This window comes from Pongo pygmaeus, chromosome 5 (genome assembly GCF_028885625.2).
Source record: "Pongo pygmaeus isolate AG05252 chromosome 5, NHGRI_mPonPyg2-v2.0_pri, whole genome shotgun sequence".
Taxonomy (NCBI): domain Eukaryota; kingdom Metazoa; phylum Chordata; class Mammalia; order Primates; family Hominidae; genus Pongo; species Pongo pygmaeus.
In genome coordinates this window covers 83,674,151-83,818,329 of record NC_072378.2, presented here as the reverse complement: position 1 = coordinate 83,818,329, position 144,179 = coordinate 83,674,151, and the positions used below count along the sequence as shown (strand labels likewise).

At 36.7% G+C, this 144,179-nt stretch overlaps 1 protein-coding gene across 3 annotated transcripts; it reads left to right on the top strand.

Moving 5' to 3' along the window:
• The first annotated feature begins 37,125 nt into the window (after nt 1-37,125).
• Nucleotides 37,126-140,529, top strand: CEP162 (centrosomal protein 162). Of its 3 annotated transcripts, none has more exons than XM_054491867.2 (27): nt 37,126-37,652; nt 38,764-38,879; nt 44,051-44,162; nt 49,288-49,434; nt 49,753-49,930; nt 52,188-52,255; nt 61,306-61,421; nt 63,597-63,627; nt 64,457-64,573; nt 70,222-70,413; nt 71,615-71,696; nt 77,056-77,335; nt 78,226-78,487; nt 88,308-88,441; nt 88,706-88,933; nt 89,474-89,614; nt 91,942-92,054; nt 94,246-94,351; nt 100,411-100,537; nt 101,772-101,935; nt 102,756-102,860; nt 108,178-108,390; nt 110,668-111,302; nt 114,150-114,291; nt 117,060-117,158; nt 138,921-139,055; nt 140,156-140,529. In XM_054491867.2, the coding sequence occupies exons 2-27, from the start codon at nt 38,823-38,825 to the stop codon at nt 140,360-140,362; spliced, it is 4,191 nt and encodes a 1,396-aa protein (XP_054347842.2). In that variant the 5' UTR covers nt 37,126-37,652; nt 38,764-38,822; the 3' UTR covers nt 140,363-140,529. The 3 variants fall into 3 exon arrangements, with proteins under 3 accessions (XP_054347842.2, XP_063522444.1, XP_054347844.2); XM_054491869.2 differs by having other exon boundaries at nt 37,326-37,652; nt 49,756-49,930; XM_063666374.1 differs by lacking the exons at nt 91,942-92,054; nt 94,246-94,351.
• Nucleotides 140,530-144,179: the final 3,650 nt, after the last annotated feature.

Sequence of the window (144,179 nt, the reverse complement as noted above, 5' to 3'; positions counted from 1 at the left end):
TACCTATACTTATTTTAACATAAAATGTTTGGTCCTAATGTTGAAAACCAATCCCTGGGATACAGAAACCCTACCAAAGTCAATACCATTTGGCCTGTCCCAGGCAGTGACCCTTCTCTTTCTATTGCCTAAATCTCCAAATAGCAACACAAGGGCTTGAAGGAAAAAAAAATGTGATTGTTCTTTCCTTTGTTTAAAAAAAAAAAAAAAAAAAAGAACCTTGGGTTTCTCATTGAGATGAGAATAACAAATAAATGTTTGGCAGAAAGTGAAATATCTCATGTCCTCACTTACAAGTGGGAGCTAAATAATGTGTACAAATGGACACAGAGAGTGGAATAATAACACCAAAGACTTGGAAGGGTAAGAGGTTGGGAGCAGGGTGATGAATGAGAAATTACCTAATGGGTACAATGTACACTATTCCAGTGATGGTTACACTAAAAGTCCAGATTTCACCACTACACAGTATATGCATACAACAAAAATGTACTCGTACCCCCTAAATTTATTTTCAAAAATTTAAAATAAATTAAAAAAACGAATAAGGGTTTGGGACGGATTAGTTAAAGCAGCAAATATGAAAATGCTTTATAAACTACAAACTATTGTTATATGCTGTTTATTTATTCAATATATTTAGTAACTATTTTAGGTGCCTACTACATGCTCTGCATTGAGCAGTAAAGAAAAACAGAGTCCTTGCTCTCATTCTGATAGGAAGAGACAAATAATAAACAAATACACAGATTATTGTAATGTGATGATAAAAATACTGTGAATAAATAGGAAGCAAGTTAAGAGAGATATAGAGTGATGATGTGGGAAGGCCAACTGATGAGATAATTTGATCAGAGGCCTGAAAAAGTGAGGCAGCCGAGCAGATAAAAATAGAGGCTAAGAAAACAACACAAGCCATGTCACTGGGAGTGAGCGTTCAGCATGCTTGTTAACTAAGGATTTTTATACAGTACACATGTACCCTAGAACTTAAAGTATAATAAAAAAAATAAATAAATAAACAAATAAATATTTTTAAAAAGAAGAGATTGAAGCAAGATTTGCCTATATTCAAGAGAAAAACCATCTCATGCTGAGCATGTTATGACAGTGGGGCCCTTAAGAGGAAAGCAAGTAAAAGACTGAGATGGTGACAGGGGACTCAGGAGCCGGAATGTAACTGATGATACTTGGGAAGCAGCCATGGTTGGAGAAGCAATGGCACACATGGCAAGGTAACAAGGTTTTACTTTCATCTTTTTCTCCCCTTCTTCATGTCAATGCCACCTCTGTCCCAGGGAACCACAGGACACTCATCCTGGGGAGGCAAAAAACGTGAAATGTCATGAGAGTGGTGGTGCAAATGGTGCCAAGCAGGAGGGAAGGAAGACAGGAAGGACACAGAGGAAGGAAATGCCAACAGTCACAAGGAGAAAAGAGAATTCTTGGCTCATGGCTGCAGCGAACACCTCCTGAAAGGATGCTCATTTAAAAAACTTTGCATAGAAGTTGCAGCCTGTCTGAATTATTATTTTTGAGAGTTTTTTTGAAGATTTTGGTAGGGGAATGGTTCTTACAAATTAATCTTTAGTTCTATTTTGTATTTTTTATATCCATCCTAAAGAGCACAAACAGTATTTATTCTTCCAGTGTGAAGAATCACTTAGAGTGTGATTCAATTTTGCAAACTGCAGTAGCTATTTATGAATGATATGTGAGTCATTTGAATTTTTTCTAGAAATGTTACTGAATATGTCTCATTTCCAGTTAAGAAACAACTGGAGAATTCTATGCATCCTACACACTTATTTTGTGTATTATTCTCAGAATTTTATGTTAACCTTTGCACAACAAAAGGAAGTGGACATCTCCATTTTAATACACAACACCCTTTGCATGCAAAAAGAATAACATACTCTATGAGGAAAATATTCTTTTTAAAAAGGGAGCTTTCCTTTTTTTTAATTGTTGTGTTTCTGTTTGCATCATCTTTAATTCTGTGTGAGAGAAAGAAGGTAATGCTAAAAGAACTATGCATCTCTCAGTCATCTTTTTTGGGGAGTCATAGGTCCTTCACACACTCTGATGAATGCTGTGGTCTCTGCTACAGTTAACAGACATAAATTTTTTTTTGATGTTTCAGCATTTATTAATTCTGATTTTGCATTTTTTTATTTTGATGTATTTTTCCTCTTTTCTTTCTTTCCTTTTTTTTATTATTATTATACTTTAAGTTTTAGGGTACATGTGCACAAAATTTTGCATTCAGTTTCAAGGGATTATGGATCCAAAGAATTCTATCTTTTTGCTACAGACTCAAAGTTAAAAACTTCTGCTCCAAAAGAATTCAGAATTTGGCCATGGTGGGCTGATGACCCTCTGTCACAATGGAGCCAGATTCACATGACTTATGTGTGTTTGCTGGATTCAATTTGTAAATGAAGTTACATTAATCTCTACTTTGTAAATCAAAGAAGGTTAGTCACTCAATAAACTAGATGATTTCTTCTAAGAAGGACAGCAGGGGCACAAATCTTATAGTGCCCATAAACTTGGAAAACAATGCAAACTAGAAGGGGCCATATTGGTAATGTGTACATTTGTATTCACAAATCAATAAGACTAGTGGCTCTAAATGTGTATTTTGTTATGTTTGATTATTATAAACCCCCCAAAGTGGTAGGAAGCCCCACAATACAAAAATATTATGGCTACATAAGTGATTGGTGAAATTTTATTTCTGTAAGACTAGAACATTAAGAGGTTGGACTATGTTGCCTTTTCTCTTTAACCTACTGCTATAGAAACAGTGGGATGTTTTCTGCACTGGTCTCTACTTGTTGCCTCTTATAAGCACTTAGGTCCAAAGTGATACAGTTAGAACTAAAGAAAAGAATATTTCTGAGAGTATGGATTTTTACTTCCTGCCAAAAATTCTATTCTCATACACTCTTGTGACCTTATGGAAATGGGAATCATGAAAATATTTTCTGGGTTGGGGGTCAATCTGTAGTTCACTTTCTCCAATGTGCTCCACCAAAGACCAGATGGGATTCTAAAATGAACTAGGTTCTAACTACAAAGCACCCTTGCAGCCTGAGGCAGGAGAAGGCATTACAAATATGTGTGCTATGTGGAAATCCCAGCGGGATTTCCATAAAGAGCCTGTCTAAAGGCGCATGTCCACTCTGGGAAGCAAGCCACTCTGAAATTCTCAATCCTCTCTGAGCATTGACCTTGCAGCATGGGTAAAAAGGCCAATTTGAACCATGTGTACAGGCTACATTTCAGGGTAGACTGCACCGCCCTTGCCACACTGCCTTATGCTTCTTGTCCCAGAGCCTTCCCAGCACCATGCTTATAGGACATGTTCTCTAAAGTCATTGACTTGGCCTTCTAGCAAAAGTATACCTATTGTGATAGGGAAAACATGAGCTTCAGCATCACTCAGTCCTGGATTAAATTCTGGCTCTACCTAGCTGTGTGACTTTGGGGAAGTTACTGAATTTCTGAGCTTCCAGTATTCTCATATATAAAAGAGAATAATTATGCTTATCTTGCAGGGTATTACAGATATTCAGTAAGATAATAGAATAGTATAGAGAAGCAATCTAGTCCAATGGTTAGGAGTTCTACAACCTGTCAGCTCCAGTTTCCTCATCTATAAAATGAAAATAACAAAATACCTAATAGGGTTCTGTGAGAATTCAGTGAGGTAATACATGTGAAGGGCTTCAGCCAGCATTTGACACATAGCAAATGTTCAATAAATGTTCATATCATCGGATAGTGCATATAAATTATTTAGCAGAATGCTATGATAATGTAGGAGTTCCAAATAACAATATTATCCTCTTATTTTCTCCCTAAACATAGTATGACAGAAAATCGTAATGTTTATTTCTATTGTCCTATGGACAAATTAAGAACATGTAGTGCCCTCAAAATCATCTCTTCTTAAACGCCTTAAAACTTCTTGCACCATGTCCGGATTACCTCTACCAGACACAGTCTGTGTCAATTCTCCACATTCTCTGAGAATATGAAACATGGGCTAAGTTAAACTGATTCAGTGAAAGCTAAAGAAAACACACAAGGAGAGAATTTCAGTCTGGGATCAAAGATTTGCAGCAGAAAAAATTGGCAGCCTCTGGCAAAAATATCCTGGTACTTCTTGAAAATCTCAACAAGAAAAAAAAATGTTTTTCTAGTCACCACACCAAATGAAAGATTTGTATAGTATTTTACTCAAAAATAGCAATTTTCATCCTGCAGCCAGGATACTTTAAAAAGGAGAAAGCCCAATTGTACATACTACCAGGAAAATGATTCCAGGTGCAAGGAGCCCTCAAGATTTATATAAATCAGCTTTTAATTTATTTCCTTTAATCCATATGACTTTTCCTACCTTCTCAGTTGCCAGCCACATGTTTCTCAGTAAAGATTGTGGTGGCACCAAACTTCCAAATTAGAGGCTGTGAGTGTGTTTCCTCAGTACCCAACATAAAAAGTAGTTGGTGTTTTTAATAATCATTTTTCTGATGATATTTCTGTAGAGAAAAAAGTAAGTGTTTGATGCCAAACTTTGGGGTTCTGCATGAAAACTGCTCAATGTGCTCATAGTTATTAGAAAGCTGGATTTTCAAACTCTGTTGTTAATTTTCCTTACCAGTGTTTCAGACCACAGCAAGGAGCAGACCTGGATTGATAGGCAGCTATCTCATAATTGTAATGCATGGAGCACAGTGAGAAGGCAGCCGATTAAAATAAAAATCTAGTGCAATCTCAATACAAAAGCATTACTTGAAAAAAATATAAGCATATTACCCAATGGGCAATATGCTTTTATTATCTATGTAATGAAGAAAAACAATATGACTCTGTATAGATAAGCACAAGAAAAAGGTCTATAATTTAACAAGTTTTAGTGAGCAAAACCCAAACTCAGTTGTTAACAATCAATCTTTTGATAGATAGAAATAAGCTTTTTATCTATCAGAGTTTTATTTTACACCTGCCTGCTTGTACTTCTTTACATGCAAAAATGATTTTGTGCAATCAATGAAGCAAAAAAGATGGCTATACAAACACATAGAAAAATCTCTATTACAATTGTTTTAACTGATACCTACAAAAAACTTAACTATGTAAAAGTTCAACCAAATGAACACTATTAGCTCTTCCCTCCAGGAGGTATGAGTAAGAATTCATTAGATTGGAAAGGTAATTTGTGAGGTTTTTTTTTTTGTAAAAAACAATGACATAAATTTTCCCTTTTAATATTAAGCACTAATTTAAAACATCCACCCTTAAAATAGCAAATATACACCATCAGTTACCACTGAAAATTCTAGAAAAAAAAAGCCACTTTTTGCCTTTTTCTTGATGTTTTAGAGCCTTTGGAAAATAAGCAGCAGTCATTTCTCATTGTGCAATCTGTGATGATAATTTATTTTTTAGGATAGAACATCCATCTGAGCAACATTTCACATACAATGTATGTGGTGCTCATGTCAACATCACACGGAACAAACATGGCTCATGGGCAGAGGTTAAATGATAGATAAATCATTTCATGAGCAACATATGTAAAACACTCTATTCTTCATGTGTATTAGTGCCTTAGTATTACCTTTATCTTTGCTACAGCTTAGAGGAATTTTTTTCTTTCTTTTTAATATGATTCCCAGCATTTTCATGTCATATGTTTTGCCTTATTCAGCCATTTGGAGTACAGGTGTGCTATTGTGTTTTTGATGGAGTGTTGCTATTCCAGAAAGCTCCATTCAAAAACACAATGCCACACATGTAACCCAAACTCGAAGATGAGTCAACCATTGCATCTTTGCTCTGGTACTTAAGACTACTGCTTACGTAACTCTACAGAATATAGAATTAGTAATGCACACAATAGTTAAAGAATAGTCTTGAACTTTAAAAGACTTCAAGCTTACCCTAGGAATATTCAAGGAAGAATTTTTTTAATTCTGTGTGCATCCTACTAGAGCTACAATTAATGTTGTCATATTGCAAAAGTCTTTCCTTAGTAAATAAACTACCTTACTTGTGCCTTACTTTATATCACCTCTAAAGTGGGACCATTTCACAATACTGGTTAAATAATTTTTCAGGTCAGAACAAGAAGCTTGAGAGAATTTCTTGCAATGGAAGTATTTCCTAAGTACTGGTCAAGATTCTATTGATCCTGACAAACATGATGAAATTCTTATTTCTCTGAACATGTTTCAGGCTTTTATCACATGAGGGAAATGAACGCTTTCAAAAAGCCTGCAACTACAAAGGGAACAGCCTGGTTTGTAATCTTAATCTGGGTATTATTTTCAAGACACATTTTAGAGAGTCTTTGAGGGCTCAGTCAGAGGCGTGTTTATTTCTTAAATTGATAGAGTTATGAAGTGATTAGCAAAAACGATGCTGAAAGAAAGGGAATAAATGGAAAGACAGGTGTCATATCCTTTGTGCTCTCATTTAGAGCTTGCACAGCCAATTCCATGGTGGCAAATTTGGCAGCATGTGGGTGGCTGCCTGACTTCAAATGCTCAGCTGCTCTGGCTCCCAGGGCACTGACAGACCGTCTCCTCCACTTCGGAATCCTCAGATGATGAGTCTCTGACCCTTTAAACAAAAAGCCTGAGCACCAGATGGCAATTTAAAAAGTGCTATCTAAAGGCTATGAAGACTTTATGAAGAGCATTTGTACTTCACTCTATTGCATGGGGTCAGTTTCTTTTATTGTTCTTGATGTTAGAAACCACCTTCCAGTCTGTATTCTTTAACAGAAGAATGACCACAGAGTAATCAAAGTTTAAAGCTAGGAGGAGCTTATAAACCATCTAGCCCAAACTCTTCAGAGGATCAAAATGGTAACATGTGTGAATACACTTTGTAAACTCAAAATCTCCCTAAAAGTAGTGTGTTTTATTTTGAAGATGGGGAAACCAATGACTAGAAAGTTATGATTTTTCTTTTTTTTTTCTTTTCCTTGAAAGTTATTATTTTTCTAATGTGCTTTGGGTTCATAGATAACTGCATAATCAATTTTAACACTTTCATGCAGTTTTATCTACAACGTTCATGTAATGTTTAGAGTTAGCTCATGCCCTCCATGATTTCTACTTTGAGTGTATATTTTGAATTAGGCACTCAAGACTTCTCAGTGAAAATAGTCTACTTTACAAGTAATACATGATACTTTAGACAGAGTTGCCAGCCACAGCCAGAACACTTCTGGGTAGAAGATCACAGAATCTGGCCTGATAGAAGTGGAAGTTAGCAGTGAATATTATATATTTCACAAGACAGACACATTTTCTCAATGTATTTTCTTTGGGTAACAGTGAGAGCATGATATAAAACATCGTGTAATATTTTAATACTAGAACTCTCCCAATGCCTTTGTCTGAGAGTATCTGTGATCCAAAATTCAGAAAAGTATAGTTGCCTAGAGAGGAGCTATCAGATTTCTGTGTCTGACTCCAGGGTTCTCTAAACTGACAGAACCACAGTGGCACTGAGAAGCAAATACCGGGTCCCCTTCTCATATGCATCACACAGGGAGGCACAGGAAAGAGACAAAATCACCAAACCCAGTTGGTTTAGACTAGTTGCTCAATGCCGTCATGTCAGGGACGCCAGGAAGCGTCTCTACCTCTACACTTTGGGCCTATCATTGGCTCTCTTTCAGGTTTGAAGGAGTGCACATGAAACAATTGTTCATTTACTGCTGGATGTCTCACAGCATTCACAACTGTCACAGAACTTGGAACTGCACATAAAAAACCCGCTTATGCCACAGGGAACAGCTGAAAGAGGGTTGGCTGACAAGAGGGATCTGGGAGAGTCACGGGACCTGCTGGGGTGTTGGGTGAGCCCACCACACTGTCTCACTCCTCCTCTTCTTTGCCTGGAATGACTCCTAGCCCTCTGAACAATCTGTAGGATTCCCTGGCCCAAGACCATTCCAGTTCCTACACTAAAACTCTCTCTAGCATCTGATACAGCACCTCTCAGCTGTTTGTGACATGTTAAAGAAGAATCATGGTGTTGATAAGTGAAAAGAGAAGTTGAGAAACAGAAAAAAAAGGAAATTTAGCAGGGCTGACTTTACTTGTATCTAAAAAATAAATTAAATGCCTTATCGTAATTTGACTCTTTGTAGCTTTTCTGCAGTTTTAACCATGGACATTGGCACTATTAGGAGGAAATGGATAAGAGTTTGGAGTGATTTTTCAAGTTACCAAATGAATGTGAGATGTAAGGCAATTATCCCATTTTAAAAAGTGAAACTAAACTGCAGGGTATTTCAGTGACTTCTAATGCACAGGACAGATGCCAGATGTTCACTATCTTGTATTTCAGTGTTCAGCCCCCTGTTATTTGTTTTCTTTTGCAGTGTGGCGATGCTGGGGATGCATAAAGTCACTTATTCAAGCTCTGTGGAAAGTTATTGATGACAACTGTCAGCACATCAGCCACTCCCACTTTTCTGGTCAGACTCTGCCTGGCATTCACCAAGCTAAAATCTGGCAAACTGATTCCAGGAAACCAAGTGGCAGAAGTGGAACAGACTTTATTTCTTAACTCTACTTGGAGGCAGGACTTCGACCCACTCTCTTACTCCCATGATACACTTCCATTTTAATAACTGAAGAAAAAGGCTGCATTAAATTATAACTTTGGTATTGTACTTTGAAGTTTAAAACAAATATCCATTTTTATAACTTAAATGTTGTTCTCATTTACCTTCTAAACTCATAAGAGGGATGAGAACTGGTTAATATTGAGCATAAACGTTACTAGAGAGTGAATATCTCTCTCAGTGTGGTGCTTAGGATAAACATACATTCACATACTGTTTATTATACTTCAAAAATTTTTTAAAAAGTTTAGCATGGGGAAAATTTTTCTAGCTGTATTTAGAGAGTGACCTGAGATGTGGGAAAGTTGTCTATTGCTTATGTTATTTTTTTCACCCACTTTTGAATTCTTTGAGGCTCCATTTCCCCTGAGTTAAGCAGAGATTGCCACCCACCTTGGCTCTTCCTGCCTCTGCTCCAACAGAACCTCTTTGTTGTTTTATCTAATCAGATTCAGAGGCCCTGCTATGGTTGGCCCACTTGGATTTTTCAAGGAGGTTATATTTCTTATTTCCCAGGCTTCAGAGAACTAAAAATAACTGGATGAAAATCTGAAAGGCAAAACTGCTCTATCTGCCAGCATTATAAGGAGATAGGATCAGGTTTAACCAAAAGACAGTCTATTTCTGTTCTTCCATGACAATTAAAGCAAATCGTAATGACACCAGTTCAGTAGCTAGAGCCTCTGGTTTGTTTCATGTCCACATTTAACACATTTATTTTTTTCTTATTTTTCATTAAAAATATCCATATTAACACCTATGCTTCCGTGACTATCCTAAAAATAAAACTGCTCTTGAGTCATGGTGGCTTTCACCTTTGTGTGTCTAATAATTTTTTTAATAGTAAATGTTCAAATGGCACCAATAGAACATGGTCTATCTGAATGTCCGATATCACCATTTGTCTACTTATAGCCACTTTCTATATTTTAGTCCTATGCTAATTGTTTTACCACTCAATGTAGAATCTCATCCAGAAACTTGAATAATATGTGACCCTAAAACTCATTATGAAGGATTTGCTAATCAAGACAAACAGCCTTCTTTTCATGAAGCTTTGCTGGCAGAAACATCCACCTCCATGTTTCCTAAAGACAGATTATGCCCATGAAACATGGGTGAGGGAACATCTGTCAGACATGAAAGATAAAATATATCTGGCTTTGCTTTTTCACATTTTATTTTTTAGAGCCATAAAAAATTAAGAGACTAAGTCAAGGGAAAAAGTTCAAAAAAGGAGTTTGTACATTAACTCTGCTGCTAGGGCATCGGAGGAGATATAGGATTTCAGCTCTGGACTTACAAATATGTGAAACTAGAGATTATGAAAATAAATATTTAGCCATATTCTTTAGTTGTCTTTTTGTAAAGGTTAACAGTTTCATACTGAATTAAAAGCAAAGAAACAGTGGTGAATTAAGAACTTTGTTCAAACTGCTTTCTTTGTCGTGTTCACAGTGATAATCCCATTTTACGAAACTAAGCAATTGAAAAACAGGCAACTCTCCAGGATAATACTAAAAACACCACTGTTACTGGAAAGCTTTTGCATGCAACACGGAAATTGTAATGATAAGTAAGTCAACTTAAGTATAAAATACAAATATAGATAGCTGAATTCAGTCATCAGGTTCACTAGACAAACTGCTTCATATACAGTATCTAAGCTAAGTTGCAATCAATAAATCAGAATAATAAAATTGACTTCTTATGTGGAAGGTGGGAGAGCAATGAGTAACACTGACAGCACACAGGAACAGGAAGAATATTGTTTCCACTGTATTTCGAGCTTCCCACACCGGACCACAAACTCACTGGAATAGATTTTGTGTTCTCCATGAGGAAAAATTTTTCCAATTCTGACCATTTTTAACCTCCACCAGGGGAAGGACCATCTCTATCTATAGTTCTCCTCCAGGACCTGTCAGTTGCTGGCACATAATAGGTGCTCACGAAATATTTACTGAATAAATAAATGAAAGAATGAATGTATAAACAGCCTGAGTAGAGATGTTCTCATTTCCAGTGACATTTTAAGTGAGAAATACCAGAAAAATGCAAAAATTTGTGAGCATTGATAACATTTTACTTTCCCTGTCACTCTGAAATACTTTTCCAATCTAAAACTTTGCAAACAGTGAAATAGAAATTTTAAGCCATTATGTGCAAAACTGAAACCTTCTGTTACTAAATAGTTACTCCAGGCAAAGCTTTGTTTAAGAGAAAGAAAGGATGAATGGATTAGCAAGGAGGAGGAAATCTCTTTGAGGATCATTCTGTGTCTGATATAAAGTGGGATAAAGAGAAGAGCATATGGTACAAATAGGCCACAAGCAACTGACAACATTTTTAAAAATGAAAATGATCAACATCTCCATTATTTTTGCCTTATTCAATAGCTCTAGTGCTTATTTTCATTCCAATAGCTTGTTTTGCTGAAAAATGCTTATAAAGCATAAAAGTTGGTTGCAGCCATGCTAGGTGTTTGGGAACAAAAGGCACAAATGCTTTTGCAAATATTCCCCTAGTTCTGCTTTTGCTGACAGATTGATAGTTGGGAATATTTTGAAAATATTTTATTCAGTTTAAGTCATTTTTAAGTGGGATCTTGCACACACGAAAAAATTGTTAATGTTTTATCTCTGTAATAAACAGAAGTTACTCAAACATATTAAATGATTTCACATATTCAAAATCTTTCTCTGCTGTGTATCTACACATACTCATATTTCTGCTGAAATGCACGTGTACACATTTACAGAAGGAGTATATTTTCAATGTAAAAGACAAAGTCACTTCAGAAAGCATATGCTGAGTAGACCCATTTCAAATATTTAGGAAAATGATCAGATCCATTTTCTTAATTATTTGCCAAGAATACTTAGCAGTAATTACTATTGCCAAGTACATTAGGGACACCATCTTATATCTTAACAATCCTGATAGATAAGTATTATTGTTATTCCCATGTTACTGATAAAGGAATTGATGCTTCAAGAGGTGAAGTAACTTAAAATCCAAGCCACTCCACTATAAATAAGATTTTGACCTTGTTCTGGTGACAAGACATAGTTCTTTCCACTACAGCCAGTGGTCTTTAAGCTGTGTTCCATGTGTATCAGGGCACTTTTGGCTGGATACTGATAGTTTGGATATCCCCTGCATCCACTCCCTCCCTATATACACATAGACTCATACATACACATAGCCACATAACACACTTTTACAAACATAGGTTTGCCTCCACTTATTTGCTTTTGTTTTATATCAGTGTGAGGGCCAGTAAAATAAAGTACAGATGGAAGGGGTAGTATGATATCCTTTCCCATGTGGATCCGTAGACTGGATTTATTTAAAGGGCAATGACCATAGGCAGATGGAAATGTTCAAATGTATTTTGGGCTGTACAGAAAAGTATGTAAGAGCATGGGAGAGAAACCCCTAATGCCCATCTGTGTTGGGCTCTCAGATGTTCTGGTATCCCTTATTAGGGAACTTTTAAAGTACCCTGAGATAGCACCTTTGCTGTGGACAGTGGTGTTTTCATTCTGGACATTGACAGCTGTGTACCTCCTTCATATGGCTTTGCAATAAGCTACCAGAGATAAACCAAAGCCAGGGCAGGGCATCAGATGAGGAACAAGGCAGTCCCATTTGTGAGCACAGGTAAGGAACTGGGGGACACTTTGGAGGGAGGCTGTGTATATTCACTAAGATAGATAGATAGATAGATAGATAGATAGATAGATAGATAGATAGACATGTATATTACACCTGGACACTTAGGATTCTCAGGAGGGTATTTTGATAACTGAGTAGGAGGCTTAGCAGTTATTCTCCGAATCTTCATGCCTGTTTCACTCGGATCCCCTCTAAATTCAAATGTTTTATAATTTGGGGATCCATGCAACATGTCATTTGAAGAAAATATTCTGTGGCCTGAAAAGTGAAACTTAGAAAACTAAACCATGGTACCTCTTTTCTCCCAATTCAAACTGAGTTTGAATACCCTTTAACAAGTTATACAAAAAATTAAAAAAAAAAAAAAACTAGTAATGGATGAAAGAAGATTTAGAGTAGCTTTAAGAGGGGTTGCTGTTGATAAATCTGGAGGATTTTTTTTTTTTTTAGGAAGCCATTTATCTATCTACAATTCTCAAAGCTATCTCATTCACTGAGACCGCCTAAGGGGCACTCCATAGCATTTCATCCCTCACTTCTCTGCTCAAATTCAGCTCTGCGTATGTACCTGCCTACTGGACATATTCAACAGCACCTTAAATTCAATAACTCAATGTATCCTAAACCTCTTTAGCTTACTTGGTCAACAGCTCCAACACCCATCCGTTTATTCATCCAAGCTAGAAACTTCAAAGCTATCATCAATTTCTCCCTCTACCCCAACTCCTAGGTTAACCTGATCAATTCATTTTGCTTCTGGACAATCTCTCAAATCTTTTTCTCTCTCTCTCCTCATGGCCCGTTTATTTTAAAGCCCTCGTTTTCTTTTGCCTGACCACCACAATAGTCTCCTACCTGAACTCCTTGTTATCTTTCTCTCCTCCTTACCAATCTCTACACAGATAACAGAATTTTTAATGCAATATGATTATATCATCTCTCTCTCTGAAATCCTTCAGTCAAAAAAATATTAGGCATGGCATATACAACTTTTCACATTCTACCTTAACCTTTCCAACTCAAACATGAACATTGACCTAGATATGACTGTTAGTAGCAAGAAGTGTGGCTGAAAAGGCAGAAATAAATTTATGATCGGGTATACTGAGTAGTTCACAGAAATCTTTCAAAGGTTGAAAAACTGAACTCAGAAAAGTCAGAAAGAAAGAAAAGCAGCCGGGCGCAGTGACTCACGCCTCTAATCCCAGCACTTTGGGAGGCCAAGGTGGGTGGATCACAAGGTCAGGAGTTCAAGACTAGCCTGGCCAAAATGGTGAAACCCTGTCTCCTCCAAAAATACAAAAATTAGCTGGGTGCAGTGCCGGGTGCCTATAATCCCAGCTACTTGGGAAGCCGAGGCAGAGAATTGCTTGAACCTGGGAGGTGGAGGTTGTGGTGAGCCGAGATCGCACCACTGCACTCCAGCTTGGGCGACAGAGCAAGACTTCATCTCAAGGAAAGAAAGAAAGAAAGAAAGAAAGAAAGAAAGAAAGAAAGAAAGAAAGAAAGAAAGAAAGAAAGAAAGAAAGAAAGAAAGAAAGAAAGAAAGAAAGAAAGAAAGAAAGAAAGAAAGAAAGAAAGAAAGAAAGAAAGAAAGAGAGGGAGGAAGGAAGGAAGGAAGGAAGGAAGGAAGGAAGGAAGGAAGGAAGGAAGGAAGGAAGGAAGGAAGGAAAAGCTAGGCAGAAGAACCACAGCCAATAGCCGACTACAGAACCAAGCTAGTTAAATCTACCATTACTGTCACTGTACAATAATGGTCCTATGCTTTAATACCACCACTGTTCTCTCTTGACACTGTCTCTGGATGCTAGAGATGACAGTGGTCCTACAGCTGCTACTGTCCCTGGAAATTGCAATCTCAGTGATGCAGTGAACACCAGAAGAATTTCCCACTCAATGTTTTTTCTACTTCCCTTTCCCCATCAAACTGGCCCAGCTGAAGTTAGAGGTCCACTCCCAGCCCAGAAATGGGGAGGTGATAGGGGTTGAAAAAACAAGAGGTGGACCTTTTAGCTTCATAGAGAGAGGCCATAATAAAAAGTGAAAGTAGATGCTGGACACCATAAAGCAATAGGAGTGTGGTCTATGCTTCAGCTATTCAGGCTACGCAACATGCTCCAAAGAAGAGCTTGCTGTGTTTGCCTCTTCAAACACATTGTTTTCTACATTTGAAAAGATCTTCATTATTTTCTAATAAGGGGGCATCTATCTTTCCCTGGTCTGATGCCACCTGGCTGGCACCTCTAGGCAGAACTGGTGCCTCTTTGGTTTGTTTGTTTGTTTTTTGTAGTCATAACAGTTTATTGTAGCATTTCTCATGGTGTGTTGCAGTTATTATTGTGTCGTTTCACAATTCTGTTTCCCATCTCAACAGTAAGTTTCTCTTGGCAGGGACTATGTCTTTTATCTCTGTGCCTTCAGAGTCAAGCATTGTGCCAGGGACAAAATGTGTCTCCAATAAAGTTTGTTGAATAATTTTTGTGGCTCCCCTTGGAAGAATGTGTTAAAGTCTATGGGAGACTCCTAGAAGACACTGGCCTCGACTGTCAGTAGCAGAAGCACCTTCCTTCTCTTGCCCAGTGACAGGAACAGATACTCCCAGAACTTCACAAGACAATTGCAAACCGGAAGACTTTCCTGGCATGAACATTGGCCATCAGGCTTATAGTCAGCGTCTCCCAACTCCATTCTCAGTTCTAACCTGCATTATGATGCGACTTTTAGCATTCTGCTAAGGTTACATCTATACCAAGGCTTATGTGCAGTTGTTTTACTGCCTGAACTAGTTATGAACTGGGTACTGTAGCAATCTTGTGAAAAGTTTTCCATTATTTCACAGGTGATGGTTAAAGCAATTTCAAGAGTATTTAAATTCTATAGAATAGTACTCATACTTACAAAATCAACATTGTCCTCTTTGTGCTATGGAGACAGTAAACAGCCCATTGTCTCTACATAGCTTTCACAGATTGCAAATGAGACAAAATTCTTGAAACTCTTTAAAATAATATTGGACTATATGTCAGTATAATAATATAAAGACAGGATTATCTTCAGCATGTATTATAGATATTACAATCTAAAGATAATAAATTAGATGTCAAGATTGAATTTTTTATCAATAATAGAAGGTAACATACAATATACATTACTAATATTAACTAGAAGTCACAGCATTTGTGAATAATGTTCACTGGCTTTAGAGATTTTTAAAGCAATATGATTCTTCAACAAACACGATTGTCAATTGTTATCTGGATGCCCTTGGAGACACATAGAACTATTATTCCTTTGACATGAGAGATACTGGGCACGGCAATTATTCCACCAACTTGAGCCAAACTTGCTAAAAGGAAGTTAAACTGAAATAGATAACTTTGGAAAGGTAAATGACACAATAGTTGAAATGGTAAAATTGTGTAAGGAATAATTATACTTAAATTCAGGGGAAAATGTCATTGTTCTATTGGTGTAAGAGTTGGTGATATATTGTTTTTACACACACTTAGACTCACTGTTTCATTCCCCAAGTTACAGTTTTCATCTGTGTTCCTGGGACTCTTTGGAACTCCAGGAGTTCTCAGAAATTTATTTTGATACAACTTTTTAATTTGGACTTTTGAAAAACTTTAAATTCCATCTAGTCTTGTTTGGGTTCTGTCGTAACACGTTCTGCTAGTTCATATGTGAACAGTATTTTTATGAAACTATTAAAATGTATTATTGGCTTGACTACATTGATGATTAACTCCTTTCCCTACTTCTTTCTCTAAATTGCATTCTCATTCTCACCGTGGGTCCTTGCATTTGGTCCAGTACACCCAAAAATCTAATAATATATGTTTCCAGCCTTAGGAACAAGATTTGGATTTATTAAATAAATAACAAAGAAAAGAAGAAATTTGTTACAAGTCTCAATCTGCATCTCTGACATTCTTATTTTGATATTTATTTTATTATTAGAGCATTATTATTTTAGACCTCTTTCACAACATAAAATCTTTATTACAAACATAAAATAACTTACTTTATTTTCATTTAAACTATAAATATTCTTGTAAGTTTACTTATTATTCCATATTCTGAATTTTTTAAAATAGAAAACTCTCACATAAGAACTATTCTTAGGGTAGACATAAACGTAAAATGCAATTATGTTGACAATAACTTCCCAGAAAATTAAAGATTTTATTGCTTTTTTCTGATTATAAATGAATTTTAAAATAGAAATAGAATATAAAACTTTTATCTTGAATAATTTATTTCTTCAAAAATAAATCTCAAGCAAAAATAACAAATTGCATGCAAGGATGGTGCATACTTTGGTGTTTCATATATTAGTCTTTTTATTTTTCTTTCAAACTTCAGAAAAGACTACATGTTCAATAGAAATAACTAGAAAATATAATAAAGTGTAATATAAAGAAAATAAAATAAATCAAATTTGGTCCCCCCAATCCATCTTTGATGTGTGTCCTATGCATTTTTCTATGTGCTTATATATAAATATTTTATAAAATTTGAATTACAATTTTAAATCTGGTCTTTGAAATTCTATCATATCCAAAGATTTCATCTGAAAAGACCAGGGAACTTTTCAAAAAAAGAAAAGAAAATAGCCTTTTGTTCTTGAAAAGTTGCCAGAACTAAAAACGTAAAACAAACTCAAATTAGTAGTATATTCTGGTTGTGTTATCCAGAACTCAAAAGGCTGTTGATGTGACCCAAAAGTATACAATTCTCTTCCAATGTTCAGATGCTACTGTTCTCAGTTGCCTGTTCCTAAATGGTTTCATTTCCTGTTAGTCCCTGCCAACCCTGCCTCCCCACCCATGTGATTCACCAGGCTGTGGCTCCACTGCAGGGAGGCCTGGGAGTTCTCAGACCTTCCAACTTAATCCTCCATGATGGTAGACATCTCTGGTTGCCTGTCTACCACATTCCCAGTATCAGAACAAATCCACTAGATGTTTTGGTTCAAACAAAGTATATTCATGATAGTGACATTTCCAAGCTCTATAAAATAAGATTCACCTCCATAGTTAAACCGCAGCTGAGACCAGCCCTTCATCTTAAATCAGCCTATGACCTCTTCTTAGATTTACACACAAAAAACCATGTTTTTAAAACCCCAGGTTAAAGTTAGTAATGTTAATACATGACTTTTTTTCTTCTTTATTGCTTGCAGTATCCCTATTATATATTTTTAAACAAAAGATTCAATTTCAACTAAAATTAGATGAAATTTATCTCCTTTGGAAGAGCATTAAGATTCAGAAACAACCTTAGGATATGGAGGTCAGATTCTCATGGGTTTTATTCTCCTTTTTAAGAAAAATAATATGCACAGACACAAAGATAGAACAATAGACACCAGGTCCTACTTGAGGATAAGAGGGCGGAGGGCGGGAGGAAGGTGAGGGTCAAAAAACTACTTACTGAGTACCATGCTTATTACCTGGGTAACAAAATAGTCTGTACACCAAGCACCCACAATGTGTGATTTACCTATACAACAAACCTGCACATGTACCCCCAAAACTAAAAATGTTTTTTTTTAAAAAAAAAGAAAGAAAGAAAGAAAGAAAGAAAGAAAGAAAGAAAGAAAAGAAAGAAAAATAAATCATTAATATCTCTCTTCCTTGGAGGAAAAAGAAGAGAGGAACATAAACCTACATCTTTACCTATATATTGCAAATAGCTTTCAGAGTGGGCAAAAAGTCTAAATGAATTTTTTGCATAAGAGGAAGGAAATGAAACTGCTAAAGAAAGTCACTTTCAAGGTTATATTAACTTATGAGAAAAATGTGGTAAAAATAGCAAGGCTTCCTCCAGCTTCCCAAAGACAGAAGGACAGGTCCCTAACCCAAAGGTCATCACAAATGCTCATTCTCTCTCTGAGGAACACTATTCTGCAGCAGTAGGCAATTAGTCAAGATATTTTATTCGTTCCAAGCCCTTCAGAATGGAGAGCCAAAATGAAAGAATGTTCCCATTGAGGCAATATTTATCCAAATTAAAAGAATTAACTTATTCATCAATTTACTAGACCCTGGGAGGCAAGAAAACATGCAGGTGAACTCTGAGTAACTGTTGAGCTGGTAGAGGAGATGCCACAGTTTCCCACATCTCTCATTGTACTACCTTAGACATTTGTCATCATTTCTATCATTGAAATTAGATAGAGCAATAGAAGATCACCTTATATCTATTGGAATTGGACTCCTGCCTGGAAATAATGTGCTTGCTGCTGCTCAGACCAAAGAACAATTTCTCTAACCTAATACATTCAGGTAGGTTAGAAGGTGGCAGTGGGGATTGAGAGGGAGAGAAGCATCCGCCCATACACATGACATTCATTCAAGATGTGTTAAACATTCAAGATGTCTTAAGTTTTGACTTAAATCATTAGATAATAAATTGGACCAATAGGCAATAGAGCCAATAGTTTTAACAACCACACATTGGTGTAACATAAAAATTAATAACACTACACCCAACCTCAAAGACTTTATGATTGGGTAAGAAAAAGAGAAAGAGCATACGTTAAATCAATAAATAAATAAAATTTTAAAAGTAAATAAGATAACATTTCTTACTAGATATATAAATTAAGAAAAATTGTTGTTCCTAACTTAAAATATTAGAAGGTCACTGAAGACTTGGGTGTGAACATAAAATAAACCTGAATTGGATGGTTCTTTTGCTCCTTCTGCAGTTTTTATAAAGTTGAATAGGTTTCTTTAATAAGGCAGTAGTGTTACAGAACTAATGCTACTCTCAATATTCTTATTATTACATGTGAAATAATGCAGGTGGTGGATTATTCAGGATTTTCTTTCCTTTGGTTTTCACCCTTAGAAGCAGTCCCTTGCTCATTAAAACCTCCTGCAGAGGGCAAACAAGGGAGGGGATGAGGCTGAAATTCATTTTGGAACTTGTTGGAAGCATTGGTGAAAGGTTTGGTAGAATTGTAGAAACAGTCTCTTTATATTTTCTTTTTCTTTCAAAGAAACTTTGTTTCTCATCAATGAGATTTATATGGTGACTAGAAAATGTATGTGTGTTTTGACTTTCTAGATAAAGGAGTTCTTCAAAGAAAGACTTTATGAAAAAATTAAAATTTTCTCCCATTTCATATCAAATATTAATTTATATTTTTCCTGTTAAGCCTGATACATAACTAAAAACAAAAAATTGAGTGAAATCATTTTCAACACACAGAACACTTTTTTTTTGCACAAGTAGCAGGTTTTGCACAGGTAGTGAATCTATTTTCATGTCTAAATGCTGTGTTTTATGTTAAAATTGATGAACCCCAAATACACTAATGAATCAAACAAGAGTGAACAACAAAAGTCCAAAACTATTTTTAATACCTAAATAATTAATTTAGAATAGTTACTAGAGTCCATAAAGGAGCATTAATTAAAATAACAAAGTCTCTGGTGAAAATTTCTCAAACTCCAATTCCTGATAGGTGCTCATCCAACTTCTTGCCAACCCCGCCTCCTTACCATGGTCCCTGCAGGTAAAGAGAATGCTATCAGATAGCAGCAGGCTGCACCTAGTAGCCTTATGGAGGCTTCTTAAATGTGAGAGCCACAGGAAAATCAGACAGTAAACCAAGTAAGATAGAACTGACTCAAAAAAGAAGACAACTGAGGGGAGGGACAATTGTATGGACTTTTGTGAAGACTAAGGTTTGGCTGTTTAAACAAATAGTCCATAAAAATAGATTCCTCTACTTAGTCATGGAGTTATGTTTTTATTATTTTTAAGACTTTCTGATAGTTTTGATAACCCTTTCCTGGGGCACTACGAGACAAATGAAAAACATCTTTCCATACTCTATGCTGGAAGGAAAGTACACATAATAATGGCCATAATAATAATAGGTATCAAATCATTGTTTGCTACGTATGCCATAGGATGTGCTTCACAAAGAACATATAAGAACAGCTAATGTGTATTAAGCATTATTATGTACAAGGCACCATTCAATATTTGTATATATTTTAACTCATTTAGCTCTCACAACGCTGTGGTATAATGTAAAAGCTATTGTTGTACCTATTGAATGACTGAAGAATTTGGGATGGATGGTGCCACATTTTAGTATAAACTCTTTGTATAAATCAAATATAATCTCTCTAAACCAGGCCTCAGCCCTGCAGGGGTTCCTTTTGCCCACTGGTGGCTCCTTTGGCTGGCCAGACCCAGTGTTGTCAAGAGGCAGCAGAGGCTGACCACAAATGCTGGTAAAGTTGCACTCCAACTTTAGTGGAGAGGATTTTGATTGTTTAATGTCAACTCATGGGTCACAGTATTTTTTATCCCTGTTTCTTTTAATTATGGCAAAACACATATAGAGTAACATAAAATTTACCATCTTAATCATTTAAGTATACAGTTACTAATGTTAAGTACATTCACATTGCTGTGCAACAAATCTCCAGAAATCTTGCAAAACTGAAACTCTACACTCATTAAATAATAACTCCCCATTCTCTCCTATCCCCTGCCCCTGGCAACCACTATTTTACTTTCTGTCTCTATAAATTTGACTACTCTTGGTACCTCATATAAGTGCAATCAGATAGTATTAGTCTTTTTCTGACTCACTTATTTCATGTGCTACAGTATTTTTTAAAACATAGACTATGTTAATGCAAAACTTATCATTTTATAAGGAGGTTTTAAATATATACAGAAAGAAGCAATGGCAACTGATGACTTTGTGTTTCTAAAACCCAAATGTAAATTATTTTAACTTACTGGTTTTTTTGCATGTCTAATAATTTATCTAGAGCAAAAGAAGTTTTAAATCAATACATGCTACCTATGACTTAGCCAAAATACATATTAATAGTAGATATTTTAAATGTAGTTTATTATTATTGATAAGATAACAGATACATTTTGCATCATCAGGCTCTCAGAGGTAAATTTATGAAGTCCACGCTATGTCACTAAGAAATATATTGCAAGGCACTTCTACATTTTCATTTCACTTAGTTTATTTCCTTTTAAAAAAAAATAGAATACTTTTATCAATTATAGACCCCACAAATCCAACTGCAATTAAATGTTATATTTATATTTGAAAGACAAGTAGTCAACAATACTTTGCGCTTTAAAATTGCTCTTAAAATATAAATTGAGAGCACTAAAGTCAATAATTAGCTGGATGTCCTGGGAATCCACCAGATAATTTTATTCTTAAAAATTATTTTTCTTCATTTATAAATGGTGTTAAGTAGATTGTGACTTCTTTTTTTAAAAGGCCTTGTAAGAATAAGTTTCAGTTTAAATTTCAAACAGATTTATTTTCAACAAAGCTCATATTTTCTGCTCTAAACTGTCCTTTCATGACCTCTGATGGTGAAAGTGTAAACTGACATTACAAATACTATCAGAAATAATGCCACAAATTCCATTTACCTTATTATTGAAGAACTTCCTCCTTTTCATATTTATTTACCTTGAGAACGTAATAGCATCAATTATTCAACAATATGGAAGTAATGTTGGACAATTTCATACTACTCCAAAGTGTTTTTTTAAACGCCTTCTTATTCACAGCTTGTCTCTGATAATGTGTGCAATTTACATAGCAGAATGAACATTTTAGTGATATAGCAGCTTACCATGACTACCCACTCTCAAATGTAAATTGAATAAATAATAGAGTTCTGATAAGTTGAAACAAATATTTTAATTTACAAAATCATTACTCTTCCTAAGTCTCAGTAGTTATGAGTAAGAAAGCAGACTTGCATATTAAAATCTCAATTCTTTATATTCTTTTATTGTTTCAATTTAGTTAATAAGATTGTTGTCTAGGCCTGAGTTTCTTCCAAAAAGGCTTCCTCACAAGGAATTTATCTGGGAACATGGACCCGGAGAGCAGCTATGTGATTGGGGGAATAAAAACAGTGAAAATGAGAAAGCTGAAACAAGAATTCATTGTCACATGACTGCAGCTATGACTAACCTGTGCTGGATTCAAAGATCTTTTGAGAAGCCCTAATTAAATGCATGAAGAAAGGAGTATCATTTCTCCATGGGCTTCCACTCCCCATGAGTGAAGGTGGCTCCTGGGACTTTGACTACCACATAACCACTTGCAACTTGTGTATGTGTGGCATTTCAATGAACTTTTCACACTTCAATGTCAGAAAAGTTCCAAGGAAGGAAGTGAGAAGCTCACACCTTGGCTAAAAGTGAGGCACTCTTCAGCTGCACCTGCAGGAAGCTGGTCAAAGTCTACAAGAATTTGTTGTTGAAACAAGGACTGCAGTAAGATGTGGCACCAAGAAGATTTGAAGTGATGCACACAGTGTTATCTGATGCAGTAGATCCTTTGCACTACTCAAATCTATCTTTTCACTTCCTCAAGTTCAATCTATCTCAGAGTCCCTTTTAAGGAGCTGGCCAGCTACAATCTCTGCAGGAGGGTTTCTGGAACTAGCTACAACCCCTGCTACAGCTGGTCCCCAGACTTTATTGAAAGGCAATATTTCTGTCTTCCATTACCAATGCTAGATTTCTCTTGCCCTTGGCCATCATCTCAGCTGATTTAAGGTTTCTTGCCTGGTAGAGTAATCCAGACCTTTTTTCTCAAGGCTTGCTTTTCCTTTATCAGGTCATAGCTGCCATAACCACCCACTCACCATTATCACCTGGCATGAAAACACCAGGAGATGCATCAGTCAAGTCACTGGATAGTCCTCTCTGCCTCCAGTTACAATGGCTCTTTACATATGTAAGGATAGACTAGACTTTCAACTATATTAATTTTCTTTTGCCTGCTGATCCAGGAATGAGGAGTCCAATCACTGGAATGAAGAGCCCAAAGAGATAGTCAGCAAGAGATAGTCAATTCCTGTGGCACTCTTACCTGGCAGAAGTGCTCTGTCTCCTGGGAACCAGGACCTCTAATCCAGCAAAGCCTAAGGTTTCAAAGACAAGAAGCACAAACCTTACAAATAAGTCACCTGGGAGTAATGGTGAAAGGGACAAATTGTACTTCCACCCCTTGGTTCCTGAATCCATGTATTCTACCTTAAAGGACACAGCACCATATATCAGCCACTGATATAATACATACCTGTATCTCATCCTATCCCAACCTGGAACTTCAGCTGAGTCTTCCACAGGCTATTTTACCATAGGTCATCAGCTTCCAGGTGATGAGGTATTTAGCAATCCCAGTAGATTCTATCATCATGCACCCATTGCTGAACCACCTTTGCCATAAAATGAGCTACTTGGGCACAAACAATGTTGTGAGACATGCCATGTCAATAGGTAACACTTTCTGCAAGCCCTTAGTTGGTGGTGATGGTGGAGGCTTTACTGGCAGCGAATGCAAATCCATTACTACAGTAGGTTTTAATTCCAGCAAGGATGAATTGTTGCCATCTCCATGGTGGAAAGGATCTAATAAAATTAATCTGATATGAAATGACTGGCTGGACTCTGACAATTTCACATTGAGGTTTCACCACCAGCCTCTACTACTGACAAGTTGGGCATTCAGCAGGAGGCAGTAGTTAGATCATCATTAGGGAGCTGTGCCCATTAATAGCCTCTTTTCCAGCTGTGGTGGCAAATTTGTTCACAAACCAAGGATCCAAGCAGTGAGATATGTAAAAGTGAAAACAGAGTACAGCTCATATCCACAGAGAAACCTAACCTGTGTTATTTGTTGTCAAGTACCTCTTATTTAGAGTGCTCACTAGTGAGCATTAAACATGAGGCATAGCAATGCTGTACTAGTCCATTTTCACGCTGCTGATAAAGACATACCCAAGGCTGGGCAATTTTCAAAAGAAAAAGGTTTAGTGGACTTACAGTTCCATGTGGCTGGGGAGGCCTCACAATCATGATGGAAAATGAAAGGCGCATCTCACATGGTGGCAGGCAAGAGAAGAGAGCTTATGTAAGGAAACTCCCCTTTTTATAACCATCGGATCTCACAAAACTCATCCACCATCATGAAACTAGCATGGGAAAGACCTGCCCCATGATTCAACACCTCCCGCCAGGTGCCCCCCACAACATGGGAGTTCAAAATGAGATTTGGGTGGGGACACAGCCGAACTATATCAAATGTGCATGCCATGTACCTACTTCCATAAATCCATCCATAATGCCTCTTTCCCCAGATACACTTGTCTTTGATCTTTTGATCTTTTTTTATCAAGGCCCCTGAGCAAGAAGCAAAGCCATTTGTCACTACCCAGTAGTCTATGTATATGCTATAGATAATACCTCAGGCCATGTCTATCTCCATGTAAGTAACTGAAAATGTGCTCTGCTTAGAGCTCTTTGCACTGGTAGAATTTCTCTGTACTACATTTCTTTAGGGATACCTGTGAGTGTAGCAGTAGACTGACAACAGTCTATTTGTGGTTGGCATCAACAAATCACCCTTATTCATGTATGAACCAGGCCAGGGTATTTTCTCCTTCATTGGTTGGTCATAGGATATGCCCATGAGGTAACAGGAAGAGGAATTCCTGTGTGAATCAGGAAGCAGCATAGTGTGAAAGGGGTAGTTATAGGAGTCTTGTTCATCCATTCAGGTAAAGTACATTACTTCTATGTTCTGTACCTGCTCAGGCCTTGTACCATTTCCACAACAGAGTGGATTTCTGCTGTGCCTATTTGACGTTAGACTTGATAAAGTTGATAATTCTCAGTTTGACATAGCTCTAGTCACATAATCACTTTGCCATTTGGTTTTTTCTTTTTTTTTTTGGCTTTATATTTCTTTATTTCAGGAAAGTTTTCTTCTGTTATATCCTTAAATGCTTTAAATATATATTTCTAAATTGTGATAAAAAAATACATAAAAGTTGCCATCTTATCCAGTTTTAAGTGTACAGTTTAGTGCCACTAAGTACTTTTCATATTACATCTTTTACCACCATCCATTTCCAGAACCTTTTCATCTTCCCAAACTGAAACTTCATACCAATTTACCAATAATTCTGCATTCCTCCCTCCCCCAAGTCCCTGGCCACCACCATTCTACTTTTTGTCTCTATTAATCTGATGACTCTATGTACCCTATATAAGTGGAATCATATAATATTTATCTTTTTATGACTGATTTATTTAATGTAGCATTATATTTTCAAGGTTCATTCATGTTGTATGAATTTCCTTCCTTTTTTTCCACATTTTTAAAATTATACTTTAAGTTCTGGGATACATGTGCAGAATGTGCACATTTGTTACATAGGTATACACGTGCCATGGTGGTTTGCTGCACCCATCAGCCTGTCATCTACATTAGGTATTTCTCCTAATGCTATCCCTTCCCTAGTGCCTAACCCCCCAACAGGAGCCAGTGTGGGATGTTCCCCTCCCTGTGTCCATGTGTTCTCATTATTCATCTCCCACTTATGAGTGAGAACATGTGGTGCTTGGTTTTCTGTTCCTGTGTTAGTTTGCTGAGAATGATGGTTTGCAGCTTCATCCATGTCCCTGCAAAGGACATGAACTCTTCCTTTTTTATGGCTGTATAGTATTCCACGGTGTATATGTGCCATATTTTCTTTATCCAGTCTATCATTGATGGGCATTTGGGTTAGTTCCAAGTCTTTGCTATTGTGAATAGTGCCACAATAAACATATGTGTGCATGTATCTTTATAGTAGAATGATTTACAATCCTTTGGGTATATACCCAGTAATGGGATTGCCAGGTCAAATGATATTTCTGGTTCTAGATCCTTGAGGAATCGCCACACTGTCTTCCACAATGGTTGAACTAATTTACACTCCCACCAGCAGTGTAAAAGCATTCCTATTTCTGAACATCCTCTCCAGCATCTGTTGTTTCCTGACTTTTTAATGATCACCATTCTAACTGGTGTGAGACGGTATCTCATTGTGGTTTTGATTTACATTTCTCTAATGACCAGTGATGATGAGCTTTTTTCATATGTTTGTTGGCTGCATAAATGTCTTCTTTTGAGAAGTGTCTGTTCATATCTTTTGTCCGCTTTTTGATGGGGTTGTTTTTTTCTTGTAAATTTGAGTTCTTTGTATATTCTGGATATTAGCCCTTTGTCAGATAGATAGATTGCAAAAATTTCCTCCCATTCTGTAGGTTGCCTGTTCACTCTGATGATAGTTTCTTTTGCTGTGCAGAAGTTCTTTAATTAGATCCCATTTGTCAATTTTGGCTTTTGTTGCCATTGCTTTTGGTGTTTTAGTCATGAAGTCTTTGCCCATGCCTACGTCCTAAATGGTATTGCCTAGGTTTTCTTCTAGGGTTTTCATGGTTTTAGGTGTTACCTTTGAGTCTTTAAGCCATCTTGAGTTAATTTTTGTATAAGGTGTAAGGAAGGATCCAGTTTCAGTTTTCTGCATATGGCTAGCCAGTTTTCCCAGCACCATTTATTAAATAAGGAATCCTTTCCCCATTGCTTGATTTTGTCAGGTTTGTCAAAGATCAGATGGTTGTAGATGTGTGGTGTTATTTCTGAGGCCTCTGTTTTGTTCCATTGGTCTATATACCTGTTTTGCTACCAGTACCATGCTGTTTTGGTTACTGTAGCCTTGTAGTATAGTTTGAAGTCAGGTAGCGTGATGCCTCCAGCTTTGTTCTTTTTGCTTAGGATAGTCTTGGCTATACGGGCTCTTTTCTGGTTTCATATGGAATTTAAAGTAGTTTTTTCTGGTTCTGTGAAGAAAGTCAATGGTAGTTTGATGGAAATAGCATTGAATCTGTAAGTTACTTTGGGCAGTATGGCCATTTTCATGATACTGATTCTTCCTATCCATGAGCATGGAATGTTTTTCCATTTGTTTGTGTCCTCTCTTATTTCCTTGAGCAGTGGTTTGTAGTTCTCCTTGAAGAGGTCCTTCACATCCCTTGTAAGTTGGATTCCTAGGTATTTTATTCTCTTTGTAGCAATTGTAAATGGGAGTTCACTCATGATTTGGCTCTCTCTTTGTCTGTTATTGGTGTATAGGAATGCTTGTGATTTTTGTACATTGATTTTGTATCCTGAGGCTTTGCTGAAGTTGCTTATCAGCTTAAGGAGTTTTTGGGCTGAGACGATGGGGTTTTCTAAATATACAATCATGTCATCTGCAAACAAGACAATTTGACTTCCTCTCTTCCTATTTGAATACCCTTTATTTCTTTCTCTTGCCTGATTACCCTGGCAGAACTTCCAATACTATGTTGAATAGGACTGGTGAGAGAGGGCATCCTTGTCTTTTGCTGGTTTTCAAAGGGAATTCTTCCAGCTTTTGCCCATTCAGTATGATATTGGCTGTGGGTTTGTCATAAATAGTTCTTATTATTTTGAGATCTGTTCCATCAATACCTAGTTTATTGAGAGTTTTTAGCATGAAGGGGTGTTGAATTTTGTTGAAGGCCTTTTCTGCATCTATTAAGATAATCATGTGGTTTTTGTCATCGGTTCTGTTTATGTGATGGATTACATTTATTGTTTTGCATATGTTGAACCAGCCTTGCATCCAAGGGATGAAGCCAACTTGATCATGGTGGATAAGATTTTTGATGCGCTGCTGGATTCGGTTTGCCAGTATTTTATTGAGGATTTTTGCAGTGATGTTCATCAGGGATATTTGCCTGAAATTTTCTCTTTTTGTTGTGTCTCTGCCAGGTTTTGCTATCAGGGTGATGCTGGCCTCATAAAATGAGTTAGGGGGGATTCCCTCTTTTTCTGTTGTTTGGAATAGTCTCAGAAGGAATGGTACCAGCTCCTTTTTGTACCTTTGGTTGATTTTGGCTGTGAATCCATCTGGTCCTGGACTTGTTTTGGTTGGTAGGCTATTAATTACTGCCTCAATTTCAGAACTTGTTATTTGTCTATTCAGGGATTTGACTTCTTCCTGGTTTAGTCTTGGGAGGGTGTAAGGGTCCAGGAGTTTATCCATTTCTTCTAGATTTTCTAGTTTATTTGCGTAGGGGTGTTTATAGTATTCTCTGATGGTAGTTTGTATTTCTGTGGGATCAGTGGTGATATCCCCTTTATTATTTTTTATTGTGTCTATTTGATTCTTCCCTCTTTTCATTTGTCTGGCTAGCAGTCTATTTTGTAAATCTTTTCAAAAAACCACGTCCTGGTTTCATTGATTTTTTGAAGGGATTTTCATGTCTCTATCTCCTTCAGTTCTGCTCTGATCTTAGTTATTTCTTGTCTTCTGCTAGCTTTTGAAATTGTTTGCTCTTGCTTCTCTAGTTCTTTTAATTGTGATGTTAGGGTGTCGATTTTAGATCTTTCTCTCTTTCTCCTGTGGGTTTGTAGTGCTATAAATTTCCCTCTAAACACTGCTTTAGCTGTATCCCAGAGATTCTGGTACATTGTGTCTTTGTTCTCATTGGTTTCAAAGAACTTCTTTATTTCTGCCTTCATTTCATTTTTTACCCAGTAGTCATTTAGGAGCAGGTTGTTCAGTTTCCATGAAGTTGAAGTTGTGAGGTTTTGAGTGAATTTCTTAATACTGAGTTCTAATTTTATTGCACTGGGGTTTTAAAACACTAATGGTCAAGCACTCAGCCTCTACCAGGACCATGTAACACACTAAAAACTTTTCAAATTGGCAAGTAGTTTTCAAGAGCAGAAAACATGATCTTCTTCACTGTCTACTGATCTGTTTTCTGACTATGCAACTGAGGCTTAGGGAATGTTTAACACACCCCTATTTACCATGGATATTGCTAGCCAGCATCAGATTTTCTGGGTCATGTGAACCAAGCTTCCAGCATGCTTACACTACTACCTGGACCTGTTACAGACCGTTCTATTGCTCTGGGTAACACTAAAGTCCAATAAATGGGTTAGTACAATACTCTCAAATGCAGTATACCTGCTGCTTTTAAAATCTACTAGGGCCCATGAAGCACTATGTCTTTTTCTGGGTGGGAGGTTCCAATGTGTAACAATTTGTTTTTCATCTTTATCTTTTGTAATCATCTAAAATTTCAAAAATATGGCAGTAGTCTAAAATTTTGCAGGGTTCATATCCCACCCTCTGGTGTTCATGTGCCTAATTAGGGCATCTAGAATAATTGCCACTTCTTCCTTATCTAGTGCAATGATCATGATGCCATTAATATAGTAGACTATCATGATGTTGTGAAATGACAAGCCAATTAAGTTTCCTACAGGCTACATTGTGATACAGAACAGCAGAGTTAATACAGCCATGGGGGGAAATAGTGAATGTAAACTATTATCCTACCCAACTGCATACCAACTGCTTTTGATGTTTTTTCCAAAGGTGATATAAAAGACAATATTTTCCAGATACATAGAGGTGCTAGTCTCTGCCATCCCTCCCATGAAGAGGTCTTGATTCTGATTTACTCACTTAGATGTTGGTGGCATGTTTTCAGAGACTTCCACTTAGTACTTCCTACCATAATGGCTCCACAGATCCTGGAATCAACATAAGACTCCTTTCAGTTACATACTTGGAAATTTTATAAATTATTTATTTATAGACTGGAGAAAGAATCAAAGAGTGAGCCACAGACCCATTGTAACCTCTGTGAGACATACTTGGGCTAGGACTCTTTTACCTTTCCTCCATATGCCCTCATGCTAACTGGAAGGCCATGATAGCATTTCAGGTTCCCTGGCATCAGTATTAGCTCATACCTTTTATCCAACAAATCTTGAAAAGTCTAACTATTCTTATTTCCAGTTTTCATCTAGCCTCCAAACACTCCCACTCTAACTAGAGACCCATGGAAGCTTTCCTGGCTCTCTAAAGCAGTTAGTATTAGGGTCAGCTCATACTCCTTATTCAACAGTCTTCAAAAAAATCTAACTATAATTATTTCCTCAGTGCAGTGTTACCCTAGTAAATGGTCATAGGTCCCTTTGTGGAAAGATAGGGAGAATGTTTATAATTATTCATGTGACAATGCAGGGTCTTTCCTTAAGAGCACTCGCCCTGCCTTTTAACCAATGAGATCTAGGTCTACAAAATTACATAAATCTAGAAGCTGGATGAAGGACCTAGATTTTCCATTGTGATAGCTGATGCTCATATTCTTCTTATATTCTGATGGAGCAGATCACATGAAGATATTTTGGTTGTTGTTGTTGCATACACACACACACACACACACACACACACACATACAAACACAAATTGCCCAGTCAGCTGTCCATGTACCTCATCCCTCAAACAGCAATTTATTAGCCATTGCCACAGATTCCTGCAGGTCAAGACAGCTGGACTGCTACTATAGACTTCTGCCCATTTCAGTAATTGCAACCATCTTGCCTCTGACAGTTTAGTATCACCACATATACTTTTCACTGAGAAATCCCATACCTTCACCAATACTAGGGAGACTAGTTTCAAGCAGCATCTCCTGTTACTAACCCTGACCTGTGGAGGATAGACATCACCAAGTTTTTCAGATTCTGATGTTCCCCTCACCAGCGAATTGTTTTCTGCCTTATTGAAGGGTAAGTCCTCTGGATCCTCTCAGGGAACAAAGTCAGGTGATAGATGCTAGAGATCATATAATGAATCCACACTAACATCCCTATCTTCATGAGCCTTCTCAAATATTCGTTAATACCAGCCAAAGCAATTTCAGCATTTCTGTCTCATTTTCCTATTTGCCATCATCACATGCAGACTTCAAGGAAACTTCCCAGAAGAATATTAAGACCAGCTCCAGATGTCCTTACTAGGACATTGAGCTCCAGTTCAGGAGTGAGTGCTCTCATGTCAATAAAATCTTCCCTGTTCAGCCTTATTTTATTTCCCTCACCAGTCAACACTCTCAAAATTCACCCTACATGTATTTCCCTGGTTTCTTTTAGTACATATAATCTAGGACCTGCAATTCCTATAAACCATTTCTTCCTGGAGAAAGAAGTATATTTCCTGGCTCAGGTGTTTTGAGACCTGACCCAAGCTACTGGAAGGGGGACAATGAATGGTGACCGGACAGATCTTGAGGAGGGCAAGCATCATCTTGTGAGTTTCCTCCCTCATATAAGGGTCTTTAGGTCTTTTCAAGGTCTCTAGGCAAGAAGAGGATGTTCTGCTCTAATAAGGAGAATGGGAGTGCTTCTGTCATTATTGAGGGTTCAGGGAAATCTGAGAGTTCAAGACTCCCAGACTTATCCACCCAAATGTCCATATTCCAAGTTCAGTGTTCCACTATTTGCTACCAGAACCCTGACTCAGAAGACCCAAAAAGGTTGTTGCTTCAATTCCCTTTGCAGCTGTGCCACTCTTACAATTTGATCTTGGGCTTGACTTTCACCACATACTCTACTGCAGCTGCAGGAAAGGATGATTCCCTCAGATGCTGATATAAGCCCTTGACTTTTATAATGCACATTGATTTTGGCTGACCTGAGCCATTAATTGTCTTTATTTCAAGGCATCCAAAGCAATTAGTAAAATCCAGTCATTCTACAATATTAATAATTACCATTGCCATCATACTATATGAGTAACCCCTCACATTCCACCTGTACCTCTGCCTAACCAACCTCATGTGAGAATCTTAGCAATTGCATTCCACTGGTTATCACCACTCCATTTCTTTCAGCAATGGGGTCTTCATTGCCATCTTACTGATGAGTTCTTCAGTTCCAAATCCTATCCTAATGGTCTGCTTTCTAGGGATAACTCTAACACTATCTGTCTTTCCCAGGGTTCCCCTGAAAGGATAACATTAAACATAGACTTGAATGAAAGTAATGTATTTGGAAATAAGTTGTCAAGTAGTAGAAGTGATGAATAAGGACAGTGACGGGGCAGGGGGAGAGAGAGAGAGAGAGAGCCAATACAAGAATTTATCATCAAACCACTGCTGTGAACAACTGATTCCAAATCACAGCAGACATTCTGAAAAGTCTTATGAAATGTGTATCAATACTGTCTACCCTAGGGTGAAAAGCAGAAGGCATTTATTCATCAGTTCCTCCCCGCACTGGTCAAGGGTTAGCCCACAGAAGTTAAGTCCCTTACACTTCCAATGTGCAAGCTTTGAGTGCTGAATGGGTTCCCTTAAGTATCAGAGAAACCCCAGGGAGTAGAAAGCAAGAGGTTCACATGCAGGCTTAAGGCAGGCACACTTTTGACTTAATCTGTGAAGCTAGTCAAAGCCTGAGCAAAACTAGTTCCAGCAGCAGTGACAAGAGTAAAAGACGAGGCCATGAACATGTGAATGTGATATAAGACAGTCCAATGGAGCACACAGAAAAATAGAGTATCAGCCATCAAAATTGGAACTAATAAAGGACCATCGGTTAGAAAATGACTCTATATGGCCTATTTATGCTTAAGACTGCAGATTGTGACTGGAAAAATACTTGTTTCTGGCTAAAAGATATTATAATCATTTTTCTTCATTAGAGTTTCTTAATACAACAAAATAGTGATATTCGTAATCCAAAACATTTAGCTTAAGAAATAATAAGCACAACTTCAAATTTCTACCTTATCGACATATTTTAATGAAGTAATTCTGTGTTCTAAGAGTTCCATTCAATAAATCAGTAATGTTCCATATAGCCCTGTCAGTAAAACTATTTGGAGGCAAACACACTCACTTTATGAATATTTATTTATAAATTAATATATTTATAGCAATTAGTCTGCAATATTAGTCAAACTTTAATTTATTAAGTTTGAGATAAAAATAAATTGAAAATAAATTCTAATATTTTCTTCTTATATCCAATCACCTCCCCATCATCTAAGGTATGTGAATAAAAAAAAACTTAATTTTAGACTAACATTATCACATAGACACAGCTTAATAATTTGTTAATAATCAGATGAGCTTAATCCATATTTTAGATGTGCCAAAAATCACAATTTTGTATATATACGAAAAACACATATTTATACTTATTTCTCTAACTTGCTGGTGAATTCATATATGTATTACATTGATTTTATATTAATAGACATGTAGAAATTATGTGATTATCTGGGTTATGGAATTATAATCTAAAATATCAGTTTTAGACAGCACTCTGGAGCTTGAGAGAGGTCCCTTCAAGACCAACAAAAAAGCATAGAAAGAGAGCTCAAAACCATCCTTCACCTGCCTCCCAACCATTGCAACTCTGCTTTATTTGTTTTATACATTGTGCTTCTCACAAGATTTTCCTAGAAGAAAGGATTCTGAAACATATATATAACCTATGATCTTATTCTATCTAGTAACAGATTGACAGAAAGTTGGGGAAAATGGGACAGAGGTCATTTAGATTTCACCAATTTTATATGCACTCACTTGTATATGTGTGGTGTGTGTGTGCATTTGTATGCAATCTTATCAACATGTAGCTTGCTATAACTGCTACTGTATCAGGATACAGAACAATTCCATCACTACAAAGATGTCCTATGCTACCTCTTCGTATCTACAGTCACCCAGTTGATAGTTCATTGTGGTTCTAATTTGCATTCCCCTAATGATGTGGAATATCTTTGTGATGCTGAGCATCTTTTCATGTGCTTATTCACCATTTTCATATACCTTTCTCATGTCCCCTTTGGTGAAATGTCCACTTGTGTCTTTTGTCCGTTTTCTAATTGTGTATTTTGCTTTTACTATTTTGCTAGTATTCTTTATACGTTCTAGATAAAAGCCCTTTGTCAGATATGTGGTTTGCAAATATTTCATCCTAGTCTTTAGTTTGTCTTTTCCTCCTCTTACAGGGTCTTCATAGGCTGAGTTTTTCCTTGATTCATCAATTTTTGTGTTTTTACATTTTGATAATAATCATAAAACCATGTTGTTAATTATATTATTTAGAAGCATAGCCAAATTACTGACATCCTCAGTGGCCATTTACTGGATTATTAAAGAATTATTTTTAAAAAAATTTCATGACCTAAATCACCATCCATGAGTTCATGATATAATTGTAAATGGGCAGCTCTGCACACCCTAGGGAAAGAGCATCTTCCTGTATTTTAGAAACATTTAAATACTTGTAAATATGACTGTATAATTTCTCAATATTCTACTATGAATTATTATTCTTTTTCTTGGGAACAACTTATAACAATAGCTTAAACTTTGACTACTACATTTCATACATAAAACAATTAAGAAAAATTTTAAGTAGTCAAAAGCAGTCAGATGTGGACAAATGAGCAGAAGTCAACAATTACTTTGACAAACAAAATAACGATGGCAATAACAAAAAAACCATTAATTTTCTTATGACTAGAATGACACGATTCCTTCAGTGTCTTCCTCATTATCCACATAAGTGAAGAGAATGCCCCCTTCTGAAAATTAGAGGTAAAGAAGCAAGCAACTGGAACTATTATGTAACTGTATCTGATTCAGTTCTTCTCCTTAATCCACTCCCACAATGTGCTAAGTTTACACCCCATTACCGTTGAAGGTCTTGGCTACAACTATACTGTTAATGTTGACTGAGTTCTCACACTGTACTGTTTGCTATGAGAAAAGGCAATATAAGGCTTGAGGTACAGTCTCCCCTTCTAGAACCTCACTAGAGAGCTGGATAAACACCAAATATAAATCAAATTTCATATCATTCTAGGAAACACAAAAAGAAACACATAATGATTGAGAAACCTGTAACAATTACGGAGAATCTAAAAGTAGGAAACTTTGATGCTACCCAGAGTGATTTAACTACCAAAGTAGCCATTTCATTGACATTTTAGATACATATTTATGATGAGAGCTAGTATTAAACGGTGTTTTAAATTATGAGTCATGAGATCAATTCATTTTATAAAAATGAATACAATAGTATACAGCACAGTGTAAACTCTCAAAAAATATTAATCATTCTTTTAATGACTATTATTTTGAAAAATGTATAACAATTCAATTGAGTACCAAAAATTTAGTGACATCCCTTCCACAATTCAGCATAACAAACTCTTGGATCCTACAAGCATAAATTTTGTAGGTTTATGCATAGAGACAAAATGATTATTCACTCTTTAGACACAGTAACATTCATCTTCCACTCCTTATACCAAAGCTCCAATTCTAACCTCAATAGGATTGAACTCTGTACCAGAGCTGCAAATAATTCTGCATGCCTTGGTGAGTGGGGATGAGAAGAGGCTGTAGAAGAGAGTAGTGCCGACCATACCATGCAAGTCCTTGTAGATATTTGGATTTTAGTACAAATACAGAGAGAAATCATTGTAGGATTTTCAGCAATGGAGTAACCTGATTTACATTTTCAAATTATCACATGTTCTATTGTGTAGACAATGGGTTAGATGAGGATAGGAGTAGAAATAGAGAAACTTGTTAGAAGGCTAATGAAGCAGTTCAGACAAGAGGAAAAGATGCCTCTGTCATTAGTAATTAAGATGTAAAATGAACAGAATAGAGACACATTTTGGAGGTAGCACCAACAAGTCTTGACGAATAAAATATGGGAGAGAGGGAACTCCCAGATTTCTGTCTTGAATGAGTAGGTGTATGGAAGTACCATGAAGTGTGACAGAATAAGAGTCCAGAAATAAGCCCTAAGAAATTCTAACATTGGCCAGGTGCAGTGGCTCACACCTGTAATCCCAACACTTTGGGAGGCCAAGGTGGGCAGATCAGGAGTTCAAGACTAACCTAACTAACATGGTGAAACTCCATCTCTACTAAAAACACAAAATTAGCCAGGTGTGGTGGTGGGCACCTGTAATCCCAGTTACTCGGGAGGCTGAGGCAGGAGAATCAGTTGAACCCAGGAGGTGGAGGTTGCAGTGAGCCAAGATCGCACCATTGTACTCCAGCCTGGGTGATAGAGCAAGACCCCGTCTCAAAAAAAAAAAAAAAGAAAGAAAGAGAAGAAAAGAAAAAGAAGAAAAGAAATTCTAACATTTAGAAGTCAGCTAGGATAGATAGAGACAGTGAAAACCCTTGAGGGGAGGCTATAAATGTGAAAGAAAAACCAAGAAAGAGAGAAGGGACAAGTGTATCAAATAGTATTGGGAGATCAAATAAAGTGCTGTCATATATGTACACTTACACACACAGAGACAGGATTAAAAGGTTTGACAAAAGGGAGGTAAAGTGGAAATAATTCCTCAGAAAAGATTGGCAAGTAAGGTGAGGAGAGAGATCATTTCAACCACTGGGAAATAATAGAATGAAGAGAATGTGTCAGAAGTGATGTTTTAGGTGGGGATGTCAAGGCATGTTCAAATGCTGTTAGGAAAAATTCCCACAGCCAGCCAGAAGTCGAAGATACAGGATTAAGGGGAAATGACCAGTGGAACAAGATCAGTGAGAAGAAGAATGGGTAAAGGCTCTAGATCATATGTGGGAAGGTAAGTCTTTGATAGAAGGTGGCAGGAAGTCAACTTCTCAATAAATGGTAGCTTAAGATATTTCTTTTATTATTCATATTTGCACCATAGTCCACAGCTCCTGGTTTGTACATATTTGTATTGCAAAAAAGACTTGATGAATAAACAGTTCTAGCTAAATATGAGGTCCTGAACTAAGTCTACCATCAGCAAAACCTGCAGCTGTTGTAGATTTTACTTACACTATGCTAAATGTTGTCCTCTGAAACTCCAGCTAATGTTGTATGCTTTGAAAAAAGAAAAGAAATAGAAAACAAAATCCAAGTCAGTAATTGTGAAATGCCAGTAAAGAATGCAGTTTTGAAAAGTAGGGGTAGCAGGAGGAGCAATAACTTAATAAGAATCTTGCTGTTTGCGTATTTTCGATTTCTTGCCCACTAGGTGGTGGAACAGAGTCCCCATCTAAACGAGAGTTTTTTTCCTCACAGGTTTGTGTTTCTCTCACAACGCCTACACAGGTCTTTGCAGGCCAAAGAAATCCAAGAAATTCAATCTCTTCAAAATTGCCCCTTGGAAAAACAGAGCGCTCGAATGACAAGTGTGGGGAAGGCGGGAGGCGAAGATGCGGAGTGCGGAAACACAAGGACCAGGGGAGCTAAACTACATTTCCCAGAAAGCCACGGGCTGGCCTACAACCACCGCGCCCCCCAAGTCCGCTGGAAGCCTCCGTCTCGCTTCTCCAGGAACCGGTTTGCCGCTGTCCCCTTTTCTAAGGAACGTAGGGAAAGCCAGGGAAGGAAAGGCATTTTACTGCAGCAACGAAGGTTTAGCCACTAGAGTGTCTTTCTGAGCCGTGGTTATTCCGACCTTCGCTTGTAAAGGCATTGGGAAACCCACGGCCCACGTGACCATCCCGGGTCATGTGACTCCAGAACCCGGCAGCTGAAGTCTGTTACTCTGACAACTAGTGGACCCGCACACCTTCCGGGAAAGCGCGGAATTCAGAGGCAGAGGTAGGTGGTAAGGTGTGAACGCTGGTTTCCCACCCAAATCGCCCTGGTCGAGGCCGTGCTTCATACTCGAGCGAAGGGCTTTAGTTTTCCAGGTCATTCCCCTTCTCCGCCCGGAGCCCACGGCAAATGCGTCTTTGTCTTCCCTCCAATTGCCGAACCCGCGCTTCTGGGGACGGGGTCGCAGCCAGGCTTGAGAAGCTTTTAGTGGAGCTCACCCTGACCAAGCTATTCAGGCCAAGACCTTAACCGCACTTACCCTGAACTGATCGAAAGTGCTAATGAGGGGAAGAGGTGTTATTCTGCACAATGGGGAGGGTATTGTCCGGGTCTGCAAGCCCTCTTCCCCTCCCCCATCTCTACAGAAGAAAGCTGGGATTTGAGCTGCTCTAGGGAGTTCAGGAGCTGGGGGTCGACCCAAGGTTGGGTTCATTAGATGTCTAGGGGAACGCTTTCCGTTGCAAATCACTGGATTCTACTTGTGTTCAGCGCATAACTTTTGTCGGTCTTCCCTCGCTTCAAAAGAAACATAGTACTGATTTGTGTACTCCATTAACTTTTTAAGTATTCTTTACGTATTTTGACTAAATTACTAATTCTTACTAAATTCTATTTGTGTATATTTTGAAACATCCCCGTGTCTGGATACAGTCTGCTTTACGAAACTATTACTATGGATTGGTAAAATAACGAGCCGAGTGATAAGGCAACACAAACTCTGTCGTGTGCTTTGCAAGAAAGAAACAGTCCTTTGGATTTGCTAACTTATAGTTTTTAAGATTCCCTGTGAGGACCTGGTTTGTGTTTGAGAGGTACTAATTAACACATGCACACAAACATAGGTTTGGGAAATATTGTAGAGACCACTCTTTAACAATTGGATGTTAACAGATGAAAACATAATTCTGAACGTTGAGTACAAGACATCCTGTCAAAGCTGCTTTTCCAAATCAGTTTGCTTACTGAATTAGGAATCTCTTGACCAGCTCTTACTGGTTAAAAAAAAAAATTGTACATATATACTGAATCATAACAAATGTCTGAAGTTTAAGTCTGGTCTTGTTCATGATGTGATGGATTTCCTCAAAAGATGTTTATGTCTCTTGTCATTTAGTGTTTCCAATGTTTGAGATACTTTAGAATGTTTGCTTTGGGAGGTCAAAATTGTTGACTATGGCTAACTATTCCCAAGAAGAGCTAGATGAAGAGTTTGAACAGTTTATGAAAGAGGTAAGTTTATATTTTTAAAAGCTATATTGTCAAATTTGTCTCAAAAGACTCATCCTTCAATTCTGTCATCTTGAAGATACAGTTAGTCCATCACCAAACTCTGAATTCCCATCATCCCTCTAGCTCTGTCCCTTTTCTGCCACTGCTAGTTCAGTGCCATCACCTCAGCTGGGCTATTGGCAGCAGTTCCCAACTCATGGCCCAGCATTCCTTTCACCACACTGCAGTCAGACTGTTCCTCCCCAGTAAAAGACTCTATTGGTCTCCCACCACGTGTAGAAAAAAATAACAAAAATAACAAACTCCTTACCATGGTTTTAAAGCCTTTCATGATTTCACTCTTACATATCTCACTGCCTTCATATCCCTCTTGCATCCACTTTATTTATTCCACAGTGGCCTTTTTTCTCTCCCAGACATTGCAAGCTCATTTCACCTTAGGAGCTTTGCACTCACTGTTCCCTCTGCCAATAATGCTCCTCCCTTACTCTTTACCTGGCTGGTGAAAATCTTAACTTAAATATCACCACTTCAGAGAGGATTCTTCTGTTTATCCAGTAAAAGGTAAACACAAAGTCACTTCTTAATCTAGCATGTATTTAATTCTTTTTATAGCACTTAGCACATTAATTATTTTTCTTGTATGGGTCTTGTTTTCTGCTTCCCATTATAAGAATGTATGCTCTGTAATGTGACGACTCTATGTTCATTGCTATTATATATCAACATGTTCACTACTGTATCTACAGTACCTAATAAATACTTAATAAATATTTGAATGAGTACATTAAATGGTTATACCACGTTCTCTGTACAGTCATGCACCTCATAAAGATGTTTTGGTCAGCAACAGACCACATATACAACAATGGTTCCGTAAGATTATAATGGGGCTGCCCTATAAAGGTGTACCTTTTTAATCTTTTGTACTATATGTTTACTTTTCTATGTTGAGTTACACAAATGCTTGCCATTGTGTTACAGTTGCCTGCAGGATTCAGTACAGTACCTGCCGAACAGCTTTGTAACCTAGGAGCAATAAGCTATACCATATAGCCTAGGTGTGGAGTAGGCTATACCATGGAGCCATCTAGGTTTGTGTAAATACACTCTGTGATGCTCCTATGATGAAATCCCATTTCTCAGAACATATCCCCATAATTAAGCGATGCATAAAACTCTATTTATATAAATGGAGGGGCCTTGTAGAGCATTCAAGAGAGTCACATTTTAAGCTATTATATGTCATACATTCTTGTTAAAAAAAAAAAGGGAGTTTAATGTGGTACAAAAAACTTCACTTTCATTATCTGTCTCATGGAAAAATAATGCCTTCTTTGTAGAATTGTTTTAAGGATTAAAAAAAAGCATCTACCAATTGCCAAGATGTAATAGGCGCTTGGAATAAGTTTCATTTACCATTTGAAAAATTGATTTTTTAAAATTTCAAATACAGACACATTTTGAAAATTAAATTTATAGGAATGATTTTTATCGTAAAAGATAGCAGAACAGGCCTTTTAGAATATGTTTTTATTCTTCCCTCATTTACCACCCTTCCAGCACACACATTCTCCAACACTCTCCTTCCCCCACCCTTCTGTCTCTGTCTCTCTTCCTCTTATATCCATCCTCAGTTGCAATGTGTCATTTTATTTTACTGTGAAAGTCATGATTTTAGAGTCATGCTAACTTTTCTCACTTTGATAAATTATTGTTCAAACAATTTATTCAAAGACATAGTTTATATATCTTTATTTTTTAGGACAGTGGTGGTAACCAGCTTTTTAAAAATAGCTTTATTGAGACATAATTCACATACCATTTAATTCACCCATTTTAAATGTGCAGTTCTGTGCTTTCAGAGTTATGTAACCATCACCACAATCAATTATAGGAATTTTTATCACCCCAGAAAGAAATCTCATATCTGTTAGTAGTTACTCCATCTCCTTGTTCCCCCTTCCCTAGCCTTAGGCAACTACTAATCTGATTTCTGTCTCTAAATGTTTGCCTGTTACAGACATTTCATAGAAATTGTATTATATATTATGGGGCCCTTTGGGTCTGGCTTCTTGTACTTAGCATGATGTTTTCAAGGTTCATCCATGTCGTAGTATATATTAACACTTCATTTCTTTTTATGGCTAAGAAATATTTCATTGTGTAGATGTACCACATTTTGTTTTTCCACCTATCAGTTGATGGACATCTGGGTTCTTTCCACTTTTTGGCAGTTACGAACAATGCTGCCATGAACAATCATGTACAAGTTTTTGTGTGGATGTGTTTTTGTTCCTCTTGTGTATATACCAAAGAGTGAAATTGCCGTGTCATATGGTAGCTGTGTGTTTGCCTATTTTCTAAAATGACTGTGTTATTTTACGTTTCCACTAGTAGTGTATTAGTTTATCAGAGTTCTAATTTCTTTTTTTTTTTTTTCTTGAGACTGAGTCTTGCTCTGTTGCCCAGGCTGGAGTGCCGTGGTGCAATCTTGGCTGACTGCAACTTCTGCCTTCTGGGCTCAAGCAATTCCCATGCCTCAGCCTCCTAAATTGCTGAGATTACAGGCGCCTGCCACCACGCCCAGCTAATTTTTGTGCTTTTAGTAGAGATGGGGTTTCACCATGTTGGCCAGTCTGGTCCGAAACACCTGACCTCAAGTGATCTGCCCGCCTCGGCCTCTCAAAGTGCTGGGATTACAGGTGTGAGCCACCACACCCAGCCTAGAGTTCCAGTTTCTCCATATCCTTGCCAACAACTATTGTATCTGAGAATCAGCTTTTTTGTTGTGTTTTATTTCTATTTATTTAATTTTTATTTATATTTATGTATATATTTATTTTTGAGACAGAGCCTTGCTCTTTCACCCAGGCTGGAGTGCAGTGGTGCAATCTTGGCTCACTGCAACCTCTGCCTCCCGGGTTCAAGTGATTCTCCTGCGTCAGCCTCCTGAGTAGCTGGGATTACAGGCACATGCCACCACGCCCAGCTAATTTTTGTATTTTTAGTAGAGACGTGGTTTCACCATGTTGGTCAGGCTGGTCTCAAACTCCTGACCTCGTGATCCGCCCACCTCGGCCTCCCAAAGTGCTGGGATTACAGGTGTGAGCCACCGTGCCTGGCCTGTTTTGTTTTATTTTTAATGAATCATATTCATTAAAAATATTTAATGAAAGTGCTGGGAAGCACTGTGGAAGGTTGTTTAAAGTAAGAACACTTATCACGTATTAGAAATCTTCATTTCTTTTTCTCTTCTTTGTCATGGCCCTACAAGGTCAACATATCTATGTTACAGATAAATAAACTGAAAAAATGGGAGGAAAGAGAAATGGAACACCTCAAGGTGATATTGAAGTTTAGAGAGTAAGTGAAAAGTTATGCAGCTAACTAATTTCAGAAATTCAGGTGAGATAAGGAATATTTTTTCTTCCCTCCTGTCTTCCTACCTGGTTGTTAGTGAAGACAGTAAGTTCTTCTTGAACATTTTTAAATTGACATTCTTCAAGTCACTGAGGTAGAGTTTTTTGTTTGGCAAGTGGAAGAGTGTGTGCGTGTGTGTGTGTGTGCACGCGCGCTGTCATTTTAGAAGTTTAAAAGGTCACTCAGATAACAATATTCTAGTTGGGGAACTACATAGTATAGTGGAAAGTGGAGAGGAGTTAGTCACACATGGGTTTGTCACTTTGTAACACTTACTAACAGTAGCAACTTGAGCAAGTTGCTTAGCCTCTTAGAGCTTCAGTTTCACCATGAGTAAATTTCTGCAGGGTTGTTTAAAGATTAAGTGAGTTAACCTGAGTGTGGATCCTGACATAGAGCAGGCATGTAGTAAATGTTGGTTTCTTTTCCAGAAAAAGTAATGTAGAATGAGATTGAAAAAGGATCAAGAGCAGGAAAAGTCTCCTGTTAAATAAATGGGCAAAAAGCCAAAAGCTATTAAAATAGATGGATGGGAGTAGCCACAGATCTGAAGAATAACCCAGAGGAAGTGATGCTACTAAAGTCAAGGTAGAGAGTTTCAAGAAGTAAGAGTTTAAGAGTTGATCACCAGTAGCAAATTCCATGATGTGATCAGGGAGGATAACTGACAGTGGTATTTTATTCGTGGCATTTCGGAGGCCTTTGGTGCCTGGAGGAGAGCTGTTTTGGATGGGAACCAGATTATAAAGGGTTAAGTGAACTCAAGGAGTTGGTATATCAAGGAAATGTGATAGGTAGAGTAAAAGGGATGTAGGGATAAGGAATTTTTTTGTTTTGTTCTACTTTTTTTTTCAAAGTTGAGTAGAATGCTCATTTTTTCATTCCACAATTGTGCCCGATACTGTGCTAGGCACTGGAGATGCAGTGCTGAGCAGGTGTATAATCAAAGGGAAGGGAGGGGATAGAGAGAGAAAGAAGTGAAGATACAGACATCAAATGGGATAACCAAGGAAGGAAGAACCTAGAGAAGTTCTGCTTGGAGTGGTGGAAAGAATTGTGTTGTCTAAGAGACAAAAGAAGTGCCTTCACAAGTAAGTGTAATGGTGGAGTGAGGTGGGTAGTGTTTGAAGGTTTTTATTTCTCAGAGAAAAGGGTGACCAAGTTATTGGCTAAGGTGGTGGGTGGCTAAGGTGGGGGGTGGTATTGAGGTTAGAGCATGGGATTTAGGATTGTAGTAAAATTTGGATTGGAAGTGTAGAAAAAAGCAAATAAGCGTTTATCAATCACTGAAAAAAAAAATGCTGATTTTTCTTGGTCAATTTCATCCTCCTCTTTACACCCTGAAACTCAGTTCTTCCTTATCTTGAAATTCTGTTTCTAGAGTGGTGCTATGCAATTTTGTTCAGCGATTATTTATTCTTAAACCCTAGAGAATGTCTAGAAGACAGGATTGTATCCTCCTGTTTTTTCTTTGCTGAAAAAAATTCTTGATCAAGTTTTATGTCTTTGTTGTTATTCTCCTGGTTTACTTAATTATGAAATTGATGCTCAGAGATGTATGTCTGATTTTTAAGTTATTTTGGCCAAATATGTTTGTAGCTGTGAAATTATATGTTATTGATGAGAATGTTATTTATCTATGTGGTAGCTGAACTGTGAGCGAACTAATAGAAACATGCTTAATGATGAATCTGAGATTCTTGAATTTACACTGTATTTTCAAATTCAATATCTTATATCTAATTCAGCTTTCAGATGATTCTTTTGAAAATTCAGACAAAACAGCTAGACAATCTAAAAAAGAGATGAAGAAGAAAGATACAGTACCTTGGTGGATAACTGAAGATGATTTTAAAGATGGTAAATGTTGCTGATTTTTAGTTTCAAATTATTTGACCACAAGGGGTCAGTCAAGACTTCTGGATTTTGTTACTTCACTATAAATATACACAGAAAATAATACTAATAGGGTGGATTTTTGAAGTTTGAATTGATTTTCATATAACCAGTACTTTATTATGTATTTATTATGTAATTGAAAATCTGTGTTATAACATTATCAGCTTATTTTACATGGAGATAATTTATATTTACTCAAATTAAGGTGACAATTCAGGTATATTTATTATCATGTTTAATGATAAATTGATTTAAGGTGATTTAATAAGATATTCTGGCAGTATATTAATGTCATTGCGTTGGGAAGAGTTTAACCTATAGACTTTGGTATCACAGTTTGTTAATGACAGTAGTAAAAAAAAATTTACTGCCCTATGTATATATGTCTCATATATGTATGTATATGATATACCCAGGCTGAAGGGCAGTAACACAATCATAGCTCATTGTAACTTCAAATTCCTGGACTCAAGCAATCTTCCCACCTCAGCTTTCTGAGTAGCTAGGACTACAGTTACATGCCAACATGCCTGGCTAATTTTTTTTATTTCTTGTAGAGATAGGGTCTCTCACTATGTTGCCAGGCTGATCTCGAACTTGCCTCAAGCAGTCCTCCCACCTTGGCCTCCCAAAATGCAGGGATTACAAGCATAAGCCACCACACCTGGCCTGATAGGTTTACTATACATGATACTGCCGTATCTGTAAACAACCCCGACTGCTTCTATTTCAGTACCTACATTCACACCATTTGTGGATCAGTGTTAAGCACAATTTTGTAAAATGATAGAATTTCTGTATCTCTAGGGAAAAAATTTACATATGGGCTTTTGGTTCCTCACCCCCCTCATGAAAATTGAGCCTGATTTCATGTCATAATTAAGATTCTGCATGATCTGACTGGAACCCTGCCTTCTCGTGTACTCTAGCCATAGTTAATCATTCCTCATCTCCTGGAAACACCATAGGCCTCCCTGCCTCTGTGCGTTATCTCATGCTTCCTTGCCATTAGAATGCCTTTCCTCTCATCCATCCTTCTTGCCTAATAAAGCCTAGCATCACCACTTTTTGCAGTCCTTCACTCTATCTTCTAGCTCTCTTGTCATCAAGTAGTTTCTCCTTCATTTTGATGTCAGAACACCATAGTGACACTTACACATTGTGTTGATAGTTGTAACTTATAGGACAACTCCTGAGGTTGGGAGATTTGCGAGGGTAGGAAACACTTCTTTGTCCTGGTATCCCCTGACCCTCAACATTAAGTGATAAATTTGTTTAATAAATGCATGTTAAAGTAGATTTGACAGTTATGTCTCTGTTCTTTTTAATACTGTAGTTTAAAGAAATTCCTTATTGAAAAATTCAATGCATTTTTTAGAAATTCTTATGCAATATGCTGAACTTTGTAGTGAAGAATTATGTTTTAGACTCTCTCCCTGCTTTTAATGCTTGAAAAGGATATTATAAGATGAAGTACTGTTGGAATTGTTGACAAAGATTTGGGACACAAAGTCTTTTGTCTAGAAGGTAATGAATCAGAGCAGATATATACAACCTAATCCTACAGGAAAAGAATAGCTCCTAGACCAAAAATACTCACATGTAACCTGATTGATGGTATTAATAATTTTTTTAAATGTATCAAAAATAGATTTGATTAGTAAAAGAAGTAAAGAAGGATAGTCAAGAAGCAAACTTTGGCAATGTCAGCTTAAACAGAGGGAGGTTTCCCTGCCCACGGAAATAACCTGGTCCCTGATTCAAGCAAATGTTTACTGAGTTTGTATTATGTTCTAAATACTAGGCATTAGCATAAAAAGGCAAGACATGATTCCTGTGTCAAGAGTGTAGAACCTTCTCAGGGAGAATTCAACACTCCTCTTGAGAAGAGGAATGCATTACTAATCTTAAGACAGGTACCATTAAACATCAACAGTGAGCAACTTTTACATTATAATTTTGCTTATTTCCCAGTTGCCATAGGAATAAAATGTTCGGCTTAGAAGGTGAAATTATCTCATCCTCTTGCTGATTGTATTCTTTATTGTAAATAACTAAACTGGATCTTCGTTTCTGTTACATTAATCTCTTGTGAGCTTGGTTAGTGTGAGCTACAACCTCAAGTCGTGCTTTAGAGCCAGGGTGAGACCCTGGACATGTTGCCACCACAGCACACCAACCTTGGCATATACTTTTTCATTTGAAGCGTCTATGAATCTCTGTCTTGATTTTTTACAACTTAGGGAGGTTATTATTTGATCCAGTAAAACCATTATTCACAGAAAGGCATAAAATAAATTGATTCTTAGCCTTTTCCAAGCGGACACTAATTAGGAAATTGAAGTCAAAATTCATGACTTCTTAATAAGGCTTCCTTCTACCAAAAGTGATATTTTTTCTAATCTTCATAAATATGAAGATATAGCACACATTTTCAGTCTTCTGGTTTTTGAAGAAAACAAAGAACAAAAGAATATTAAAAAGCAAAAAACAAACCTTTTCCATATATCAGTTTTTTACAACAAACATATACTATTAAAATAAGGAAATTTTGATACTGTATAACTTTACCAGTTTTTTCTAGTGCTCTTGGAATACAGAGCAAGACCCTGTGCCTGGCCTATGAGGACGAGCATGGTCCAACCATTGACTTCCTGCTCTGGGCTTATTTCCTCTTAGGCTTACGCTTACCATCTGGGTCCAGCCTCACTGGCCTTTTTGCATCTGCAAATGTGGCCTGCCCCTCCCATTGTCACACTTCTGTACCTATTGTGTCCCCTGCCTGTATTGGTCTCCCTGGCCTAGTTCACCTAATTATTTCCTGGTCTTTCTTCACATCTTAGCAGAAATGTTACTTCCTCATGGAAATATTCTTGGATTTTCCTGTCTTGGTATACCCCCCAATTAACCTTATATAATTCCTTCAAAGCAGAGTTGTAATTCACATTTAACTTTGCTCTGTGAACACTGCTGCTTCTCTAGTAACCTCCAATGGTTACTGTTTTCTTTGCCCCGTCTCTTGTTCCATTAGACTTGGAAAAGGAGTAGGTTATTGTTCATTGCTGTTTCTAGACCATTCTCCTTCCAATCTCCTTATGAACCTTGCTATCAGACCACCTATCTACTATGTCTCTTTGTTGCAGTTATCTACCGAACTCCGGGTTATTCCTCCTCATTCCTCAAAGATTTTAACTTCTGTTTCACTGTGAGTCTCCAATTCTCTTGTCTAATTATTGGTGACTACATTAACTACATAGCTAATGCCTCTAATAACCTGACTTCTGAGTTCCTTAAACTTCTTTACACCAAAAAATCTTGCCTGCCACATCATAGCCACCTCTTCCCTCTAATAGATTCTCATTTCACTTGTTATAAAAGCTAATGACCTTCAAGCTACCACCCATGCCAGTTCTGCACCCTGACTTTTTTGGCCTCCCAACTTAGACTACCTTTCCCTTGCTTATGCCCGTATCACTACACTGGCCTCCTTTCTCTTCACACATGCCTGGGCATTTTCCTGGCTTAGAGGCTATACACTGCTTTCCTCCTCCTTAAACACTCTTCCCCCATGTATTCATGTGGATTGGTCCCTCACCCCGACCAAGCCATAGCTCACGTGTTAACTTCTCAGTGAAGGCCTTCCTGACCATCCTGTTTAAAGTTGTAGTGCCCTCCATTCCTGCATTCTCTGTTCCTCTTTCTTGTTTTATTTTTCTTCTTGGCACTTAACTGTTTTCTAATGTACTATTTAATTGCAATGTGCTTATTTATTTTACTTATTGCCGCCCTCAAATCACATGAATGAGCAGGGATTTTTGTCTTTTTTGTTCACTGATAAAGCCTCAGCATTTAGACCAATGCCTGGTGTGTAGCAGGCACCCATAAATATTTGCTGTTGATTGTCTCTTCCTGTTAGATTTTAACCTTCGTGATGGTAAAGGACTTCATTGTATAGCTGGCACTAACAATGTTCTAGGCACATGGTTCGTCAAAAAATTTGAATAAAATAAATAATACTCAGAACCGTTGCTACATAAACATAAGTTATACTTTTTTACCCAGGATTCATAGAACATTTTTGAAACTTTTTATTATAAAAAAATTCAAACATATACATAAGTACCACATACTCCCATGTACCCATTGCCTAGCTGCAACAGTTGTTACTAACTCATGGTCAATCATTTTTCATGAATATTCTCTCTTATTCTCCACTTTCTGACACTCAGGATTATACTGAAACAAATCTCTAACAGCATATCAGTTCTCTCCACATATATTTCAAAGTATCTCTTAAAATAAGTACTCTCTTTTTAAAATATAACCATAATAATATTTTCTAAGAAATATCTATAATAATTTCCTAGTATCATCAAATATCTAATCAGTCATAAAACACTTTTAATATGCTTAATATATATTAGCCTTAGAGAAAATTTCAAATTCCTGAATGCTGTGAGAGACTATAATACCCTCCCGTCCCCAACAATATGCACATAACCTGGCATGAGAACCTCTCCTGCAGTGAGCCACTGATTCCATTATTTTAGAAATAATGACTTTGAAAGAGCTTTTACTATTTCCGTCTATTTTTTGAAATGATATTTACACTAACAAAGGCTTCTGTCTAACCTAGTAGGTTTTTAATTGTACCTACTTTGCCCCCTTGTATTTTTTTATACTAATTCATGCCACCCACAGTCTATTTCCAATAGTGTTAAGAGTTCAGCACCAAAAACTCTCTGAGAAATGTAAAGAACAGAGGGAATAAGGCAGAAGATATTCTTTAAAGTGGCATGGTATACTGTATTAAGTACTTGTAATTACTTCAAAGTAATTTTAAAACATTTTGTCTCATGGTGCAACTCTTTGAAGTATTCTATTTAATATGATACAGTGCCACCAAATAGAATTATAATCTTTCTTTTGTGAGTGTTAGGTCTGATGGATTTTTATTTAATAGAGCAAGCAGATTTATTTTGTAGCTATGTGCACAAAATTAGCATAACATTATTATTGTGTTGTCATAGTGGTCAAAACAATTCTTTGAACATAAATCTTCATCTGTATTAAATTGTGTTCCTAGGACTGCTTGGAACAAATGTGAGCTATTTGAAAACAAAGAAGACTTCTCAGCCTGTTATGGAAATAGAAGAGGAATCTGCTGAAAAGATTCAATTTCTTAAGAGCAGTGGAACCTCTCTCTTAAGTACTGATAGCTTAGAAACAAATGGTAAGAAATGCAAGGGATATGAGTTGGTAAATTATTGTTATGCTTATATTCAGAATTACAAAAATTAACTATCTTGAAGCCTTCTTTATTGAAGCAGGTAGACAGATTTAATATCTTCCTAGAGATTTAGAATTATTCTAGAGAAGCTTTAAACCTTACATATTATTAATATGAATTCATATTTGATGAGTGAGAGAGTAAATATTTGTAAAATTTTTTAAATTTACTACATAATGTCAATAAATGCATCATTCAAATCAATGTTTTCAAAATTCTGTATAATACTAAAATATATTTGTGCTTTCCATTTAAAACTAGTAGTTTCTGAGCTCAACCATAGTATTCTCGGAGTGGGATTGGACACATTAGAAGAACAAGAGGAGAAAGAACAATTTTTTGCCAGGCTTGAGAAAGGCTTGACATCTTCCATTGATTATTCGAGATTAAATAAGGAATTGGATTCTAATGACTCTACACATTTTAAAGCTTTACATAGGTAAAGTACAGTGTAAACTATTAATGATTTTTATGATTTCTATGTTTTTGGAAGGCTGATATATGCGTGATTTTAAATAGGTAAACATAACAGGCAAAATTAAATCTTATTTTTTAAATCTATTATCTGTTCATTTTATAGTTAGGGTTTTTCTTATGTGTGAATAGAATATGTTTCTTTGTATTTGAGAGCCCATGCTGCCTCCACAATCTGAAATTTCATGCTATTGAGACTAATGGTACATTGCCAAGAAGTCCTTACTAGGAAAGTAATTTATTAAGTCATTTTCCACAGACAAATAAGACAGTCTAGGTTACTATTGTAAACTTAGGGAAAAAAATAACAGAAAGAGAAGTGGGAACCAAGGAGCAAAGACAAGTTTGATCTGTGTCTTAACCTCTGTATGGTTGACCCTGATGGTTATCGGGAAACCTCATTTATTCTAGAAATCCCACTAGTTCACTGAGCTGGTCCTCTCTTTATTACACTAGACCATTGCCATTCTCAAGACCTTTGAAACCTGAGGTCTTTAATGCCCTTATTTAGTTATCCATGTAATTCTTAAAATTATGAATGGAAAGCAGATTACAATTTTATTTAGGATTTTGAGATCACAAAGGTATAATTAAGGGTCAGGAGAATCATAATCTCTGATTATTAGAGTGCCTAGGCTCTGCAGGATGATTAGTTTTTTATAGACAGTGGATAAAGAAATGCATTTACCGTCATGAACTTTGCAGGGTCTGAGATTTTTACCCTACTTGGTAAGCTAACAAGCTAGCCTTCCTGTTTTATGATGTTGACAATAGACAGAATATTCCTGGATCAGAATTAAAGAACAAAAGCAGTACCTGAGTGTCACATTTGTTCGCATTGGTTCCCCATGCCCTATGATTATGCTGAGGGCAAGGCAAAGGATCCATAATGAATGTATGCACACACAGTGGGCTGTGTTACAGAAGAGGAACACTGAGCTTGGAAAATGTATTATTATTATTTTTTTTTTTTTTTTTTTGAGACGGAGTCTCGCTCTGTCACCCAGGCTGGAGTGCAGTGGCGCGATCTTGGCTCACTGCAAGTTCCACTTCCCATGATCACACCGTTCTCCTGCCTCAGCCTCCTGAGTAGCTGGGACTACAGGCGCCTGCCACCACGTCCGGCTAATTTTTTGTATTTTTTAGTAGAGACGGGGTTTCACCGTGTTAGCCAGGATGGTCTCGATCTCCTGACCTTGTGATCTACCTGCCTCGGCCTCCCAAAGTGCTGGGATTACAGGCATGAGCCACCGCGCCCAGTGAAAATATATTTTATAGTAAGTGGAAACAAGCCTGCTCTTTGGTCGGAAATGTTACCCAAATGGCATGGTGAAAAATGATCAGCATCTTGCACTCTTGGCATATTCAGCAAGAATGTGCAGGGACACTCAGGGCCTGTGGTCATTGCCTCTCCCAACTGTGTCAATACAGATTAAGCATGTGCGGGTTTGTGGGCCACAACTTTTTGCCACTTTGCTACATTTTTTAACTTTTTTCTTATTTCTTAACAGTATTCTTAACTATTGATATTTCTGCTGTAGAACAGGCCAAAGTACAGAATAGCATTGAACATGCAATATTAGGTGTTTGTAGCTCTCATCATTATTATATAGTCTTATAGTTTCTCTGACGATCTCACTAAAGAGGGTTGATAGACTGAAAAGGTAGAACTGATTCCTGGTTTGAGAGAAAGCAGTATATGAACTAATACATCCAGTATAATTAAATCATACTCAAGCTCCTTTGTCCCCTTGCTTAGGTTTTGTTTTAAGGCTCCTATTCAGCTTCTGTTTCAGGGTTAAATTGCTTATTAGCATGTAAGTGCTGACCTTAGCATTTTTTTTCTGGCTTTCATATGGACTTCACTGGTTCTCATAGCTTGTGGTCAATTTCTAATCTTTAGTGTAGAAGGGATATCTAGGGTCATAAGATAATATTTGTACATGTAAATGCACGTAGTAATAAAATTGTGTATATTTAAGAAATAGGGCATCTTTTTCCTTTGTATTACTTTTAAGCTACAATTAATCATATGCTTCGAAGATGCTTTATTTTCAAAACGTTTTCCTTAAAGCTCCCAAATTTTTAGCTTTTGATAGAACAAGAGGACTTGAGAGAGGACATGTATAATTTTAGGGATTTTTAAAAAAGGTATACAGAAAGAATTGCATGAGAATATATTTTTAACATGTAATGCTAAATTAAATAAATATTTTTTCCAGTAATCAAGCCAACACAGAACTAACTGATGATGAACATGAGAATGAATCGAAACATGAAGAACTGGCAGGTAATTTCATTGGTTCTTAAATTTATAATATTCGAAAAGATAATATAGCTTTTAATAAAGACATTGATAAGAAAAATAATTAAAAGGAAAATCATATTGTCTCAGAGCTTTGAATAGATAGAGTGGGTTTGCCTGTGTTATAAACTGAGCTGCTAAGAAATTGTTAAAAGTGAACTGCCTCATTTGTTGAGAGTGGGCAGTGAACCACTTGGGAAGAAAGAAAAAAGGATTTTTGTGCCAGGATTGTGGGCATCTCTGAAGACAGGGCAGAGACCTCCAAAGCATGGAGGTGTAGTGGTGTACCTTTTCCCACCTTTTGACTTTTAATGCGTGTGTGTTTTTATATTTAAAATGTTTTTTTCATAGACTGCATATAGCTGGTTTTAGCATTTTTGTTCAATCTGACAGTCTCTGCCTTTTAATTGATGTGTTTTTACCCTTTACAGCAATGTATTTATTGATATAGTTGTTTACTGTTTTGCCATTTGTTCTCTTTTCATCTCTTTGTTTTTGTCGCTTTTGTCCTTCCTTCTATTGTATTATGTATAATCCATTTTATTCTTCTTTTGGCTTTTTAGCTATTCTTCATTGTATTTTTTTCTTAGTTGCCCTGTGAGTCACAATATATGTCTTTACCTTATTACAGTCTACTTTCAAATAACGTTATATCACTATCTTTGTATGAACTTTAACAACAATAAACTCTCCTCAACCATTTTGCTATTTTTGAACAATAAACTCTCCTCAACCATTTTGCTATTTTTGTCAATGTTTTTCTTCTACATGTCTTAAAAACACCACAGTGCATTATTATTGTTGTTGTTAAAGCAATCAATTATCATTTAAAAGTACTTTTAAGGAATATAATAGATATTTATGTAAAAATGTGTATTTATCCATATATTTACCATTCCCAGTGTTTTGTGTTCCATTGCGTATATTTGAATTTATCTCAAATTATTTTTCTTCAACACAAAGAGCCTCCTTTCACGTTTCTTGTAGTGCAGGTTACTGCTAGGAACAAGTTCTCTCAGCTTTTGTTTGTCTGAAAATATACTCTGCCTTTGTTTTTGAGGAATACTTTTACTTGATATAGAATTTTATGTAGTGTTTGTTTTTCCTTCGGGCAGTTTAATGATTTTATTCTATTGTCTTTTGACCTTATTTCTCATGAGAAGTTTCTGGTAATTCCTATTATTGTGATTTTGTATATATCATGTCTTTTTTTCCTCTATTTTCAAGGTTTTATCCTTGTTTTTTGGCAGTTTGGCTATGGTGTGTCATGGTATGCTTTTCTTATATTTATTCTGTTCAGAGTTGGTTGAGCATCATTGATCTATGGATTTATAGTTTCCATCAAAATAAAAAATATTTTGGCCATAAATTCTTAAAATATTAATAATAATGCTGCTTTCCGCTTCCTGCCCTCTGACCCTAATTATGTTAGAATGCTAAGCTTTGTTTTATGGGTCACTAAGACTATTCCATTTTTTAAAATCTTTTTTTCTTTTTGTGCTTCACTGTTCACAATAGAACAGTTCCTATCACTGTTGTTTTGCTTCAAGTTACTGGTCTTTTTCCTTTCTTTAATCTGCTATTAATCCCTTTTTTTTTTTTTTTTTTTGAAACAGAATCTTGCTCTGTTAGCCAGGCTGGAGTGCAGTGGTGCAACCTCGGCTCACTGCAAGCTCCGCCTCCCGGGCTCACGCCATTCTCCTGCCTCAGCCTCCTGAGTAGCTGGGATACAGGCACCCGCCACCACACCTGGCTAATTTTTTGTATTTTTATTAGAGACGGGGTTTCACTGTGTTAACCAGGATGGTCTCGATCTCCTGACCTCGTGATCCGCCCGCCTTGACCTCCCAAAGTGCTGGGATTACAGGCATGAGCCACCATGCCTGGCCCAATCCCATCCATTTTTTTTTTCTTTCACTCTAACAGTTCATTTTGGATCTTTGTTTTAAAATTCTTTAGTATTTTTCTTCATTATGTTCATTTGTTTCAAGTCCTTAATATTAAACATATTTTACAGATCTCAGTATTTGTTCATTTCTGTGGCTCTTTTCTGTTGGCTATTTAGTTTCGTGACGCTTTTTCCTGCCTCTTAGAAGTCTAGCAATTTTTTATTGGATATTGGGTATTGTGAATTTTATGTTATTCAGTGTCTGGATTTTGTTTTCTTCTTTTGAAGAGTATTATTGAGCCTTGTCTGGTAAGTAGTTGATGCTACCACTTGATTTTTTTCAAGGCGTTTCTTATGCTTTGTTAGCGGAAGTCTAGAGTAGCTCTGGTAACCTCTAACCCTACTGCTAAGGCACATCCCAATGCCGCTAGTGATCAATGAGGACTCTCCACTTAAGCAGATTAGAGTTCGAAAGTCTCCCTGTCTTGTATGAACTGTGAGAATTGTCTAACTTACACCATCCCGCTTGTTCTTGGCTCGTTTTATGCATTAACAGCTTAGTATTCAGCAAAGACTCAAGGGCACCCTATGCAGATTTCTGGGGCTTTGTTTTTACTTAGGCACCTCCTCTCTTGATTACTGTCTTATATTTTCTAAATTGCCTCAGGCTTTCTGAACTTATCTCGCTCTCTTCTACTCAGTGAGACTGTCCCAATCTCCCTGCCCCTGCTCAGTACTTCAGAATGTATGTGCCTTCAGGTAATTGTAGGCTAGCTCACTTGTTTTCTTAGGAAGCACATTTTTTTGCTGCCAGTTGTCTAATATCTGAAAATAGTTGTTTTATATATTGTATTGTTTACAAAGAAAGTACAATCCCTTTAACTCCAACATGGCAGAGGAGAGAGTCCTCTAGATTGGCAAAAAATTAAAAATTTGCAGCTAAGTTTGCCAACAAAAGATGAAAAATGTCTTCCAAAAGGATCTTTTACATGGCATATGGTTTATCTGAGCTTTAAGAACATTTTTATTTCTGAAAATAACATTTTTGAAGTTACAAGGATAGAGAACCATAGAAACCCAGTAACTTGAATATGTAACATCTACCTGCGAAAAAGGTCAGAGTGGTACAAGTAAATATTCTGATTGTTTTCCGAACAGTTTAGAAGAGCCTAGATATTATCTCTGATGTTTCTCATATAAGAATCACCCTCTCAAATTAGTTTTACTCTTTCATTTTTATATAAACTTAATTTGCCTTGATGTTTGTTCCTGAAATCTCTGACATGTGCTGTTTTCCCTTTCTTTGTTTCTTGTCTCTCATTTGTCTCTGTGTCTACTAATGACACTTCCTTCTTACTTCAAACATACTTTATTCATGACAGGTTTCTGGGGAGGAAGTCAGTCATTCATGTGCTGGATGCTAGTATTTGCCTGTAGGCTGTTTAGTTACTAAATGAAAATAATAAAATGTAGTTTTGATGAATGCTTATTAGATTGGCACTTTTCCCAATCAGAAATAATACTTGGCTGTATTAACTTTTGATTTAGATTAAGTACAAGAGTAGCTATAATGGGCCGGGTGCAGTGGCTTGCGCCTGTGATCCCAGCACTTTGTGAGGCCAAGGCGGGTGGATCACCTGACATCAGGAGTTTGAGATCAGCCTGGCCAACATGGTGAAACCTGTCTCTACTAAAAATACAAAAAATTAGCTGGGCCTGGTGGCGGGCACCTGTAATCCCAGCTACTCAGGAGGCTGAGGCAGGAGAATTGCTTGGACCCAGGAGGCAGAGGTTGCAGTGAGCCGAGATCGTGCCATCGCACTCCAGCCTGGGCAACAAGAGTAAAACTCTGTCTCAAAAAAAAAAAAAAAAAAAAGTAGCTATAATAATATTAACAGCAATAATTACTATAAACATTATAGCTAACACTTATATACAGTGCATATTACATATCAGCCACCGTTCTGAACACTTTAACTCTTAATCATCTCAGCAATCTTTTGAGAAAAGTACTATTATCCCCAATTTACAGATGGAAAAAGTGAAGCAAAGGGAGTTTGTGGCCTGCCAGTGGCTCTACAGCTGAAAGTAGTGGAACCAGGAATTGAATTCAGGCCTTCTGGCTCCAGGTCATGCTCTTAAGCACTATACCATACTGCCTGAACTGTTTCTAACACTTCCTTTACGCAGTCACACACACACCACAGCGCCTCCCATTATTTCCCAAATCCTAAGTAGTTGTCCAAGTTCAATGTCATATTCTCCCATATCTCCTCTTTCCTTGTTCATCATCTTTTCTTAAGCAAGTCTAATCTCGAGGGTCACTTAAAATTCGGTGGTTCCCACCTAGACTACTAAAGTCTTAATCATCTTGTATTGGTCTCAGCACTTAGAAGTGTGCCTAATACAAAGTAATTACTTATAACTGTCTTGTGATTTTAACTATATGTCTACTGATATTAGAAAATCCCAAGCAGTGTTCTTTCTCATGTGGAAGAGAAACAAAAGTGAACTTCTCAGCCTCAGAATGCAAATATTGACATAGTTAACCAACTAACCTATTTTATCTACCTAAGTTACAATACACATGCCATTCCAAGCTCATATTTCTTATGAACTAAAATGTAGATGTTTCTGTAGCCAGATCTCACTGGAAGCATCCCTGTTTCACTCCCAAACCCTCTCAAATTCATTTCTTAACTTCCAGTGTTAATTACACACAAGTTGTCTTCGTCTTCATTCTAAGAAAAGAGTAAAAAACAGCCATTCCAGAAGTAGACTCTAGTACCTTATGTAGTCTTTTTCCCATCAGGCCATCCTGTTTCTCAGTGTGATGTAGTTTTTTGAAATACAGATTAGACCATGTTTGTTTCTAAAATGATCAGTTCCACTCTGAAAAGATGTTCCCCTTTCATAGCTACAGATCTAAATTAATACTGTGAACAAGCTAAAAATTGAAGAAGAGATCCTGGCCAAATAATTCCTGTCCAACCTTCCCCGTAAGTAGACTGAATGCCTCAGTTAACATGGAGACACCTTTTCCTTCTGCACAGAGTCATTGAGATATAATTTGGAGGCTTTAGATAAGAAGCACTCAGGATTGGGAAAACAGCAAAGGTCATATAAGGCCAGTATTTACCTAAGGGAAGGATCAGAGATCTTTCATAAGTACTGGTTAAGACTTATAGTAGAGATACCTGTAGAGACCAAAAAAAAAAAAAAATCAACCTAAAAAACAAAATCCAACCTTTTTAAAAGTGGCAAGATTCATAAAAATCCTTCCTTTTATAAGTAATCAATTGGTCATGTTTATCTTTTAAAAATAAATATTAAAGTCTTATTTTAAAGGTAATTCAAGATCCTTTAGGCAGCTCTAGAAATTTTTATTTGGTTAATAATATAAAAGACTAAAAATATAAAACCCTGAGAACTATTTGAAAGTACCATAATGACATAAACCAAAGATAGTCTTATAAATTGAACTCTCATTAAATGTTTGCAAAAGAAAAAGTTCTTTTTTTTAATATATACTTTAAGTTCTAGGGTACATGTGCGCAACATGCAGGTTTGTTACATATGTATACATGTGCCATGTTGGTGTGCTGCGCCTGTTAACTCGTCATTTACATTAGGTATCTCTCTTAATGGTATCCTTCCCCCCTCCCCCCACCTCATGACAGGCCTCAGTGTGTGATGTTCCCCACCCTGTGTCCAAGTGTTCCCATTGTTCAGTTCCCACCTATGAGTGAGAACATGTGGTGTTTGGTTTTCTGTCCTTGCGACAGTTTGCTCAGAATGATGGTTTCTAGCTTCATCCATGTCCCTACAAAGGACATGAACTCATCCTTTTTTATGGCTGCATAGTATTCCATGCTGTATATGTGCCACATTTTCTTAATCCAGTCTATCATTGATGGACATTTGGGTTGACTCCAAGTCTTTGCTGTTGTGAACAGTGCCGCAATAAACATATGTGTGCATGTGTCTTTATAGCAGCATGATTTATAATCCTTTGGGTATATACCCAGTAATGGGATGGCTGGGTCAAAAGGTATTTCTAGTTCTAGATCCTCGAGAAATCGCCACACTGTCTTCCACAATTGTTGAACTAGTTTACACTCCTACCAACAGTGTAAAAGTGTTCCTATTTCTCCACCTCCTCTCCAGCACCTGTTGTTTCCTGACTTTTTAATGATCACCATTCTAACTGGTGTAAGATGGTATCTCATTGTGGTTTTGATTTGCATTTCTCTGATGACCAGTGATGATGAGCATTTTTTCACGTGTCTGTTGGCTGCATAAATGTCTTCTTTTGAGAAGTATCTATTCATATCCTTCTCCCACTTTTTGGTGGGGTGGTTTGATTTTTTCTTATAAATTTGTTTGAGTTCTTTGTAGATTCTGGATATTAGCCCTTTGTCAGATGAGTAGGTTGCAAAAATTTTCTCCCATTCTGTAGGTTGCCTGTTCACTCTGATGGTAGTTTCTTTTGCTTTGAAGAAGCTCTTTAGTTTAACTAGATCCCATTTTTCTATTTTGGCTTTTGTTGCCATTGCTTTTGGTGTTTTAGACATGAAGTCCTTTCCCATGCCTATGTACTGAATGGTATTGCCTAGGTTTTCTTCTAGGGTTTTTATGGTTTTAGGTCTAACATTTAAGTCTTTAATCCATCTTGAATTAATTTTTGTATAAGATGTAAGGAAGGGATCCAGTTTCAGCTTTCTACATATGGCTAGCCAGTTTTCCCAGCACCATTTATTAAATAGGGAATCCTTTCCTCATTTCTTATTTTTGTCAGGTTTGTCAAAGATCAGATGGTTGTAGATGTGTGGTATTATTTCAGATGTCTCTGTTTTGTTCCATTGGTCTATATCTCTGTTTTGGTACCAGTACCATGCTGTTTTGGTTACTGTAGCCTTGTATTATAGTTTGAAGTCAGGTAGCATGATGCCTCCAGGTTTGTTCTTTTTGCTTAGGATTGTCTTGGCAATGCGGGCTCTTTTTTGGTTCCATATGAACTTTAAAGTAGTTTTTTCCAATTCTGTGAAGAAAGTCATTGGTAGCTTGATGGGGTTGGCATTGAATCTATAAATTACCTTGGGCAGTATGGCCATTTTCACGATATTGATTCTTCCTATCCATGAGCATGGAATGTTCTTCCATTTGTTTGTGTCCTCTTTTATTTCGTTGAGCAGTGGTTTGTAGTTCTCCTTGAAGAGGTCCTTCACATCCCTTGTAAGTTGGATTCCTAAGTATTTTATTCTCTTTGAAGCAATTGTGAATGGGAGTTCACTCATGATTTAGCTCTCTGTTTGTCTGTTATTGGTGTATAGGAATGCTTGTGATTTCTGCACATTGATTTTGCATCCTGAGACTTTGCTGAAGTTGTTTATCAGCTTAAGGAGATTTTGGGCTGAGATGATGGGGTTTTCTAAATGTACAATCATGTCATCTGCAAACAGGGACAATTTGACTTCCTCTTTTCCTAATTGAATACCCTTTATTTCTTTCTCCTGCCTGATTGCCCTGGCCAGTACTTCCAAGACTGTGTTGAATAGGAGTGGTGAGAGAGGGCATCCCTGTCTTGTGCCAGTTTTCAAAGGGAATGCTTCCAGTTTTTGCCCATTCAGTATGATATTGGCTGTGGGTTTGTCATAAATAGCTCTTATTATTTTGAGATACATCCCATCAATACCTAGCTTATTAAGAGTTTTTAGCATGAAGGCTGTTGAATTTTGTCAAAGGCCTTTTCTGCATCTATTGAGATAATCGTGTGGTTTTTGTCTTTGGTTCTGTTTTTATGCTGGATTGCGTTTATTGATTTGCATATGTGGAACCAGGCTTGCATCCCAGAGATGAAGCCCACTTGATCGTGATGGATGAGCTTTTTGATATGCTGCTGGATTCGGTTTGCCAGTGTTTTATTTTGCATCAATGTTCATCAGGGATATTGGTCTAAAATTCTCTTTTTTTTTTTGTTGTGTCTCTGCCAGGCTTTGGTATCAGGATGATGCTGGCCTCATAAAGTGAGTTAGGGAGGGTTCACTCTTTTTCTATTGATTGCAATAGTTTCAGAAGGAATGGTACCAGCTCCTCTTTGTACCGCTGGTTGAATTTGGCTGTGAATCTGTCTGGTCCTGGACTTTTTTTGGTTGGTAGGCTATTAATTATTGCCTCAATTTCAGAGCCTGTTGTTGGTCTATTCAGGGATTCAGCTTCTTCCTGGTTTAGTCTTGGGAGGGTTTATGTGTCTGGGAGTTTATCCATTTCTTCTAGATTTTCTAGTTTATTTGCGTAGAGGTGTTTATACTGTTCTCTGATGGTAGTTTGTATTTCTGTGGGATCGGTGGTGATATCCCCTTTATCATTTTTTATTGTGTCTATTTGATTCTTCTCTCGTCTTTATTAGTCTTGCTAGCAGTCTATCACTTTTGTTGATCTTTTCAAAAAGCAGCTCCTGGATTCATTGATTTTTGAAGGGTTTTTTGTGTCTCTGTCTCCTTCAGTTCTGCTCTGATCTTAGTTATTTCTTGCCTTCTGCTAGCTTTTGAATGTGTTTGCTCTTGCTTCTCTAGTTCTTTTCATTGTAATGTTAGGGTATCAATTTTAGATCTTTCCTGCTTTCTCTTGTGGGCATTTAGTGCTATAAATTTCCCTCTACACACTGCTTCAAATGTGTCCCAGAGATTCTGGTATGTTGTGTCTTTGTTCTCATTGGTTTCAAAGAACATCTTTATTTCTGGCTTCATTTCATTATTTACCTAGTGGTCATTCAGGAGCAGGTTGTTCAGTTTCCATGTAGTTGTGCGGTTTTGAGTGAGTTTCATAATCCTGAATTCTAATTTGATTGCACTGTGGTCTGAGAGACAGTTTGTTATAATTTCTGTTCTTTTACATTTGCTGAGGAGTGCTTTACTTCCAACTATGTGGTCAGTTTTGGAATAAGTGTGGTGTGATGCTAAGAAGAATGTATATCTTGTTGATTTGGGGTGGAAAGTTCTGTAGATTCTCTAAAGACATCTTTATGTTACTATTTCAATAAACTATTCTTAGACAGACTTCTTCCTTTGGAAATCAACAGCCTTTTCCTGAAATTTGACTTGTTTGACAATGTGGTCTTTGTACTTTTAAAAATTACTTTCTTCAGAAAATTACAGTGATGATTTTGAAGATGAGTATGTTGGTGCGCCGTTGACTACTAAAGATGAAGAGACGCCTTCCAAAGAGAATTCCAAATCAGAAAAAATAACTGTACCCAAACAGGTATATATCAATTATATATTTGACAGTTTTGCAACTTTTTTCATCAACCTGGCTGCCAATTGCTATATGAAGAGCTCAAAAAATGGAGTTCTTCATAATCTTGCTCATTGTTGTAAACTTACAGGTCTCCTAACACTCAAACATTTTCTTAACTCAAGATATTAAATTAATGTAAATCTTCATGAAAAAAATTATGACAATTGATGATTTTATGAGAGATTTTTGGCCAGGCACAGTGGTTCACGCCTGTAATTTCAACACTTTGGGAGGCTGAGGCAGGAGGACTGTTTGAGCCCAGGAGCTCAAGGACAACCTGGAAAACATAGTGAGATCTCATCTCTCCAAAAAGTAAATTTTTTAAAAATTAGCAAAGTATGGTGGCACATGCCCGTAGTCCCACCTACTTAGGAGACTGAGGTGGGAGGATCACTTGAGCCAGGGAGGTCAAGGCTGCAGTGACCTGTGATCGTGTCACTGCACTCCATCCTGGTTGGTGAGTGAGACCCTGTCTCAAAGAAACAAACAAAAAAAGATTTATTTTGGCAAATAAGCTTAAGTTAAGCTTTAGAAATTGTAAGCTTAATTAAAATCCAAAACTAATTTTTAAACAAGTATGTTAACTTATACTTTTTCTTCGGTATGACTTGCGTTTATGAAGTATAGTAAATGTCCCTCCCTAATATTTATGCTAGTTACAACATTAATGTCTGAAACTTACTTGGCTAAGATAAGGAACTACATGATTCCGTTCACATTCAGTGGTGCTTCATACTCTAATTCTCTCATTTCCCAGTTCTTACCAAGAATTGTTCAGGGCTACTACTCTTGCCTACCTTATAGAACTTATCTTTGAAGCTATCTAATAGTAGCTAGTAGAACAATTAATATTGTTGTTTTGTTATTTGTTATTACTATTTTTTATTTTGGTCTCTATCTGGGCACAGTCTCTTTGGTACTGTGTGTTAGGACTAGATGTTTTAACATGAACGAAAACATAGACTCAAGATAAAAGAAACACTTTTCAGGTATATATAAATCTTCTTATTTTTAAGTTTACTTAGTATTTGGTCCTGGGGTGTCCACGTGTCACTCAGTTTTGAGGAAAAAACTAGATGACCTTAGAAATAACATAGAAATTAATGTGATTGATGAATATCTATAGAAATTTAATGAGATTTATCCTTGGAATGTGGCAATTACAATATTTTATTGAAAAATGAATAAAGTCACCAGCCTGACCAACATGATGAAACCCCTTCTCTACTAAAAATACAAAAAATTAGCCAGGTATGGTTGGCATGCACCTGTAGTCCCAGCTGCTCGGGAGGCTGAGGCAGGAGAATCGCTCGAACCCCGGGGGCAGAGGTTGCAGTGAGCCAAGATTGAGCCACTGCACTCCAGCCTGGGCAACAGAACACAACCCTGTCTCAAAAAAAAAAAAAAAGAAAAATGAATAGGTCAGTACGAGGCATAATAGTGTGGTATATTTAGAAAGTGTACCATATGCATAAAAATGTATCAGCCTAACTGTGGAAGCTTCAGAGCACTGTCTGGGTAAGAATCAAAATAGGAAGGGATTAAAGCTCTGTTATTGGAAGATCCCACAAACTGCCTACCCAAGTAGGAGATATACGTGATATTAATAGGAAAAGTTCTTCTAAGGGAACCTCTAATATCAAAGAACTTCATCTGTCTTGCTGTTTGGTGGCCTGTCTTTCTGAAAGTTGTGTCTTGAAACATAGATGAAATAATGAGTACAAGATTTGATCATTAATTTTGAACAATAAGGGAAAATAGACTGGCAATGTTATAACTGCAGAACTGTTGTGTGAAATAGCTCTGTTATCTTGACATTCAAAAAAACTAGATAATTCTTGAGCAAGGTAGATGAGCAAATGGAACTTAAATGCTTTAAGCAAGGATTTTTAAGGTCTAAATTAATTTTGGTAATTGCCAAGGTTCAGAAGAGAATTTTAGACATTCTGTCAGAGCTAGTCTTGAAGAATTATTGATAAATGAGAGTGGTTGGTGAAAGAAGCCTAGAAAACACAGTTCCTGATCTTTTCAATGTGGAGTAAAAAGCCCTGGATTTCAGATTTTGCTATTATTTGCATTGTGGTCATTTTACATAATTTTGGTTTCAAAACGTATAATCATTTTCCTTTTTTAATTTAGGAAGAAGAAAAAACTGGCATGCTTGCTAATGGTAAATATTATTTATATTCATGTTTTAGTTGGCAAAAAATTAGTCTGTTCAGAATTTCACCTAAGTAATTTTGAATGAGTCACTATCTGTGTTTGTTTTTAAATATTTCTAAGGAATTAAAGTTCCTAGCTTTTCTCAATAATATGTTTCTTATGCCTATCTTGAATCCATTCTGTTATATTTAAGATTTTTTTGTTATTTTTCTTATGTCCTTTGCCTTCCGTGTGTACATGTATACTAGGCTGTACGTAAGCATAGATATGTATGTTGATGTTAGCCTACTGTCTTCTACATCGGAAGAAAATCATATTTGTTATATACATACATACACACACGTAGACAAAACATGCTTGTTACATATATACATATATAAGATTATATATTCTTTGTATATAAGCATTTATCTTCATTTTAATATGCATTGCATTTTTTTTTGTTTTTGTGTGTGTGTGTGTGTGAGACACAGTCTCACTCTGTTGCCCAGGCTGGAGTACAATGGTGCGATCTTGGCTCACTGCAAGCTCCACCTCCCAGGTTCTCGCTATTCTCCTGCCTCAGACTCCCGAGTAGCTGGAACTACAGGCACCTGCCACCACGCCTGGCTAATTTTTTGTATTTTTGATAGAGACGGGGTTTCGCCATGTTAGCCAGGATGGTCTGGATCTCCTGACCTCGTGATCCGCCCGCCTTGGCCTCCCAAAGTGCTGGGATTACAGGCGTGAGCCGCCGTGCCCAGCCTGCATTGCATATGTTTAAAATAATTTTATTAGATCAACAGAATCACTGAGTTTATCTACATTCCTTATATTTTTCTTTTATATTCTTCCAGTTGTGCTGCTTGATTCATTGGACTCTGTTGCAGAGGTCAATCTTGATGAACAAGATAAAATAACACCTAAGCCAAGGGGCCTACCAGAAATGACTGAGAATGAAATGACAGAAACAGGTAAAAATGTTTAGAAATCTGACTGTTCTCTAAATATGGAATGCTTTATGAATAATTGACTACATTTCTAAGGAAATACATATATAATAACTATACTGATAATGAAAACTTTAAATCTGACATTTTTCTACCATATATAATAATTGAAATAATTGGAACTTGCTAATGGTGACACAATGCTAGTAGGCCAAGTAAAGTGAGGTTTTATATATTCATTTATAAATGAATAAATGCTGTTGATAATAGTGTAGCACTGTAGGTGAACGTTAACTAATTTTCTGTGCCTCTCCAGAGTATTCAGTTAAATCTGCCATGTGTAGGAGAAATGAGACTTTGGTCTTATTGTGCTTTTCCATAGTTCTTTCTCTAGGAAAAAGCTACACCCCATCCCCAAATTCTGAAATACCTGAGACCAACTAGACTTTCCTAAAGCCTATAAAGGTCTTTGAGATAATGCCTTTTCAAAATTTTTTAAAGCAGTGGAATGCACATCTTCAGATCTTCAGTTGAAATCTATTTTTTTTTTTTTTTTTTTGAGACGGAGTCTCACTCTGTCACCCCAGCTGGAGTGCAGTGGCGCTATCTCAGCTCACTGCCAGCTCCACCTCTCGGGTTCTTGCTATTCTCCTGCCTCAGCCTGCCAAGTAGCTGGTACTACAGGTGCTCGCCACCACACCTGGCTAATTTTTTTGTATTTTTTTAGTAGAGATGAGGTTTCACTGTGTTAGCCAGAATGATCTTGATCTCCTGATCTCGTGATCCGCCCGCCTCGGCCTCCCAAAGTGCTGGGATTACAGGCGTGAGCCACCACGCCTGGCCCAGTTGAAATCTTATGTAGAACTCTCTCATAGGTAAAAATGATAATTTATCAGGATAAATATTTAAACTTATATTTGTTCCGTTTGTTCATAAAATAGGTGAGGACAGTAATGGTCTTTTGGAATTTTTGAAATTAGAAACTGTTGAGATTTGTTACGGTCTCATATCACCATCAGCCTTCCAGTGTGTTTGTGTTTTTTGTTTTTCTTGAATAGTATAAAAATATTCTTATTTTATCACATAAATAACTGCAAATGGGAACTTTTTAATCAGTTTGCTTTGCAGTCTATGGATACTGGTTAACTAAACCAATTCAGACACTTGATAAAAAAGAGTAATAGAAATCACTAACCAACTCAGAAATCGCTAACCATCATCAGCTTGCATTTCATTTTTTTTTTGCTTTTTACTTTTTAATGATATTGTACCTATAGAAAAGTTTGTGGTATCACAATAGTGCAACTCAGTGAATTTTGAAATACTGAGCACACCCACGTAATCAGCAACCAGATAAAAAACAAGAGGACCTAAACCACAATGTCCATCACACCTCTTATTTCTAGTCACTGTCTTTCCAAGAGTCACCACTATTTTGACTTGTTACATCCACTTTCATTTTAAAATATAAAGGTAAAAAAATTACAGCTGTAAGACAATTTTCCCATCGAGACACATTACTCACTTGTTGCCCAACTGAGTATTCCACCATGATGTAAGCATGTGCTGAGTGCATGTCCCCTAGTTTTACTGCTGTTGATTTAAGGAATGATATCACATACGTGCTTTGATAGTCTATCCCCTTGCACAGTTTTTAGTAGGCAGACATGAATTTTTTTAAAAGGCCATTGTACAGCTACAACTTTTCTGATTGACAGTATTTTATAGGAAGTTCATGTGCTCAGGATGACCAGAGAAACTTTATTTTGAGATGTGCATTAAAACAAGTAAAAAACAAAGCAAAAATTATTTAAAATATTATAATTACATAATGTCTTCAGATTATTACAGTTACATAAATGGTATATTTGAGTATGCAGATTAGGTTCTATTATAATGTTAAGTTTTTAAAACTTAAAGCTTGCCACTTACCAGCTGTGTGACATTGGATAATGAGTACCTCTAGGCATGTTTTCTTTACTTTAAAATGAACGCTTGTGATGGTCAACTGAGAGAATATATAGTACATAGTACATTTTTAAGATTCACTAAACAGTTACAACTTTGTTGTTGTTATTATCGTCATTATTTATGTCAACCCTCTGTTAATAATACATGCTATAGTAGAGAACCTAGAGTTATACAGTATAAACACTTGTTGGCTGTGGGATATTGAATTTCTGGTATTTAAAATATATACTCTAAAGTCTTCAGCTAGGTGCAATGGCTCACGCCTGTAATCCCAGCACTTTATGAGGCCGGGGCTGGCAGATCACCTGAGGTCAGGAGTTCGAGACCAGCCTGACCAACATGGTGAAACCCAGTCTCTACTAAAAAATAAACTAAAAACCCAGTCTCTACTAAAAAATAAACCAGGCATGGTGGCACATGCCTGTAATCCCAGCTACATGGAAGGCTGAGGCAGGAGAATCGCTTGAACCTGGGAGGCAGAGGTTGCAGTGAGCCAAGTTCATGCCACTGCACTCCAGCCTGGGCGACGAAGTAAGACTCCATCTCAAAAAATAAATAAATAAATAAAGTAAAATAAAATATATACTTGAAAATCTTCAAGTGAGTATGTGAACTAGGTTTAAGAACTGAAAAGTTCAGTGGGGTTTTTGTTTTGTTTTACCATGCCACTTCATGTATTAAGCAGCTAACTTTAACAAACATTGGTTAATTTTCAAACATTGGCTAACTTTAAATGTTGTCAAAGATTCTCTTTTGTTAAAAATATTATTTATGAAATTCTTTGTGCTTTGCTGTATCAAAGAGGTTAGTAAATATAAAACTTAAGTTTTCCTAACACCAAGCTAAATCTAACCTTTCACTTATTTTCATTTGTCTCACAGGCAAGTACCATTTTGTGCTGTGCCTGCATTACTGGAGTTGTCACAGGATGATAGTGTTGCTCCATGAAACTAGACCCTTTCCTCTGCAGAATAGTATTTGGCACTTCTCAATTTTCTTTTTTTTTTTTTGAGGCAGAATCTTGCTTTGTCACCCAGGCTAGAGTGCAGTGGCATGATCTCCACTCACTACAGTCTCCGCCTCCTGGGTTCAAGTGATTCTTCTGTCTCAGCCTCCCGAGTAGCTGGGATTACAGGTGCACCCCACCATGCCTGGCTAATTTTTGTATTTTTTTAGTAGAGATGGGGTTTCACCATGTTGGCCAGGCTGGTCTTGCACTTTTGACCTCAGGTGATCCTCCTGCTTCGGCCTCCCAAAGTGCTGGGATTCCAGGTGTGAGCCACTATGCCCAGCCTCAATTTTCTAAAGTTGAAAAATATGGGAGCTTTTGACTTGTAATAATAATACATAAAATAACTACAGAGTCTTCTGTTTTCAATGTAAAAGGCAGATAAGGAACCCCTTTTCATGATATGCATGGAAAAAAGTTATATAACCATTAAATTAATTTTAATATGACTTAGGTTAATACATTTTCCTGCCATTTTTTGAGCAGCCTCTCCTACCTCTTTTTTTTTTTTTTTTTTCATTTCTCATTTCTAAGTTTTAGGTCATTTGTTTTTCTGCATGTTTCCATTGTTGTTGCTTAAAAGCCTAGAACCTATTCTTTCTGACACCTCATACCTACTAAATTAGGTATGAGCATTTGATACTACTATGGTCTTTACCATTGAAGTCATTTCTTTTATATATGCTCAGCAGATACTTGCTCAACCTGATATTTCTATAGAGGAAAAAAAGACACCGTGTGCTTTTCCTTTTTTCTTGAAAATTAGTGACCTCCCTTCATTCATGCTACAAGCAAGACCTTTTTCCTCATATCATCTTGAAAATCTCTACCCTTCAACTGTTGACAGTTCTTCCTTAGCAGTATCCTCTTCTGTTTTTAGTTTATTTAAGCAAACTTGTTATTTGGGTATACTTCTTGTAGCCATGGGGACCTGAAGCACTAGCTAGAAAGACATCTCATTGTAAGGCATTCTTATACAATCTTAAATGTAGTACTTGGCTATCTCTTCTGTTTAGAAGCTGTGTATATACACAACTTACATTGTATATACAGGAAGATGAGACTATATATACTATTTTATTTTTAATAACTGGTTAATTAACCATAGGTATGAAGAGAAGAGATTAGTCACCTGTTTTTCTTCTTTTTTTCTCTCTTCCATGGTTAATTATTTTCCTCTAATTTTGAAAATTCCACTTGTTAGTAACGAAAATTACAAAATGAGTAAGAAAGTACTCAAAAATGTGCAATCATTATTATCATTAAATTATTTGAATTCTTTTTTCTAGAATTTGTCAGTTGGTGGAAAGAGAAGGTGTATTAGTCCATTTTCATGCTGTTGATAAAGACATACCCAAGACTGGGTAATTTATACAAGAAAAAGGGTCTATTGTATTTACAGTTCCACATGGCTGGGGAATCCTCACAATCATGGCAGAAGGCAAGGAGGAGCAAGTCACATCTTAAGTGGATAGCAGCAGGCAAAGAGAGCTTGTGCAGGGAAACTCTTGTTTTTAAAACTATCAAATCTCATGAGACTCATTCACTATCATAAGAACAGCACAGAAAAGACCCACCCCCATAATTCAATCACCTCCCACCAAGTCCCTCCCATGATACATGGGAATTGTGGGAGTTACAATTCAAGATGAGATTTGGGTGGGGACACAGCCAAACCATGTCAGAAGGCTAATAGGGAAGGAAGAGTGAATGATGACATCAAGGTTTCTATTTTGACTGAGTAAATAGTGATGTGATTAGGAAATACTGGTAGTAGAACAAGTTTCAGTAGGGAATATAATGAATTCAGTTGGGGAATATGTAGATGTGATATGGGGCAATCTAGATGTCTGTTAAGTTGATATTCAGAAAAGAGTTATAAGGACACAAGACATAGATTTGGGAGTCATAAGCATATGGGTAATAGTTGAAGCTAAAAGTCTTCATGAAGTTAGCCAGGTCAAAAAACTAGTAAGTGAGGCATTCAAAAGAAGAGGGCTGAAGATGGAGCCCTGAAATAACTATAGACCATAAGAGATAGAAAATTGCCATCAAAATTGTGGTAATAACAAAAAGAAGAAGGCATGCAGAAGAAACGGTTACCAGGAAAAAAACAATGTATGACTTCTCTGCCTTTTGGCTAAGATAAAGTGAAAAAGATAATGTCAGATGTCTCACATAGTTGAAGAGAACTAAAGACAAATGGAGTTGGTCACTAGGAAATTGCTTTTGATCATAGCAGCTTTAGCAGGATGTTGGAATACATTGGATTGCAAAGTTGGAAGAGTGAATTCATTGTGGTTGAAAAAGTGCAGATGACAGGATGCTTGGTGGTACAGAGAAGCAGAGAGAATGTTAATGGTAAAGGAGAGGTAGAATCCTTCAAAGGAATTTTTCAGTTTGGGAGACTTAAGAATAGTTATGCAGAGGGGTCGATTAAGAATAGTAGGAGAAAGAGCAATGACGAGTGAAGGCAGATTTTATACTTACCACATCAGGACACGCCTCAATTTGCTAAAAGAGTTGTTGAGCTTGCTATGAATCCATGCTCGTAGGCCATAGCTGCAAATTACCTAGTTAGTACTTATCTCTACTTTTATATTCCTAACAGGTTAAGGAATGTTATTAGTGTTTTATAGTTCTCATGTATTTGTGATGTAATTATTTCTGGTGATTACATTTATTTCAACAGGTGTTTCTTATGGACAAAGCAGTAGTGACATTGAAGCCCTACATCAAGCTTATTGTCATATAGCCCATTCATTGGGAGATGAAGACAAACAAAAAATTGAGAGTAACACAGTGGAAGATATCAAGAGCACAGTGAAAGGTCATCCTCAAGAAAATGAAGAGAATTCAAAAAACATCTCTACTATGGAATCTGGTAAAACTTATAGATGAATTTTTCAATTATTTGATATCCTTTCTAAAGAGTTTTTAGTGTAATATAATTACAATAGAATTTGCTGTAGTGACTGTTTCTCAGTCTCTGAGCTTAATTAAAGAGATTTTTTCAGCCAGGTGAGGTGGCTGACGCCTGTAATCCCAGCACTTTGGGAGGCTGAGGTGGGTGGATCATGAGGTCAAGAGATTGAGATCATCCTGGGCAACATGGTGAAACCCCATCTCTACTAAAAATACAAAAATTAGCTGGGCGTGGTGGTGCACACCTGTAGTCCCAGCTACTCGGGAGGCTGAGGCAGGAGAATCACTTGAACACGGGAGGCGAAGGTTGCAGTGAGCCAATATTGCACCACTGCTCCTCCAGCCTGGCAACAGAGTGAGACTCTGCCTCAAAAAAAAAAAAAAAAAAAAAAAAAAGATTTTTTTCAAATGAAATACAGGAACCTTTGGCTTAACTATAAAATTAGAGCCAAACACAAAGCAAAATTTCAGTTTTTCTTTTTTTTTTTTTTTTTTTGAGACGGATTCTTGCTCTGTCGTCCAGGCTGGAGTGCAATGGCGCGATCTCGTCTTACTGCAGCCTCCGCTACCCTGGTTCAAGCAATTCTCTTGCCTCAGCCTCCTGCGTAGCTGGGATTACAGGTGCCTGCTGCCACACCCAGCTAATTTTTGTCTTTTTAGTAGAGATGGGGTTTCACCATGTTGGTCATGCTGCTCTCGAACTCCTGACCTCAAGTGATCCACCCGCCTTGGCCTCCGAAAGTGCTGGGATTACAGGCATGAGCCACCGTGCCCAGCCCAGTTTCTTTTCTAATATGCCTTGATCAAATTAAGAAGTCACTTAAAGGGACATTTTTTACTCTTTTGCGTGTACATATATTAAAGTTGTATTTTGTTAGAGAACAGTATTTCAGGATCAACCAAATATGTACTTAGCGTGTGTGTGTGTATAGATATTTTTGGATAAATATGTTTGATATTGATATTTGAGATATTTATTTGATATTTCATAAGAAAGGAAGTTTTGCTGGTATAAGGAAACTTAAGACGGAAAACTAGGTTTATTGCATGTACCGTTTTGTTAACTGTGTCAGAGAAAATATAATTTTGGTGTTATTACACATGTAAATTAAGCAACCTACATAACATTTTTTGTTTCTACTTTTTTTTCCGCCTCTTAGATCTGCCCACAGTAGAGGAGCTGATGAAACCTATCAGAATAGATTCCTTTGGGATCAGTGGTTTTGATTTACAACCTGTCAGGTATGAATTTTTTTATTTATTGTTTTGTCATTGGAAACTTTTATAGTCATTTGTTCTATGTAATCATTCCTAGTGAATGATTAATGACTAATATTAGCTTGAGTCTACCTGTGAGTCATAACTCTCTTCTTTTTATATTTGTCCTTAAGTCATCAAAATTCTAGGGCTAAATGAAAAAATAAATAGATGTTATAAAAAAACTGGGGCCACTAAATAGTCCTAAAGGTTTTTACAGAAAAATACAGTCTCCTCAGCTTTAAATAGTGCCGGAACAGTTCATTCAGGATGAGGGAGAAAGTGAATTTTATTCTGTTTATGAGTCATAGATTTCCTTCTTTATAAATCAGTTAGTTTTGACTTAGTCACAGACTGGCCGTCATCTCGAAGGGTGAGTTTTGTAGCCACAAGAGAAATGGTCCTCATTAAAATGCTTCAGGTCCAATACAGTTTAGTGGAAGTATGTGTGACCCACTGTCATTCTTCAGCACAGAGTAACACATCACAGTAACCTTGTCATAGACAGCGTTGCTTTTATGTAGCACTGAAATGTCATGTCCAGTCTCCCACATGATCCTCATAACAAGTAGAGAAGACATCTTTATGCCCATAATTCAAGAAATGAAACTGAGATGAACTCAATTTACTGGTAGATGATAACAGCTAACATTTTTCACATTTACTTTGGGCAAATACTTCACATATATTATTTCGTTTAACCTTACAGCATCTCTATGGGTTATAGTCCATTATTATCCCTATTTCATAGACAAGAAGATTGAAGCCTAAGAGGTTAAAATAAATAAAGCCATTGCCCAAGGTCATATAGTTGTAGACCAGGAACACAGGCCATCCATGTGCCTAACCACTTATATTGTCAGGTCTTTGATCTCCATAAAATACTTCTGTGAAATAGCCTGTCATCCATTCATGTTGTCATTTGTTCATTTGTGTCTTCAACAGACATGTTTTGAGCCCCCTTCCTATACTGTATCCTCATAATGTAAATCCACATGTGATGATTTCCTGGCCTTGTTCCTGCATTTGTGTGAGTTGAGAAAAAAATGATGCAGTGAACCTTACACTAAAATTCATTCACTTCAATGCTAAGTGTAGTAGTCTTCCATTGATCTGTAATGCTAATTAGTATTTTTAAAGGAGAGATTGTGCCCACTCATCATTGCTGTTTGGGGGTATGTTAGTGGTAACTAAAGAGATTTTCTTACATGTCTTGTATCTTTGTTGTTATAGGTAAAACCATTTCAGTAATAGGAATTCTGAAACAGATTTTTACATTTGTGTTTAAAAGCTTAAAACATATACTGAAGGTATAACAGTAATCATATGTAATAGAAATGTCAGTAATATGAACTTTAGTACACATACCTAAAAATTTTTTAGTAAACTATGGAGTAAATGACCCTAGCTGCTATAACATAATCCTTGAAATCTTAGTAGCTTATCATCAAAAATGTATTTCTTGCTCACATCACTATCCCTTGTGGGTCAGTGGGGTTGGATTGGGGCTCTGCTCCACACAGTCATTTAGGAACCCAGGCTGCTTCTGTCATCAACACATAGTTTTAAGATTGTTATGACATCATCCAACCAGTCACTAAGGAAAGAAAGAGAATGGTTTTGCGTCCTTTCTTTTAACTGCCTTAACACAGAAGTTTCATATCACTTCAATTCACATTCCATTGGTAGGAACCAGCACATCTAGCTAACTAGGTACAAGGAGGCTGTGAAATGTCGTTTGTTTCTGTGCCAAGAAAGAAAAATGAGTTTGGTCGGTATCTAGTCAGTCTTTGCCAGGATATACCTTTCTAATAACAAAATATCAATTTCACTCTTCTTCATACACAGACCAACTTATCCCCTTCCCCAAGCAGGCAGCCCCAAGTCCCATTCAGGACTATATGCATCTGAAAGGCCAGGATTTCCAGGTGAAGCGCAATCTTCTCCATCAGGTTTGAGTACGCTTCTCATTGTCTACCAATGGATGAATTAAAAAGACAGGGTTATATACTTCCTCACCCCCATCCCAATATATAATGGTGGAACTGCAGTAGATATGCCCTTTCAGCGAGGAAAAGTATGAGGAAAACACAGCAATCAATGTTACAACTTTGAGAACCACTGGAAAGAACTTGTAAAGGCCCCCTACCTTGGGAATAGGGATTTTCCTTGATTAGGTTATTATTCTATTAAGAAGGGGCTACCTTAAATCAGTTATTCTATATAGCCCCTCATTCCATTCCTTGGAGGATTTGTCTTGTATGTTATCACCATTGGCTACAACTGAAGTGAATTTTAGGTTGAGGGATATGCCCATCTTGGGGGATACACTCCCTTCTCAATCCACTTCCTGCCTACAGGTAGCTTTAAGGTTCCCAGTCACCGGCTTTTGGGTTTCTTTTTTTTTTTTTTCTTTTGAACAAGGTTATGGTTTCTCTCACATTATATTCTTTCAGAAAGTTTCGTAACTTAGTAATCGCTTTGGTCCCAGTGAATTCCATGTGCCAGTAATGAAACTTAGAGTTCTTTGCTACCCAGAATCTATAAGGAACGTAAGCAAATTTACAAGCAAAAAACAACTTCATTAAAAAGTAGGCTGGGCACGGTGGCTCACGCCTGTAATCCCAGCACTTTGGGAGGCTGAGGCAGGTAGATCATGAGGTCAAGAGATCGAGACCATCCTGGCCAACATAGTGAATCCCAGTCTCTACTAAAAATACCAAAATTAGCTGGGTGTGTGGCCTGTGCCTGTAGTCCCAGCTACTCGGGAGGCTCAGGCAGGAGAATAGCTTGAACCCAAGAGGCAGAGGTTGCAGTGAGCCGAGGTCACACCACTGCTCTCCAGCCTGGTGACAGAGCGAGACTCCATCTCAAAAAAAAAAAAAAAAAAAAAGTGGGCAAGAACACGAACAGACATTTTTCAGAAGAAGACGTGCAGCCAACAAGCATTTGAAAAAATGCTCAACATCACTAATCATTAGAGAAATACAAATTAAAACCACAATGAGATGCCATCTCACGCCAGTCAGAATAGCTATTATTAAAAAGTAAAAAACAAACAAAAAAAAAACATGCTGGTTGCAGAGAAAAGGGAACATTTATACACTGCTGGTGGGAATGTAAATTAGTTCAGCCATTGTGGAAAGCAGTTTGGCGACTTCTCAAAGAACTTAAAGCAGAATTACTATTCAATCAGCAATCTCATCATTGGATATATACCAAAAGGAATGTAAATTGTTCTACCATAAAGACATATGCATGCATATGTTCATTGCAGCACTGTTCACAAGATCAAAGACATGGAATCAACCTAAATGCGCATCAGTGGTAGACTGGATAAAGAAAGTGTGATACATATACACCATGGAATACCATGCAGCCATAAAAACGAATGAGATCACGTCCTTTGCACCAACATGGATGGAGCTAGAGGCCATTATCCTAAGCAAACTAATGCAGGAACAGAAAACAAAATACTGTATGTTCTCACTTCTCAGTGGGAGCTAAACATCAAGTACATATGGACAGAGAGATGAGAACAACAGACACTGACTGGGGCCTACTTGAGAGGTTGGGAGGAGGGTGAAGAACGAAAAACTACCTATTGGGTACTATGCTTATTGCCTGGGTGTGAAATAGACTGAACACCAAATCCCCGTGAACAATACCCGTATCCCTGAACCTGGAATAAAAGTTTAAAAAAAAAAAAAAAAAGTTCTTTGCTAGACGAAGGTTTTAAATCTGCTTTATTCTTTGATTCCTTGTCCGTCTAATTTTTTTCTCTGCGTTTATTTGCAGTTCTCTGGATATTTGGGGAAACAAAACCTTAAATGTGAAGATGACACTCTTTTTTTTTTTTGAGATGGAGTCTCGCTCTGGATGACACTCTTAATATGATCTTTGCTAAGGGACTATGTCACTCACTCTTTTCAACCAAGAAGTCTCTTGAAATCTTGCTTTTTCATAGCATTCTTCAAGGCTGAATCTTTACAGATTGAGTCTACAGAGAGAGAACCCATTTCTAGAGTTTCTAGATTCTTTCTATTCTCTTTAAATTCTGCTTACAAACCAGCTCATTCTGTGTTGAGCTCATCAGTTTTTTGGTAATATCTTGTCAAAAGAAGCTGATAGTAGCCAGCACTTAACTCCTTGTTCTTTCCAGTCATTTCTCTTAGTTCTCCATGGTCGGCTGGCATGTGGTCTGCCTTATAAACTTTTGTAGATGACAGTTTAGCAATGTTTTGCCACCGTAAAACATAGGCTGCTGTCTCTCCAGAGTTATCAGTTTCCTGCCATCCTAAACTTGACAACTAAGCCAGTAACAAATAAGTTGGGTTCTTAGCATCATAGCACTCACATTCTAAAGGGAAGAACTAGTAAATGGTCCTATCTAGATAGAAGTTGGCAAGGAAATGTAGTTAGTTGGTACCCAGCAAGAATGAGAAACAATTTTAATTAGCATCTAGCCAGGTTCTGCTGCTATGAAGAAGGAAAGAACTATTATATTTCTGATGATTCTAGCTACTAGCAGTTACCAAGAAGCCAATCTACATTATATGAAAATGGTAGCCTCTTAAACATTCTTTAATCTTATTTTATAAATTATAAAATTAAATGGCCTAATTGACACATGATTAAATATTTTGAGACTAACAGTTCCTATATTTTTGGAGACCCTGTAGTTTGCCAATATTTAACCGCATTTAAAACATTTCCTTACGTTGTATCTTCTAGATTTTTAATATCTAATTGAATTGTTACATTTAAGTGTTTTAAACCACAGAAATGATTTTCTTTTCAAAGCCTAGTGATTTTTGTTTTACATTAAAATTTGTCCTATCCTGTGATTAAATGTATGCTTTTTTAGTATTTATACTCTATGCCTCCTTAATATAAATTTATGATTATTTCTTTAGTTTCTTTTAGAAATGTTAAAAATGTTTTTCTTGTTTCAAATGCATGTTGACTTTATAAGAAATTGTAGATAAAAGATATATTACAAAAAGTTCACTTAGAAATTTATATTTTACTTTTCTTCTACAAAAGCCGTCTCAGTCTTGTTTGGTTTGGTCTTTCTCTAAAATAGATCTCAGCATCACCTTTATAATCCTTTGCATTATACTGCATTAAAATTATTATCCGAAATTAAAAGCAATTACACTACGTGAGTGTACTCTGTTAATCAAAAGTATAAATACTGTATTTAACATCAGTAACTTAATTTGAATAGTTGACAACTCATATATATAGTGCGTCTGCGTGTACACACGCACATGTGGTTATTACTGATATTTGAAGAACTGTTACGTAGGGTTCATTATCTGTGTCCTGTTTTCTTTTATAGCTCTGAGAAAGTGGCCGAAAGAAAAGAAACTGAATTTTTTAGCTCTTTACCCCTGAAGATGAACCCAAATATTATATCTCAAGACTCACAACATGTGAACCTTTTTTTTGACAAAAATGATGAGAATGTGATTTTACAAAAGACCACAAATGAGAGTATGGAAGACAGCTGTCCACAAGTAACTGCCACAGAAGAACATGTTGATAAAATGTACCTTAATATTTTGAGGAAAAAAATATCTGTTAATTCTTCATCATCTCAGGATGACAAAATTAGTAAAGTAAGTGTTTATAATCTAAATTGATTTGAGATATTGAGAACCGAAGTTATGTAAAGTATATAAGTACTATTGGTAGGTGTGTGCTTTTTAAACTAGTGGGATTGATTATATACGAACCTCCACAGTAGATCGTGGAGATTTGTGAGTGATATTTATTACAATGCTAGCCAATCCCCAAATTCAAAAATACCACCACAACATTAGCTTGCCTTTGGAAGCCATTCTTTATACTTCTTTTCCTTTTTTTTTGAATAAAATATAGTCCAGAATTTAAATAGTATAAGAAAAAGTTTATTCATCATTGTAGTATGCACTGTTCAGTCTTTCCAGTCATTTGTATTTTTTAAGTTGACATTTTATAGGAAAGCAGTTAACACCTGTGAAGAAATTTACATTTTTACTGATTCTTTTTCCTGTAGTCTGGATCTCTTCTGCTTTCTAGTTCCCATATTCAGACATTCTACTTGTATTTTATAATTTTGAATTATGTGTTTAAGTCATCTCCAGTTCTTTGTGGAATAAGGCAAGGTATTAATAAAAATTTTTAAAGCATCTTGAAAAGTTCAGATAACAAATAAGATTTTACATCATTTCAAAATATGTTCTTTCTTTCTGCTGTGTTCATTCAAGCAATTACACATCTTGGTTTCTGGCAAGCTAATTTTGCTTTATTGTTTTGCTTTACTTTGTTTCAATGCTAACTTTGAAGGTCTGCTTCAAAATACTAAAATTCTGATGCATTAGTCTTCAAGAACTTAACTATGGTAGTTTGCCTTTTACAAACTACATTACTTGATAATCACTGTTGTTTTGCCATCTATTAAATATTCTTTTACAACAATAGTTAAAGTTTATTTAGGTACTAAAGAGCTTTTGCTTGTTGTGTACAGACTTACAGATCTCAACTTAGTTCTGAAGAAGAAGGGGCTGTAATGGGTAAACAGGTACCATACAAGAAGGCCAGAAGTGCACCTCCTTTACTTAAAAGGAAACCCCAGAGTGGATTATATGCGTCAGTTAGGAGCTCAGGCTATGGCAAACCCAGTTCACCACTCAAGATGTTTTCTACTCTTGAAAAGAAAACTTCAGAGGAAATTATAAAAAGCAAAAACTTGAGATCGATTTCCACCTCCAGTCAACCTAGGAAAAAAGGTAATCATGTACTCTTTATTTAGTATATTGTTTTACTTTCTTTGCTTCCATGGAAGAGAATTAAGGTACCATATTCCATTTGTAAGATTCAGTTTGCAGGGGGCAACAGGGCTTGACCTAGGGTGGTGGCAGTAGAGGTGATGAAAAGTGGTTAGATAAGGATATATTAGAAGGTAGAACCAAAAATCTGAAGAATTGGTTTTTGGTTGCTGAGATTTTTGACTTGAGCAAGTGGAAGAATGGAGTTACACTCAGCTGGAATGAGGAAAGCTGTGACTGAGTAGATTTGACAGTTGGGGGAAAACTGGGAGTTTAATTTTTGAAATGATAGTTTTGAGATGTCTATTCAGCATGCAAGCAGAAGTGACAAGGAGGCAGTCAGATATAAAAGTCTGGAGTTCAGGAAGGAAATATGGATTATAGATACCATTTGGGAGTTATTGCTGATTGAGAGTACCAAAAGAGTGAGCATAGATAGAGGGAAAGGAGCAAGCCAAGGCCTGAGGCCCCCGATCATGCTAACCTGAAGAGATGAGGCAGAAGAGGAGGAACCTGCAAAGGAAACAGAGTGAGGTTGGAAGAATCCTGAGAGCATGTGGAATCCTGCAAGTCAAGAAAGTATATTAAGAAGGACTGCTCTGTCATTTACTGCTGAGAGATTAAGATAGATGAGGACTGAGAACTGCTCTTTGGGTTTAGCAAGGAGGAGGTGATCAATAAAGTGGACAAGCAGTTTCCATGGAGAGGAGGCTGTAAAAGGCAAATTAAATGGCAGTAAGCGGGAATAGGAGGAGTGGAATGGTGCTTTAAGTTATAGACCACGCTGCAGATAGGTGCTGTAAAAGGCAGCAAAATAATGGGCCAGTAGCTGAGACGGAAGGTGAGACCAAGAACATTTTTGCTTTGCTTTGTTTTTATGAAATAAATGATTGTTTTGTTTGTATGATGTTAAGATTTGATAGAAAAATAATTGACAATGTACGAGAGTGAGGGAAGAATTGCTTTAGCAATGTTTTTGAGTAGAGGAGCTGTAATGGAATCTGGTGCACAGTGGAAGAAGGGTTGCCATTAGACAGTAACATGGCTAGTTCCTGCATTCTAGGAACTGTGGAGGCAGATAGGAAGGGAGAGTATATGCTGGCAGGTGGTTAGATGTGGTGAGGAGAGAATGCTTTTTGTGATAGCTCCAGTTTTCTCTGAGAAATAGAAAGTAGTATCATTAGATGCACGTGAGGATTAGGCAAAGGTGTTTTGGAGGTTACAAGAGAAAAGAGAAGATACGGAGTAGCCATCTAGGAGAGTTAGACTGTCAGGAGCCAAGACAGTCTAATTAAAGTTAGTGATCATGAATTTAAATTTAAATAACAATTAAGTTGTTATTTAACAAGTTAAATAACCAACTTGTTTAACCAACTGTTAAACCAAGTGTACTCGGTAAAACAGTTGGGTTTACCAAGAAATACATTTTTGCCAAGTGAAGCTGATGATGTGTGTAAAAGTGATTAAAATGGTTGACCATGGAATTTAAGTTGAGCAATGAAGGAAGAAAGGGCATCAAGGGAGTGTGACACAATGTGCAACAGGTACGATCCATCAACTGTGAGTCCTAGTGAGGTCAAAGGATTATTGGAATCTGGGTACCAGAAGGCGTGAGGTGGGAAAACAAAGATGATAGTCATAGTAGGTGATTAGATGAGGGAATGAGACTGGGGAGTGATTGCATTACTGATAATAGTCTAGGAAAGACCTAAACTATGCCAGTGGGAGTGAGTATCTGAGATGGAAAGATGTTCAAGGAACCAAAAGCCAGGGAGTTGGAAGGATCACCTGTGAGTATGTTGAAATGACCAAGAATGAAGACAGAGATAATGTCACAGTGAGTGAAAAAGAAATGAGAGGAATGATGAGGAGGCTGCTAGATGAAGACTAATATTTTTATGAGTAAAGTGAAATAATATTCTTAAACTCATTTTTCATATTTTAAAATTTTATAGCATTTGTGACATCCAAAATAAAAATAAAACACGTTATTAAAATTTATAGTAAAGTATAATAATGGACCATAAATGTTTTTGTACTGAACCACTTTTTCTCATTAGACTGTCTATTAAGTATGATGTTTTTAACCTCTGTTTTTTATTGAAGAATTGCCCAGAGAAGTTTTAGTTTTATTCAGAGGAACTGTAATTCCTTTGGGATAGTGGTTACTTGTCAAAGGTTGAGTTCTCCAAGAAGCAGAGTTTGAGATGAGATTACTGTTCAGAAAATATACAGAATGCAGTTAAAATTAAAATCGACATTGGTTAGGATGAAGAAAAAGCCCAACTACTGGAACTTAACCAAATTAAAGGCATCTTTTCTTTTATGTAACAGAGTCCAGAGATAGGCAGTTCATGGCTGGAAAGCTGTGCAAGGAACCAGATCCCTTTGTCTTTCCTGATGCAAAATCCCTAGTATGTGACTTTTGTCTTAACTGTCACAATGGCTGCTCTGCCTCCGGACCCTGTCCATGAGGTAGGGTGAAAGGTAAAAAGTGGATGCCAGCCAAATCATCAGCTTCCTAATCAGGAAAGTTTTTGCATCCATCTTAATGACCTTTGATCTTGTGGCCATCAGTTGCATGGAGTTCAGGGGGTCAAGTATGTTTATGTAGTACGTTGCTGCTCAGGACAGAATTAGATATTTATTAATAGGAAGGAAGAGAAGGTTGGCAGTTAGCAGTACCAGCCATGTGGTTGTTTTCCTTTTTAGTTTTGATTAATTTTCTTTGGCTCTATCTTGTGTTTTTATTTTTAGACTAAGTTTTTTGTCATGAAAGGACAAAAATTCTTATTATTGTCTTTTCTTATTAAGAATTAAAAATTCTTAATATATGCTTATTATTTAAAATTCAAAATTACAGAAAAGTAAAAGAAGAAAGCAATGATTTAGCCAGAAACAACTGTTGTTATGCTGGGTGAGCAGATTCCATGCATCTCACTATGTATATACTTATATAATAGAAGGAAATGTGAATGAATGGACAGAAGGAGAGATGCAGATGTGGATAAATGGACAAAATATTTTATAAGAATGAGATTACACTTTACAGGTTGTTTTAAAATAGGATATTAGATCTAGGTTTATTTATATCTATACGAAGAAAAAGAAATTTCTTCCTAAGAAATTGTATATCTGAAAATACAAGGAAAAGATTATGAAAAATCTTTAAGGAAAGAGATTATGAAAAACACTCAAAGATTGCCATAACTGTAGTGTTGTTTCTTAACTTTTTCAGTTTTAGACATTACCAATCGATTCCTTCCCTTCTGTGAAATATAAAGCATATTATATCCCCAACTTACATGCTTCCTATTCATTTTTATTTTGTTTTTAAGTTATATTTAATATAGTCTCTCCTACAACCTTAATTTTCCTCAGCTTTTGGATTTAATTCTTGGTTCTGATTATTAAAGAGACTGAATGCTTTTCACTTGTCTCTTAGCCATAGTTTCTGTATTCTAGAATTATTTTGATTGGTTTCTTTTTTGACTGAATTTTCTTATGCATTGCTATTTCAAGAAGGTTTCATGGGTTCCAAATTCTGCAGTGTTTCATGTTTAAATTTCATATTCAAGCAAATTTTTTTCATGTGTAAAAGGATAAAGTACTGCTCATGTGCCATTATTTAAAGTAGTTACTTGACAATTTTGGCTTTTGTTGCCATTGCTTTTGGTGTTTTAGACATGAAGTCCTTGGCCATGACTATGTCCTGAATGGTATTGCCTAGGTTTTCTTCTAGGGTTTTTATGGTTTTAGGTCTAACATTTAAGTCTTTAATCCATCTTGAATTAATTTTTGTATAAGGTGTAAGGAAGGGATCCAATTTCAGCTTTCTACATATGGCTAACCAGTTTTCCCAGCACCATTTATTAAATAGGGAATCCTTTCCTCATTTCTTGTTTTTCTCAGGTTTGTCAAAGATCAGATGGTTGTAGATGTGTGGTATTATTTCTGAGGCTCTGTTCTGTTCCATTGGTCTCTATCTCTGTTTTTTACCAGTACCACGCTGTTTTGGTTACTGTAGCCTTGTAGTATAGTTTGAAGTCAGGTAGCATGATGCCTTCAGGTTTGTTCTTTTTGCTCAGGATTGTCTTGGCAATGCAGGCTCTTTTTTGGTTCCATATGAACTTTAAAGTAGTTTTTTCCAATTCTGTGAAGAAAGTCATTGGTAGCTTGATGGAGATGGCATTGAATCTATAAATTACCTTGGGCAGTATGGCCATTTTCACGATATTGATTCTTCTTATCCATGAGCATGGAATGTTCTTCCATTTGTTTGTGTCCTCTTTTATTTCCTTGAGCAGTGGTTTGTAGTTCTCCTTGAAGAGGTCCTTCACATCCCTTGTAAGTTGTATTCCTAAGTATTTTATTCTCTTTGAAGCAATTGTGATTGGGAGTTCACTCATGATTTGGCTCTCTGTTTGTCTGTTATTGGTGTTTAAGAATGCTTGTGATTTTTGCACATTGATTTTCTATCCTGAGACTTTGCTGAAGTTGCTTATCAGCTTAAGGAGATTTTGGGCTGAGACAATGGGGTTTTCTAAATGTACAATCATGTCATCTGCAAACAGGGACAATTTGACTTCCTCTTTTCCTAATTGAATACCTTTTATTTCTTTCTCCTGCCTGATTGCCCTGGCCAGAACTTCCAACACTATTTTGAATAGGAATGGTGAGAGAGGGCACCCCTGTCTTGTACCAGTTTTCAAAGGGAATGCTTCCAGTTTTTGCCCATTCAGTATGATATTGGCTGTGGGTTTGTCATAAATAGCTCTTATTATTTTGAGATATGTCCCATCGATACCTAATTTATTGAGAGTTTTTAGCATGAAGGGCTGTTGAATTTTGTCAAAGGCCTTTTCTACATCTATTGAGATAATCATGTGGTTTTTGTCTTTGGTTCTGTTTTTATGCTGGATTACGTTTATTGATTTGTGTATATTGAACCAGCCTTGCATCCCAGGGATGAAGCCCACTTGATCATAGTGGATAAGCTTTTTGATGTGCTGCTGGATGCAATTTGCCAGTATTTTATTGAGGATTTTCGCATCAATGTTCATCAGGGATATTGGTCTAAAATTCTCTTTTTTTGTTGTGTCTCTGCCAGGCTTTGGTATCAGGATGATGCTGGCCTCATAAAATGAGTTAGGGAAGATTCCCTCTTTTTCTATTGATTGGAATAGTTTCAGAAGGAATGGTATCAGCTCCTCCTTGTACCTCTGGTAGAATTTGGCTGTGAATCCATCTGGTCCTGGACTTTTTTTGGTTGGTAGGCTATTAATTATTGCCTCAATTTCAGAGCCTGTTAGTGGTCTATTCAGGGATTCGAGTTCTTCCTGGTTTAGTCTTGGGATGGTTTATGTGTCCAGGAATTTATCCATTTCTTCTAGATTTTCTAATTTATTTGCATAAAGGTGTTTATAGTATTCTCTGATGGTAGTTTGTATTTCTGTGGGATATCTAATTAAACTAAACAGCCTCTGCACAGCAAAAGAAACTACCAGCAGAGTGAACAGGCAACCTACACAGTGGGAGAAAATTTTTGCAATCTACTCATTTGACAAAGGGCTAATATCCAAAATCTACACAGAACTCAAATTTACAAGAAAAAAACAAACAACCCCATCAAAAAGTGGGTGAAGGATATGAACAGACACTTCTCAAAAGAAGACATTTATGCAGCCAACAGACACATGAAAAAATGCTCGTCATCACTGGCCATCAGAGAAATGTGAATCAAAACCACAGTGAGATACCATCTCACACCAATTAGAATGGCGATCATTAAGAAGTCAGGAAACAACAGGTGCTGGAGAGGATGTGGAGAAATAGGAACACTTTTACACTGTTGGTAGGAGTGTAAACTAGTTCAACAATTATGGAAGACAGTGTGATGATTCCTCAAGGATCTAGAACTAGAAATACCTTTTGACCCAGCCATCCCATTACTGGGTGTATACCCAAAGGATTATAAATCATTCTACTATAAAGACAGATGCACACATATGTTTATTGTGGCACTATTCACAATAGCAAAAACTTGGAACCAACCCAAATGTCCATCAATGATAGACTGGATTAAGAAAATGTGGCACATATACACCATGGAATACTATGCAGCCATAAAAAAGGATGAGTTCATGTCCTTTGTAGGGACATGGATGAAGCTAGAAACCATCATTCTGAGCAAACTGTCGCAAGGACAAAAAACCAAACACCGCATGTTCTCACTCATAGGTGGGAATTGAACAATGGGAACACTTGGACACAGTAAGGGGAACAGCACACACCGGGGCCTGTCGTGGGGTTGCGGGGAGCGGGAAGGTATAGCATTAGGAGATATACCTCATTTAAATGACAAGTTAATGGGTGCAGCACACCAACATGGCACATGTATACATATGTAACAAACCTGCACGTTGTGCACATGTACCCTAGAACTTAAAGTAAAATTAAAAATTAAAAAAAAAAAAAGATAAGGTTTGCAAAGTGGCTAGCTTGGCATCTTGCACATACAGGTATTAAGCAAAGGTTACCCCTTACCACATCCCCTAGGGATGTTCTTCAAAATTGTATTAATCAAAGCATACTTTAAAAGTTTGCAACGATGCTCAATGGTTGAATAAATTTATTGAAAAAATTTAAATTATTACCAAAAAAGTAAACATATGCAAATTTAAATAAAATGGTTAATGAATCCCATTAATCCCTCACCCAGCTTCAAAATTATGAACTCCTATTCAATCTTGTTTCATCTTCATTTCCAGCTATTCTCTTTTTATTTTGAAGCTAACCCAGACATTATATTATTTCAACTGCAAATGTGTCCGTATGCATCTTTAAAGATAAGGACTTAAAAAAAAACACCATACTATTATCTTACCTTAAAAACGTAACAATTTTTTAACATTATTAAATATCCAGTCAAGTTTAAATAGCCGAATCTCTCATAAATGTCATAACTTCTTACAGTTTATTTGATTCAGGATCCAAATATATTTAAAAATGTAATAAAAAGATTGACAGTAGCCAAATATCTAGACTGCTACAAATTCTAAGTCTCACATACTGACTTTTCCTAGAGTGCAGAAATAATATTATATCATAATAAAATAATGCTCCCTCATTTGGACAGCATTATTAAGTGCCTTTACTTTGTTAATTCAATACAATTATTTTCCTAATCTCAACCGGGCCACTAAATAAAGGTGTGTCCTTGGGCTATTCACTCAACTTGTCCAAGTTGCAGTTTTCATACTTCTAAAAAGAGAGTGTTGAACTAAAATTGATTATTCAGGGCAGGCGCAGTGACTCACGCCTGTAATCCCAGCAATCTGGGAGGCTAAGGCGGGCAGATCACTTGAGATAAAGAGTTTGAGACCAGCCTGGCCAACATGGTAAAACTCTGTCTCTACTAAAAATACGAAAAATTTGCTGGACGTGGTGGCGGATGCTTGTAATCCCAGCTACTTGGGAGGCTGAGGCAGGAGAATTGCTTGAGCCCGGGAGGCGGAGGTTGCAGTGAGCCGAGATCGCAGTCCAGCCTAGGCGACAAAGCAAGATGCTGTCTCAAAATAAATAAATAAAGATTATTCAGCATGCTTTTATTGTGAGCCTCCGGGTAGGAGGCAGGACAGCACAGTATTGAGAGGAAATATCCAGCAGATCTGGCCTGGAGCCCTGACACATACAGGCCACATGAGCTGAGATTAGTTCCTTAATCTCTCTTTGTCTCAGTTTCCAAGTCTCTGAAATGCAAATGAAAGAAAACCAAACCCAGAAAGTTTTTCCTGTATGCATATAGTGGTGGGGTGCAGGGAAGGGTGGATAAAATGAGGAAATATGAGTACAGTGATTGTCACTTAGGAATCCTTCAATAAATAGTCAATGTAGTTATCCTATCAACTGGGAAGGGGGATGAGGAGATGAGGCTGGAGGATGGGCGGAGGTGAGAACTGTCTTGTCCACTGTGGCAGCCACTGGCCACACATGACCATTTAGCATTTGAAATGTAGCTAGTCTGAATTGAGATGTCTTGTAAATAAATTACCTTTTGTACTTCTAAGATGTAGTATGAACAAACAACATAAAATATCCCTATTTTTAATGATTCATTTATGTCAAAATCTTAATATGTTGGATATATTGTGTTAAATAAATATTATTAAAATTTTTTAAAAATACACTCCAGCCTGGGAAACAGAGCGAGACTCTGTCTCAAAAAAAAAATTAAAAAAAAAATAATAATTACTTGATACTTTAGTCCACTGAGAAGTCAAAATTAAGAATTCAAGAAGGGAGAACTCTGGCATAAAAGGACTGGCAGACTACAACCATGAACAAGAACATGTGATAGGTTGAGTAATTACATATCCAAAAGGCCTGGGACCAGAAGTGTTTCAAATTTCAGATTTCTTTGGATTTTGGAGTATTTGCATTATATTTACTAGTTTAGCATCTCCAATCCAAAAATCAAAAATCCTAAACCTTACTGTAAGCATTTTTCTATGAGCGTCATGTTGACACTCAAAAAATTTCAGATTTTAGAGCAGTTTGGATTTTGGATTTTCTGATCTGGGACGTTCCACCTGTACTAGCTGCCTTGTCCTAAGGAGAATCATGTGCTAGCAGATCACACCCCATTCATTTAATGAGCCTCCAGTGATTTGGAAGTTTTGAAAGCCTGCTTTTATAATGACTTAAAACAGTCTCTTCATGAACACTTTTAGAAATTTCTCCAGAAAACTTACATCGGTCTAATTAAATATGACCATAACTCTATAAGGAAAACCTTCACATACCTGGAAAAATAGTTGAAATGAAATCTTTTGGTGAGGGACTATTGGTAATTTGTTTTTTCTTTTGACTGTTCTATATTTTCCAAATATTTAATAATCATGTATAACATTTGTAATTAAAAAGTAAACTCTACATTTAAAAAGCGTCTTGAATAAATTATTTTAAAAATTTAAATTTTGAAGTTCTTAATTTATCTCTAAAGCAATCAGATATTGTTTATTGAACTCAGGACCTGTAGTATTTGAATATGGACCTTAGGATCCCTTTTAGGTACTATTCTTCAACATTGTTTATTATTAACTGAATACTATATTAGCCTTAGAATGATTTCTTGTTTAAGAATTTACAAGTTACCTTAAAAGCTGAAAATTGGAACAGAATATATATTAATCACTTTTTTTATAATTTAATATATATTGCCAAGTTTTTATAGCAGTGTTAATCTTTTAAAATCTGATTTAGATTAACAATTATAAAATCCTCCGTGCAATTTATATTATTCCATTGATACTATAATATCATGATATACATTGTTTATAAAAAATGTGCTCCGAAAGCACACTTAATCCGCACCAAAATGTTTCATAAAGTTATCAGCTGCTCCTTGATTTGTCATTTAGAAATTTTGATTGATTATTGCTATGAACATTTAACAGAAGAATTTATTTAAAACTAATAAACTCTGAAAGTTATTTCTATCCACATTCTCACATTTATTTAGCTCCATTTGTCAGTTGACATGAGTCTTGGGTTAATTGGCCATCTGTGTCAAATTTAGTAGAATGTTGATTATGGAGTGGCAATTTTTCTGAATGCAATCAGTTATAGTGAAACAGCTGTGTTATAGTGTAGTCCATCAGCCTATTTTGAGATCCTCATTTTTGTGTTTCCATTGTATTTTTAGTTATTGGACACAATTGATGAGTACACATTTAACTTTACATTTGTGGTGCATTTATATATTGTTTATAATATTTAGAAATCTTATCTGGAACAAAACTCATCAAGCCTGCAGCTTTGGATAAACCAACTCCCAAAACTGAAAGTTGCCTGTCTACTCCTAAGAAGTCTGAAAATCCCACAGAAACTGATTCCTGTATTCAGTTTCAGACTGTAGGTATTAAATTCAAAATTAATAATCATAATGTTTTATGTTCTAAAATTATATTAAAACTAAATTATATATAACAAAATATAATAAGGACTAAAATGTCTTTTCCTTTGAGTGATACTGTAATCACTCTTACTGAACAGTTAATTTTCTTATATAATAGAACATTATTAACCATGTCCTTTTTATTCTTTTTTTAATTAACCACCTGTGTTCAAATCTTATACATAAGTCTGCTGTAATGAAGTAATGCTTTTTCTTGAAAGGATTCCTTAGGATACTGTGGTGAGAACAAGGAGAAGGAATTACTTATGTTTAAAAGAGTTCAGGAAGCAGAGGAAAAATGGAGGGGTGCACAAGCCTTAATTGAGCAAATTAAAGCCACATTCTCAGAAAAGGAGACAGAACTAGAAAATAAGTTGGAAGAACTAAAGAAACAACAGGAAAAAGAACTCTTCAAATTGAATCAAGATAATTATATTCTTCAAGCCAAGGTACTAGACACATTGTTCTGGTTTTTTTTTTAATATTTATTTTTTTAAAAAAACTGAATTCCCTGCTAAATACATTGTCATCCTTGGTTCCTAGAGATGTTTGACTTGATGTATTTGCTGTATAAAATATAGAATGGTTCCAAGAGTGATTCTGTACATGACAGCCTAAATTTTGAACCCTTGGGGAAGAAAATTAAATTTAAATTGGCTCATTTTTATGGTTTTCTTCTGTTAGCAGTCCTTTTTAAAGAAAATCAGTTCATTTTGACCTTCAAAGAAATCAAAGTTTGAGCAAGAACTGCTATAGAAGGTATAGACCCAGAGGATGACATTGTGTAGCATTTGTGAGTTACTTTACTCAACCAGCACCATCAGCACAAAACAGCACTTTGCTGATTTAACTGTAGTTATGTCACATTCCAATATGTTCAATATTATAAGACAGTTTTCGATCTAAATAGGAGTTTTCTGTTATTCTTTCTCACTTCTCACCTTATCATTTCCTTCCCCAAATAAAACAATTTCTGCAATTTCTCCAAGTTAAGCAGCTTTGAAGAAACAAACAAAAAACAAAGGTGGTTACATTTTGGAGAAGCAGCTGATCCTGTCACTGGAGAAAAGTTGAAGCAAATCCAAAAAGAAATACAAGAACAAGAGACACTTCTTCAAGGATATCAACAGGTATGGCAATTCTTCAGCATATGGCAAATTTACTCTTGATCTTTTAGTTATAAAAATAAGGCAGGCCAGGCATAGTGGCTTATGCGTGTAATCCCAGCACTTTGGGAGGATGAGGCGGGTGGATCACCTGAGGTCAGGAGTTCGAGACCAGCCTGGCCAACATGGTGAAACCCCATCTCTCCTAAAAATAAAAAAAAAATTGGCTGGGCATGGTGGCACACATCTGTCATCCCAGCTACTTAGGAGGTTGAGGCAAGAGAATCGCTTGAACCTAGGAAGCAGAGGTTGCAGTGAGCTGAGATCACATCACTGTACTTCAGCCTAGGCAACAGAGTGAGACTCTGTCTCAAAAAAAAAAATAAATAAGGTATATTAAAATACTTCTGTGCTTATTTAACAGATAATGGTAATCCTGGCAAATAGGAGATAATAATTTGACTAGTCTATATATTTCTCATGAGGAGAATTAAATGGTAAAAGCATGAGTTCTGGATTAGAAAAATCTGGTTTTGAGTCTTAGCTCTACCACCTGCTGTGTGCCTTGAGCATCACTTAATCTTTCTAATCCAGTTTCTTCATCTGTGAAGTGGGGATAATAATATATAGGATCTCTAACTTCCACTGGTTTGACTTAACAAAGTTTTAACTTTTATGATGGGCTTATCAGGATGTAACCTCATCATAAGTTTTACTTACTGTTTTTTGACTTTACAGTGGGTTTATCAGGGTATTAAGTGCATTTTCAACTTAGGACATTTTTTACTTATTTTTTGGCCTTATTGGGATATAGCTATTTGTGGGGCAAGCAAGTTGAGGAGCATCTGTACACTCTCAGTGTGACACACAGCAATCAATCAATGAAAGTTACCTGTTATTTTTAATAGCCAGTTTCTTAAAAACTGTCCTATCTTTTCTTAGTTTTCTGTAATGCTCTTCAGTAGACAGTATTGGCTGGTTTTGCTATTATATTCAGAAATATGAATCTGAAATTAATTGCTAATGCCCTGAGGGTGAAAAAATTTTGAATTTAATGCAAGAAATCTGTGGGTCCTATAGAGGCAGATATTTGCAATGTGTAATGACATCTTGGTATCTTGGTGTTGCTAGCCTGACAGTCAACCAGGACAGGTTTAGTGATCTTCAGCATAAGACTTTATCTTTGTTCTGTGCCTCCCACACCCTTTTTTCTTACCTCTCTCCTTTCTTGTCTCTCATTACATTCTTCTCTTTTGACAACTGTAACTTGAACCTTGAGCCTTAGTAACATGCGTTATCACCCAGGGACATCATCAAAAGCATTGCCCCATCAATGATTACAATGTTTGCTATAACTGAATTGGAATGATTTTGCAGGACACACTGCCCTCAGTTACTGGGAACCATTCAAATTCTTCTGCCAGTTTGATCTTGCCATTAAAAAACAGGGGTTTTTAAGAAAATTTAACAGACCCATAAGTATGCCAACCAACCCCTCCAACAGAGACAACACAAAATTTATGTGTCTAAATAGTAGGGGGAAATGTTCATTAATTCTGCATGTATTTAAGCACAGGCTGTCGCCAGGCACTATTCCAGACATGGTAAAACAGTCTATAGTTTGCATTAGATACTCAAAGCCCTTGGTTTGCATCTTATTTTTAATTTCAAACAGGTTAATAAGCCAGGGAGGGCATCTAAGTGCAGATTGGCACCATCTCTTCTCCCTCTGATCTCAACTGGTTGAGTCACTCTTTAGCTCTTTAGCTCAAGCCTTGTGAACTGGGTCTGTCCTCTGCTCTGCCTTGTCCTGACAACTTTCAGAAACACCGGTCTTTAACTCCCTATTTACAGTCAGTAGCAGATACAAGTATGAGCACCCGTAGGTACATCTGATTACCTCACCACTGACAGCCAGACTTCCAGAATCTTCCTCCAGCAGTGATTTTTTTTTTCCCCCTCTCAAGCCAGAAACAGAAAAGAATGTAAAGGGTCTCACTGGGTCTTTCCACCCGGGTCCACACAGTCTGGATGTGCTGATTCCTTCAGCCACTCTCCCACTTAACTCCTGTGAAATGCAGTGCATTAAACTGACCTTAGGCCCTTTGGCTTTGGGAATTTTTGCAAATTATTTTTTCAATTAGCCATTTTAAATGTTATGGAAAGAACTGTTTTTAGACACCAAATTTTCTTCAGATATAATATAAAAAGCTTAAAAAAGACTTTACATACGCAAAAGCTAAAGAAACTTAAAAGGCCGTTTAAAGGATTAATCTATTATGAGCACATATATTATGTTATATAAGTACTAATGACTTTTAACTAAAATGCAGTTTTCTGTTTCTAAAAAGGAAAATGAACGATTATATAATCAAGTAAAAGATCTCCAAGAACAAAACAAGAAAAATGAGGAGCAAATGTTTAAGGAAAACCAAAGTTTATTCAATGAGGTAGCTTCCTTAAAGTAAGTCCTTTTGAACTTCTTAAAATCAAATATACTATTTCAAGCATTTTCTTATTATGTTAATAATACATTTATTTTTACTTAGACATAGTAAAATTTTATTTTTATTTGTACACTCATTTCCAATTTATATGTTTAATACTCAGTGGATTTTTCTTTTGGTGTTAGATGGCTAGCACATACTTGATAGTATTTTCAGCATATTCATATTTGAATTCATATGAATTTATGTTCATAACTGATTCAAACATCAGTTTCAGGATATTGAATATACAATATCAGTCATTAAGAATGACTGATCATTCTTAATGATTCCCAAGGAATCATATGGTTCCTAAGGAACCATATGATTAGTAATACTAAAAAAGAAAGGTCATACAGTATCACTTATGATCTTCTTGGGTCAGGTTCCATAGAAGCAGAGCCTGAGATGGTGGAGGTCCTTGTGGAGATGATATACTGAAGGATACCTCTCAGGAGAAGGGAGCAAGGGAAGCAGGAACGGTGAGGTAGGGGGAGGGCAAATAGTGGTCTCAGCTGGAGACTGGCTTCATTCTCCTCCCAAGAAGCTCTGGAGAATAGATTGTACCAGAGTTGGTCCCTGCTTGAGGCAAGGGGGCAGCCTCTGTCACTGGCCGGAGTGTACCGTGGAAAGGAGTGGGGGCTGCCCTTTATGCCGGGTCAGGGGCTGCGGTTTAAAGGAGCACCTGTAAGTTGTTTTCAGCCAGCATTTGTCATGGCAGGGTTATGAAGCACCAGCACCTACTTAGGAATCATATTTCAGAGTATAAGGTCTTTTGGACGTTATGATTCCAACTTTAACATATTAAGTGAAAAAGCCAAGCCCATGAACATGGACAAGCTAGCATACTATCTTCTTTTAGAAAATGACCACTATTTGTGTATCTTTTTATGTAAACACCTAATCACTCAGAAAGGACTGTTATCAGAAGTTTCTCTGACCCATGAATATCATGAGTGTTTACTGAATTTATTTATATACTTCTCCCCCTTTTTGGTTATATAACCTAGGGCCTAAGAGGCAGGGCTGCTAATAATAGCTCATACTGATCTTTCAGGCAAAATAGAAAAAGGCACACTTGGTAGCAGACTCCATATATATATATATATATATATATATATATAAATAAAATAGCCTCTTTCTCCTTGTAAGTTGGTAAGTGTAACCCCAGGCCATGTGTGATAATCTGCACAGTTGTAATGCATGAATGCATTTTTTTTTTTTTTTTTGAGACAGAGTCTCGCTCTGTCACCCAGGCTGGAGTGCAATGGCATAATCTCGGCTCACTGCAAGCTCTGCCTCCCGGGTTCATGCCATTCTCCTGCCTCAGCCTCCCGAGTATCTGGGACTACAGGCGCCCGCCACCATGCCCGGCTAATTTTTTGTGTTTTTTAGTAGAGACAGAGTTTCACCATGTTAGCCAGGATGGTCTCGATCTCCTGACCTCGTGATCTACCCACCTCGGCCTCCCAAAGTGCTGGGATTACAGGCGTGAGCCACCGTCCCTGGCCTACTTATGCTTTTTTTCCCAGATGTTTCAGTAAAGTTATTTTAAAGTATCTTATCTTGTACTACTTGGCTTCTAAAAGAAGATCTATCCCAGGATCCAAAATTGAAGCTGTAAATTAACTTTCAGAATGAAATAAATGGTTTCTTTAGTACATTAGGGTTAGATGATCTTATGTGGAATCCAAGACTCCTTCTATAATATCTCTGGACTAACAGGAAAATTGAATCTAAAGTCCAGATATTAGGCTGTGTTTGGTTTTGTTTGTTAGCTTCCATGTATGAGACTGGCGACTCTCAGAAAAGATTCTAGAACAATATGACAAGGAGCGCATTAACAACCCCACAGAAAAATGCAGCGCATCTTTGTGGACCATTAATTTTTTTCCTCTGAGAATTGGGAATTAATATTTTTATATTATAAATTAACCAATAATCTTAGGTTTCAGTTCTTTTAGAATAAATATAAGCATTTCCCTTAAAGTATATTTCTGTTTTAGTATGGTAGTATTTTAATCTTTAGATTAAATGAAAATTTTACCTTCATTTATGCATACAGTTTCAATGTATGTTAGTTTTTAATTTTTAAGAATTGAATATTTTCTACTGAAAGGAGCACCTGGTAAGAAAGAAAAACAACTTTTTATTTTCAAAATAAATCAGAGAACAGATGCACAAAAGTCGTTTTCTGTCTCAAGTAGTTGAAGATTCAGAGCCCACAAGAAATCAGAATTTTACAGATCTGTTAGCAGAACTACGGATGGCACAGGTAAGTTGCATAATGATTTTGACTATTAGGGATAATAAAGGTTTTATAAAAATCCCCATTTTTATAAAAATTTTTATTAAAAAATTACATAGAAATGTATAAAAAAATCTATAAATTTCATACCATTTAAAACTTAGGGAGAAATATCTTAAATTAGCATATAGTATACACGTGACCTTAGTATAGAGGAAACATTATAATACTGTTTTTAGATGTCATTGTCTTTATGATTCAGCCTCTTATCAGGCATTTGTCACATCTCATCAGGCCCATTTATCATGGAGCCATATCAGAGGCATGATTTTATTTAGGACACGTATACCTTATTTCAAACAAATTCCTTATTTGAAAGCGTGCAGCCTAAATAGTGTAATTTGGAGATAATTGTTTACCTTTAAAAGTTAGTAGCTTTCTACCTGTCTTCTGAGGTAGACTGTGCACTTCTAGAGAGCAGAAACGGTATCTTACAAGTATTTATATTCCACATACCTAACATAAAGTTGAAATGCAATGCTGTTCCATAACTTTTTTTGTTTATTAAATTGTATTATAAAGAATATGGCCTAGAGTTTTCTAAAGCAGTATTTATCAATAGAAGGAGTTTGGGAATTTAAGGCAGGGTAGTTCTATTTTAAGCAGAAGTAATTCATGCACTGCATGATTTTTATCATCCCTGTCCCTAAGAACTATGTGCTTATAGCACCCACCAGTCATTTTAACAATTAAAACCACTCTGCCACATTTCCAAATATGGCCTGTGGAGTACAGTTACTTCCTCCCACCCCTCCCTTTCAGAATCATAGCACTGAACTAAAAAGCCCTTCCAATCTATTTCAATTATTATATAAATTAGAAAAATTCCAGTTATTTTTTAATAGTAATTTACCACACAAAGTTAGGTTACAAAGAAATAGAAACATACCATAGTTAATAAAGGTAACAGGGTTTTGTAGTATATAAAATACAGCTTTACATATGAATCCATTATAGGAAACTTCCTTTGGTTGCATGTGTACGTAGGAAGGCAGATAGGTAGAAAGGTAAATGAATGATTGGATGACCCCTCCTTTTCGGTGGGCCTCAAAAACAGCAAGCTAAAGCAGAAATTAATATTACCATATTTTATGAAGGCTTGGGGGAACAAAGTAAGGTTTCAAGCATAGCATTGGCATTAGTTCCAAAGGCTGTTGTTTTTACCTTTTAAAAGTCCTGTTTTGAACATATTTTAATGACAGAAAATTTGAAAACTCCCACCAACACCACCAAAAGATACTGGGAAAAAAATATAATAAATATCTTGTAAATGGATAACCATGCTCTCAAGAAAGTAAGGGAAATCTTTAGAAGCCAAAAGTAAGGAGGGATAAAAAGATAGCAGTAAGTTTAGTAACCAAGAGGCCTGAGCTTTAACAGCAAAGTGTAGACGGAATACCCTTCAAAGACCACATCTTTCACTAAAATAGTGGATTAGGAAAAAAGAAGCTGAGATGTCAAGGAAGCTTTTCTGTCTTAACTTGGTCTCTGGGTGGAGAGAGGTAAAAAGTCTCCTCTGCACATACTTTAATGGTTGTTCAATGTAAATGGTACCTCTTCTGCCTCATTTGTGTTTAGTATTTGAATTGACAGTACCTTGCAATGCTCAAACTAAAAAATAACATAAACATTAGTTCTGAGTCAGTGATAACCTCTGGTAGATTTAGAAGAAACAAATGTGAAACAATTCTTAGAAGTATACACCCTTGAACCCAGGCAACACAGTATTCCCACAGATAAAATCCAGCTGATGATTTGCTCACAATGCAAAATTACAAAACCTAGAGAAACAGCCCACCATCAGCAGGCATGAGGTGCTTTACAGCAGGATTAGAACCCCAATAGAATTATTGAATAGAAGTTATAAAATAAATAGACTTAAAGTGCTTAAATATACAAAATAAATGAGAAGGTATGCAAAAAGAACAAAACAGGCCAGGCAAATTCAAACGAACATTAAACAGAGCTGTGGGAATGAAATACGCTGGAAATTAAGAAAGTAGAATTAAGTAGATGATCATAAACAACTAAGAAAAGCATTAAACTGAAAGACCAATTTAAGGGAACTCAGAGTGAAACAGAAAAATAGAGAAATGTAAAGTATCACAAATATTAAGAAATATGAGATACCCTAATGCACATTTAAATGTTTTAATAGGTAATGTCTGAGGAGTCTCTAGAAGTGGTAAAAGGTGAATTCTCAAATTAGGAAGCACAATAAGTCCCACCCAACATAAATGAGTAAAAGTCCACATTTAGTCCCATCATGTTGAAGCTACCAAAGTCAGGGGAAGCCTAAAAGAAATCAGGGAAAAAAAAATAAAGGTGTTAGTTTAGTTTAAAATAATAGTAAAAATTATTTGGGAATTTTTTTGTGCACATACTGCAAGATAGAATGTAAACATACCTTTATTTTCAGTTACTTTGGTATTCTTAAATAGTTTTAGAGCAAAAATTATTCGTACTGGGATAAATCTACAAAATAATCATGTCAAGTATATTTGTGTATAGTCTACTTTATACCTTAAAAATTAGTGCCAATTAGTATATTCTTAAAATGTTAGTTGGTTATAAAGTATGGGTGGAAATGTAATAAAAGGTAAGTTCCTGAGCCCTTTCCTTTTAGTATCCCAGGATTGGGAGGAGAATGGGGCTGACTACAACTCATTTAATCAGACAGCCTTTATTGAACACCTGCCATATACCAGGCACTCATCCAAGCATTGGAAATATAGTAGGTAAATAAGACAGACCCAGATCTTGCTCACCAGGAACGTATGTTCTAGTGAAGAAGACGAACACCAGATACACAAGTAAATAATTACAGATAGAAGTGCTTTGAAGAAAATGAAAATAGAGAATAATGGGTGATGAGTTAGAGGTAAGGCAGCATTTAATAGTGTGGACAGGAAAGCTCTCTCTGAGAAAGAGATGTTTGAGTTGAGAGCTGAAGAGGAGGAACAGCCAGCCATGCAAAGATTCAGGCTTCAAGCCAGAGGGAAGAGCAAATGCAAAAGCCTGGAGTTTGTTACTTTCCAGAAGCTAGAGGCCTTTGAAGCATGAGTGGGTAAAGACAAGAGCAGCAGAGGCCTCTCTGAATGTCTGCACGGTAACTTATGAGAGAGGAAAAGTGCTTGTCAGCCAAAAGCCTCTGGCCCACAGGTTTAACATGGGGCATACTCACTTTCTTGAAGGTAGGCATTCTCTGTCGCCGGAAATATGCAAGCCTGGAGTGGACATCCATTGATTGATGGCACGATTAAACTTAAGATGTTTACAGTTCTTTGAATTCTAAAATACTGTAATTCCATGAAGTAGACACTGATAGAGAACTTTTCTAAATTGATTGAACTAATTAAGCAACAGGTTTTTGCAGAAAGAGCATTCAGCAACTTTTAGATTAATTTTAGTTTCAGGGCTCTCCTGAAAGGACATCTACAGAAGATTAAACAATGAAATGATGCAGTTAAATCTGCAATGCAGCTAGAAACTAAGATTATACAATGCTTTGCAAATGCTCTTATTTTCTTTCTAAGACTGAATTTTAAATTGTAAGATAGTGTAAAACAGAGTTTGTAAGAACTTGGCATTTTGAAACTTAAATACCGAGTTGACTGCTGTTGAGTCCAGTAGTTTCATAAGTTCAGTTTAGCGTACATTTATCTAATACATGCCATGCACTTAGTACCATAAAGTAAACAAGTAGTACTAAATCAGTCTTGGTCCCCGTAGAGCCTTCAGCCTAATAAAGAGAAGAGGTTACGTATACATGAATCAGTGTCATAGGAAACAGTAATAAATGCCATACTAGAGGTACAACCGAAGTTTGTGGGAGAAAGAAGAGGGGATTATCAGGAATAGCTTAGCTTAATTTGAAGTGAGCTTTGAAAGGTAAGTATGGTTTTTGTCAAGCAGAGGAATGGGGCACAACACTTTGACCTACTGTAATCCATATTGAGAATTCCGTTTTTATTTTTTGATGTCCCAAGCATTTTTTATGCATTTATGATACAAAGTTTGGAAAAATAAAATCCTGCATTTTATATGTCAGGTGATGATGAGTGCTGTGAGAAAAAAATGAAACCGTGTGCCTAGGGGCCAGGATGGGGCTTGCTATTTTAGATAGGGTGGTCAGGAAGGCCTTCTGGGGCTTCATATGAGCAGAAATCCTGATGAAGTGAAGGAGGAAACTGCCTGGCTATCTGGGTCCCAAAGCACTGCAAGCAGAAGAGACAGTGCAGACCCCTTGAGGTAGGAGTGTTCAAAACACAGCAAGGAGGTCTCTGGCTAGAATGGAATAGGTGGGGATTTATAGAAGAAGTGATCAGTCATGGGTAAAGCTGGGTTATATGACACTAAAGGTCATGGTAAGGACTTTGGGTTAACCCTGCAAGGAGCCAGCAGAGAGTTTTCTTTTTTTTGTTTGTTTTGTTTTGTTTATTTTACTTTAAGTTCTGGGATACATGTGCTGAATGTGCACGTTTGTTACATAGGTATACATGTGCCATGGTGGTTTGCTGCCCCTATCAACCTATCATCTAGGTTTTAAGCCCCACCTGCATTAGGTATTTGTCCTAATTCTCTCCTCCCCTTGCCCCTCACCCCCCGACAGGCATCCTTGTGTGACGTTCCCCTCCATGTGTCCATGTGTTCTCATTCTTCAGCTCCCACTTATGAGTGAGAACATGCAGTGTTTGGTTTTCTGTTCCTGTGTTAGTTTGCTAAGAGTGATGGTTTCCAGCTTCATCCATGGCCCTGCAAAGGACATGAATTCATTCTTTTTTATGGCTGCATAGTATTCCATGGTGTATATGTGCCACATTTTCTTTATCCAGTCTATCATTGGGCATTTGGGTTGGTTGCAAGTCTTTGCTATTGTACATAGTGCTGCAATAAACATATGTGTGCGTGTGTCTTTATAGTAGAATGATTTATAATCCTTTGGGTATATACCCAGTAATGGGATTGCTGAGTCAAATGGTATTTCTAGTTCTAGATCCTTGAGGAATCGCCACACTGTCTTCCACAATGGTTGAACTAATTTACACTCCCACCAACAGTGTAAAAGCATTCCTGTTTCTCCACATCCTTGCCAGCATCTGTTGTTTCCAGACTTTTTCATGATCATCATTCTAATGGCTTGAGATGGTATCTCATTGTGGTTTTGATTTGCATTTCTCTATGACCAGTGATGATGAGCTTTTTTTCATATGTTTGTTGGCCGCATAAATGTCGTCTTTTGAGAAGAGTCTTCCTATATCCTTCACCCACTTTTTGATGTTTTTTTTAATGTAAATTTGCTTAAGTTCCTTGTAGATTCTGGATGTTAGTCCTTTGTCAGATGGATAAATTGCAAAAATTTCCTCCCATTCTGTAGGTTGCCTGTTCACTCTGATGATAGTTTCTTTTGCTAAGCAGAAGCTCTTTAGTTTAATTAGATCCCGTTTGTCATGGTGGCGGGCACCACCTTGCCTGGCTAATCTTGTATTTTTAGTAGAGACATGGTTTCACCTTGTTGGCCATACTGGTCTCAAATTTCTGACGTCAAGTGATCCGCCCACCTAGGCCTCCCAAAGTACTGGGATTACAGGCATGAGCCACCACGCCTAGCCAGCAGAGAGTTTTTGATGGAGAATGACATTAACTGACTGGACAACAATTCATGTGGCTGCTGTGAGAATAGACTGTAGGGGCCAGAGGTTAGAAGAGGCATACTAGTTAAGAGATTATTACAGTAATCCAAGCAAGAGAATTCGTGGGTCATCAATATGGTTAGTATATGGAAGAAGTTAGAACAATAGATTGAGAGGTCTTTAATGCTGTGTGGAGATAATTAGAACTGATTTTAATAGGCTATTGCATGCCATTAAAAATTCTGGGGTGGGGCAGGTAGTAGTAATAACATCAGAGCTAAAATTTAGAGAAAATATTTTGCAGCAGTGTTCATGATGGATTGTTTGAAAGACTATGCCACAATTTATTGTGTTTGTAAAAAACTTGCTTTTATATTTCTTTTGAATATCAAGAAAGAAAAAGACAGTTTATTGGAAGACATCAAAAGACTGAAACAAGACAAACAAGCTCTTGAAGTAGACTTGGAAAAAATGAAGAAAGAGAGGGACCAAGCCAAAGATCAGATTGCTTATGTCACAGGTAAAACACTGAGCTGAAACAGTGTACCTTTATAATCATAACTGTTCTAATGTTGAATTTAAGTAACAGAAATTGAATGGTGTAATCAAAATGCTACTCCTTGAAGTATATTGTAATTTTAGAAACATTTTTTAAAATTAGTTATTAAAAGATGTGTGAATTTGATTGGGTTTAACAGGAAAAACTGCAAGACAAGAGAAAATCAAGAATTATTTTGGATTCATGGCATTTATGTTTGGTTGTTCACAAATCTGTCATCCTAGCTAGACTGTGACCTTCCTGAGGTCAAGGCCTATCTTCTTTTCCCTGGGTCTGAAACTTTGTAGGCTGTTATGTATTTGTCAAGTGAATAAATAGTAGTGCACTGGGTTTTATAAAGAACACATAGATAAATGTGGCATGGTCCCTACTATGAAAACCAAGGGGAGTAAGATAAGAATACTCATAATGTAAGAAAAAATTACAAACAAACATGAGAGGAATTGGGATACCAAATGAGGGTTTTGGGGCACAGTGGCATTTGAGCTGGGCCTTGACAGGTAGTAAAATTTGAAAGTGAAGGGATGGAGAGAGGCTGCAGAAGTATGTTCCATAACTTAGAGTGGCAGAACACAGGGATAGAAAGTTAGATCAGAGGAGCCCTTGTTTGCAAAAGATAGGATCTTTCCTCTGCAGTATTATGAGCTTCAGTGTAAGATATGTGCAGAGAAATCCATTCTGACCTGTTTGTAAGAAAATGACATTTGCTTCCCTTATCTGTAAAATATAGAGTAATAACAATAATAGTAGTATCCATTGTAAAAGTTTGTTGTAGTAAATAACATAATAAATGGTAATAAGCACTCCTGAATGTTTGTTGTTGTTACTTTTTAGTATAATTATGGGCGTTCTTCATTTTTATTATTTCTTAAATCCAACATTTATTTTCCCATGGAAACAACTTTACTTTTATAATTTTAAAAAGGTTAGTGGAAAATAATTTATCAAAAATTTCTACATAGCCAACTTTGCTATAAGGTTGACAATTTGAATTATAAACACAATCTCTTATTTCCTTTGACTAATAGATTAAGCTAGACATTATATGTTGTATACATCAGTTGTTTTATGCTTCTTATTTTTTCATAATGCTGTCATTAGATGGGCATTGGTTTTCATTTAAAATCTTTTAATTTAGTTTATTTCCATATTTTGGAGAACAACAAGCAGGTTATTGAGTTACTTTATCTTATAGGTGAGAAATTATATGAAATAAAAATTTTAGAAGAAACACATAAACAAGAAATCAGTCGTCTGCAAAAAAGATTACAGTGGTATGCTGAAAATCAGGAACTTCTGGATAAAGATGCACTTCGGCTTAGAGAAGCAAATGAGGAAATTGAGAAGCTCGAACTTGAGGTAATAGATCATTTCAGAATGTATTTCTTCTCTAGATGAATCCCTTTGTCCGTAATATCCGTTCTACATAACCTTTTGTCATTGCATCATTACTCTGAACTATTAATTAAGATCAGTGGTTTGCTTTTAGATATATAGTCTATTTTAAATTAGACTGAGAATAAATATAAGCTCCTTATCACAACCTGTCAGGCCCCCATGGGGTCCGAACCCTGCCTGCCTCTTCAGTGTCATCGGATACCACACTCCCCTGAGTCACTCTTCTCCAGCCACATGAGAGCTCCTCTGATTCTTAAGCATGCTGGACTCATTCCACTTCTTTTTTTGGCCTGGAATACTCTAGCTTCAGTTCTTTTTTGTCTCACTCCTCCTTCTTGTTCCTCTTGGCTCAAATATCTACTCTCTAGAAAAGACGTTTCCTGACTCCCTTTCCTAATGTAGCTGCCAATCCCTCAACTTCTGGTTCTTTGTTCTTATCCCTTCACTCTGTTTTATTTTCTTCTTAGCCCTTACCACTCTGAAGTTATTTAATTTTCCCTTTGATTTACTTTTTTTATTAGCTTATCAACTCTCTCCCTCTACTAGAGCATAAGCATCTTGGGAGCAGGGACTTAGTTTGTCTCGTTTGCCCTCCATATCTCCTGCCAGATCTAGGAAGTGCCTGGAATTTGGGAGGAGCTCAAAGAATTTGAGGAATTAATTCCCCAAATTTTGCCGAGGAATTAATAAATGTATGAGTGAACTAATATTATGTTTCCCCCCTGGAGCTTTTCTGTTACGTTTACATATGCTTCTTAACATGTTATTTATTTATTGACAGATTGAGAAACTGAAAGCTGAATCTGGGAATCCATCTGTTCAGCAGAAGATACGCTTAAAAGATAAAGCAGCAGATGCCAAAAAAATTCAGGATCTGGAGCGACAAGTATGTGTTCAGGGTAAATTTTCATGAGCATATTTTATATATAGTGCATTTTGGTTTTCTCTTTTGTTTCAGGAGTTCCCATGAGATGGAGTTGACCTGTAAATTTTTGTTTTAAAGTATTTACATTAGTAAAAGTAATAACATCATTTCATATACCTACAGCTTTATAATTACGTAATTTTTAGACTAATGTGCCTCATTTGTAAGATGGTAGACCTGTTGATAAAAGGTAATTTGGTACGCTAGCTCTATTAGACATCTAGGAAGAAGGAAGTGGAATTTTGGAACTCTGGATATAGAGTTAGGATTTCTCTTCCTGACTGTAGACAGCTGAGAGAGGAGTACAGGAGGGAGATCCCTGAGTTGGGAACATGCTGGTAATGCTTGGGAAATGTTACAAAACACCCTATAAACAAAACATTCAGCTTCCCAAAGAGCTGGCCATTATCTTGAGCTCTTTCTTACCGTTCAGGCTTAGAAATACTCATTTTGTGGTCAATGTGGGAGACCTTTAGTCATAAAGTGAAGCTTATTAAAATAAAGATTTTTTTATTTAAGTATTTGTTTTAGGAGGCAAGATTATTATTTTTTCCTTCTGTTTTTAAAACACTGTAATATAGCATTTATATTCATAACTAAATATTTTAAAACAAAATGAATTGCCAGCCTTGTTCATAAGGGAACATGATTCTGTAGTCAAGTCATGGTACTTAGACACATGGGTATTATTCCATCATAAATCCGAAACTGTGAGGTCATTACTGGGCTGAATATTATCCCAGTTTTATGAGAAGAAGGAAAACTAAGCAAAGAATTAACTTTATTACTTTTACAAGACCTATTTTTATATTAAAAGGTATGACTGAGTACATTGGGTCAGGGCCAAGAAAGGATCAGCCAAACGTGGTGTGAAGAATTAGAAATATTTGGCCAGGCATGGTGGCTCACGCCTGTAATCCCAGCACTTTGGGAGGCTGAGGCAGGAGAATCGCATGAAGCTAGTAGTTCAAGACCAGGGTGGCCAACTTGGTGAAACCCTCTCTCTACTAAAAAATAGAAAAATTAGCCAGGCATGGTTTTAGCTGGGCTTGGTGGTGCACACCTGTAATCCTAGCTACTTGAGAGGGTGAGGCAAGAGAATCACTTGAACCTGGGAGATAGAAGTTGCAATGAGCCGAGATCGTGCCACTGTACCTCAGCCTGGGTGATGGAGCAAAACTCCATCTCAAAAAAATAAAAAAATAAAAAAATAAAAAAAATATATATATATATATATAATTAATTTTAAAAAAGAACTAGAAATATTCTGAAGTAAGTATAGTCCAGAATTGCTTGGATTTTCTTTAGTGCTAAAGATTTAGATGAGCTCATCTAAGAAGCCATCCAGAAGTGGGAGAGAAAAAAGACCAAAGGAGCTACTTCTTTATTAGATAACTTATTTTAAGAGAAATTACGTAGAATTGAATCCATATTGGCAAGAGGTATGCCACTTTATAAAAGTAACCTCCCTTTTGTATTAATACTTTTATTAAACATTAGTTCATCATCTTATATTTTTCTAAAATAGTTATCTATGTAGTTGGATTGCTCATGTACATTTCAGATCGTATTTAGTTTCCATGAGCATTTCTATCCTGATATTTTAAAACTTAATACATATTTTTTAATCAAGGTATATCACAATATATTCAGAATAATTATAATTAGTCTATTCTTAAATAGACTAATTATAAATTATCTATTTTTAAATAGAATATAAGTAAAAATGGGGCTAATTAGATGCATATTGTAATGAAAATTTTAGATTGTGTTTGTGCTTTTTTTATTTAATGGAATATTTCATGGTTTAATTTGCAATGAGAGTTAAAAAAAATTTACTTTGTATACCAGACTGATATTTTTGACCAAAGAATAATATTAAAAAGCAAAATTAAAGAAGATACAAATAAAATCTCATTTTTCCCAAAAAAATACAGTGTATATTTCAAGATATCAAAATCAGATTGAAAATATTTCTTAAATTTTTAAATGAATACATTAATTTAAAATTAATTAAAATTAAAATGTTACATTTATAAAATCTAGTTCTCTTTTTAATATATGTAGTGTTGGTATGTATACATGTATTTTTGTATACCTACAACTGACTTAGTTAACTAGTATCAGAGGAAACAAAGCTTTGAATTTTTCGGGTGAAAGAAGTGACTAATATTTGTAGATGTGGATATATCCCAATTTATGATATATCAATAAATGTGCAAGCAGTTTTCACAAATGGAAATATTTATATTAACTTTGTAAATCATATGCCCCTTAAATACCTAATATGAACAGGATTTTGAGCACCAGCAAACCATCTTGCCTTAGGAGATGAAATCATCATAAAAGCCAACACTTACCAAGCCCTCACTATATGCTGGGCACTCTTAAGTGCTTACCAAGATGAAAGTCATTTGATCCTCAATTATATCAACCCTTTGAAATTGCTACTGTTACCATCCCCATCTTACCCGTGAGACAAGAGAGATTTAAATTAAGGCATTAGTTGACACAGGGTCCTAAAGCTGGTGGCACAGTCTAACCCAGACACTAGACTGCCTCTCAGGCACTATTTTGTTGCATGCTCATAGGCTAGAAAACAATTCAACAAAGAATTTAGTGTTTGTATGTTTTTCAAAGATATCTTCACCATAATAGTTTTAAAAAGCAGGTATATAGACAGGCATATATAATAAGCTGTCATTTCTGTGGACCCTGGTGTGTTTCTTTCATTATATAATATGTCATTGTTTTTTAGATTAAATGAAAAGTATCCAGTCCTTTATGAAGACTTCATTAAATGTTATCTAATCCTCCTTGCTTTCTAATTAAAAGAAATCATTTTAAAGTAGATTAAACTTTATTTGGACCAGAGGATTGGAGTGGAGTAGAGCTTCAGGCAGAGTCAGGTGCTTAGGAAGCTGAATGTTTATTGCAAAAAGTTTACACACTCATGTGCATATAAGTAATTTTTCAATCAGTAGAGTGTAGAAGCACTATCATATGAGGGAGTCTGGAAAAAAGAGAAGGGGAGAGCTTTGTACTCAAGAGGACTGGTTATTACTAATTGAAAGTCTGAAGACATATTTCTTTTTTTTTGAGACTGTGTCTCACTCTGTCACTCAGGCTGGAGCACAATCCTGGCTCACTGCAACCTCAGCCTCCTGGGTCCAAGCAGTTCTCCCACCTCAGCCTCCTGAGTAGCTGGGACCACAGGTGTGTACCACCACACCAGGCTAATTTTTGTATTTTTTTTAGTAGAGACAGGGTGTCACCATGTTGGCCATGGCTGGTCTGGAACTCCTGACCTCAAGTGATCCACCCGCCTTGGCCTCCCAAAGTGCTGGGATTACAGGCATGAGCCATCGCACCCAGACCTGAAGATATATTTCTAATGAATTTAAGAGAATTTCTGTAAATAAACCCGTAGGTAATTAGACAATATAGACAATATACTTTAAGATTTTTTCATCAGATAATCTAGGGATGTAAAATTTGAAATTAATTTGTGCTTCTGTGCATTTGATTCAATCTGGAGACATGCTATAAATATCTCTGAAATCTTGACAAGTGTAGCATAATCTAAGTTTATGCATTAAATTGCTTTATTTTACATATATTTGTGACCATATTTATGTTTCAAAAATGTTACTGTTTTATAGATTTAGGGGGTACAATTGCAGATTTCTTGCAGGCATATATTGCATAGTGGTGAAGTCTGGCCTTTTAGTGTAGCCACTACCCAAATAATGAACACTGTACCTGGTAGGTAATTTTTTAGCCCTCACCCCCTCCCACCCTGCCACCTTTTGTAGTCTCCAGTGTCTGTTATTCCAGTCTGTATATACATCTGTATGCATTGTTTAGCTCCCACTTACAAGTGAGAACATGTGGAGTTTTACTTTCTGTTTCTGAGTTATTTCACTTGGGATAGTGGCCTCCAGTTCCATCCATGTTGCTTCAAAACATGCTTTTATTCTCTTCTATGGATGAATAGTGTGTTTGTGTGTGTGTGTGTGTGTGTGTGTGTGTGTGTGTCTTTTTGATACGATTTATTTTCCTTTCAATCCTAGTAGTGGAATTGCTGGATCAAATGGTTCTCTTTTTAGGTCTTGAGAAATCTCCACACTGTTTTCCATAATGGTTTTACTAATTTATACTCCCACCAACAGTGTACAAGTGTTCCCTTTTCTCCGCATCCTCGCTAACATCTGCTGTTTATTAACTTTCTAATAATAACCCTTATGACTGGTGTAAGATGGTACCTCATTGTGGTTTTAATTTGCATTTATTTGGTGATTAGTGATGTTGAGCATTTTTTCATATTTTTTGGCCACTTGTATGTCTTTTGAAAAATGTGTGTTCATGTCCTTTGCCCACTTTTTAATGGGGTTATTTAATTAAGTCCCATTTGTTAATTTTGGGTTTTGTTGCATTTGCTTTTGGGGACTTGGTCATAAATCCTTTGCCTGGGCCAGTGTTCAGAAGAGTTTCTCTTAGAATTTTTTCTAGGATTTTTATAGTTTCAGGTCTTAGATCTTTAATGCGTCTTGAGTTTATTTTTGTATAAGGTGAGAGGTGTGAGTTCATGACACCTCTTGCACATGACACCTTTTGCACATGACAATCCATTTTTCCCAGCACCATTTATTGAATAGGGTGTCCTTTCCCTAGTGTATATTTTTGGTGACTTTGTCCAAGATCAGTTGATTGTAGGCATGTGGCTTAATTTCTGGGTTCTCTATTCTGTTCCATTGATCTATGTGTCTATTTTTATCAGTACTGTGCTGTTTTGGCTGCTATAGCCTTGTAGTACAATTTGAAGTCAGGTAATGTGATACCTCCAGCTTTGTTCTTTTTGCTTAGGATTGCTTTGGCTATTCGGCCTCTTTTTTGGTTCCATATGAATTGTAGGATTGGTTTTTCTAATTCTGTGAAAAATGACTTTGGTAATTTGATAGGGATTGAATTGAATTTGTAGATTGCTTTAGGCAGTATGGTCATTTTATCTACACTAATCCTTCCAGTCTACGCACGTGGGATGTTTTTCCATTTGTTTGTGTCACGGTTTTCTTTATCAGTGTTTGCAGTTCTCCTGGCAAACATCCTTCACCTTCTTGGTTAAATGTATTCCTAGGTAGTTCTTGATTTGGTCCTCAGTGAGATTGTTATTGGTATATAGAAATGCTACTGATTTCTGTAGATTGTATCCTGAAACTTTACTGAATTTATTTGTGTTAAATCTAAGAGTTTTTTGGTGGAAAATATGTTTTAATAGGTTAAGGAAATGGAAGGGATTCTGAAGAGAAGATATCCCAATTCTTTACCTGCTTTAATATTGGCTGCATCAGCAGCTGGTGATACAGTGGATAAAAATACAGTGGAATTTATGGAGAAAAGGATAAAAAAGCTAGAAGCTGATCTGGAGGGCAAAGATGAAGACGCAAAGAAAAGCCTTCGTACCATGGAACAACAGTTTCAGAAAATGAAGGTAAGTGCTAAGTAGCCTCGGAGATAAAGGTCAGAGATGGACAATGGGGGCAGGCACTTCTTAGGATCTCACTTTAACAAATAGCTATAAACATTCTTTCCCATGAAACCTTTACCACTGGTATCAATAGGTGCAAAAGAAACCAAGTCCATCCTATTTTGGTGTCCTCTTTCAGCAACTTTTCTATTTCTGACAGAGTAATCAAGCACCGGATAATCTTTACATCACCTCTCTCAATATGAGAATTCGTGGAAATTAAGTCATGAAAAAGCAGAATAAAACACACCTGATATGTATTCAGTACAAAAGGAAAAAAGAAATTACCATGTTTGAAAATATTTTCACTGAAATTTATCTAGAGAAGGGTAAGAGAATAAGACAGAAGTATACATTTTAGGAACAGTGGGTAGGGAGCATCTTCCAGAAATGTCTTACTTTCTGAGTTTTCCATTATTTTGTGAAACAGGAGTGAATCAGAAAATACAAGTGCTAGAACAGACCAAGTATGAAACAGGACATATTTAATTTACTTTAAAAAAAATTTTGTAGACAAATAACAGTTATAGATTATTTTAAAAAATTTGTTGAGCACATGTCTGTCAGGAATTCCTGCTAGATACTTTCATAAATATCTCTGTTCATCTTGTATAATCCTTCCAAACACCTGTGAGGAGTAGATATTGTTAACACTGTTTTGCAGATGAGGGAGCTGAGATGTTCTAGGAAGCTCATCTCATTCCCCACATATTTATATCCCAAGAAAAGCAACAAATGAAAGAACATTAGATTCCAGAAACAGTAGAAGGTTGATAACCTGGAAATACAGTGGCCTGTTAATTAAGGTCACATCAAGGAGGTTGGGTTTCTTCTATCTCACCCTCTTTTACAGATAGATAGATAGATAGATAGGTAGCTAGATAGATAGATTAGATAGATAGATAGATTAGATAGATAGATAGATAGATAGATTAGATAGATTAGATAGATAGATTAGATAGATTAGATAGATAGATAGATTAGATAGATAGATAGATGATAGATAGATAGATAGATTAGATAGATAGATAGATAGATAGATAGATAGATAGATAGATACATTGATTAGATAGATAGATAGATAGATAGATACATTGATTAGATAGATAGATATCCCTGATAACATGTCTGGAGTCTAGCAAACAATTAATGATTATAATTATTATTAGTGTTCCACCAACCAAATAAGACTGTCAGGTGTAAACTCCAACCCCCTACTCCACTTTTATGTGTCTAAATCTAAACACCCTAACTTGTTTCTTTTTGCAGTCCCCTGCCCCATCCCACTTCTGCCTTTGCTTACTACTTGCCTCTTCCCCCTTTCATTTCTGATTCCCTGTATGTACCAAACATTCGACCAGCTTTGCATATGCTCTTCCTACTTCCAAAACATCCCTGACTCCACCTAACCCTGAATTAACACTCATCTCTCAAGACCAAACGTATATGTGCTGTCTCTGTGCAGTCTTCCCACCTTCTGTCAAGCCTCCAGACACTTAGGGCAGCCTCGCCTCCTCTGCACTCACTGCACTATGTTCACAGGCCCATTATTGCACTTGTGGGACATTGTAGCTGCTGCCATGTTGCTCTCCTCACCAAGCTGTGAGCTATTTGAAAATAAGAACTGAGTCTTTTTGTTGCTAGAACCTGCATATTGCCTGGCATAAGGTCATAGCTCGGTAAATATCCATTGAATGAATGAGCAAACACTGCTGGTGCCTCCCTCCGTAGGAGAAATTATTTATTTAATTTGCTGAATACTAAACAAAATATTAAAGCTCCAGTATACAAATTCCAGGCCATTTTACTGTCTATGAAATTAATAAATTGATGTTAGAAGGTTGAAAATGTGCTGTTTCCCGAAGACTTCAGTGCCCCCAGTTGCTTTACTGTTTATCCTCAAAGAGTGTGTTGACAGTTTGCATGGAGAAGACTGCATAATAATAGGTTTTATTGTGAGGTTTAAAATAAATTTTGGAGTGTGTAAGAACATATGTAATATTTATGAAGCAACATATCAATTATTAAATTACATAACATATATCAAGAATATATAATGTTATGCCCTGAAAGAATAGGACTTCAATACATTTGACTCACTCAAGAAACAGAATTGTAGACATCAGAATGTATAATGAGTACCTGAATAAAGGATTAGGTGGGACCCAGTAGTGTGCAGGGCTTCAGCAACTAATGAAACGTTTAACAGGTGTTTGGCATTACATGGATTCTTTCCTTCAGATTCAGTATGAACAAAGACTAGAGCAGCAGGAGCAGCTACTTGCCTGCAAATTGAATCAACATGACTCTCCCAGAATTAAAGCACTAGAGAAGGAACTTGATGACATCAAGGAAGCCCATCAGATCACTGTAAGAAAACTTGAAGCCGAAATAGACGTTCTTAAACATCAGAATGCTGAATTAGACGTCAAGAAAAATGATAAAGATGATAAAGATTTTCAGTCTATAGAATTCCAGGTGGAACAGGCTCATGCTAAAGCTAAATTAGTAAGACTCAATGAAGAACTGGCTGCAAAAAAGAGAGAAATACAAGACCTCTCAAAAACTGTGGAGAGGCTTCAGAAAGACAGAAGAATGATACTATCAAATCAGAACTCCAAGGGCAGAGAGGAAATGTCTGCCAAAAGGGCAAAGAAAGATGTTTTGCACTCAAGTAAAGGAAATGCTAACTCCTTCCCTGGAACCCTGGACAGCAAGCTTTACCAACCGCATACTTTCACTGATTCCCATGTTTCAGAAGTTTTACAAGAAAACTACAGATTAAAAAATGAGCTAGAGGGATTAATTTCAGAGAAGAATGAACTGAAGATGAAATCTGAAGCAGCGATGAATCAATTTGAAAACTCCATGAGAAGGTAAAATGTTTATTTATAAATATTTGTAAAAATAAAAAGATAAAAATTGAAAAATTATACGATATATTTCCTCCAGATAATTAGTTTGACCCTGAACTGAATTCATAAGTGAATATTAATAAATTATATTATATTACTGAGCATGTATCTGTTTCAGAATAGGGTCTACTACCTGCTGGTGGCCCAAATTCTGATGTACCTGAACATCTGTGTCAACCCAAATTGTGTCCTTGGGCTCGCCAGTCTTGCCTTTTGGCATGTACCCAAATGGTATTAATAAGCTGACTCATTGGGCTCTTCTAGCAAAGGAATGTCATAGTTTATTATTGCTATAGACAGATTGCTTTCAGAAAACAGTTATTGTTAAAGCTAGTTGGCAGTCTAGAAGGAAAAGGTCCTCTTTTCAAAAATAACTCTTCAAATTGACCTTGTGATCCATCCATTCATGCCTTAAGGAACTTTATACTTATCCATTTCCTTCTCACTATCTCCATTTGCTATCCACTGTCTCTTTCCTCTGAGTCTTTTGACATCCTCAGATCTTTTTTTCACCTGATCAGGTTCCAATCCAATCCTGTCTTTTAGCACCCGTTTTTCACAAATAGCCTTTTCTTTTATTTCTATCTCACTTCCTCTTAAATATGGCTCTCATCATCACCCCTTTTAAACCTGGTCTCAATAATGACCTTTCCCAGTCCAGTGGCATTTTCTTCTTCCTCATTTTCTTCAACAATGTTGACCACACTATTTCTGAAATGGCTTCTTCCCTTAACCTCCGTGGCTTGGCAGCTTTGACCAAAACTCCTTTTCTGTTTCTTTTACTGAATTCTGACCCTTCTTCCTTCTCCATCCCCAAAAATCTGGCTTTCTACCAGCATTCAACTCTTGGTTTTCTGTTTATTCTCTGTTCTTTCTCTGTTGCTAAACTTATCCATTCTTATGGTTTCTATGAACCATGACTTCTAGATTTACTTTTAAAGTCTTGTTCTCTTTGCTGAGTTCAGATGTAAAACCTAGAACTATTTATTGGATTGCTTCTCTTGGAATCACTAATACCTCAAGTTTCCTTTTTACCTGTAAATTAGTTCCCCTTCCCAAGCTCCCCTTCCCTGTCTATATTTATTTTAATTACCAGCCCAGCTTTATCTCTGTTATTTCTTGGGTATAAATGTTTCCCATTTTCCAGTCTTCCTTACTTTAATAAACCAGTGCTGCCATTATACAATTTTCCCACTCCAATCTTCCTTTTTTTTTTAACCTTCCCCAGTCATCTTGCTTAAAAATCATTAATATTCTTTAAATACTCATATACCTGGGTCACTCTGCTCTCTGGTGACTCCCAACTTCCTTAAATATCAAGACTAAATTTCTCTGCCTAGCATCTCAAGTCTCATCACCATTCTAATACTACTCTACTTACCTAATCTGTCACATTTCCTCATGCCTTTTGCTCATTCTTGTTATAAGTACTACCTTCACAAAACATTTCATGGAACTTCCCAGGAAATTGCCTTCTCCTACTCCCAACTCCTACATAACTTACTAATATGTACCAAGAAAGGATTAATCATACACAGCCCTGTAGTTCCTTGAGAACTGGTGTAAGGTTATGCTTCTTTTGCATCCCCACAGCAATGTGCTGTAGGAGCAGAATGAGCATGGGAAACACCCAACAAATGCTTATTGACTGGCAGCCATGGCAGTGAGTGAGTCATGTTGTTACCATATGGCAGTCATATTGCTACCAAATGGAAACCTTGTTTCTTAAGTCCTGAATATTATGACAGTAGCATGAAGCTCTTTAAGAAGAGTCACATTTTTTCCAGGAAAGAATTTAAAATTCAGGTTTTCGTATTAATTTTCCTGTACATCATTTAAAATTTGTTAATATTGTCAATCTGTTTCTTAGATAAGTCTGGGCCTGAGAAGTGAAGAATAAACTTTTCTAGTCCCATATTTAGACTTTTTACTATCATTCAGTTATATGTGCTTTAATTTAGGTTTTTATGCTTTTTCTAGGACCCTAATCACACTGTTTCCATGGAGAAATATTCATATGGTGAAATAAGCAATGGATAAATTTGTCTATAGTTGGGAAGCACCATATTAATATGTAGCAACAGCAGTTTACTAAAATACATGCTTTAAGTTAAATGCTGTTATTTTCAAAGTCTTTCCAATAAGAGAGAAAATGTTTATCTGTAGGAAATATACCAAATCTTTATAATTTTAACCATTTACTGAACTGCCTCTGAATAAATTTTATCACAGAGACAAATGAATAGTCTTTCACACTTATAGTCCAAATTAATTAATTGCATATTACAAGCATAATATGTCCTGAGAATTACCGTAAAGATTGTCTCATTCTCACAACATGCAACTAGCCCCGGAGTCTCATGCATGGGTTGAAAATTGGTTAATGCTGCCTACAAGGCATTGAAGATTCTAAAGGGAACAGCTGTGATTTTCCAAAGAAGCATCTGGGCAAGAAATCTGAGTTTATCTTAAAAGATCAAATGTCAAGTGTTTTGCTTTAAATTCAGACAGTTATTTTGGAACCCTAGATTCCCTCAGAAAGTGTAGCCTCAGGTTGGGGATAAAGTAGAGATATATCACTGTTGCCTCAAGTTTGCCCTTATAAAATTCAGTAAATAGTAGCTCATGGATTGGTCATAAGAACTCATAGGCAGTAATGTATAAAGCACCTAATACAGTGCAGTTAATATTGGTGCCCATTTTCCCTTTGCTTAATTCCCAGGTTTCTTCTACTGTTTTTTGTGCTAACTCTGAATTAGAGGTTGAAGAGCAACATTTATGTGTGGTTTTCTTTCATTTGCTCTGTAGGGTCAAGGAAGATACTGCAGCACACATTGCATCCCTCAAAGCATCTCATCAGAGAGAAATAGAGAAACTCCTTTGCCAAAATGCAGTAGAAAATTCTTCTTCCAAAGTAGCTGAACTAAATCGTAAAATAGCAACTCAAGAGGTAGATGACAAATCTATTTTATCTTTTGACTTGAATAAACTTGTTTTGACTTTAATGAGATTAAAGTTAACATTGTTTTATTTGGAAATGTCTTAACTTTTTCAGCTTGGTGATAGAAATGGGAAACTATTATTGGCTTGATTTCTTTTTTAAAAAAGATAATACTATATATTTAATTTTTTTAAAGAAGATAATACTATATATTTAATTTTTCTACTTTAAAACTACACCATATGAATAAATGTTTTTACAGTTTGTCCCTATACTTCTCAAATAAGTCTTTCTCTAAATTTGTCACAGGTGGTGAGGTATATGTCTAACATGATTAGGACCCTAGTACTTGAACTTGGATGTTGAACCGAGTCCCCAAGTCCCAGCTGACAGTTATCCTTAGGCATTCTTCCTGCCCCATGACCTTTTATTAACAAATAATGATTCAGGTCAATAGACAATCAGGCACTGGAATAAAATAATGAACAGAGAGATACACAGCTCTTGCTCTGATGGAGTATAGTCTTCTAAGAATTATTATAGGGAATGCTGCCAACTCATCAGCATTTCCTCAAGTAAATGTGTCTTCCTTTTTGAATAATAGGTATATCTACTTAGAATATCTATGAGCATTACCATGTGGCCTGTCTTCTGTACTGTTTGTCACTTATTAAAATAGCATTAAAATAGGACTTTTATCTACAATCTACTTTCAAATGGTATATCCAAGAAAAAGGAAAAGGTGGCAAATCAGCCACCTTTTGGGTTATCAAGTTGAAAAATATATGAATGTTTATTGTGTTCATCTTGTCTGTAGGCTTCAATTTTAAGAAAGAAGCTCAGGGAGAAAAACATCAAGAAAGAATTATCTCACCAAGTTTATTTAATACCATCTTAATTAAAAATAAATTCCTCAGTTGGGGAAGTTTGAATATGAACTGGCTATTAGATACTAAGAAATTACTATAAATTTTCTTAGGTATAAAATGTTATGGTTTTGTGAGAAATGCCCTTATTCTAAAGAGATGTATGTTGAAGTGTTTGAAGGTTTTGTTTGTTTGAGACAGTCTCCTTCTGTCACCCAGGCTGTCTCAGCTCACTGCAACCTCTGCCTCCCGGGTTCAAGCGATTCTCCTGTCTCAGCCTTCCAAGTAGCTGGGATTACAGGTGCACACCACCATGCCTGACTAATTTTTATATTTTTGGTAGAGATGGGGTTTCACCATGTTGGCCAGGCTGGTCTCGAACTTCTGACCTCAAGTGATCCACCCACTTTGGCCTCCCAAAGTGGCATTTGAAGTATTTAGGGGCAAAATGTAATGAAGTCTGTAACTTAACTTCAGATCGCTGAGAAAAAAAAAGGACTGTTTGACTACGTTAATGAAAAATACTTAAAGTGCCTTTCAAAAGTAACAATCCATACAGCTTTACAGAGAACCTCTCTGGCCTTATCCTCCATAGGAATAGGGTGTCAGAGGGCAACTGTAAGCATTCTATCAAGTGATTTTGTAGTAAGGAATAGTCTGGAAGAGGTGGGAAAAGTAGTATCATGATGCCATAATGCCGTAAATGTTATTTTCCCAGAGTTATAAATGTAATATTGTAAAATTGAGTTAAAGAGAAATCAGCGTAGTCTGATCATTAAAAGTACAGCATTAGAGATAAGATAAATTTTTCCCAGTTTCTCTTAGTTTCTTGATGGAAGTATCTGTTCATATATTTCAGTTTACCTAAAAATATGAGACTGACATTTATTTCACAGATATTATGAGGCTTATGTTATATTTAAGCCATAGTTCTTAAATAAAAACTATCATACTTAACCACAGAGTATAAAGATAATATTGTCTACCTTTTTCCAAATGTGTAGACTTTATAGCTTTATTTTAAAAGGACTTTTTCTAGTCATGAAAAATGTTCATATTTATTTTCCCCCCTTTTATTGATATATAATGATTTAGATATTTATAGGATACATGTGAGTGTTTGCTACATGCAAAGAATGTGTAATAATCAAGTCAGGGTAATTGGGATTTCTGTCACCTTGAGTGTTCATCATTTTTATGTCTTGGTATCACTTCAAACTCTCTTCTAGTTACCTTGAAATACACATAATATTGTTGCTAAGTACTGTCACCCTGGTCTGCTATTAAACATTAGAACTTATTTCATCTATCTAACTGTATGTTTGTACCCATAACCAACCTCTCTTCATCCTTCCCAACCCCCCACTTCCATCTCTGGTATCTGTTGTTCTATTCTCTGTGTTCATGAGATCAAGTTTTTTAGCTCTCATACATGAGTGAGAACATGCAGTATTTTTCTGTGCCTAGCTTACTTCACTTAACATGATGACCTTCAGTTCCATCTATTTTCCTGCGTATGACATTATTTCCTTCTTATTTAAGGCTGAATTGTATTCCATTGGGTATATGTACCACATTTCTTTTCATCCGTTGATGGGAACTTAGATTGATTCCATATCTTTGCTATTGTGAATAGTGCTGAAATAAACATGCAAGTGCCAGGTGTCCTTTTGATATACAAATTTCTTTTCCTTTGGATAGATACCCAGTAGTCGGATTGCTAGATAATACGGTAATTCTATTTTTAGTTTTTTGAGAAATCTCTATAATTTTTTTCCATAGTAGTTGTGCTAACTTACATTCCCACCAACAGTATGTAAGAGTTCCCTTTTGTGAGTTGGCTTTCTTATATTTTTCAGATAGTATTCAAGGAGGAGCTTTATTAACTCAGCACTTCTAACAATTTCCTAGGTACTTATAAGACATTTCCAAAGTCAAGTTAATGAGCTGCAGAGTAAACAAGAGTCTCTTGTAGTCTCTCAAGTTCGAGAAGAAATTCTACAGAAAGAGGTAAGAAATAGCCAAAATATTGGGCTAAAATAAGTTTTTCTTAGGCATTTCAATCATATTCATATTTATAAATTTTTTACCTAAATGTACATATAGACATAACCTGAAAGTATCACGTGTCAAGAAAATATTAGCAGCGTGCTTATGTAAAATCTGCTTTCCCCAGGTGAAGTTCAGATATTAAGTCATTAAGTTGTCTATCTTTTATTTGCTGTTGAGATTTTGTGGGTAGTGGGGAAAATGGGATGGGAGATGTTTGGGTTTTCTGTTTATTTTCTTCAGGAGACAAAATTGAATAGTGAAGGCCATTTCTGTGTTAAGTACTGTCAGGGAGGAAAAATAATTTTTTCCCCAACCCTCATGAGTTTTTAGTTGAGACAGACCCCATAACAAAAGACAGATTAATAAGAGAAAAACAAGTTTATTAATACGTGCAGCACACAATGCGGGAGAAACCACAACACAAAGTAACTCAAAATGGTGGCTTAGAACTCTCCAAGTTCGTAGCTTTGAAGAGATTTGGATTAGAGATTGTGAGATCAGAGATTGGCAAAGGAAGAGAAAAACATAGATTGGAACAAGTGCAACTGAACAAATTTAAGTACATTGTCCCATATCAAATCATTGTCTTAGTGCTGAGAATAGGTCAATTCAATCAAGCAGTTGTGTCTCATTTCAGGAGATATTGCAGGTGAGCTTTCATCAAAGTTAGGCCTCTATATGATGATTTAATAAGAGGCATTTCTATGGAAACAAAAGAAAAACAAAAGTTAATGGTAGGAGTAGTCTGTATACTAATTTCTGAATCTAAGAGCAGCTAGTCCAGAGTTCTAGATGTTGGGCTCAAAGCATTTTTTACAGTTTGAGTATCTCTAGTTAGAAGACACGCAGCAATAGGCATGAAAATTGTCCATATATTAGCTGTTGTGGTGATTCTCTGCAGTTTATATCAAGTCATTCAGCTTCAGCTTATTAAGATTTCAGGAAAAGGGCAGTTAAATGTTTTAGTGATTCCAAGCCAGGAGGGTAGGAGAAAAATTTGAAATACTAGTTTGGAGAATTATAGACAGAGATCTAGACCAGATTACATGTAAATAACAAAACCCCAGAGATAAAGAACAAGGCTAGAATCTGATATCTCCAAGGGTGTGTTACAGTTTTCTAATGAAGCACAGTATTTTTCTCTCTGCAGTCAGCCTCATTTCTATCAGAGATAATCACAATAAAACCAATTTGTTGGCAAAAATAAGTCTAGTCTCATTAAACTTGGCTTGGTTATTTGCATAAAAAGTGCAACAAGAACAGTGATTAATCATATAGGCTCTTTTATAAGTCTGTTTTGCTGGAACTTTTAATAAGGATTCTCAGATTGGCCCTTTATTGGCCTCTCCAGGCCAGAAACGCATGCCAAAGGCTTGCCATCAGATTTTGCCTCCAATACCAATAGATCCAGGTAAATTCCTTTCTTTTCTAGAGATCCCCCAAATATTGTGAGGCTCCTGGGCTTGCCAGGAAGTGACATTTCTTACTCATCTGTAAGGAAACCTTGTATGTAAGGTACCAAGCCAGTTTTTTCCAAGGGACTTTATTGGCGTCAGAAAGTCAATGTATTTTTTTAAGTTGTCCGATTATATCTGATTGTATGCACATTCTGAAATATGACATTCCAGTCAAAGCCTTGGTAGTATAACTGATGTTTCCAGTTGTGTTACAAAGAGAACAGATTCTTACTGAACTTATGCAAATATTTATATCGCTGTGAAAATAAGAATACTCAACTAATTGTTTCTGGAGAGATAGAGGAAAAAAAGATAAATATTTCAATTCTGTTTACAAAAGTATAATTTACCAAATTGCTCTAAGCTATGGATAGCTTAAGAGAAAAAGTTCTCTTATAGAATATTAAAGAATCGGCAGTGTTTTAAACAGGCAGTCCCTAAAAAGAATTCTTCATCAGTTTACTTAGTCCCATGTAATTAATTCTTGTTCTGCTTGATGTTGGGTTAGCACTTCTATGAACCAATCAATCTTTTCATTAGAATTCTGAAAAATTCTTACCCGGCCAAATGGTATGATCTTGAAGTTATCAGAAGCCTGTACTTGTCAGAGTCCTTTCCATGAATCTTTCTGAAGATAAAACACTTCGTATTTATAGTTGTTTACAAAAGCTCTTAGGAAAGTAACAGAGTAAAACAATTAACTATCTGTGGATGACAAGACTTTAAACTAGCCATGGTTAAACATCTTATAAGAGTTCATTATAATGCACTTGTTATGGAAATTTGGTTATTTTTGTGACAATACAACATTAAGATATTAACTAGCATTATTACTGATAACATCATACCAAGACATACCAGATTTTTAGGAATTGTATACAACTTCTGGAACATTTGTTAATAACATATCCATACAAAAATAACTCAAAGAAGATTAAACATTGTCTTTATTTGACAATGATTCCCATACAATTTATTATGTCAAATAAGCCTAATTACTTTGACATCTCTATTTGTAAAAAGAGAAAGAACATTCTTTTGAGATTTTCCAGGGACCTCTGGAACATCCTAAAGCTAGTTTGAGGTCAAAATAATTTATAATTTGATTTGGGGAAGTTGTCAAAAATGTCAAAAAGTTTAAAACATTTGATTAAATAGGATCACAGGTCATTATGAAACAATACTTAGTTATCCAAAGTGATTATTAAAAGATTCTAAAGACAAATACATAGTGAGAAGACTCAGTTTTCCTAAGTAATCAAAGAACTGATAGAGACCATAGGAAACACAGGAAGTTATTTTACTAAAACACAAAATCTTTGCTTTCTACATAAATTAACTTAAAGGTAAAGAAAATCTTTTATAATCTCTTATCAAGAGCAGACCGATGCTCCAAGAAAGCTTTGTTGTTTTAAGAGAGAAAACCAGTTTCTAGTTTTGTCCACTGTACTTTTGACATTAAGGCTCATTTTTAAAACTCTTATAATAAACATATTCTGTTTTAGACAGCTTGGACACACAAGATATTCATGCATTCTCACTTTCTCTCTCCTTCTCCAAGCTTTCTATGTTCATTCATTTTTTTGTTCTTCATTCTCCTTTTTCATTCTAAAACAGTCTGTCATTCTACTTTAGTACAGATTTAATTATTCTTTTTCCTTTAACAAAAACACATCTTCATTTCTCATAACTTTGCTTACCAAAACTACATCTTATTTTCCTTGTATATTTTGCATACAAAGTTGTTTCCCTTATCTTTAGTAGTTTTAAATATATGTATATTAGAACTTTTAATCCTTAGTAACATTAATTTCTTATGAAAACTACAAAGCAGCCATGACCTGTCATATACTAACATTTTGTAGATTAACATCATTTCATCACTTCTAGAAGCATATTTTTAGAGTTTTCTTAATGTGACAATAAAAACGGGTGATTTGTTTCTCTGTAAAAATTAAGAAGCCAAGGTAGATAAGATTATGTTCAGCAACATGAGTCTATGAAACATAAGTTAATGTTTCAGTATATTTGGAAATGATCTAGATATTCAATGAATATTTATTATTTAACTTAGCAAAACCCCAAGGATATAAGTTATACCAAAGAGATTTGGGTAACTAATTTTTTTTTTTTACAAACATAAAACATAGTAATTATTAAAGACTTTATAAATTTTATCTCACTAATATTTACTTGATGTACTTGTTATTAACAATTATGCTTGGATTGCTTATGAAAATTCATGAGCCATTAAACAGCTAGTCATCATCTTATTTTCCTGTTAACTATTTTTACAACACATGCACGTTAGGCAAGCAGCACAAGAACTCAAAAGTTAAATACATGTTTTTCTTTTCCTGCTGTGCTTAATATACATGGAATAATGGATACTGTACTCCAACTTGCACGTTTGATTTGGGGATGAACTCCTAGGTCTTTAATTTTAAATATCTAGCAGAGATATTTATTTGATTCGTAAACCCAGGTAGCATAAGGGTTGTATGTCTGCATTATACTTACTGTTGACAACTCTGAAGGCATGCCTATTTTTATTAAATCAATAATGTTAAACTAATCATATCCCACATTTACCTGAGACACATGAACTTGAAAAGTATTTGGGTTAGTTTCTATACTTCTGAGAGTTTTTGGAATTCTTAATTTATGTAAGTGCTTCTTTTTCTGTAAGCCAATTAAATAGTGCTCTTTTATGAATTACTTTTGACAATACCGTCCAAAGGTAGAAAAAAAAGTATACATATATACATACACACATACACATAGATGTACATAAACATAGACAGATGCAGAGATCATATAGCTTTCATTTTAAAGTTTTAGCCATGAGACGGCACAATAATATAAAACTCGCTAATTTATAAAAGAATAGTTGAATGCAAATTGTGTATTTGGCAGATGGAATAAATTAAGGTTACCTGTTTAGATGGCCAAACTTTTTACTGGTATTTCTGAGGAAGACTTAAAATTTTTCATTTGCCCTTTGTAGGTAATCTCATGGAGGGTATGGACGAAATTTGGGGTAAAGGAGTTTTTATAGCAGTGTGTTTAAAAAAACAAAAACAAACTCTTCTCCCTCTGGGCCGCCTTTTTTTTTAGTCTCAAATGTTTGTGGGGGTTCTTTTAGTTAACTCCTTGAATGTTTAAATTTCAAAGACATGGTGAGATTCACATCTCTGAGGGACTGAGAAAGGACGGAAGTTTTCTCCAAGAAGGAGTTTTAGGGCATATTTTTCTATTATGGAAGATCCAGGGTATTTTTTTTTAAGTTTTTCTTTTCCTTGAGCACAGGACAGTCTTAAGGAATATTTTAGTATTGGGGACCCAAAATATAAGAAGGCCTGGAGCTGATGGAGTTGATGATAGAGCTCTGGAAAGTGGGTAGAGTATAGGTACAGCAAAGCCAGCCTGGCTGCCAGTTCCCTGAGACAGTGTTCTGTTTATTTCCTGGTTGGCAGTATTTACACAAGTAACCTATACACCCTGGCCCTGGATATCAGGCTGGAGTACTTTCTGTAAATCTTTCAGAGGAAGGCAAGTTAGTAGGCAGCTGGGCATTTAAAAGATTTCCTGGGGAAGTTGGAGGAGTTTTAGGATTAAAGGAATTTGTTCAGAGGATGAGACTGGATTTTGAGGAAAGAAGTTTAAGTCAGGGACCCAGAGATCGGAAGATCTTCTGGTAGATCAACATCAGGCAATTGGGAGTAAAGGAGATATAGGTAGATGAGGAGGACTTTATAGCAGGTGTGGATGTTAACGTTGGTCTTAAGTCTAATCTGACTTTTGTTTATATTTTTCTTTTTTAGACTAGACCTGACACTCTTTTATGCCCTCTTTTAAATTTTATTTTACCATAAGTACCAGTAAGACATTTGTTTTGAATGAATGCTCCCTTTAAAATTGAAAAAAAAAATCATTTTTTGATATAAAAGCTCAAATCTTTAAAGGTATACCCATTTTAATGTGATTCTAGACCAGGGGTCCCCAACCCTGGGCCACAAACCAGTACCAGTCCATGACCTGTTAGGAACCGGGCCTCTCAGCAGATGAGCAGGGGGCGAGTGAGCATTACTGCCTGAGCTCCCCCTCCTGTCAGATCAGTGGCGGCATTAGATTCTCATAGGAGCGTGAACCGGATTGTGAAATGCACATGCAAGTGATCTAGGTTGTGGGCTTATATAAGAGAATCTAATGATAAGTGTGATGAGCTTGAATCATCCCAAAACCATCCTCCCTCTTTCCGTGGAAGAATTGTCTTCCAGAAAACCAGTCCCTGGTACCAAAAAGGCTGGGAACTGCTCCTCTAGACCAATAACCCTTTTTTATGGTTTAAAACAAGTCAGCCAGGCAAGGTGACTCACACCTGTAAATCCTAGCATTTTGGGAGACTGAGGTGAGAGGATCTCCCAAGGCCAGGAGTTTGAAACCAGCCTGGGCAATATGGCAAGACATCATCTCTACAAAAAATACAAAAATTAGCTTGTGCAAGTAACATGTGCTTGTAGTCCCAGCTACGCAAGAGGTAGAGGTGAGAGGATTGGTTAAGCCCAGGAGTTCAAGGCTTCAGTGAGCTGATTGTGCCACTGTACCCCAGCCTGGGTGACAGACCAAGATCCTGTCTCTACGAAAAACAAACAAAAAAACAACCAAGTAGCCTTTTGTAGCTTAACCATGGTTGCCGGAGGCTTCCTCAAAAAGTCTGCAAAAGATCAAATCTCCCTCGATATCCAAAGTTTCTCCCAAAGATAGCCTAAGAAAACAAAGACCTTCATTGCTCTGCAGACAGAATAGTTGTGTGAAAATGGTGTTTTAAGCCTCCCACAGAGACACCTCCAGTCACAGGCCTGCTAATCTGTGACACCACACAGGCACTACTGGGATAGGACTCTCCCAGTATCAACCAAACAACAAAGTTTGAAACGCCAAAGGCTCCTTATGGACTGGCGTCGCTTATTAAGACAAACTCCCCTGAGCTGCATCAGACAAAGAGAACACCACTTGTCACTTGTGTCTTGGGTTCCCACCCTGTTCATCTGGCTGCCTGACACAAGCCAACGCTTGTGCCCCCCTACCTGGCAGAGACCAGAGACCAGTGTTCTCAGTGGTCATAAAAGCCAAACTCTCAGGACATAAAACAAGACAAAAGGTGAACCTCATCCTTTCTTTTTCTTATTGGGGACCCACAGCAAGGTTTGTCTAAACAGACACCAGTCTGGTGAGAACCGTGAACACACCAGTCTGGTGAGAACCGTGAACTCACCAGCCTGAGAGGGTGGCTGGAACAACAGGCTTATATGACCTATGTCTGTGTTCTATCCTATGATTCTCCTCCTTACAACAAATGATGCAAAAGACAATGGAAAACAATGACCTTTTCAAGGAGGCTAAAAATAATAACCAATTATTATTTTTAATAATTGGTTTTGGTAGCCAAAACCAAACCCACAAGAGTCACAAATTCAAAGAATTTTACAAATTTTTTTCTCCTACCAATCTGAATATGGAAAAGAAGGACCAGGAAAAATTTCACCTTCCTTTCTTGACTGGCTGCTATAGACAGGTATCTAGGAGAGCTGAGTTTGGTAAGAATTCTTACCTTTTACCAGCTTCTGCCAGTTTTGCTAGGATTTCATCTGCAGGTTCCAGAGTGGATGGGATATCCCAGAAAGTTCATCTGCATTGCCAAAAACTGTCAGGAAGGAAAAATTTTCTTTCTCAACCCATGAGAGTTCCTGTTGGGACAGGCCACTGTAGCAAAACATAGATGAACAAGAGAAAAACAAATTTTTTAATGTGTGCAGCACACATCAGAGGAGAAACCTCAACGAAAAGTAACTCAAAACAGTGGCTTAGAACTCTGGCTTACAAACCATCATCTTCAACAAAGAACAATCAATTTGTAGGTAAAGAAAGGACAGAGGAAAGCCATTTTGGGCTACAAAGGTGGGAAACTGTGGGAATGTAAATATATGGTAGGAAACTCATGGAGTACTGCAGATTCCTCCGGTGCCATCTCTGGGCTGATAAGCATCTAGAGCCCTCTTCACTAAAGGAAAATTTATTTCCTACTTTTAGGCAGAAAAAGAGAAGGATAGAGAGCTTTTCTTCCATTTGATTCTAAGATCCATTTGATTCTAAAAAGTATGAAAACCCAGGAAAGCTGCACATCCTATTCTTTGATGCATATATATCATTTATTGTTATTGAAGGATTTAAGTCCCACAGGCAAAATATAGAGCCAATTGTATTATGAAAAGATCAATGTAAAAACATTCTACAATTATGCAAGTGTCAGTTTTTTAAATCTTGTTCTAGTAGTTGAAAGGTAGTTCAGCATTGCACATTCTTTTCAGTGTTTAAGATGTACATAAAATTTTGTTAACATAAGCACTAAGTTTACAGAACCTCAGAACTGAAGTAAAGTTTTTAGGAAAAGCAATAAAAGAAAGTATATGTACCTGTTTGCAAGATAAAGAATGAAGTCAGTTTTAGTTAACTTAATTGTTGTTAATTTAGCAATACAATGGTAAGACAGTTCTTACTTTAAGAATATCTAAAATACTTGAAAATAGAAAAGACACAGCACATGATTTTTAAGCCTAACTACTAGAAAGCTAAGCACTCAGTGTCCTGAGTAAAGGTAATGACACCTTGCCTTTTAATTGGAATACCTACCTTTTAATATGGAGTTTATTTATAATGGCTGTATTCTGTGTAATATTCTATATAATAGCTGTTTTGACAAGACTAGTTTGAGGACTCTCCTGACATCCTGTGTACTATGAGGCATTTCCTCTCAGGCTGGTGGAAATATGAACTATTCCCACCTCTGTGTGAGCTCCAGGAAATGCTCAGGCTATTTCCACTGGCTTCAAAACTGCCTCCAGGCAATAAACTGGACAACTCTAGAGCTCACCTTATTTCCCTTCTCCCAGAAATCACAGTCTGTAGTGCTGTTATCCAGAGCCTGAAAACAGTTGTTTCAAATATTTTGTGCTGTTTTCTAGTTGTTTAAAGGAGGAGTCTCCCCTTGACTCCACATGAGCACAAGTGAAAGTACACTATACATTGCCACAGATGAAAGCACACTATACATTTTAAACCATTGGTGAACTTTTGATTGCTTATGTGTTTTTAACATTTTATAGGCCATGAGATAACTGAGCAATGATTTATAAGTTTTCAGCATAAAGCAAAGATGATTCCCACTTAGTATATTAATTATAGAAATCTGAAAGGATGTTTCTAAACTCTTCATTATGTTTCATGCCTTTATTACCTAAAATATTTTCAAGCACATCTTTTAAAATTATGTCTGCTGCAATAGGGTGAAAATCTTACTAAGCATCTAGCACCTCTTCCGTTGATGCTAACTCAGGCATGTATTTTTCAAATCCTTGGTTATTTTTAAGACTCTAGAGTTAATCTTTTGTATTTTAATATTCATCATAGATTTTTCAATCTATTATTCCACTTCTAATTGACTGCAAAAATCTTCAGTTCATTTGTTTCTTCACACCCTGCAGTTGTAGAGAAAAGACATGAATCTTTACTCATGATCCCTACAGATAACTAAGGATTGATGCTATTATTGCTTATTTTCATATTTTTCCTATTATTAGGATATGCATTTTATTGATTATAGATTTTTTCATTTGTGGGATTTTGTTTTTTAATCTGCATATTTTATAAAAGATATAGAGAATATTTAAGACTTACCTCTAATAAGACCCCAGGGACTATTGTGGCCCACTCATAAGAATTATCAAAATTCTTACTGTAATTTGTCCCAAATATTCTACAGCTAGCTGCTGCTGTTTTGTGAATGGATAGTGGAAAGATCATAGGGTTTATAAGATCTGGGTTTAAATTCTTGACTCACCGTTGTAAGGCTCGCTAGCATGTTCAAGTAAACATTTAGAGTCAAACAACCACCATAAGGCCGCACTTGGCATGCTGGATACAGGCCAGGAAACAGCAGGCTAGCAAGCCAGCATGACGCATTTCTCTTCAGTGCAAGTCATTCTCACAGCAGTTCATATAGTTGTCCAGGAGCTATCCGAGTGACAACACAGGTGCAAGGAAATAAGACTCATACCACCTGCCAGGTATGAGTCTTACTCCCTTGCTAGCTTAGATGCCCCATGCTCCACAAGAACCGATATCTCTTATACTAATCCTTGTGTGGTGGCTCCCACAAGAACATGCTCAGTTACAAGAGTCAGCATGCTCAGGAGAGCCCAAAACTGTCTTCCTATGAAGTATTTCAGTTCATACAAAGTCCCCCAAGCCTAGGTGCCTGGTGTGCGGCCAATGGCCATTCTTTATCAAGGGGAGAACAGACACAGAAAAATGACTGAACCCAAGGTCAGTTTCTCATGCAGAAGAAAAAAGTTATCTTACATAGCCACTTCTAGTGTCTTTAAACTCTCTCAGCCTCAGTTTTTACAGCTATCAAGTTAAATAAGACCTTCATAGCATTTTTTATTCATTGATTTAATAAATACTTAGTGAGCAGGTGTCAGTCCCTGTTATATGCTTCTTAAGATATAGCAGTGAAACATCTGGAGTCCTTGCTGTCAAGGAACATTCTAACCAGTGGGACAGAAAAATAATCAAACAGATACATATAGTCTATAATGTCTCCCGCTAACTGCCTTTGCTTCAGAACTGTGTCACATGCTGCTGCGGTTTGAATGTCCCTGCCAAAATTTATGTTTAAATTTAGTTGATGTTAAAGTAGGAATAGGTTAGTTATCACAGGAGTGGGCTCATGATGAAAGAATAAGTTCAGTGGTTCTCATTCCCTCTCTGTCTCATCACCTGCCTGCCCTTCTGTCATGGGTTAGTGCAGCAAAAGGCCCTTCCCAGATGCCAGTGCCATGCATTTGGACTGTCCAGATGCTGAACTGTGAGCCAAATAAATGTCTGTGGTATTTGGTTATACCAGCAGAAAACAGACTAAGACATGTGCCCACCTGTAAACCAATCACTGCCAAGAAAAACTGGACAGCTATAACTGATCAGTTGTTTTTGTCCAGTAGTTGTCCAGTAAACTGACAGTAAAACTGATCAGAATTTACCCCAGCATCACATGAACACCTGAACAATATCAAGGCCTTGTCAGCAAAGAAAGCAGGAATGGCTGCTTAAGACACAGTGCCCAGTATCTCCTTCGGTGCTAGCCTAATTAGAATCTAAACCCTCTAGATTAAGTAAGTACTCACAATTCCTCTAGCAAAGTGACCAGGAAGACTTATGCCAATAGTTACAAAGCACAAAGGCACATGACATGATTGAAAAGTACACAGATACAGTGTACCAGGCTCATTTTTTTGTTGTGTTTTTGAGACAGTCTTACTGTTGTCGCCCAGGCTGGAATGCAGTGGCACAATCTCCACTCACAGCAACCTCTGCCTCCCTCATTCAAGTGATTCTTATGTCTCAGCCTCCCGAGTAGCTGGGATTACAGGATTGTGCCACCACACCCAGCTAATTTTTGTGTTTTTAGTAGAGACGGAGTTTCACCATGTCGGCCAGGCTGGTCTGGAACCCCTGACCTCAAGTGATCCACCCGTCTCAGCCTCCCAAAGTGCTGGGATTACAGGTGTGAACCACCACGACCGGCCCAGGCTTATTTAAAGTAATAAAAATAGGAATAATTTTGTGGTTCAGTTTAAATTGAGATGTGTAGTTTCTAAGATTATCTACTTACCAACAAGTAAGAGAACAAAGACAAATGTCTTCTCTGGGAAGCAGTCTCTGGGCTATGCACAGATTGTTTGAACTCTAGCACCTGAGCCACCTCCTGCCAGCAGTCAGTGATATCTGTCTTCTCCAGTAAGAAAGCATCTTCACTCACCTTTAAGTGATATCATCTGGGTGAATCACTCTTTTTTACTTTAGTAAAGTAATAAAAAGATAACAGAGTTTTATTCATTAAAGAATATATGCTTTTATGCTTTTTATTGGTGCTATTTCTGTCCTTAGTTGAGCATGGATTCAATATGCAATGTGTTTTTATACTATTAATACATAATAATTAGTATTAGCAATTAGAAGGTATAAAATCACTATAATCCCACTACCTAGTTATATTTTGCTCTATATCCTTCCAGATTTTTTTCTATTCATAAATAGAGAAATACAAATATTGTGGATATGGTTCTCATGTGTACACATGCAAATACATGTTTGTTCATGTATGTATGCATGTGTATGATTTTCAAAGCATTTTTAACCTAACAGTATATATGTGTGTATATGCGTGTGTGTGTGTGTATATATGATCTTTTCATGACAGTATATATCTTTATTGGCACTTCTATTATACCATTTCAAAATAGAGGCATTATAATATAATTATTTATCAAAAGTTTAATCTGTGAGGGGGAGGCTGACAAGATGGTCAAATAGGAACAGCTGTATTCTACAGCTCTCAGTGAGATCAACACAGAAGGAAGGTGATTTCTACATTTCCAACTGAGGTAACTGCCTCATCTCATTGGAACTGGTTAGACAGTGGGTGCAACCCACAGAGGGTGAGCCAAGGCAGGGTGAGGTGTTGCCTCATCTGGGAAGTGCAAGGGGTCGGGGAACTCCCTCCCCTAGCCAAGGGAAGCCGTGAGGGACTGTGCCATGAGGAACGGTGCACTCCAGCCCAGATACTACGTTTTTCCCAAGGTCTTTGCAATGCACACACCAAAAGATTCACTTGGGTGCCTACACCACCAGGGCCCTGGGTTTCAAGCTAGCTGCAGGAGTGTTTTTTTCATACTGCAGTGGCGCCTGGAATGCCAGCAAGACACGCCTGGAAAGGGGGTTGAAGCCAGGGAGCCAAGTGGACTAGCTCAGCAGATCCCACCCCCACAGAGCCCAGCAAGCTAAGATCCACTGGCTTGAAATTCTCGCTGCCAGCATAGCTGTCTGAAGTGACCTGGGACACTCAAGCTTGGTGGGGGGAGTGGCGTCCACCATTACTGAGGCTTGAGTAAGCGGTTTTCCCCTCACAGCGTAAACAAAGCCTACAGGAAATTCAAACTAGGCGGAGCCCACTGCAGCTTGGTAAAGCCGCTGTAGCCGGAATGCCACTCTAGATTCCTCCTCTCTGGGCAGGGCATCACTTAAAGGCAGCAGCCCCAGTCAGGGTCTTATAGAAAAAACCCCCACCTGAAATGCAAGATGGCCAAATAGGAACAGCTCCAGTCTACAGCTCCCAGCGTGAGCGACTCAGAAGATGGGTGATTTCTGAACTTCCAACTGATCTCACTGGGGCCTGTTGGACAGTGGGTGCAGCCCAAGGAGTGTGAGCTGAAGCAGGGTGGGGCATCACCTCACCCGGGAAGTGCAAGGGGTCTGGGAATTCCCTTTCCTAGCCAAGGGAAGCCGTAACAGATGGTACCTGGAAAATTGGGACACTCCCACCCTAATACTGTGCTTTTCCAATGGTCTTAGCAAACAGCACACCAGGACATTATATCCTGTGCCTGGCTCGGAGGGTCCCATGCCCACAGAGCCTTGCTCACTGCTAGCACAGCAGTCCAAGATTGAACTGCAAGGCAGCAGCGAGGCTGGGGGAGGGGCATCTGCCGTTGATGAGGCTTGAGTAGGTAAACAAAGTGGCCCAGAAGCTCAAACTGGGTGGAGCCCACCACGGCTCAAGGAGGCCGGCCTGCCTGCCTCTATAGACTCCACCTCTGGGAGCAGGGAATAACTGAACAAAAGGCAGCAAAAACTTCTGCAGAATTAAACGTCCCTATCTGACAGCTTTGAAGAGAGCAGTGGTTCTCCCAGCATGGAGTTTGAGATCTGAGAATGGACAGACTGCCTCCTCAAGTGGGTCTCTGACCCTCGAGTAGCCTAACTGGGAGACACCTCCCAATAGGGGCAGACTGACACCTCATACAGCCGGGTGCCCCTCTGAGACGAACCTCCCAGAGGAAGGATCAGGCAGCAACATTTGCTGTTCTGCAATATTTGCTGTTCTGCAGCCTCTGCTGGTGATACCCAGGCAAACAGGGTCTGGAGTGGACCTCAAGCAAACTCCCAACAGACCTGCAGCTCAGGGTCCTGGCAGTTAGAAGGAAAACTAACAAACATAAAGGACATACACACCAAAACCCCATATCTAGGTCACCATCATCAAAGACCAAAGGTAGATAAAACCACAAAGATGGGGAGAAAACAGAGCAGAAAAGCTGAAAATTCCAAAAATCAGAGTGCCTCTTCTCCTCCAAAGGAACGCAGCTCCTTGCCAGCAATGGAATAAAGCTGGACGGAGAATGACTTTGACGAGTTGACAGAAGTAGGCCTCAGAAGATCAGTAATAACAAACTTCTCCGAGCTAAAGGAGGATGTTTGAAACCATCACAAAGGAGCTAAAAACCTTGAAAAAAGAGTAGACGAATGGCTACCTAAAATAAACAGCATAGAGAAGACCTTAAATCACCTGATGGAGCTGAAAACCATGGCACGAGAACTACGTGACGCATGCACAAGCTTCAGTAGCCAATTCGATCAAGTGGAAGAAAGGGTATCAGTGATTGAAGATCAAATTAATGAAATGAAGTGAGAAGAGAAGTTTAGAGAAAAAAGAGTAAAGAAATGAACAAAGCCTCCAAGAAATGTGGGACTATGTGAAAATACCAAATCTACATCTGATTGGTGTACCTGAAAGTGATGGGGAGAATGGAACCAAGTTGGAAAACACTCTTCAGGATATTATCCAGGAGAACTTCCCCAACCTAGCAAGGCAGAACAACATTCAAATTCAGGAAATACAGAGAACACCACAAAGATACTCCTAAAAGAGCAACTCCCAGACACATAATTGTCAGATTCTCCAAAGTTGAAATGAAGGAAAAAATGTTAAAGGCAGCCAGAATGAAAGGTCAGCCTTACCCACAAAGGGAAGCCCATCAGACTAACAGCAGATCTCTCAGCAGAAACTTACAAGCCAGAAGAGAGTGGGGGCCAATATTCAACATTCTTAAAGAAAAGAATTTTCAACCCAGAATTTCATATCCAGCCAAACTAAGCTTCATAAGTGAAGGAGAAATAAAATCCTTTACAGACAAGCAAGTGCTGAGAGATTTTGTCACCACCAGGCGTGCCTGACAAGAGCTCCTGAAGGAAGCACTAAACATGGAAAGGAACAACTGGTACCAGCCACTGCAAAAACATGCCAAATTGTAAAGACCATCAGTGCTAGGAAGAAACTGCACCAACTAACAAGCAAAATAACCAGCTAACATCACAATGACAGAATCAAATTCACATATAACAATATTAACCTTAAATGTAAATAAGCTAAATGTTCCAATTAAAAGACACAGACTGGCAAACTGGATAAAGAGTCAAAACCCATCAGTGTGCTGTATTCAGGAAACCCATCTCATGTGGAGACACACATAGGCTCAAAATAAAGGGATGGAGGAAGATCTACCAAGGAAATGGAAAACAAAGAAAAGGCAGGGGTTGCAATCCTAGTCTCTGATAAAAAAGACTTTAAACCAACAAAGATAAAAAGAGACAAAGAAGGCCATTACATAATGGTAAAGGGGTCAATTCAACAAGAAGAGCTAACTGTCCTAAATATATATGCACCCAATACATGAGCACCCAGATTCATAAAGCAAGTCCTTAGAGACCTACAAAGAGACTTAGACTCCCACACAATAATAATGGGAGACTTTAACACCCCACTGTCAACATTAGACAGATCAACGAGACAGAAAGTTAACAAGGATATTCAGGACTTGAACTCAGCTCCACACCAAGCAGACCTAATAAACATCTACAGAACTCTCCACCCCAAATCAACAGAATTCTTCTCAGCACCACATCGCACTTGTTTTAAAACTGACCACATAATTGGAAGTAAAACACTCCTCAGCAAATGCAAAAGAATGGAAATCATAACAAACAGTCTCTCAGACCACAGTGCAATCAAATTGGAACTCAGGATTTAAAAACTCACTCAAAACCGCTCAACTACATGGAAACTGAACAACTGCTCCTGAAGGACTACTGGGTAAATAATGAAATGAAGGCAGAAATAAATACGCTTTCTGAAACCAATGAGAACAAAGACATGACGTACCAGAATCTCTGCGACACATTTAAAGCAGTGTGTAGAGGGAAATTTATAGCACTAAATGCCCACAGGAGAAAGCAAGAAAGATCTAAAATCAACACCCTAACATCACAATTAAAAGAACTAGAGAAGCAAGAGCAAACAAATTCAAAAGCTAGCAGAAGACAAGAAATAACTAAGATCAGAGCAGAACTAAAGGAGATAGAGACACAAGAAACCTTTCAAAAAAAATCAGTGAATTCAGGAGCTGGTTTTTTGAAAAGATCAACAAAATAGACCACTAGCCAAATTAATAAAGAAGAAAAGAGAGAAGAATAAAATAGACACAATAAAAAATGATAAAGGGGATATCACCACCGATCCCACAGAAATACAAACTACCATCAGAGAATACTATAAACACCTCTATGCAAATAAACTAGAAAATCTAGAAGAAATGGAAAAATTCCTGACACATAACACCCTCCCAAGTCTAAACCAGGAAGAAGTCGAATCCCTGAATAGACCAATAACAAGTTCTGAAATTGAGGGAGTAATTAATAGCCTACCAACCAAAAAAAGTCCAGGACTGGATGGATGCACAGCCGAATTCTACCAGAGGTACAGAGAGGAGCTGGTACCAATCCTTTTGAAACTATTCCACACAATAGAAAAAGAGGGACTCCTCCCTGACTCATTTTATGAGGCCAGCATCATCCTGATACCAAAACCTGGCAGAAACACAACGAAAAAAGAAAATTTCAGGCCAATATCCCTGATGAACATCAATGCAAAAATCCTCAATAAAATACTGGCAATCCAAATCCAGCAGCACATCAAAAAGCTTATCCACCATGATGAAGTCATCTTCATCCCTGAGATGCAAGTCTGGTTCACCATATGCAAATCAATAAACATAATCCATCACATAAAACCAAGGACAAAAACCACATGATTATAGATGCAGAAGAGGCCTTCAACAAAATTCAACAGCCCTTCATGCTAAAAACTCTCAACAGACTAGGTATTGATGGAACATATCACAAAATAATAGCTATTGATGACAAACCCACAGCCAATATCATACTGAATGGGCAAAAACTGGAAGCATTCCCTTTGAAGACCAGCACAAGACAAGGATGCCCTCTCTTACCACTCCTATTCAATTGAACTTAGTATTGGAAGTTCTGGTCAGAACAATCAGGCAAGAAAAAGAAATAAAGGGTATTCATATAGGAAGAGAGGAAGTCAAGCATGTCCATTTGCAGATGACACAATTGTATATTTAGAAAACCCCATCATCTCAGTCCAAAATCAATATGGGCAAAGACTTCATGACTAAAACACCAAAAGCAGTGGCAACAAAAGCCAAAATTGACAAATGGGATCTAATTAAACTAAACAGCTTCTGCACAGCAAAAGAAACTAACCAGAGTGAACAGGCACCCTACAGAATGGGAGAAAATTTTTGCAATCTATCCATCTGACAAAGGGCTAATATCCAGAATCTACAAAGAACTTAAACAAATTTACAAGAAAAAAAACAACCCCATCAAAAAGTGGGCAAAGGATATGAACAGACACTTTTCAAAAGAAGACATTTATGCAGCCAACAAACATATGGAAAAAAATCTTATCACTGGTCATTAGAGAAATGCAAATCAAAAGCACAATGAGATACCATCTCACGCCAGTTAGAATGGTGATCATTAAAAAGTCAGGAAACAACAGATGCTGGAGAGGATGTGGAGAAATAGGAATGCTTTTACACTGTTGGTGGGAGTGTAAATTAGTTCAACCATTGTGGGAGACAATGTGGCGATTCCTCAAGGATCTAGAACTAGAAATACCATTTGACCCAGCCATCCCATTACTGGGTATATACCCAAAGGATTACAAATCATTCTACTGTTAAGACACATGCACATGTATGTTTATTGTGGCACTATTCACAATAGCAAAGACTTGGAACCAACCCAAAAGCCCATCAGTGATAGACTGGATAAAGAAAATGTGGCACATATACACCATGGAATACTATGTAGTCATAAAAAAGGAAGAGTCCATGTCCTTTGCAGGGACATGGATGAAGCTGGAAACCATCATTCTCAGCAAACTAAGGCAAGAACAGAAAACCAAACACTGCATGTTCTCACTCATAAGTGGGAGTTGAACAATGAGAACACAGTGACATAGGGAGGGGAACATCACACACCGGGGCCTGTCAGGGGGTTGGGGGTTAGGGGAGGGATAGCATTAGGAGAAATACTAATGTAGATGACGGGTTGATGGGTGCAGCAAACCATCATGGCACGTGTATATGGCACTATGTAACAAACCTGCACGTTCTGCAGATGTACCCCAGAACAAAGTATAACTTAAAAAAAAAAAGTTTAATGTATACTAGGAACTGTGCAAAGTGTTTTGTATGCCTATTTTATTTGATTCTCATCACAACCAAAAGAGTAGTTACTACTATTATTCCCATTTTAGATGAAGATATCGATGCTAAGGAAAGTGAAGTAACTTGTCCAGGCTTACCGACCACCATATAGAAGTGCCACCATTAGAACCTATTGCCTCTGACTCTAGGTCTCAGGCTCTTATTAATCATTACTAATTTATTTTACAAATCCCCTATTGTTGGCATGCAGGTTGTTTCCAGTTTTTTTAAATAATATGTACATAGCAGGAAGTATTTTTTAAATACATGTTTGCTTATTAAGTATTCAGTTATCTCTAGAGGATAATTCATTAAAATGCAAGGATTTTTAAAATACATGTACATATTCAGTTTTGATTATATTCTTAAAGGTACTTTTAGGTAGGTGCAATTAAAAGGAAATTTTCTCTATTTGTCTAAAACCAGATTTCTAAGTTTGTGTGATTTACCAGTGAATGTTTAATCATCAAAAGGTGAATGCACTAATTAATTCATGAATAATTGTTAAACACCTACCTCTCTGCCATGGGCAGCTCTAGGTGCTAGGAATAGTGAGGAGAACAAAGACAAAAATCTTTGCTCTTATGAAGCTTACATTTTATGTGAGGAGTCAGACAGTAAACATATATAAGGTTTAATAAAAAATGAGACAACATCTGTAAAGTGCTTAGCCTAATGCCTAGCGCATCATAGTGTAATGACTGACTACTACTTACCCTTTAAGACTCAATTCAAACATAGCCGCCTTAGGAATTCTCTGTGGCCCGTCTTCTCTTCAAGTTAGGTGTTCTCACTTATCTCACTACTCATTGGCCATCTCTTTATCATAGCACACCATATTAGAATTCTCATTCACTTGACTGCTTCGTTCAGAAAACCAGAGCTTCCTAACTGGTGTACCAGAAACAGGTGTATCACAAGATAGTAACAGCTGGAAATATTAACTCAAAATCATTTTTCAACCATTAAAAAGGTTACAGGAATTGAAATAATAATTGACCATTCTGTGTATGATTATGCCTTTATCAGCTTTCTTAGTTTAGTCATTAGTTTTTTAAAAAATAATTCTAATAATCATTATTTTAACACATACAGTTTTTATGCCCAACCAACACTCATCACCACAGCATGTTCTGTGAGGCCTCTCCCTGAGCTCTCTGCAAACCATCCCAATTATAGTCTGCGTAGTTCTTTGTTCAATGATGATATCGTCAGGGATACTCCACATTTAAAATAGATTGCCTCTGATTTAATTTGCTTGTATCTTTGCATGTTTTTCAACTAATGTAGATAAGATACTGAGATTTTCTAGTATTATTGTTATTAGGTAATAGGTGTTTTCATAGAAAACAAGAGTTATTGTTAATTCTATCCATTTTCATTTGGTTTTTGTTGCCTTTTGATGTAAACAATTAGCAAAATCTGATTCTTGTTGGAATTTCTTTTCATGATTATATGGAATAAAGAAGATACAATTAATTGTTTTCCCAAGCTCAATATGAAGGCACTGCACTACATTCTATGAGGATGGGGTCTATGTCTTTCATCTCTGGATCCCCAGGTCCTAAGACAGCAGCCAACACAGAAAGGGCTCAGTACTTCATTATCTCTACTTTATATGTATACATTTATTTGTGGAATGAACTACTACAAATTATAAAGTGATAAGGGCCATAGAGAATTACAAATAGAATTATAGGGAGTTAACAGAAGAAAAATACATACTCATTGAACTCTTTCTGTGCATGGGGCACTATACTATGTTGAGTGCTTTAAATGTACTTTTTTAAATTCTGAAAGTAACCATCTTACTAACAAATACCTTGTAGTGAAACTTAATGCATTAAAGAAAGTGCCAACTTCATTTTCATCTCCTTTACCAGACTGCCATACTTGGGAGGTAGAAGATGGTCCATTCATCTGGAACCTCTTAGAATGTGAGGTCAACTCAGAGCTAGGATGAACCTTTACTTTCTGGATATAGAGAATGAAAGCTATTAATTACTCTTAACAATCCAAGAGCTCTTTTAGGGCAGGCCTGGTGGTGACAAAAGAGCTCTTGGATTGTTAAGAGTACTTTAAAGTTCATATGGAACCAAAAAAGAGCCCGCATCGCCAAGTCAATCCTAAGCCAAAAGAACAAAGCTGGAGGCATCACACTACCTGACTTCAAACTATACTACAAGGCTACAGTAACCAAAACAGCATGGTACTGGTACCAAAACAGAGATATAGATCAATGGAACAGAACAGAGCCATCAGAAATAATGCCACATATCTACAACTATCTGATCTTTGACAAACCTGACAAAAACAAGAAATGGGGAAAGGATTCCCTATTTAATAAATGGTGCTGGGAAAACTGGCTAGCCATATGTAGAAAGCTAAAACTGGATCCCTTCCTTACACCTTATACAAAAATCAATTCAAGATGGATTAAAGACTTAAATGTTAGACCTAAAACCATAAAAACCCTAGAAGAAAACCTAGGCAATACCATTCAGGACATAGGCATGGGCAAGGACTTCATGTCTAAAACACCAAAAGCAATGGCAACAAAAGCCAAAATTGACAAATGGGATCTAATTAAACTAAAGAGCTTCTGCACAGCAAAAGAAACTACCATCAGAGTGAACAGGCAACCTACAAAATGGGAGAAAATTTTCGCAACCTACTCATCTGACAAAGGGCTAATATCCAGAATCTACAATGAACTCCAACAAATTTACAAGAAAAAAGCAAACAACCCCATCAAAAAGTGGGCGAAGGACATGAACAGACACTTCTCAAAAGAAGACATTTATGCAGCCACAAAACACATGAAAAAATGCTCACCATCACTGGCCATCAGAGAAATGCAAATCAAAACCACAATGAGATACCATCTCACACCAGTTAGAATGGTGATCATTAAAAAGTCAGGAAACAACAGGTGCTGGAGAGGATGTGGAGAAATAGGAACACTTTTACACTGTTGGTGGGACTGTAAACTAGTTCAACCCTTGTGGAAGTCAGTGTGGCGATTCCTCAGGGATCTAGAACTAGAAATTCCATTTGACCCAGCCATCCCATTACTGGGTATATACCCAAAGGACTATAAATCATGCTGCTATAAAGACACATGCACACGTATGTTTATTGCGGCATTATTCACAATAGCAAAGACTTGGAACCAACCCAAATGTCCAACAATGATAGACTGGATTAAGAAAATGTGGCACATATACACCATGGAATACTATGCAGCCATAAAAAATGATGAGTTCACGTCCTTTGTAGGGACATGGATGAAATTGGAAATCATCATTCTCAGTAAACTATCGCAAGAACAAAAAACCAAACACCGCATATTCTCACTCATAGGTGGGAATTGAACAATGAGAACACATGGACACAGGAAGGGGAACATCACACTTCGGGGACTGTTGTGGGGTGGGGGGAGGGGGGAGGGATAGCATTGGGAGATACACCTAATGCTAGATGACGAGTTGGTGGGTGCAGCGCACCAGCATGGCACATGTATACATATGTAACTTACCTGCACGTTGCGCACATGTACCATAGAGCCTAAAGTATAATAATAATAATAATAATAAAAAGAAAAAAAAAAAAATCCAAGATTCCTCTTACTTATATAAAGAAATTTTATACAAATATTCTGATTTTCAAGATTACCTGTTAAATTCTTGTGATCATAGTTTTTCATTTGCTTCATATGTCAATTTTAGATTACAAAACTCTTAGAAGAATTGAGAGAAGCCAAAGAAAACCATACACCAGAGATGAAACATTTCGTGGGCTTAGAAAAGAAAATTAAGCAGATGGAAGTGAGACATGCACAAAGAGAACAGGAACTTCAACAGGTAAAGTAAATCACATTTACATATTTATATAGGTCTTTACTTTTAAGTGCCTTTAATTTGCTATAGTTTTGTCATCCCTAGCAAAAATTACCACTTAAAGTGTTTCCAGTGTATTTTGATCTTGTTAAAAATTTAATAAATTTATAACTTTTACGAGAAAATGAGACTTTATATCTCAAGTGTTTGAAGATTGGTATCCTTATATCTGGAAAAAAAGCAAAAACTTGTATCATGTTCTTAATTATTGATGGATTCCTAAAAACTTACACATCTTACCCTGGGAACAAGGCATGGTGTTCCATATTCAAGTCATTTCAGCAAATGTTTATAAGAAATAAATTGTTTTAATATGATGATTTAAAATATTATATAGCTAGCACTAGTAATATTACTATACTTAATTATAAACAGATAAATTAATAGACGTTAAAAATAGCAGATGTAAGGGCATGATGTATTTTTAGGCACTTGCCTTGGTGCTGAAATTTAACTTGTTTGAACAGTATATTAGTCTGCTTGGGCTGACATAACAAAATATCATAAATCGGGTGGCTAAACAGGAGAAATTTATTTTCTCACAGTTCTGTAGGCCGGAAGTCCCAGATTGAGGTTTCGGTCAGTTAGGTTTCTGGTGAGGGCTGTCTTTCCAGCTTGCAGATAGCCACCTTTTTTCTCACTCAAACATGATCTTTCCTCAGTACCATGTGCGCAGAGGAAGGAAGAGGGGCGAGACGTCTCTTTGGTGTCTCTTCTGGTGATGATCTCTTGGGTCTCTAGTGGTGAAAACACTAATTCTTATCAAATCAAGTCCCCACTCTTATGATCTCATTTAACATTCATTATTTCCTTACTCCACATACAGTCACATTAAGGGTTAGGAAATTCAACATATGGATTTGAGGGGGACGCAAACATTTAGTTGCTAACACAGTTGGGATGTATATACTCCTTGAAGACAGAAAATGCTGCATCCATGCAGAGCATTATGATTTACCTGAGTTCCCCAAAGAAACCCCAGGTTTGCCTACTTTAAGATTGTTAAATGTTCCTCACCCACCACTATGAACTATAACAGCAATGTGGAATTTTTGTATTTGCAGATAATACAGCAAACACACCAAGTAGTAGAAACTGAGCAAAACAAAGAAGTTGAAAAATGGAAAAGACTGGCACAGTTAAAGAATTGCGAGCTGGAGAAGTTCCGCACAGAACTAGACTCAATATTAGATGTTCTCCGAGAGCTGCACCGGCAAGGGGTGGTTGTGCCAGTTGCTTTTGCAGATGAAATGAATGCACCAGAGGATTAATAGAAACTCAGATTTCATAATGACCTTATTAAAAGGCCTAAAGATGGATGGGATTGTGCCACTGTCAGGACAGCTTATGAAAAACAAGTGTTCCAATATGTTTCCAGAAAGCAAACAACCAAAGCAACATTTCAAAATAAATTGCCTTTAACCAATAAGAAAAAAAAGTATCATGGTGTATTTTACTAAAAATCATTAACCAGTCTCATTTTAAGTGATTTATGGACAGTCTCCTTTATAGCAGAGAACGTCTTACTTGTATGCTAGAAATAGAAAGAAAAGAAAATTGAACATACTCCGCCACATTTTTATTGATAATGTGAGGTTTTTAAAATTTTTATTTTAGATCCAGGGGGTACATGTGCTTGTTGTAACATGGGTGTATTGAAAAATGGTGGGAATTGGGCTTCTAGTGTATCCATCACCCAAATATTAAACACTGTACCCAATAGGTAATATTTCAACCCTTACTGCCTCTCACACTCTTTCCCCTATTGGACTCCCCAGTGTCTGTTATCTCCATCTTTATGTCTGTGTGTACCCATTGTTTAGCTCCTACTTTTAAGTGAGAATATATGCAATATTTTATTTTTTACTTCTGATTTAGTTCACATAGGATAATGGCCTCCAGCTCCATCCATGTTGCTGCAAATGACATGATTTAATTCTTTTTTATAGTTGCATAATACTCCATTTATATATATCTCTCTATATATATCTCACGTTTTCTTTATCCAGTCAATTGCTGGTAGATACTTAGGTTGGTTCCATGAATTTGCTATTGTAAATATTGCTGCAATAAACATACATATGCAGATATCTTTTTTATATAATGATTTCTGTTCCTTTGGGTAGATTCCCAGTAATGAGATTGCTCGGTTGAATGGTTGTTCTATTTTTAGTTCTTTGAGAAATCTCTATACTGCTTTCCATAGAGGCTGAATTAATTTACATTCCCACCAAGAGAGTATTCATGTTCCCTTTTCTACACATTGACACCATCATCTGTTGTTTTACAACTTTTTAATAATAACCATTGTGACTGGTATAAGATGGTATCTCAGTGTGGTTTTTGTAATTCTGTAATGATTAGTGACGTTGACCATTTTTTCACATGTTTTTTGGTCAGTTGTATTTCTTTTGATAAATGTCTGTTCATGTCCTTTGCCCAGTTTGTAATGGGATTGTTTGGAGTTTTTCTTATTGTTTTAGTGCCTTGTAGCTGATGAATATTAGTCCTATCTCAGAGAAATAACTTGCATATATTTTCCCTCATTATGTAGGTTGTCTGTTTATTTAGTTAATTATTTTGCTGTGCAGAAGCCTTTCATTTTAATTCAGTTCCATTTGTCTATTTTTCGTTTTGTTGCATTTGCTTTTAGGGTCTTCATTGTGAATTTTTTGCTGAGGCCAACATCCCGAAGAGTTTTTCCTAGGTTTTCTTCTAGCATTTTAATACTTTTAAGTCTTACATTTAGGTCTTTAATCCATCTTGCATTAATTTTTGTATATGATGAGAGGTAAGGGTCTAGTTTATTTCTTCTGCACATGGCAAATCAGTTTTCCCAGCACCATTTATTGAATAGGGTGTCCTTTCCCCAGTGTATATTTTTGTTGACTTTGTCAGAGATCAGTTAGTTGTAAGTATGTGGCTTTATTTCTGAGTTCTCTATTCTGTTCCATTGATCTATGTGTATTTTTGTACCACTACCATGCTGTTTTAGTTACTATAGCCTTGTATTGGAGTCAAGCAATGTGATGCCTCTGTATTTGTTCTTTTTGCTTAGGAGTGCTTTGGCTATTTAGGCTTTTTTTTTTTTTTTTTTTTTTTTTGGATATGCTGTTGGATTTGGTTTGCTAGTATTTTGCTGAGGATTTTCACATCTATGTTCATCAGGAAGACTGGCCTGCAGTTCTCTTTTTTCTTGTATCCTTCACTGATTGTTGGTATCAGGGTGAAACTGTATTTGTAGGATGAGTTTGGGAGGCATCCTTCCTCTTCAGTTTTTTTGGAATAGTTTCAATAAGATTGATACTAGCTCTTTGTATGTCTGGTAGAATTTCTCTATGAATCCATCTGATCCTGGGCTTTTTGTTGTTTTTGGAAGATGTTTTATTACTAATTTGATTTATTTACTCATTATTGGTTAATCTAGCTGTCAATTTGGTTTGCTCTTTCAATGAACCAACTTTTTGTGTATTGATCCTCTATCATTTTTTGGTCTCATTTAGTTCTGCTTTGATCTTTGTAATTTCTTCACCTTCTTCTAGATTTGAATTCAGTTTGTTCTTGTTTTTCTAGGTCCTTGAGGTGCGATGTTAGGTTGTTAATTTGAGATCTGTCTTTTTGTGTAGGCATTTATTCTATAAACTTTCCTCTTAACATTTCTTTTGCTGTATCCCAAAGGTTTTGGTGTGTTATGTCTCTATTTTCATTTATTTCAAAGAATTTTTTTATTTCTGCCTTAATTTCATTGTTTACCCAGGAGTCGTTCAGGAGCAAGCTGTTTTGTTTTCATGTACTTGTGCAGTTTTTGTTTGTTTTTGAGACGGAGTCTTGCTCTATCACCCAAGCCAGAATGCTGTGGTGTAATCTCGGCTCACTACAACTTCCACCTCCTGGGTTCAGGCGCTTCTCCTGTCTCAGCCTCTAAGTAGCTGGGATTACAGGCGCACGCCATCACACCTGGCTAATATTTTATATTTTTAGTAGAGATGGGGTTTCACCATGTTGGCCAGGCTGGTCTTGAACTCCCGACCTCAGGTGATCTGCCCACCTCGGCCTCCCAAAGTGCCTGGATTACAGGTGTGAGCCACCGTGCCTGGCCACGCTTGTGCAGTTTTGAGAGTTCCTTTTGGTATTGATTTCTAATTTCATTCCACCATGGTATAGGAAGATACCACACCATGGCACAGGAAAGCCCCCATCTCTTAAAAATATTTTTTAATTAGCCAGGTGTGGTGACATGTGCCTGTAGTCCCAGCTGCTCAGGAGGCTGAGGTAGAAGGACTGCTTGAGTCTAGGAGGTCAAGGCTGCAGTGAGCTATGATTGCACCACTGCACTTCAGCCTGGAACAGAGTAAGACCCTGCCTGTAAAAAAAAAAAAATTAAAAAATAAAAAGGTAAAAAGCAAGTGAAACGAATTTATATAATCTATCTAAATATTACCAGTATTGATAGAAAAATTGAGTTTTTGCATTTTGTCATACTAAATCTTCAAAATACATTTTACAGTTACAACACATCCCAGTTTGGACTAGCCATATTTCAAGTGCTCAGTAACCACATGCCTAGAGGGTAGTAAAAGTATTACAGTTTGCTATTTTTTATGTAAAAGAAATTTCAAGTTATAAATAATTTATTTTATTGAGTGTGTTTTGTGTATTTTTATCTGTGAGCCTATTAATGTATAGCTGCACCCATCCTTTCTTGTGTCCTTTTGACTATCTATGGGCCATTCATTCCAAATGCAAGCAATGCCTGGTTCTGGAACACAGGGACATGGAAACATCATATAATTACTTTCAGGAAAGGTATATCCTATTTTGATGACGATTCTATATTCTATTTTGGAACAAGCTATTTACATGGCAGGTTTTCAGTTCTATATATAAAGATCCATAAGTACTCTAAAAGCTATTTGTTACAACTAAAAACCCAGGAGCCACATCCTATTCCATAATCATTGCACTTAGGGGCCAGGATGAGAACACAGAAGATGGATACATCTCACTGTTTTTATAAAAATTCAAGCCCCAGAAGTGATCTATCTTCTCCTAGTGTGATGGTTAATTTTAGATGTCACCTCCACTAGA

Bases quoted from the DNA above. Each gene is read 5' to 3' on its own strand.
- CEP162 (XM_054491867.2), top strand. From the start codon at position 38,823: ATGGCTAACTATTCCCAAGAAGAGCTAGATGAAGAGTTTGAACAGTTT. The intron at 52,256-61,305 runs GTAATTTCATTG...TACTTTCTTCAG, and splicing joins GAAACATGAAGAACTGGCAG to AAAATTACAGTGATGATTTT. The intron at 108,391-110,667 runs GTAAGTGCTAAG...TCTTTCCTTCAG, and splicing joins AACAGTTTCAGAAAATGAAG to ATTCAGTATGAACAAAGACT.